Source organism: Delphinus delphis, chromosome 8 (assembly GCF_949987515.2).
Source record: "Delphinus delphis chromosome 8, mDelDel1.2, whole genome shotgun sequence".
Classification (NCBI taxonomy): domain Eukaryota; kingdom Metazoa; phylum Chordata; class Mammalia; order Artiodactyla; family Delphinidae; genus Delphinus; species Delphinus delphis.
The window spans coordinates 29,352,472-29,496,650 of NC_082690.1; the positions used below are offsets into that span (position 1 = coordinate 29,352,472).

Here is a 144,179-nt window from a genome sequence, read left to right on the forward strand (position 1 = left end):
TGCCAGTCCCTCTGGTTTATAGAGTTTCTGCTGAAAGATCAGCTGTTAACCTTATGGGGATTCCCTTGTGTCTTATTTGTTGTTTTTCCCTTGCTGCTTTTAATATGTTTTCTTTGTATTTAATTTTTGACAGTTTGATTAATATATGTCTTGGTGTATTTCTCCTTGGATTTATCCTGCATGGGACTCTCGGTGCTTCCTGGACTTGTTTAACTATTTCCTTTCCCATATTAGGGAAGTTTTCAACTATAATCTCTTCAAATATTTTCTCAGTCCCTTTCTTTTTCTTTTCTTCTTCTGGATCCCATATAATTCGAATGTTGGTGTGTTTAATGTTGTCCCAGAGGTCTCTGAGACTGTCCTCACTTCTATCCATTGTTTTTTCTTTATTCTGCTCTGTGGTAGTTATTTCCACTATTTTATCTTCCAGGTCACTTATCCGTTCTTCTGCCTCAGTTATTCTGCTATTGATCCCATCTAGAGTATTTTTCATTTCATTTATTTTGTTGTTCATCATTGCTTGTTTCATCTGTAATTCTTCTAGGTCCTCATTAAATGTTTTTTGCATTTTGTCTATTGTATTCCCAAGATTTTTGATCATCTTTTCTATCATTATTCTGTATTCTTTTTCAGGTAGACTGCCTATTTCCTCTTCATTTTTTACATCTGGTGGGTTTTTATCTTGCTCCTTCATCTGCGGTGTTCTTTTCTGTCTTCTCATTTTGCTTATCTTGCTGTGTTTGGGGTCTCCTTTTTGCAGGCTGTACGTTCATAGTTCCCATAGTTCTTGGTGTCTGTCCCCAGTGGCTAAGGTTGGTTCAGTGGGTTGTGTAGGCTTCCTGGTGGAGGGGACTAGTCCCTGTGTTCTGGTGGATGAGGCTGGATCTTGTCTTTCTGGTGGGCAGGTCCACGTCTGGTGGTGTGTTTTGGGGTGTCTGTGCACTTATTATGATTTTAGGCAGCCTCTCTGCTAATGGGTGGGGCTGTGTTCCTGTTTTGCTAGTTGTTTGGCATAGGGTGTCCAGCACTGTAGTTTGCTGGTCGTTGAGTGAAGCTGGGTGATGGCATTGAGATGGAGATCTCTGGGAGATTTTCGCCATTTGATATTATGTGGAGCTAGGAGGTCTCCTGTTGACCAGTGTCCTGAAGTTGGCTCTCCCACCTCAGAGGCACAGCACTGACTCCTGGCTGCAGCACCAAGAGCCTTTCATCCACACGGCTCAGAATAAAAGGGAGAAAAAGTAGAGAGAAAGAATTAGTAGACGTAGGAAGAAAGAAAGAAAGAAAGGAAGAAAGAAAGAAAGGAAGGAAGGAAGGAAGGAAGGAAGAAAGAAAGAAGAAAAGAAGGAAAGAAAGAAAGAAAGGAGAGAGGGAGAGTGGGAGCGAGGGATGGTGGGAGGAAGGAAAGAAGGAAGGAAGGAGGGAAGGAAGGAAAAAAGAAAGAAAGAAAGAAGACAAAGTAAATAAAGTAAAGTAAAATATAATAAAGTTATTAAATTAAAAATAATTATTAAGAAAAAAATTTTAAAAAAATAACGGACGGATAGAACCTTAGGGCAAATGGTGGAAGCAAAGCTATACAGACAAAGTCTCGTACGGAAGCATACACATACACACTCAAAAAGAGGAAAAGGGGAAAAAAACATAAATCTTGCTCTCAAAGTCCACCTCTTCAATTTGGGATGATTCGTTTTCTAAGGAATGGAAGGAAGGAAAGAAACAAAGAAGGAAAAAAGAAGATAAAGTAAAATAAAATAATTAAAATTAATTATTAAGAAAAAACAATTTAAAAAAGAAAAATAATGGACAGATAGAACCCTAGGACAAATGGTGGAAGCAAAGCTATACAGACAAAATCTCACACAGAAGCATACACATACACACTCACAAAAGGAGGAAAAGGGGAAAAAATCATAAATCTTACTCTCAAAGTCCACCTCCTCAATTTGGGATGATTCGTTTTCTATTCATGTATACCACAGATGCAGGGTACATCAAGTTGATTGTGAAGCTTTAATCCGCTGCTTCTGAGGCTGCTGGGAGAGATTTCCCTTTCTCTTCTTTGTTCTCACAGCTCCCAGGGCTCAACTTTGGTTTTGGCCCCACCTCTGTCTGGAGGTTGCCGGAAGGCATCTATTCTTCACTCAGACAGGACGGGGTTGAAGGAGCAGCTGCTTCAGAGAGTCTGGCTCACTCAGGCCAGGGGGAGCGAGGGGCACGGAGTGCAGGGCGAGCCTGCAGTGGCAGAGTCCAGCATGACGTTGCACCAGCCTGAGGCGCACCGTGCGTTCTCCCAGGGAAGTTGTCCCTGGACCCCGGGACCCTGGCAGTGGTGGGATGCACAGGCTTCCCAGAAGGGGGGTGTGGATAGTGACCTGTGCTCGAAGACAGGCTTCTTGGTGGCGTCAGCAGCAACCAACCTTAACGTCTCATGCCCTTCTGTGGGGTCCGCACTGTTAGCTGCGGCTCACACCTGTCTCTGGAGCTCCTTTAAGCAGCACTCTTAATCCCCTCTCCTCGCGCAATAGGAAACAAAGAGGGAAGAAAAAGTCTCTTGCCTCTTTGGCAGGTCCAGACTTCTCCCCGGACTCCCTCCCAGTTAGCAATGGTGCACTAACCCCCTGCAGGCTGTGTTCACGCTACCAACCCCAGTCCTCTCCCTGCACTCCGAAGCCTGAACCTCAGCTCCCAGCCCCACCCACCCCCACCCACCCTGGTGGGTGAGAAGACAAGTCTCTTGGGCTGTTGAGTGCCAGTTGGCACCGATCCTCTGTGCGGGAATCCCTCCACTTTTCCCTCCACACCCCTGTTGCTGTGCTCTCCTCCGCAGCTCTGAAGCTTTCCCCCTCTGTCACCCGCAGTCTCCGCCTGTGAAGGGGCTTTCTAGTGTGTGGAAACCTTTCTTCCTTCACAGCTACCTCCCACTGGTGCAGGTCCCGTCCCTATCCTTTTGTCTCTGTTTATTCATTTTTCTTTTGCCCTACTCGGGGACTTTCTTGCCTTTTGGGAGGTCTGAGGTGTTCTGCCAGCGTTCAGTAGGTGTTCTGTAGGAGTTGTTCCACGTGTAGATGTATTTCTGGTGTATCTGTGGGGAGGAAGGTGAGCTCCACGTCTTACTCTTCCACCATCTTCCCCCTCTACTTCGCCTATGTTTTCTTCAGGAAGTTTTATGGTTTCCAGTCTTACATTTAGATTCTTAGTCCATTTTCAGTTTCTTTTTGTATATGAGAAAATGTTCTAATTTCATTCTTTTACATGTAGCTGACTGGTATTCCAAATACTACTTTTTGAAGAGATGGTCTCTTCATTGTATAGTCTAGTCTTTTCTGTTGTAAATTAATTGAGCATAAGTATGTGGGTTTATTTCTGGGCTCTCTATTTGTTCCAAGATCTCTGTGTCTGTTTTTTATTACTGTATCTTCATAGTACAGTATGAAGTCAGAGAGCAGGATTCCTCTAGCTCAGTTCTTCTTTCTCAATATTGTTTTGGCTATTCAGGGTGTTTTGTGTTTCTACACAAATTTTAAACTTAGTTGTTCTACTTCTGTGAAAAATGCCCTTGGTATTTTGAAAGGGATTACATTGAATCTTAAGATTGCCTTGGGTAGTATGGTCATTTTAACAATATTGATTGTTCCAATCCATGACAATTATATATTTTCCCATTTGGCCATATCCTCTTTGATTTCTTTCATTTCTGTCTTGTAGTTTTTTCCAGTACAGGGCTTTTACCTCCTCAGGTATGTTTATTCCTAGGTATTTTATTCTTTTTGTTGTGATGGTAAATGTGATTGTTTTCTTAATTTGTTTCTGATAGTTCATTGTTAGTGAACAGAAATGCAAAAGATTTATGAATATTAATTATGTGCCCTATAAGTTTACCAAATTCATTGATGAACTCTAGTAGTTTTATGCTGCTGTCTTTACAGTTTTCTATGTATAGTATCATGTCATCTACAAACAGTGACAGATTACTTCTTACTTTCCAATTTGGATTCTTTTTTATTTCTTTTTCTTGTCTAATTGCTGTGGCTAGGACTTCCAATACTATGTTGTTTAAAAGTGGCAAGAGTGGACATCCTTGTCTTTTCTCTGATCTTAGAGGAAATACTTTCAACTTTTCACTGTTGAATATGATATTAGCTGTGGGCTTCTCATACATGGCCTTTGTTATGTTGAAGTGTGTTCCCTCTATGTCCCCTTTACAGAGAGTTTTATCATAAATGGATATTGAACTTTGTATAAAGCTTTTTCAATATCTATTGAGTTGATCATAAAATTTTTATTCTTCAATTTGTTAATGTGATATATCACATAGATTCATTTGTGGATATTGAAAATTCCTTACATTGCTGGGATAAATCTCACTTGATTATGGTGTATGATCCTTTTAATGTATTGTTGTATTTGGTTTGCTAATAATTTGTTGAGGATATTTGCATCTATGTTCAACAGAGATATTGGCCTGTGATTTTTTTTTTTTGGTGATATCTTTGTTTGGTTTTGGTATCAGTGTGATGATGACCTTGTAGGATGAATTTGGAAGCATTCCTTCCTCTGCAATATTTTGGAATAGTTTGAGAAGGACAGGTGTTAATTCATCTCTAATTGTTTGGTAGAATTTAACTATGAAGCCAAAGATCCTAGACTTTTGTTTGTTGTGAGTTTTTAAATTACTGATTCAATTTCATTACTAGTAACTGATCTGTTCATATTTTCTACTTCTCCCTGGCTAAGTCTTGGGAGATTGTACATTTCTAAAAATTTGTCCATTTATTCTAGGTTGTCCATTTTATTGGCATATAGTTGTTCATGTTTGTCTCTTAAGATCTCTTGAATTTCTGTGGTGTCAGATGAAACTTCTTTTTAATTTCTGATTTTATTGATGTGAGCTCCCTCTCTTTTTTTCTTCATGCTTCTGGCTAAATGTTTATCTATTTTGTTTATCATTTCAAATGACTAACTCAGTTTTGTTGATCACTTCTATTGTTTTCTAGTCTCCTTTTTATTTATTTCTGCTCAGATCTTTATAATTTCTTTTCTTCTACTAACCTTGGGTATTGTTTTATTCTAGTTCATTTAGGTGTACGGTTAGGTCATTTATTTGAGACTTTTCTTGTTTCCTGCGGTAAGCTTATAGCGTTATAAACTTCTCTTTTAGAGGACACACTGCTTTTCTGTGTCCCATAGATTTTGGATTGTCTTCTCTCCATTTTCATTTCTCTCTAGGTATTTTTAAATTTCCTCTTTCTTTTTTTTTCAGTGATCTATTGATAGTTTAGTAGCATATTGTTTAGCCTCCATGTGTTTATGTTTTTGGAATTTTTTTTTCTTGTAGTTAATTTTTAGTCTTATAGCATTTTGGTTGAAAAGTTGCTTGATATGATTTCAATTTTCTTACATTTACCAAGGATTATTCTGTGGCCTAGCGTGTGATCTATCATGTGGAATGTTCTATGTGCACTTGATAAAAATATGTATTCTAGTGCTTTTGGATAGAATATTTTATATATATCTATTAAATTTATCTCATTTAATATGTCATTTGATGTTCCTGTTTTCTTATTGAATTTCTGTATGGATGATCTGTCTATTCATGTAAGTGGAGTGTTAAAGTCCACTACTATTATTGTGTTACTGTCAGTTTCTCCCTTTATGTCTCTAATATTTGCTTTATGTACTTTGGTGCTCCTTTGTTTGCTGTATATATATTTATAATTGTTCTATCATTTTCTTGGATTGATCCTTTGATCATTATATAATGCCCTCCTTTGCCTCTTGTAACAGTCTTTACTTTAATGTTTATTTTGTCTGGTATAAGTACTGTTACCCAGCTTTCTTTTGATTGCTATTTGCATGAAATATCCTTTTCCATCCCCTCACTCTCAGTCTGTGTATGTTTTTAGATCTGAAATTACTCTCTTGTAGGCAGCATGTATATTGATATTTTTGTAACCATTCAGCCACTTTATGTCTTTTGATTGGATCATTTGGTCCATTTACATTTAAGGTAATTTTTGATATGTATGTTTTTACTATCATTTTGATAATTGTTTGAGGGTTGTTTTCATACCTATTTTTTTGTTCTTTTCTTCTTTTGTTTTATCTTGTGATTTGATGACTGTGTGTTGTGTTATGTTTGGATTCATTTTTCATTTTTGTGTGGGTATCTATTATAGATTATTGATTTGTGGTAATTATGAGGTTTTTATATAGCAATCTATACATATATATGTGGTTGTTTTAAGTTACTGTTCTCTTACTTTCTAATGCATTTTTACAGCCATGCATTTATACTCTCCTCCACTCATGATTACTGTTTTTGATAACATATATTACATCTAATTGTTTTGTGTATTTCTTAATTTCTTATTGTGAATATAAATTATTTTGCTACTTTTGTTTTTTAACCTTTCTACTAGCTTTGTGTGGATGATTCCTACCTTTACTCTATGTTTGCCTTTAACAGTACTGAGTACATGGTTTGGGGTGTCCCGAAGATTGTGTCCCTGCTAGTTGTCAGAGCAAGTGCCCAAATATTCCCAAGGCAGAGTCTGGCCTGCTATATGTCAGTCTAAGTCAGCAGCCTGAGGGTTTGTGGCTTTCTTGAGTCTGTTCTTTGTCCCTGTTTGGTGAGGCTCATCCAGAAGCCATAGCAGGCTTCCTGGAGAGCTGGGCCAGCGGCTCAGGGAATTCTGAGACAGGTGCCTGCCCAATGGTGGGTGGAGCTAGGTCATGAGCCCCCTGGTAGGCAGGTCTGTGCCTAGAGGCCACTGTTGGCTCTGGGGGGCTTAAGTCATCCTTCTTGATGATGGAATGGTATTGTGTTACTGTCCAGTTAATTTCTTGTGCTGTCACATTCTAGCACTGTCACCAATAGGCCATTGGATGGGGACAGATCTTGCTGTTAATGAGCTAGAGGGAGTATTACACAATGGCACTTGTGAGCTCCAGTGTCCACATGGTAGAAAGAGCTTCCAAAAATGACTACTGCCAATGTCTATGTACCCACAGTGAGCTGCAGCTGCCTCCTGCCTTTCCAGATGACTCTTGAAGATCAACATATAGTTCTTCCTTTACAAATTTTTTTTTATTTTTCTTATTTTTACATCGTTATTGGAGTATAATTGCTTTACAATGTTGTGTTAGTTTCTGCTTTATAACAAAGTGAATCAGTTATACACACACATATTCTACCCCCCTCCTACCCTCCCTATCCCATCCCTCTAGGTGTTCACAGAGCACTGAGCTGTTCTCCCTGTGCTATGCAGCTGCTTCCCACTAGCTATCTACTTTACTTTTGGTAGTGTATATATGTCCATGCCACTCTCTCTCTTTGTCACAGCTTCCCCTTCCCCATCCCCATATCCTCAAGTCCATTCTCTAATAGGTCTGTGTATTTATTCCTGTCTTACCCCTAGGTACTTCATGACATTTTTTTTTCTTAAATTCCATATATATGTGTTAGCATATGGTATTTGTCTTTCTCTTTCTGACTTACTTCACTCTGTATGACAGACGCTAAGTCCATCCACCTCATTACAAATAGCTCAATTTTGTTTCTTTTTATAGCTGAGTAATATTCCATTGTATATATGGGCCACATCTTCTTTATCCATTCATCCAATGATGGACACTTAGGTTGTTTCCATCACCTGGCTATCGTAAATAGAGCTACAATGAATATTTAGGTACATGACACTTTTTGGATTATGGTTTTCTCAGGGTATATGCCCAGTAGTGGGGTTGCTGGGTCATATTTGTAGTTTTTTAAGGGATCTCCATATTGTTCCCCATAGTGGCTGTATCAATTCACATTCCCACAAACAGTGCAAGAGTGTTCCCTTTTCTTCACACCCTCTCCAGCATTTATTGTTTCTACATTTTTTGATGATGGCCATTCTGACTGGTGTGACATGATATCTCATTGTAGTTTTGATCTGCATTTCTCTAATGATTAATGATGCTGAGCATTCTTTCATGTGTTTGTTGGCAGTCTGTATATCTTCTTTGGAGAAATGTCTATTTAGGTCTTCTGCCCATTTTTGGATTTGGTGTTTTCTTTTTTGTTGTTGTTGTTATTGAGCTGCATGAGCTGCTTGTAAATTTTGGAGTTTAATCCTTTGTCAGTTGCTTCATTTGCAAATACTTTCTCCCATTCTGAGGGTTGTCTTTTGGTCTTGTTTATGGTTTACTTTGCTGTGCAAAAGTCATTAAGTTTAATTAAGTTCCATTTGTTTATTTTTGTTTTTATTTCCATTTCCCTAGGAGGTGGGTCAAAAAGGATCTTGCTGTGATTTATGTCATAGAGTGTTCTGCCTATGTTTTCCTCTAAGAGTTTGATAGTTTCTGGCCTTACATTTAGGTCTTTAATCCATTTTTAGCTTATTTTTGTGTATGGTGTTAGGGAGTGATCTAATCTCATACTTTTACATGTACCTGTCCAGTTTTCCCAGCACCACTTATTGAAGAGGCTGTCCTTTCTCCACTGTACATTCCTGCCTCCTTTATCAAACATAAGGTGACCATATGTGCATGGGTTTATCTCTGGGCTTTCTATCCTCTTCCCTTGATCTGTCTTTCTGTTTTTGTGCCAGTACCATACTGTCTTGATTACTGCAGATTTCTAGTATAGTCTGAAGTCAGGGAGCCTGATTCTTAAAGCTCCGCTTTTCGTTCTCAAGATTGCTTTGGCTATTCAGGGTCTTTTGTGTTTCCATACAAATTGTAAATTTTTTTGTTCTATTTCTGTGAAAAATACCAGTGATAATTTGTTAAGGATTGTACTGAATCTGTAGATTGCTTTGGGTAGTAGAGTCATTTTCACAATGTTGATTCTTCCAATCTAAGAACATGATATATCTCTCCCTCTATTTGTATCATCTTTAATTTCTTTCATTAATGTCTTAAAATTTTCTGCATACAGGTCTTTTGGCTCCTTAAGTAGGTTTATTCCTAGATATTTTATTCTTTTTGTTGCAATGGTAAGTGGGAGTGTTTTCTTGATTTCACTTTCAGATTTTTCATCATTAGTGTAAAGGAATGCCAGAGATTTCTGTGCTTTAATGTATCCTGCTACTTTACCAAATTCATTGATTAGCTCTAGTAGTTTTCTGGTAGCATCTTTAGTATTCTCTATGTATAATATCATGTCATCTGCAAACAGTGACATCTTTACTTCTTCTTTTCCAATTTGGATTCCTTTTATTTCCTTTTCTTCTCTGATTGTTGTGGCTAAAACTTCCAAAACTATGTTGAATAAGAGTGGTGAGAGTGGGCAACCTTGTCTTGTTCCTGATCTTAGTGGAAATGCTTTCAGTTTTTCACCATTGAGGATGATGTTGGCTGTGGGTTTGTCATATATGGCCTTTATTATGTTGAGGAAAGTTCCCTCTATGCCTATTTTCTGCAGGGTTCTTATTATAAATGGGTGTTGAATACTGTCAAAAGCTTTTTCTGCATCTATTGAGATGACCATATGATTTTTCTCCTTCAGTTTGTTAATATGGTGTATCACATTGATTGATTTGCCTATATTGAAGAATCCTTGCATTCCTGGAATAAACCCCACTTGATCATGGTGTATGATCCTTTTAATGTGCTGTTGGATTCTGTTTGCTAGTATTTTGTTGAGGAGTTTTGTATCTATGTTCATCAGGGCTATTGGCCTGTAGTTTTATTTCTTTGTGACATCCTTGTCTGGTTTTGGTATCAGGGTGATGGTGGTCTCGTAGAATGAGTTTGGGAGTGTTCCTCCCTCTGCTATATTTTGGAAGAGTTTGAGAAGGATAGGTGTTAGTTCTTCTCTAAATGTTTGATAGAATTCACCTGAGAAGCCATCTGGTCCTGGGCTTTTGTTCATTGGAAGATTTTTAATCACAGTTTCAATTTCAGTGCTTGTGATTTGTCTGTTCATATTTTCTATTTCTTCCTGGTTCAGTTTCAGAAGATTGTGTTTTTCTAAGAATTTGTCCATTTATTCCATTGTCCATTTTATTGGCATATACTTGCTTATAGTAATCTCTCATGATCCTTTGTATTTCAGCAGTCTCTTTCTTTTTTTTCTCCTCTTCTTCTGGAACCCCTAAAATTTGAATGTTTGTGCATTTAATGTTGTCCCAGGGATCTCTGAGACTGTCCTCAATTCTTTTCATTCTTTTTTCCTTATTCTGCTCTGTGGTAGTGATTTCCATTATTTTATCTCCCAGGTCACTTATCCGTTCTTCTGCCTCAGTTATTCTGCTGTTGATTCCTTCTAGAGAATTTTTAATTTCATTTATTGTGTTCATCTTCATTGCTTGTTTGCTCGTTAGTTCTTCTACGTCCTTGTTAAACCTTTCTTATATTTTCTCCATTCTAGTTCCAAGATTTCAGATCATCTTTACTCTCATTACTCTGAATTTTTTTTCAGGTAGAGTGCCTATTTCCTCTTCTTTTTTTGGTCTGGTTTGTTTTCGCCTTGCTCTTTCATCTGCTGTGTGTTTCTATGTCTTCTCATTTTGCTTAACTTACTGTGTTTCGGGTCTCCTTTTTGCAGGCTGCAGGTTCACAGTTCCCATTGTTTTTGTGTCTGCCCCCAGTAGCTAAGATTGTTTCAGTGGGTTGTGTTGGCTTCCCAGTGGAGGGGACTGGTGCCTGTGTTCTGGTGGATAAGGCTGGATCTTGTCTTTCTGGTGGGCAAGACCACATCCGGTTGTGTGTTTTCGGGTGTCTGTGAGCTTATTATGACTTTAGGCAGCCTCTCTGCTAATGAGTGGTTTTGTGTTCCTGTTTTGCTAGTTGTTTGGCCTAGGGTGTCCAACAATGTAGTTTGGCTGTTGTTGAGTGGAGCTGGGAGGTCCCTGGTGGATCAATATCCTGAACTCGGCTCTCCCACCTCAGAGGCTCAGGCCTGACACCTGGCCAGAGCACTAAGACCCTGTGTCAGAAGAAAAGGGAGAAAAAAAAGGAAAGACAGAAAGAAAAAAATAAAATGAGATAAATTTATTAAAATAAAAATATTATTAAAATTAAAAAGTATTAAAAGTATTTTAAAAAAAAGAAAGAAAGAAGAGAGCAACCAAACAGAAACGAAAACAAAAAATCCTTGCATTATACAAGTGCTAAAATGTATACTAAAAAAAAAAAAAAAAGAAAGGACAGACATAACTCTAAGACAAATGGCAAAAGGAAAGCTATACACACAAAAATCACACAATGAAATATACACATACACACAAAAAGTGAAAAAGGAAAAAATATATACATATATAAAAGGAAGAGAGCAACCCAATGAATAAACAAATCTACCAATGGTAATAAGCTCTAAATACTAAACTAAAATAAACATAAAACTAGTAACAAATTAGAAGCAGAAAGGAAACCCCAATTCTACAGTTGTTCCCAAAGTCCACTGCCTCAATATTGGCATGGTTAGTTGTCTATTCAGGTATTCCACAGATGCAGGCTATATCAAGTTGATTTTGGAGATTTAATCCACTGCTGGTGAGGCTGCTGGGAGAAATTTCCCTTTCTCTTCTTTTTTTGCAGAGCTCCTGGGGTTCAGCTTTGGATTTGGTGCTGCTTCTGTGTGTAGTTCGCCTGAGGGCATATCTTCTTCGCCCAGACAGGATGGGGTTAAAATAGTAGCTGATTAGGGGCCTCTGGCTCACTCAGGCTGGAAGGAGGGAAGGGTATGGAATGTGGGGAAAGCCTGCGGTGGCCGAGGCCGGCATGATGTTGCAACAGCCTGAGATGTACCGCGTGTTCTCCCGGTGAAGTTGTCCCTGTATCATGGGACCCTGGCAGTGGCAGGCTGCACAGGCTCCTTTAAGGGGAGGTGTGGATAGTGACCTGTGCTTGCACACAGACTTATTCGTGGCTGCAGCAGCAGCCTTAGCATCTCTTGCCCATCTCTGATGTCCATGCTTGTAGCTGTGGCTCACTCCTTTCTCTGGAGCTCATTTAGGTGGTGCTCTGAATCCCCTTTCCTCATGCACCCCGAACTATGTTCCCTTGCCTCTTAGGCAGTTCCAGAATTTTTCCCGGACTCCCTCCTGGCTCACTGTGGAAAACTAGCTCTTTTCAGGCTGTGTTCATGCAGCCAACCCCAGTCCTCTCCCTGAGATCTGACCTCCAAAGCATGAGCCTCAGCTTCCAGCCCCCATCCACCTCAACATGTGAGCAGACAAACCTCTCAGGTTGGTGAGTGCTGGTCAGCACTGATACTCTGTGGAGGAATCTCTCCCCTTTGCCCTCTGCACCCCTGTTGCTGCACTCTCCTCTGTGGCTCTGAAGCTCCCTCCTTCTGCCACCAGCAGTATCTTCTCACAAAGGCCCTTCCTAGTGTGTAGAAACCTTTCCTCCTTCACAGCTCCCTCCCACTGGTGCAGATCCAGTCTCTATTCTTTTGTCTCTGTTTTTCCTTTTTTCTTTTGACCTACCCAGGTACATGGGGAGTTTCTTACCTTTTGGGAAGTCTGAGGTCTTCTGTCAGCTTTCAGTAGGTGTTTTGTGGGAGTTTTCCACATGTACATGTATTTTTGATGTATTTTGGGGGAGGAAGTTGATCTCAACGTCTTCCCTCACTTTCAGTCTCTGTGTGTCTCTTGCTCTTAAGTGAGTGTTTTGTAGGCAGTATATAGAAGTGTTTTTGTTTGTTTGTTTCTTTTATCTTGTCAGCCACCCTGTGTCTTTTGTTTGGAGCATTTATTCCATGACATTTTAAAGTAGATTTTAATAGGTATGTAGTTATTGAAATTTTGCTAGTTGTTTTCTGATTGTTTATGTAGTTCTTTTCTACATTTCTCTTCTTCTTTTAGTGCATTCCCTTGTGGTTTGACGATTTTCTTTCATATTATGTTTGTGTTACTATATCCGAATTTTTGTATATATATTGTAGATTTTTGATTTGTGGTTACACTGGGTTCATACATGTTGATTTGTAACTCTACTTGTTTTAAACTTGGAGTTATTTAATTTTGTACACTTTTTTTTTTTTGTGGTACGCGGGCCTCTCCCTGTTGTGGCCTCTCCCGTTGAGGAGCACAGGCTCCAGACACGCAGGCTCAATGGCCATGGCTCACGGGCCCAGCCGCTCCATGGCATGTGGGATCTTCCTGGACCGGGGCACGAACCCGTGTCCCCTGCATCGGCAGGCAGACTCTCAACCACTGCGCCACCAGGGAAGCCCTGTACACATTTTTAAAAATCTACATTTTTACTCCCCCACTGTATTTTGTATTTTTGATGTCATATTTTCCTTTTTCATATCTATCCCTTAACTGTTTTTTGTAGTTATTGTTGATTTTTACAATTTTTTTCTTTTAATTTTAGTAGTAGCTTATTTAGCTAGTTGATCCCCTGCTTTTACTATATATTTGCCTTTACCAGTGAGGTTTTTCCATTCCTATATTTTCTTATTTATTGTTGTAACTATTTCTTTTTCACATGAAGAAGATTCTTTAACATTTCTTGTACAATTGGTTTAGTATTGATGAACTCCATTATTTTTTTGCTTTTCTAAGAAACTCTTTATCTTTCCTTCAAATTTGAATGATAACATATCTCGGTAGTGTATCCTAGGCTGCAGATTTTTTTAATTTTTTTTTCCTTTCAGCACTTTAAATATATCATGTGACTCCCTTCTGGCCTGCAAAGCTTCTGTTGAAAAATCATCTTATAGCCTTATAGAGGTTCACTTGCATGTTATTCTTTGTTTCTTTCTTGCTGCCTATAAAATTTCTCTCTTTAATTTTTACTTTTGTCTTTTTAATTATTATAGGTCTTGATGTTGGTCTCCTTTGGCTCAGCTTGTATGGAACTCTGTGCTTCCTGTACCTGTATAGTGGTTTCATTCTTTAGGTTCAGGAAATTTTCAGCCATAATTTTATCAAATACATTTTCAACCCCCTTCTCTCTCTCTTCTCCTTCTGGGACTGCTATAATGTGAATGTTAGTATACTTGATGTTATTCCAATGGTCTCATAAACTATTATGTTTTTAAAAAATTTCTTTTTCTTTTTGATATTTTTATTGGGTGGCTGCCATTATTTTATCTTCCAGATCTCTTATGAGTTCATCTGTACCATCGAAGCTGCTGTTATTTTCTTCTATTTTATTTTTCATTTTAGTTATTGTGTTCTTCAGCTCTTACTAGTTCTTTTATATATTTTCTAGTTCTTTCTTAAGTTTTCACTCTGCTTGTCTATTCTTTTCCCTAATTCAGTTAGCATTAGCATTCTTATTACTACTGCTTTTAACTCTTTATCAGGTAAATTATTTATCTCTGTATCTTTAGGGTTTTTTTCATGCTCTTTCTTTTGAAACATATTCCTCTGTCTTCTCATTTTGTTTAACTTTCTCTGTCTCTATGAAATTAGGTGAAACAGTTACTTATTCCAGTCTTGAAGGTTTTTCTTTGTGTTGGAGGGTCCCTATGCAGTATATGTGTGCCTCATGGTTTGGTGGTATAGCTGAATCTGAAGTGAGCATAGGCTGCATCTTTCCCTGTGTTGTGCTAACAACATCCTTGGTGGATGGCTGGTAGGATTTGGAAGAGCTGTGGATAGAGCCAGGTGCAAGCCAGGGCTTCTCCTATGCTCACTGGTTTACTGGGGCATGGAGATGGGTCCCAAGGTGCTAGAGGAGGACCTCTGAAGGAGTTGGATTTCCTCAGGGTGTGATGGCAATTTCTGTCTTGGTTCAGGCCATGACCAGGCCTGCAGGCTTGGGGCTGCACTTCCGAGCTTGTTTCACTGTTTCCCTGGTATATACACCTTGGATAGAGGCTAGGTTGGGGTCAGAGATCTGGATCCAAACTACTGAGCTGGTTGGTTCTGTCATTTCCCACATGTGCACATGGACATGTGTGCCTGCAATGGTAATCTCTTCAATGGAGCTTCTTCTACCCCCTCTCAAGTTTGTGCATGAACTTGTAAGTCAGCAATGGCATCCTTTGCCTGAAGCTGGTTTCACTTCCTCCTGTGTGTGTGCACTAAAGCATGTGCTGACAATGGCTGCCTCTGCCCTGGTCAGAGACAGGGCTGGGGCCTGAGCTAGCTCTGTTCCCTCCAAGTTTGCATACTTTCATTGGCAATGACAGCCACCAAATTAGCAGGGAGCAGTGCCTGAGCAGGAGGGACTGGAGCAGAAGCTTGTTGCAGTCTGGAGTGTGTTCTGGGGTGGTCCTGGAAAGCCAGCCAGAGCACCAGGTGGTTTTCAGTCTGCTGCTTCAAGAGCAGAGTCTTGGTTACTTACAGTCCTCCAGTAAGCCCCACTGGGTTTCAAACGAGCTAAGGGGGCTTGTCTTCCCAGTGTCAGACTCCAGAACTCAGGTGCATCATATGTGGCTCAAACTCTTCACTCCACAGAAAGGATCCCCAAGCCTGTGATATCCCCCTCTTCTTCTTGGGACATAGGGACATAGGTCCCAACTAGATGGCTTCTTGGGACATAGGTCCCAACTAGATGGCTTCTCCTCCCCTCCTACAGACACCATGTGGTTCTGTCTGTACAACCTTGGTTGTAGAAAAGCTGTTCTGCTAGCCATCATGTCATTTTCAGTGACAGTTGTGTCAATAAAAATTAAGAAATAGTCAATCAAAGAAAGAAATGGAGAACCTTATTCAAGCCAACACGAGGATTATAACCTGGAAGACAGTCTTTCAGAAAGCTCTGAGGATTGTTCCACCTGTTAGAGGTCAAGGCACAGTTATATAAGTTTTTGAGACAAAGGATTATATATCAAGGTAACATATTTAGTTTATATAATCTAATAATCTAATAAGTAGTGGGTTCTCATGATTCCTACAGAATTGAGAAAGAAATGTTATCTCCTAAGGAGTTACCTTACTGGCCCCAGAAGGAAATTAATTGCTTTTTTTTTTCTTTTCTTTTTTTTTGGTGAGTAGGCATTCCTATGTCTTCTACGGGGATTTACTTAGTATATAATGAAGATGCATGGTGCACACTAAAGGCGAGGGAGTAGTTGCTCAAATGGGCAGAGAGACAATTCTATGTTTAAAAATTTTCTTCTGTTGCTTTAAAGATAATTTTATTTCATTAGTTTCTCTATATGTAGTTGTAGTTTTTATGTATTCGTGGAGGGAGGTGAACTCAGCATTCTCCTACTCCTCCATCTTGATGCCACCTCTCTCGGAATTATTCTTAGTATGAATTTCCCCTTGTGTACTAGGCATAACTTGGTTATCCTAAAATACAATTCATATGGAAAAAGAAGATAAAAGGTTAATTTCTCTTTAAGTATCAAATTTCAGAATAATTAACAACTATTCTAGCAATTTGAACTTTAAATGAAGAGTTTTTGTTTCTCCTACCCCATAAAAAAATTGGTGCACACTGTTTTTTTAAATACATCATATGTTTTTTTAATCATATGTTTCTTAATCATTTGAAGACATTATTTGTGAAGGAAAAATTGCTCCATGTTTGGCAAGTGGGAGTTGGCTCCCTATGTCTCTTTAGCATGACCCCATGAGAGATTCCTTGATTTCTGGTTCAAGTAGACATCCCACATTCATTTTGTACATTTCCTGCCTATGACCTGGAATCAACTATTCAATATTTTTCCAAGGATCCCTCATCCCTTTTAGTAAAAAATAATATTTAGAAATTATATCTGCACACCAGAAGTAATCATTGTTACTAGAGTATTATGGCTTCTAGGCCTTTTTCACAGAGCAAGGAAATATATATTTTATTAAAATTGAAGATTCCATGAACTTATTAACTGTCTTCCTACTAGAATGTAAGTTTTATAAAGCCAGGATTCTATAACTTGTGCTATTCTCACTGAAAACAGTGTATAATATTTAGTAGGGTCACAGTACATATTTTTGAGTGAATTAAGATTAATAGAGCCTAAGATATTATTGAATTGTCCTAGCACTGATTAAATTTATGAGACTAGGGCTTCCCTGGTGGCACAGTGGTTGGGAGTCCACCTGCCGATGCAGGGAGCACGGGTTCGTGCCCCGGTCCAGGAGGATCCCACATGCCATGTAGCGGCTGGGCCCATGAGCCATGGCTGCTGGGCCTGTGCGTCCGGAGCCTATGCTTCACAGCGGGAGAGGCCACAGCAGTGAGAGGCCCGCGTACCGCAAGAAAAAAAAATATGAGACTAAAATAGTACAGAACTTTTATTTTACACAAAAGCTTTTGCCAAATTTGTTCACCTAGCAGTGGAGCAATTGATCACATGCATGTCCTCCCCATATATGCATATTTTAATTTTGTAAAAGCAATGATACCACATGTTGGTATTCCCCAAGTAGTCAGTAACAAATATTTGGCAAGAACAATATCTTATTCTTGTTTTGCCTCCCTAGATGTCTGACATTTATTATGTACTCTATAAATATGTATTTAATGAATCAAAATAAATAGGAGAATGTATTATGATTAAATTCAATAATTCATATTTATCTTTCCTACATTTATCTTCATGTTTAATTTTGTAATTTAAATTAATTGCCCTACTTTATCAGATATTTTTCAAAACTATTTTTATTCACAAATATGTTTGACATTTATTCTCCCTTTCACTCTATAAAACATTCATATTTTACAATATATACTGATTACCCTCTAGACCAAAACCATTATTTTAGGTGATGTGGACATAGAAAACAAAGAAGATGGAAAAGGTCATTCTTTCCAGGAGACTCATTTTGTAGTAGAAAAAGACAGGCAATACATAAACAACAGAAAATATCAGTTAGTGATAAGTCCTTTGTAAAGAAAACAATTTACTTAGATAATTTTCTTTTTACCTTGCTCTAAAACAAGCATTCTCTGTTTAAAAGGAAATAGGTTTTCCTCCTCACCTCTGTCATTTTCTCCATCTATGTCACTCTGATTTCTGTGTTTTCAACTTTTATGTTTCTCTGTGTATATATAATGTCCTTCCCTCTCTTGTATTTGCACATGGAATAGCTCAGGTTTCAAAACTGGAAGAGTGAATTTAAATTTGATTTCTACCAGATATTAACAATGTGACTTCCCACAAGAGCTGTAAACTGGAGCTTTAATCAGTTGTATAATTATGATACAGCACTAACATTTCTCCACAGGACTGTGACTGAATAATACCTGATTGTATATAAAGCATCCACCACAGTTCATGACACTTAGTAGGTGCCCCTTAAATACAGGTAGGTTTTTAGGTTGTTCTACCATTTAGGGATTCTCTGTTCTCTTTTATTGTGACATATTTTTCTCTTGTGCTTTTGTCCTCCAGCCTGTCTTAAGCCTTTTAATCTTACCTTCCTCGTCTTCTTAGAGGACTTGACACAATGTTCAAAAGGGAAGTGACTTTTGATATGAAAGAAAGCTGGCCCAGGGATGAGAAAAACTGGATTCTCATTCAGGCTCATTCCATCTCTCCGGCAATTATGTAGGCTCACTATTCATCAGATAAAGATGCTGCTACCTGCCTGTCCTCTCTAGTTTACAAGGTAATTGTAAGGACACTGTGTATAAAAGTACAAAAGAAACCATATGGCACAACACCTGAATTCACAGTTGTATAAAAGAATAACACAAATCTAACCCTAGCAACCAATATAATCTATTAATCTCTTACTATATGCCAGATGCCTGCCATGTAATCCACACCCAATTTCTGAGAGGCAGTCTGGCATAATGAAGAACTAGATTCTGCTACCAGACCACCTGAGTTTGAATTCTGGCTCTGCCACTTACTTGCTGTATGACCTTGAGCAAGTTGTCTAACTTCTCTGTGCCTCAGTTTGATTTTCTAATCTGTAAAATGAACTTAATATTGACCAGTTTACAGAATCATCATGTATATTAAATTAGTACCTAATTGAAATGTGTAAGCACATATCTATATACGGGTTCATTAAATAAACTTTGTCATTTAATCCACATAACAATCTAAAAAAGCTTTATATTATTGTTATCCCCATTATATAGTAAAAGCAACTGAAACTAAGCCCAAGGTGATATAAATTGTAAGCGAGAGAGCAGGGACCTTACATCTAACTCAAAATTTAGAGAGGCTCAGTGTGGAGGGAAGATTGTGGGGGGAGATATTTGGAAATATCTGAAGACATTTTTGGTTGTCACAATTGAGGGAGTGTTATTGGCACCCAGTGGATAGAAGTAAACAATGCTCCTGAGCATCTTACAGTGCACAAGACAGCCCTCTAAAATAAAGAATTATTTGGCTCAAAATGTTGATAATGTTTCCAGATAAAACACTGGACAATTTAAATAACATAGTATTTTTACTATAAGTAAGTCCCAGATATTTAGATAAATATGCCCCATGACATACTTGGGACATTATTTAACTGGGAGTCTTGTCTTTTTATTTGTTAAGTATTAGCTGGAAAGTATCTTAGTAACTCTTCACAAACACTCTGTGAATTGGTGGTACATGAGATACCTCTATTTGTTGTTATGAAAATGAGAATAAGAAAGGTTAACTTACTTGTTTATGATAATTGAACTAGAAAGTAGAAAAACTAAGGTTGGGATACAGGAATCTTATAAATTCATTTACTAGTGACTTTTTACTACACTCTTATTGTCCTTAATTTATTGATTCAGAAAATTGGCATTCAATACATGGGCTGTAATTAAAAAGAAGCAAGTGATTAATAACAGACAGAAAATTACTGAATTTGTGTTACACGTGGAACCACTGAACCAGTTTGCATCTATAGAGGAAACTATAACAGGCCTTCTTAGTCAACTGGGGTGCTAGGTACCAGGTCTTTCTAAAGATCTTATCTTATAAGTTGCTTTCATAGTTGTTTTGATGTTTCTCTGCTAAATAAAGACTGAGGACAAAGACAAACATTATTTTAAAGTATTTTTACACCCTCTTCTATTAAAGTTGCAAATGGGAGTAAAGGACAGTATGGAATTTATCTCTAATTATAAACAGAACATGTGTATGGGTGGAGGAGATGAGTAGCAGAACTGTTTCATGGGCCCCCATATGATAAAACAACCTGTTAAAACTGGCCAGAAAAATCACTTAGGTCAGTCTTCTTTTAGGTAAAAAAGAGCCTCTATAAGATAAGAGGCTTCAGTTTGGGTGATGCTGAGAGCACAGAGGGTCTGTGTAGGTGCTGCTTGGAGTCTGCTTTCTATCTGTGATGCCTGACTAACCGGCCAATCAGAGCTGTGAGGAGGTGCCCATGAGCTTGGGAGCTTGCAATAAATCTGATTGATTTAATCTTCAGCTTAGCAATCTCCCAGGTCAATGCTTAATTCTACTACATCATTCTTCCCCACTTCCCCAGGTTTATTGAGATATAATTGATGTATAATAAATATTGTGTAAAGGTGTACAACGTGGTGATTTGATATATATTGCAAAATGATTACCCCAGTACATTTAGTTAACACCTCCATCAGCTCAGATAGGTTTATTTGTTGCTGTTGTTGTTGAAAACATTTTAAGGTCTACTCTCAGAATTCTCAAGTACATGATACAGTATTTTAACCATAGTCACCATGCTATACAATAAATCCCCGGGACTTATTCTTATAACAGGAAGTTTTTACTATTTGATCAACATCTCCTCATTTCCCCCACCCCTAGCCCCTGGCAACCAAAATCTACTCTTTGTTTCTATGAGTTCAGCTTTCTTAGATTCCACATGTAAGTGAGATAATTTTATATATATATTACATTTTACTTATCCATTTAATTGTAGATAGACACTTAGGTTGTTTCCATGTCAGCCTGTTGTGAATAATATTGTAATAAACATGGGGATGAAGACATCTTTTCAGGATAGTGATTTCATTTCCTTCAGATGTATACCCAGAAATGGGATTGATAAATCACACAGTAGTTTGATTTTTAAATTTTTGAGGAACCTCCATACCATTTTCCATAGTGGCTGTGCTAATTTATATTTCCACCAACAGTGTATGAGGGTTCCTTTTCTCCACATGTTGGCCAACACTTGTTATCTCTTGTTATATTTATAATAGGCATTGCAGCAGGTGTGAGATGATATCTCATTGAGGTTTTGACTTTTATTCTCCTGATGATTAGTGTTTTTAAGCACCTTTTCATGTACCTGTTGTCCATTTGTTTGTCTTCTTTAAAAAAACTATCTATTTGGTCCTCTAGCCATTGCTTAATCAGACAATTTGTTTTTGCTATTGAGCTGTATGAGTTCCTCATATATTTTGTATATTAACCCCTTTAATTCATATGGAACCATAAGAGACTCCAAGTAGCAAAAACAACCTTGAGAAAAAACAAGCTGTAGGGATCACATATTCTGATTTCAAACTATATTACAAATCTATAGCAAACCAAACTGTATGGCACTTGCATAAAAACATACATAGACCAATGTAACAGAATCAAGAGCCCAGAAATAAACCCATACATATACAGTCAACTAATATTTGACAAGGTGGTCAAGAATACTCAATAAGATTAGCATAGTCTCATCAATAAATTGTTTTGGAAAAACTGTATATTCATGTACAAAAGAATGAAATTGGTTTCCTATCTTATATCACTCACAAAAATTAACTCACAATGGATAGACTTAAATGTAAGACCTAAAACTCCTATGAGAATACATAGGGAGAAATGTTATCGACATGGGTATTGCAAATGACTTTTTGAATATGACACCAAAAGCACAAACAACAAAGGCAAAATAATAGCATAGGACTACATCAAACTGAAAAGCTTCTTCATGGCAAAGGAAAGAATCACAAAAATGGAAAGACAGCCTATGGAATTCTACCTCCTTCTTTCATAAGAAGAAATCCTGAGAGACGAAAACAGAGTCTCATTTAAAAATGCTATATATATATATATATATATATATATATATATATATATATATATATAGCCACCCACATGTGCAATGCAATAGCTATGTATCAAGATGTGAATGTGCCCTGCCTGGACAGGAAGAACCTGATTGCTCTGAGGATTTTTTTTTCTTTGTTTTTTTTCTGACTCATAAGAGGAGAGCCACATGGGACTTCCCTGGCAGTCCAGTGGTTAAGACTCTGCTCTTCCACTTCAGGGGGCACAGGTTCCATCCCTTGTCAGGGAACTAAGATCTTACATGGCTCATGGCATGGCCAAAAAAAAAACAAAAACAAACAAACAAACAAACAAAGCAGAAAAGAGAGTCACAAAGGCTGGTAGCATTTGGTTTTATTTTGTTTCATCAAGTTGTGTCTTTAGGAGAGATATTTGGGGGGTGATATTGACTAATATTTTTTTTTTTACTGGACTCTATTGTTTGTGTGAGCGATATTTAGCTAGAGGGGAAAGGAAGGAGTCTTCTTCCTTGACCTATATTCTTCAGGTTATGAGAAGTCAGGTACTCAGCTGGACTTTCCTGGCATTTCAGAGGGAAAATGCCAGAAAGTCTCGTGACCTCATTTTCTGAGGTTCTTTAGTGGGTCTTCCTGAATGCTCAAATGTTCTATGACTGAATTTCAGAATTTGCATGACAGGATTACCATGGGCTGTTGTCCCTAAATAAAATAAATAAAAATGACATGAATGTGACCATTAGTGATTCTGATTTTCCTATCCATATACAACAAAGAAGTAGCACAGGTGAAGCTCCTTCTGCCCTGTATGGTAACTCACCAAAGCAGAACAAGAAGAATGGTTTGGATAAGTACAGAATTGTTTTGACTTAGCTGGGTAGAATTATGGGCATGGGCATCCATGGACTTAGAAAGAATGAAAGGGATCTTGGATATGGTAAATTAGCCACTCCCTGGGACTCCTAGCCATTAAAGAGGAATATAGAAGAAAGAGAATCTCAGTTATTGAGGTCACAGAGTGTTATTTATTAAGATGGCTATAAGTCTCAACATTTCTGTGCTTCCAACAGATAATAGACTAACAGAGAAAATAAAAATATTTGTTGACTCAGTATATGAGAACACAATAACTCAGATGACGTACTAAATAAAAAGATGCTGAACCAAGATGAGATCAAAATAAGGAAAAAGGGTAATGTTACAACTATAGCTGAGACTCATGACTTGAGTGACTTTGTGATTCTCAAAGTGTCCTATGCTAGACAAATATTTATTGCCAAATCTGCAAGAAAGATTCTACCCTTGCTTACAATTTGGGATTTTCTTCAGGTAAGATTCCTTAATTCTGTTCAAGGGATGTCTCAATTTACCCTTGTATCTCTGTACCTAATATCTGCTTTCTTATTCACCTGCCAGTTAATAAGTGACTTATGAGCTCTTACCCTCATATTTACTCACCCTCAGGCACCCATTCATGTGCCACAGACCATTGCTGGCCTGCTATCTCTGTTCTCCTTTGCTTTGTCCTTGAAAAACCTTCCAGATCTCTGCTTCATGTTTAGACCATATCTTACTCTCTGTTTGAAGGGGATATTAGAGAATAATAATTCAGTCCTACAGAAATCATTTGGAAGACTTTATTCTAATCTCTCTAAGTAAATAAAAGACAAAGAACTTTACTTTGTTCATTGACAGTAGGCCCTTGTTGTCCATTAAGGCTCTTGAAAGTAGAAGAACTTTCCCCCTCCCCTCCTCTCTACCTAGTTGATTTAGATATGCTTTTAAGCCATTTCTTTAGTAACATTCCCTCCCCCTACCAAAATATACAACTCATGTTTTTCAAAAACAATAGGACAGACATGCCACTCCTTCTGCATAAACAAATTGTTATTCTTTTCCCTACATTCTTTTTTTTACAATTAGAAATCTTAGAAATGTTTTTCATAGTCTTCACTGTGAGATACCCAAATGCTTTTCCTTCATGAAAGATACTAACTATTAATGTCAATAGTCAGCTTAACAGGTACAAAATAAGTAACTCAATAGACTGTCTTTCCATAACTTAAAACACATGGACTTCCCACTTTCCTGAGGCCAAAGCTCACAACTCTTAACCTGGTTCAGGTTCAATTTTCTCAAAAAAAACTTTTAGTAACTACTAACAAACAGTATTTTTCATCTTGGGCATATGTAACTTAAAAATAAACCATATGGATTTTAGACTGGCGTGGGGAGGGAGTGGCCACTAGAAGTTAAAAAGAAGCATTTCAGATGTTGAAAAGAGTTATAAAGAAAAACAAAATATGATAAGGGGATAGGTTAGGACGGAAAATGACTGAAAGACTACCTGGATTAGTAGTCAGTTAGGTCATACAAGTGATATAAGTAATAAAACCCAGTCTTACAAATATCTAGGGAAATGAAACCATAAATATAGAGGACAATAAGTACAAAGTTCTCAAGGCAGTAACAGGCATGGGGTGTTTGAGAAACACACAGAAAAATTATATATGTTGCTAGGCAAGAATGAAATAAACTCAAATTTTAGCCAGGGACTTGATGATATAGGTCTTTAAATAGCATGTTAGAGTCAAAAGGATATTTTAAGTAGGATGAGAAGCCACTGGAGTGTTTCATTCAGTGTCAATATAATTGCTCAGAAGGCAATTACATTTAATTGTGAAGACAGAGAAATCTCTGACACCTTGTTTCTCCTTAGAGAAGGGACTGTGAGATTGTCTGATGGATGTCTATGATTATGATCTAAGTTTTACTCGAGGATATTTACACTGGTATTTTTGTAGGATCTTTGTTCTGAAAGACATTGAACTGAAGGCAGAAGACTTTTCTGGTCACTATTGGGACAGTGGAAAATAGTAGGATAAGAATAGATATAGAGAGGTTAAGTTTTCAGGCTGTTTCAATTATCTGTATGGGAGACTATGGGTTATGGGAATAGGAGGGTAGCAGTGAGAAGGTAAGAACTGATAAATAGGATACATTTTGGTGGTAGAGTTAACAGGATATGCTAATAAAATGGATACTGGAGGAGGATGGAATTGGTAGAGGATGAGGGAACTAGTGGAGTCAAAGATCTCTAGGTTTTCAACTTGGACAAATGAGTGGAGAGTAGTGTTATTTATTAAGAAGCAGAAACATGAGAGAAAATCAGCTAGTATTATTGAAGATATCAAAAGTTTTTATGCATTAAATTTAAGATGCCTATTATGTATCCAAGAGCAGATGTTAAAAAGATGGTGGATTACATAAATCTAGACATCAGAAGAATTGGAGACATACAGTTGGGAGCTCTCAGTTTAATGTCATGGGAATGGATGAAATCACAATGAGATAAAAAGTAAAAAAGGAGCCTATGATAAAGCACCAGGACAGTTTCACAATCCCTGGAATCAAAGACAGTACTGAACTCTAGATTAAATAACTCACCTCAATCTGCAGGAGCAATGTCAGGTAGGGAATATTGCTTCCTTGTGATTCAATATGAACTACACATGTGTATATAATATCTAATTATGATTCCATTGTTTTATGAGTCCACATTATATTTGTATTAGCTAGATAATAATGATGATGTTAACACTAAAATAAAACTTAATATATGCAAGCACTGCTCTAAGCATTTCTCATGTAGCAATATTAACTCACAAAAATCTAATGAGGAAGCTGCTATTTTTGTCCTCCCTTTTCAACTGAGGAAACTGAAGAACAGAGACATTAAGAAATCTAAGTTGACTTGGCTAATAGATGGTAGAAAGAATATTCAAGCCTGCTTCCAAAGTTCATCCTTATGACTATTAAGCTATAGTGATTCTTGAACAAGCAGGGTTTTCTATCAAATGATGCTAAAATGATAAAATAGATGTCTATGGGAATCCTGTTATTGGTGACTCAGCATCAAGTACACCTTAATCTCATTGTTTTATTACTCTATTCTAGGATTATAGTAAGTGAAGCCAAAAGACCTGTTCTGTCCAGTTCTGTTTCCTTCTTTGGAAGCTCATTTGGAGCTTTTGGGTGCAATGTCCCCCAAAAGTAAGCTAAAGACTAGTCAGGGAAGAAATGATTATCAATATTCTCCAGCTGGAACCTGGCTTCCTGATCATCATGAACACACTTTCTCCAGGAGACTGACATTTGTTCTGAGCTCTGGATCTTCAGCAAGGACATTTCCTCTACCCAATCCTGTCACCAACACCACAGTAGGCCTCATGTTGTCCTGTCACTCACCTATTCCACTATTGAGCAAGGAAAGGAAAACAACAGCTACAACAACAAAACAAACAAAACATTTCCTCCATTGTTCAATTGAAGCAAGAACCCAGATCTTTTTTTAATCTGGGAGAAGAGAGGGAGGAGCCTATGCAAAACAAAAGTCACTTCCCCTATTATTCTCAGGGACAAGCCAGACAATCCTTATGAATCAGAGACTAGACTTAAAGGAGATTCTTAGTGAATTCCAAGAATTGAGGTAGATCAATAGATTATTATTATCAGACACATTTCCTTCTAGTCTTCACCAAAGAGTCACATGCATTCATTTCTGAATCTTGTGTGTAGATCTCAAAATCAGATAACTTTCCTGACAAAGGAGCTGTCTCTTGCCTGACAATTCATCTCTGTTAACAAGATGTTGGACAAAACTATAACTCTTAAAAGCTAAGATATTTTCTTACAAAGTTTTCTTCTTTCTTTCAAGAGAATAAGTCCCCTTCTCTGTGATGATTTCTAGGGTATTGGGACCAAGGAGAGAGCCAATATACTAGATATCACAACTCTATGCCACGTCTTTTAAAACTTTTGCAGAAATTCTTGCTAGAAGAACAGAGTCAGAATGCAGAAAACTCATAGGAAAACTTAAGCTTTTGTCCTCATGAAAAATTCCTGGAACTACACAAAAAAGAGGCTGGAAGGATAAGATGATCAATGAATGAAATGGAGGGTAAAATGAAGTGGAAGTTTCCCTAGATACGAAATATGCAGAGGTTCTGAAAGTTATATTTTCTAATTCTGTCTTAAGGCATTATAGGAGTTAAAATACAGTTACAGGTAGGTATTTTCATGCATATGTGTGGAATCTAGGAAAATGGTACAGATGAACCTATTTGTAAGGCAGGAATAGAGACGTAGACATAGAGAATGGACATGTGGACATAGAGGGGGAGGGTGGGATGAATTGGGATATTAGGTTTGACATAAATATACTACCATGTGTAAAATAGATAGCTAGTGGGAACTTGCTGTACAGCACAGGGAGCTCAGCTCGGTGCTCTGTGATGACCTAGATGGGTGGGATGGTGGGGAGAGGGAGGTCCAAGAGGGAGGGGATATAGGTATACATATAGCTGGCTTACTTCATTGTACAGCAGAAGCTAACACAACATTGTAAAGCAATTTTACTCTCCAAACATATTATTTATGCAATAATGAAATAATAATGATGCAATACATTATATGTAGATGCTAAAATATGTATATTTTAATATATAGTTATTAAAAATAATGTCCCTATAAGGGACATGAAAGTTAGTGTAGACTGATATAGGTGGAGAATATCTTCAATGTTCAAAAAATTTGAGATGAATATTGAATATTAGATAAGCTTTGACTAAATGGAAGAGAGGAGGGAAACAAGGAGAGAAAATATTCTAGCAAACTGTACAAAATCATTGAGTAAAAAACTCATGTCTGTTCTTGCTTACCACTCTGACATTTTGCTCTTTTTGTCGTACCCTGAGTTAGAATCTTTTCCCCATTGCCTCTGTTTCATTTCAGAAACTCCTTCTACTATCCATTAGTAGGGAAGAATGAAGAAATAGTTCTGGGAAAAGCTAACAGACAATCAAGTAGCTGTCATATCTTTTAGAGTGTAACTCTGACTATGATGTGGATATGTAAGAAGAAACGCAATGCATCTAACTTGCCTTTATTCTGCAGACTTATCCAATATGAGAGAAGGAGGACTAGTCCTCATCATCTGTAACCCAGAGTTTATCCACCTCTCTAGGCACAATGGGTCCAATCGTGACATCACTTAGGTGAAAGGACTGCTTGAGGATGTAGGCTACAGTGTGCGTGTGGAAAAGAATCTCACAGCAAGGGTAAGAGTCCCTTCCCTGTGCAGTACATATAAACCTACATGCCCATATAGCTCTAATGACTAAATAGTTTTGTAATTTGAGGTCATTCATTTACTTTCCTGGAGTTTGCTTTCTTAAACTTTAAAAAGTTAAACCTGGTGTCTATAATTGTCTATACCTCCTTTGAGCAGTGTATATACATACATATACAAATATATGACACATACATATTTGTGTGCCCATGTGTGTATGTATTTCAGCCATAATATTGTCATTATTATTGTAGTTATTTGATTATTATTAAACCAAAAACTGCTCACTTTTCTTAGGAATTATACACACACACACACACACTTTGTTCCAGACCGTGGTGATGTGATAACAGCTGAGGAAGGGGTTCATCCAGAAAGCACTGCAGTCATAGAGGACACAGCCACTGACAGAATTGTGCTAACACTGGGGCATGTAGGTATGTGGAAGTGTAGAATATCTTAACTTCTGTCTTCTACTACTCTCCAGTTTCCTTCATTCCTCAGGTAGTGAATCCTACTGGCCAATCACAATTCAAATTTGTTGACAATAGTAGTCCAATGGGTATGATCCATAGTCATAAAACAGGGAAGATAAGAGCAGAGAATGGATCTTGGGACAGCAAGTAAAAAATAACCAGCCCAAGTGAGTGACATCAGGGAGGTAGTGAAGTAGGAAGTGGCCAGAATCCATCTCTCCTCCTGACAGAAACATTCTGAAGTTACTATTTTGGAACTCTGGAGCTTATTTGAAAACTTGCAGCTTCCAGGGAACATCTCACTGGTAAATTTCAGCTAATTTCAGTCCATTTCAACTTTGAGCGCAGTATTGGTTAACCCCTCTCCCAAGTCCTATGGTATGCATTTATGGTGCCACTTCTTGGATCCAGAATGGGCAGTAATAGCCTTGTCCTCCACATATCAGGGTTTTGTGTTCTGACTGTGCATTCCTGCTTTGGATTGCTGAGCAGTGGGTGCAGAAGCTGGATACCATATATTCAATACACATGGATTGAAATGGCTTCTAGGAGACTTAAAGGAGTCAGTTATTATTTTTTGGACACTTATTATTTTTGGACACTCAAAAACAACTGAAAATACGAGGGAAAGTTAGTGTAGACTGAAATAGGTGGAGAATATCTTCAGTGTTCAAAAATAAAAACCACCACTTGTACCCAGGATCAAAAATACTGGATAAGACCTTAAGATATCAGGCTGATCTCTGGTACAGAGATACACTGAAACAAAAACAATAATAATGAATAATTAATAATAAATAATAGTAACAATAATAACAACAATATCAATAACAACAACAGAAAACCCTGGGGTAAGAGAATAATATGATTTCCAGTGTCATTGCTTTATAAAATTCAAATACCCAGTTTTTAACAAAATATCACAAGGCACATGAAGAAACAATGAAGCACAAATTATTCAAAAAGAACAAAAATAAAAATGGAAAAAAAATATCCCTGAGGAAGCCCAGACTTACTAGATAAAGTCTTTAAACAACTGTTTTAAAAATGCACAAAAAAGCTAAAGGAAGATATGGGCAAAGACAAAAATAACATATATGTACAAAATGAGGATATCAATAAAAAGATAGAAATTACAAAAAGGAATCAAAAAGAAATTTTGGAACTGAAAAGTGTGATAACTGAATAGAATAAAAAGACAAGGAGAAAATCAAGGAAAATCTTGGTTCTTTGAAAAGATCAACAAAATGGACAAAACTTTAAACTGACAGAAAAAGAAAGAATGAATATTCAAATAAAAAAAATCAGAAATTGGGGCTTCCCTGGTGGCGCAGTGGTTGAGAGTCTGCCTGTCGATGCAGGGGACGCAGGTTCGTGCCCCAGTCCGGGAGGATCCCACATGCCGTGGAGCGTGAGCCATGGCTGCTGAGCCTGCACGTCCAGAGCCTGTGCTCCACAGTGGGAGAGGCCACAACAATGAGAGGCCCGCATACCACACACACACACACACAAAAAAAAATCAGAAATGAAAGTGGGGATATTAATTCTGTCCTTACAGAGATAAAAGAAGTATTATAAAAGAGTATATGAACAATTGTATACCAACAAACGGGATAATTTAGATGAAATGGAAGAATTCTTAGAAACATACAACCTAATAAAACCTAATCATGAAGATAAAGAAATTCAGAATAAACCTATACTAGTAAGGAGATTGAATTAATAATAAAAACCTCACAGCAAAAATAAGTCTCAGACCAGATGTCTTCACTGGTGAATTCCACCAAACATTTAAAGGAGAATTAACACCAATACTTCTCAAAAAAATTAAAGAGGAAAGAATACTTCCTAACATATTTTATGAGACCAGAATTATTCTAATACTAAAGTCAAATAAAGTCATCATAAGGAAATTATAGAATAATATCCCTTGTGAGTATAGATGTAAAAATCCGAACAAAACATTATAATAGAGTCCAACAGCATATTAAGAGGATATTCATCTTGACCAGTGGTGATTTGTCCTGGGGAAGTAAGGGTGTTTCAACATATAAATAATAAATCAGTATAATACACCATATTAAAGGAATGAATGGGGAAAACATGGTAATCTCAGTTGATACAGAAAATGACATACGACAAAATCCAACATCCTTCCATGAAAAAAACTCTTCAGAAAACTAGAAATAAAGGGGAAATTTCTCAGCATGATAAAGTATGTTTATAGAAAACCCACAACTAACATCATACTCAGTGATGAAATAGTGGAAGCTTTCCCACTGAGCTCAGGAACAATAGAAGGGTACAGCTTTCACTGCTGTTATTCAACATTGTAATGGAAGTTCTAGCTTGAGCTACCAAACAGAAAAATAAATAAAAGACTCCCAAACTGAAAATGAAGAGGTAAAATTATCTTCATTCACAGATGACATCTCCTAAATATAGGAAATGTTAAATAATTCACAATCTACTATAACTAATAAATTCAGCAAAGTTGCAGTGCACAAGATCAACACACACAAAATTTAGTTGTGTTTCTGTCCACCAGCAATGAACATATGAAAAGAAAATCAAGAAAGTAATTTCTTATAAAATAGAACTAAAAATAATTAGATACATAGGAATAAATCTACCAAGGAGATGAAGACTTGTATACTTAAAACTATACAACAATGCTAAAAGAAATTAAGGAAGGTCTATGTAGGTGGAAACACAGCCCATCTTCATGACTTAATATTGTTAAGATACGAATACTACCCAAAGTGATCTACAGATGCAATACAATTCCTCTCAGAATTCCAATAGCATTTTTTCTTTCTTAGAAATAGAAAAGCCAATCCTCAAATTCATATGGAATTGCAAGGTGCCCCAAATAGCCAAAGCAATTCTTGAAACAAAAGAATAAAGTTGGAGGACTCATACTTCCCAACTTTAAAATGTACTATAATGTTATAGTAATTGAAACAATATGGTACTGACATAAGGATACAGATATAGATCAATGGAACAGAATAGAAAAACCATAAATAAATCTCATATATATGGTTAATTAATTTTCTAGAAGAGTGCCAAGACTATTCAAAGTGGAAAGGACAGTCTTTCAACAAATGGTACTGGGAAAACTGGATAAACCACATGCAAAAGAATAAAGCTGGACCCTTACCTTATACCATATATAAAACTAACTCAAAAATGAATCAAAGTAAATTTAACAGCTAAAACTGTAAAACTCTCAAAACATTGGAGAAAATCTTCATCACATTGGATTTGGAAACAACTTCACGTCAGCAGAACAGGCAATAAAAAAAAATGTATAGATAAACTAGACTTCATCAAAATTAAGAAGTTTTATTCCACTTCTGGGTATATATATTCAAAAGAATTGAAATCAGGACTTTTAATATAAATTTGTACACCAATATTCACAGCAGCATTATTCACAATAGATAAAGGTAGAAATAATCCAAGCGTTCATCAACAAATGAATGGATAAACAACATATGGTATAAATATAAATGGAATATTATTCAGCCATAAAAAGAAATGAAATTTTGATATATGCTACAAGATGAATGGGCCTTAAAAACATTATGTTTACTAAAATAAATTAGACACTGAAGGACAACTATTATTTCATTCCACTTATATGCTGTACTTAGAATATGCAAATTCATAGGGAAAGAAAGTAGAACAGAGGTTACCAGAGTTTGGGAGAAGGGGATAAGTGGGAGTTATTGTTTAATGGGTAGAGAGATTTTCTTGGAGATGATAAAAAAGTGTTAGTATAGATAATGGTGATGTCATATAACATTGTGAATGTATTTAATGCCACAGAATTTTACACTTATGAATGGTTAAAATGAAAATGTTATATCATGTAAATTTGCCAGCATTAATATAATAATATGATACAAACAGCAGCAACAACAAAATAGCAATAGCAACGGCCACTTCTGAGCTCCTTCTATACATCAGACACTGCAAAGTGCCAGGCACTTTACATTTATTCTTTCCCTTGCTCAAAGCATCACTGTTAGAAAGGGTGGACATTATTATCTGATGTTTAAAGGATCTCTTTTAGACCATGTAGTTAGTCCTAAAGACATTTGCTACCCACTCAGAACTTAGGTCCTCAGACAGCACATTTTTGGTGTTCATGTCTCATGGCAGCCTGGATAGAATCTGTGGGACTATGCATAGAGATGAAAAGCCAGATGTGCTATCTTATGATACCATATTCCAAATTTTCAACAACCAAGACTGCTCTTATCTTAAGGATAAATCCAAGGTCATCATCATCTAGACCTGCAGAGGTGATGATTCTGATGGGATCCAGAGGTCAGGGATGTGTGTATCATGCAAGGTTTTACTGTGTGTTTTATATCTAGTGAAAATGACCTTGTGCCTCACTTTAGTGCCATTATACTAAATAGATATCTTTGGAAAGAATACTTAGGGGTGACAAATAGAAACTGGTATACACCTTAAATATAAATGCCATCCACTCTCAGTGAACTACAGCAAATGATGATATTAACGTTAACTCTAAATTATCTTTACATAGAATTATTAAAATTGTGCCATAAAATGGCTTTAATTTCAACATTTGCTAATCAAATTTGATGATTTCTTAACTGAGAAGTGTTTCACATGATAGTGAGGGAACAAAATTTAATACAATGCTAAGTAAATGGAAAAAGCCACACCTCAAGTTCTACATATTATATGACTACATTTATATGGCATTAAGAAAAAGGCAAAAGTATAGGGACAAAATCAAGTGAATGATTGTCAGGGGCTGAAGATGGAAGGGTTATGCTGTATCTTGATTGTAATGGTAGTTACATGACTTTATGTATTTATAAAAACTAAGTAACTGTACACTTGAAAAGGGAGAATTTTACTGTATGTAAATTATACCTCAATAAATCAAAACCAAATTTTTTTTCACACATACACACTGTATTTCATTTTTACAAGAGAAAAACTGACATCAAGCATTGTAAATGTATGACCACAGAAAAAGCAACAATGATTGCAATTACCAAACACGAAACACACTCATACTATGCCATAATATTGACATTCAGTCTAGTAATCCTCCACTGTGACAGCTCCTTTACTTTGCAGCGATAATTGATTTGTATATTTTTTGCCTCTGAGTGTGGGATTTTTTTTTTAAATTCAAACAGAAAGTCACAAAAATTATAATCATCCTCATCAGTTCACACAGTCCCATGTAATTAATTTTTTAATCTTGATCTTTTGTTGGCACTTTTATGAATTCATCAGTTTTCCATTAGAGTTCTGAAAATGCTTATTCATTCAGTTCAGCAGTATAGTCAGTTACCAGAAACCTGTACTTGTCAGAGTCTTTTTCATGAATTCCTTGAAGATGAAACACCTTTATAGGAACATTTTTGCAAAAGCATCAGAGTACACCCAGAACTGTGTGTAAGTGACAGAAGACTTAAAAATGACCACGGTTAAAGATTTGATGAAGATTCATAACAATGAAATTGACAAGGAAATTTAGTTATTTCTGAGATATACATTTTAAAGTAAAAACTAGAATTATGACTTGTAACATTATACCAGAACATATAAGATTTTTAGAGATTTCATGTAATGTCTGAAACATTTATGTTAACATATTTCCATACAAATAACCCAAAGAAAGTCTAGTATTAATTGTTTTTGTTTGTTTGTTTGTTTTTTTATACTGCAGGTTCTTATAAGTCATCAATTTTATACACATCAGTGTATACATGTCAATCCCAATCGCCCAATTCAGCACACCAGCATCCCCACCACACCGTGGTTTTCCTCACATACGTTTTTTCTCTATATCTCTGTCTCAACTTCTGCCCTGTAAACCAGTTCATCTGTACCATTTTTCTAGGTTCCACATACATGCATTAATATATGATACTTGTTTTTCTCTTTCTGACTTACTTCACTCTGTATGACAGTCTCTAGATCCATCCACGTCTCAACAAATGATTCAATTTTGTTCCTTTTTATGGCTGAGTAATATTCCATTGTATATATGTACCACAACTTCTTTATCCATTCATCTGTTGATGGGCATTTAGGTTGCTTCCATGACCTGGCTATTGTAAATAGTGCTGCAATGAACATTGAGGTGCATGTGTCTTTTTGAATTATGGTTTTCTCTGGGTATATGCCCAGTAGTGGGATTGCTGGATCATATGGTAATTCTATTTTTAGTTTTTAAAGGAACCTCCATAGTGGCTGTGTCAATTTACATTCCCACCAACAGTGCAAGAGGGTTCACTTTTCTCCACACCCTCTCCAGCACTTAAAACAAATTATTATGATATTGCATTCTCTCATAAATATTTTACTTCAGACTTTAATATGATTATTTCACTTGAGGAATAGCTTAGAAGAGAGGAGCAGCAATAGGAAAGAAAAGGGAATGAAAAGATTGTTTTAGTATCTTATGTCTATTGTTGAATAGAGCAGATATTACCTTCCTTGACTTTGCACTGTTGTTATTGTACTATCACTAAACCAAAAACTGCTCACTTTACTTAGGAATAGTCAATAGTATTTTTTACACCATTACTGCCCCTGATCCATAGGTACCTCCAGGTCCAGAAGGTAGTTGTTATTCATCTACATCTTGTTAGATGTCAGTAGAGATACAGTTGTGTTAAGCCTATATACTGTGTGTTTGTGCACATGCGTGCAATTAACTGGAACACCTTCATAAAAGGGTGTCCTATTTATCAATATTTGCTTGTCAAAGAATTGCTAAAATGGGCTCGTCAGTGAATAACAGGGTGGTGTCCCCTCAGCAAACAGTGGAGAGCTGTGGATTAGTGATTCCCAGCAGCCTTAGCAGACAGCTCCATAGAGTCTCCAGAAAGCTGAAGGATGATGGTGACCACAAGACTCATGTGGAGAAGGTTTTTATTGCTTTCTGCTCCTTAACCCCATGTATGTATCTTTTATTTGTAGTCAAGGATTTATGGAGATAAGGCCTGCTTGCCTACATGACTTGGCTCATTATCCCAGGAAAGAACATAGGCTAAAAGTCTTTGGAAGGCATTTTTAAAGGAACAGAGAGCCCATCTAAGTTTCTGAAGCCTTTTTTATAGCTTCTTAATGGTCATCCAGTCTCTTTCTGCCTCTACATCTACACATATGTCAGCCTTCTTTATGCTCTGAGTAAGTGATCAGTCACTAGACATACAACAGTATTGGTTCAGTGAATCTAATTTGCACAATAATATTGTTTTTACTGCTGAGGAGATTTTTAAAAGAGAAAAATGAGGTGAACTCCTTTTCAGAAAGTGTATTTTCTAGTTTGTAAAATAAGAAATACAGTTATAAAATATTGTTAAAAGATCATCATAATTAGTAGCACCTGGTAAAGTGAAATTGCAAACTAGGGATAAAAAAGAGTTTAGAGTTTTAGAGGGTCCAAAGCCCATCATATTTAAGGTGATATAATTCGAAAAAGAAGATAGTATAATAGAGAGAAGAGAATTTCCAGGTCTGGACAAAAACAGGCAGAATTTCTAAAATGCTCAAGTAAAAGCTTATTCTTAATATATATTATTTTATTTATCTAATTATTTTATACCTATACATTTATATGTATTCATGTATTAGATAGATAGATAGATATAGGTATATTCTTATGTAATCTTTAGCACATTTCTGTCAGATAAACTCTGTTGTTTCATTCTTATATAAGGAAGTTTTAAGTTCACAAAAATCGTATAAATTGCCTGAATAAACAGTGGTAGTATTTTGCTAGATTTGAATTCAAGTCAGTTTAACTCTGAAGTTAAGACCATTTTAGCTAAACCAACAAAAACAATAGAGAGACTATATTATTTAGAACCTTGGATAATTCCAAAGTCAGAAACATGTAGACTTTTATGTCCAGGAATGAGCTACTAAAAAAACAGAATATAGCAGACTTAGAAAAGCAGTCTCTGTGACTATTCTAGGAATTGGAAAAAACACTGTTAATTAAGAGAGAACACTCTCAGGGTTACCTGCTGGCTGGCCTGTTATCTAAAGAGGGCATCAATGGTGTTGTATTGAATCATCTTCTGAGCCAAATAGACATAGGTTCAATAACTGCTCTATCAATTTGTAGCTGTTCTGAATTGAGAAAATTTGCAAGATTAGGTGAGAGAATATTTATTAGAAAATATGATCTATAGTATCAATTTAAACTTATCAGTTTTACATTTTAAACCATATAACTTTATTCCCTCATCTATGTTATAATCCTTGCATGATGTCTTCTGTGGTTCAAAGTACACTATGTTACTTTACATATAAAGCCAGCCCAGAAATCTGTCTTTATTTTTCCTACTTGCTTAAGTCTGTCTAGAGATATTCACAATCTATGACATTATTTAAGGGATAGATGTTGTAACACAGGATTTATAATTTCCTTTATACACAGATAATGTCCCCTGGAGAAGTGCAAGTTGTTCTCTCTTAATATCACAACTCAAATTATGTTCAAAAATATTCTTGGTGTTATCTGACAGAAATATTTGTGATGGTAAGTACCATATTATCTGACATGCTGTGTATTTATTCATACAATCCAAAACAAACGTGTATAACAACTCATCCTCATATTTTATACCAATGACAGAGTATTATTCTCACTGTGACACACCTTGCTTTTTTAATTATTCTAAATTACTAAGCTCTGGTAGATGAAGAAAGTTGATACATGTTGAACTTCTCTATTCAAAATATTAAAAATCTTATAAGAAAGAGATAAAGAATATTGTAGAGAAAAATATAATTTATTAAGATAATGTGGTATGAAACAGTATTTACTTAAATATTTGATTATGGGACACCTTTTGTATAAAAATTTATTTTTGATATATATTTATTTCCTTTATAGATAAGAACTAGAGCTATCTGATGCAGATAAAGCAGTAAAAAAGCCAGATGCGTTCCTGCTAATATTCTAATAGGAGGTACAACTAGTAAATATCACATTGTTAAAAAAATATGTAATTTCCAACTTCTAGGGAAAAGAATAATGGGGTTCTTTGAGAAAGAATACGGGAAAAGTTCTATGTCAGATGCGGTCATCTGCAAATTGTAAGTTTGGTAGCATGGGGCAATTTTTGTGTGTTTTTGACTGGCATAACATTTATTTACTGGCCAATGGAAGAGAGATGGCAGGGAGTGGGAAATGAGTGAAAAAGAATCTGAGGTAAAGCCTTAAGGGACAAGAATTTGGGATGAGAATCTCAGAAGACTGAGCCAATCAGGTTTCAATGGGGATTGAAGAAAAAATTCTTCGGGGTTAAGGTCTCCAGTGCATAAACCCTGAGGTAAAAATTATTGCTAAAATCTAGGAGTAAGAGACTTCTGCTTCCAGCTAAGATGGCCTAATAGAGACTAGATTTATACTCCTATCTAAAATAAACAAACAAAAATAAACAAAATATAATATGAGCAACAGTTTTCAGTGAAATGAACATCAGGTAATGAAGGATACTGATCTCTGAGAAATGTGAAATAAACAAGGACGAGTCCTACAATTACCTAAACTTACTATCTCGAGGAAGTTTCCAGGTGAAAGCACAGGGAGGCAGGAGCAAGGCAGAAGCTGTTTGAATCCCTTAGGAGACAGAACTGAGAATTCAGGGAGAAAAAAATGTAGATGGATTTCACAGAATAAACTATCAAAGAGAAGAAACTATCATAGAGAACTCTGGAGGTCTTCAGAGGGTCCTCATTGAGTTTTTAGAAATGTACAGCATGTGTGTGAGGAAACTACTTGAGTCAAGACAAAACTATCCTAAGGAATTAGAGGGAACAATACTATGGTGCATATACAGAGCCAGGAATAGTGCCTATTGCCACCAGCCAGACTAGAAAATCTCATAATTTGCCTGCAGACTATTCATAATTGTCTTTTCTAAGTTGTAGAGTATAAAAAGCACTGAAATAAATAATTCTGTCCTTCCTAACAGATCTTAAAAGCAAGACCCAAAAAGATCAAACTGTTATAAAGTAACTTAATGAATCTGAGAACAAAGCACAAGAATACATACAAAAATATTCAGCGGCTTCCCTGGTGGCGCAGTGGTTGAGATCCCGCCTGCCAATGCATGGGACATGGGTTTGTGCCCTGGTCCAGGAAGATCACACATGCTGTGGAGCAGCTAGACCCGTGAGCCATGGCCACTGAGCTTGCACATCCAGAGCCTGTGCTCTGCAACGGGAGAGGCCACAACAGTGAGAGGCCCACATACTACAAATATATATATATATATATATATATATATATATATATATATATATATTCAGCACTTGAAAATATATAATTCAAATGAAAATATATAATTCAAAATACGTGACATCTAATTTTAAAATGTCAAGTATGCAAAGAATCAAGAAAGTAAAACTCACCATTAGCTGAATAATAAGTCACTCAAAACTGATCCATAACTGGCACAAATATTAGGATTAGCAGAAAAGGAAGTAAACAGGTATTGTGACAGTATTCTATATCTTCAAATAGTTAAGTAGAGTCATGGAAGATATCCCAAATGCCCATTATAGGTGCTGGAGTAAACAAACTGTATTATATGCATACACTGGCATACTACTAAAATCTACACAGTGAATTTTCTAATTAAAATAAATTTAACACTTAGCCTAGAGTGCAGGGAGCAAAACTGGTGCCCACATGCAAAAGCCAGTTTGTTTGTAATTGTACAGAGTTTTAAAACAATAGTCATAGAGCTATCAATATTTAATTTAGATATTTCAAGCATGTGTGAATGTACACACACACACACACACACAGAACATTTTAGTAACTCTGGATCCTTATTGTCTTAAGATAATAAGGTAATAATGCCCAAAGTGTTTTATTTTTTGTTTTATTTTTAAATTTTTTTAATTTAATTTTTATTTTATATTGGAGTATAGTTGATTTACAATGTTCTGTTAGATTCAGGTGTACAGCAAAGTGATTCAGTTATACATATACATATATCCATTCTTTTTCAGCTTCTTTTTCCATATAGGTTATTACACAATACTGAGTAGAGTTTCCCATGGACATTAAGTCCTTGCTGATTATCTATTTTATATATACTAGTATGTATATGTTAATCCCAAACTCCTAATTTATCCCTCCCTCTCGCGTTTTTCCTTTGGTAACCATAAGTTTGTTTTCAAAGTCTGTGAGTCAGTTTGTGTTTTGGAAATAAGTTCATTTTATCATTTTTTAGATTCCACATATAAGTGATATCATATGATATTTGTCTTTGTCTGATTTCCTTAACTTAGTATGATAATCTCTAGGTCCATCCATGTTGCTGCAAATGGCATTATTTCATTCTTTTGCATGGATGAGTAATATTCCATTTTATGTATGTACCATCTCTTCTTTATCCATTCCTCTGTTGATGGACATTTAGGTTGCATCCATGCCTTGGCTGTTGTAAATAGTGCTGCAGTGAATTTTGAGGTGCATGTATCTTTTCAAATTATGTTTTTTTCCGGATATATGTCCAGGAGTGGGATTGCTGGATCATATGGTAGTTCTATTTTTAGTGTTTTAAGGAACCCCCATACTGTTCTCCATAGTGGTTGTACCAATTTACATTCTCCAAAAGTATTTTCAGTAAGTAAACTGATAAGCATGAAGGCCTAATATATGCATTTTTTTACTAGCCCATTTTTCATCAAATATATCAAATATATCTAAAATAAATTGGCCACATTGAGTTTATTTCTGGGATAATTAATTGTACATGTGTTTACAAAAAGCAATGACTTCTTGTGCCTTTCCGGACTCCTTTATTTTTAGTATTAATGAGTCTTCCAACATTCATAACCTGCTTCCCTAATTAATTTTTCCTCCGTAACACTTACCACATCTAATATTCTGAATATCCTAGTTACGCATGTTCGTTTTCATGTTTGTCTTTTCATTTTGAATGTGAGGCCATGGTGGGTAGGGGACCATTGTTTGTTTTGGCTAAACCCTGGCACCTATAACAGTGTCTGGTATGGAGTAGGTCATCCATATATATTTGCTAGATGAATGAATAAATGTGTTGCACAAAAGATAGAAGGAAAATCTGCAGATAATTAACCTTGGCTATTTTTCTAGTGTAAAATATTTATATTATAAATAATAACACCACTTATTGTTTGTTTATCATGTGTCAGGAAATGTTCTATGCAATTTCCACATTTTCACCTACTTAATGCTCAAAACTGTGTATGTATGTACTATTAATGAAAGCATTTTACAGATAGAGGAAGCAAAGCATAGAAAAGTTCTATACCTTGCCCAAGAACATATAGTGAAAATGCTAAGTCCAACATTCTGAGTCTGGAGCCTGTGCTTTTATCTCTGCATTGCCCCTCAAAACAGAGCCACTTGAAAAGAAGAGTGTTAGATTTGATTCTGGTGAGAAATGTTTCTTTCCTAAAAATAGAAAATGTAGGAAGTTCTTTCAGTAGAACTTTTTAGGAAGTTCCCTTCCTAAAAGCTTCACAGAGACAAACAGCTCCTAGGACACAGCCCAGAGTCATGAGGTGGGACCATGGATCACAGTGGTTCATCTTCTCCCAGTACTGTAGGTTGAATGTCTGTGCCAAATTCACATGTTCAAAACCTAATGCCCAAGGTGATGGTATTAGGAGGTGGGACCTTTGGGTGTTGAATTGATCATGAGGGCAGAACCCTTATAACAGAGATTCCCAGAGAGATACCTTGTTCTTTCTGCCATGTGAGGACAATGGTGAGAGATTGGCAGTCTGCAACTCATAAAAGGAACTTCACCACAACTCAACAATGCTGGCACCCTGATCTTAGACTCTGAGCCTCTGGAACTGTGAGGAATACATTTCTCTTGTTTATAAGTCATACAGTCTGTGGTATTTTGTTAGAGCAGCCTGAATGAATGAAGATACCAAAGAATGAGTTGCTTTTGCAGATCACACTTCATTATTATGTGAGTTTAATTGTATATATGCTTTCTCACTCTTTTCTTATTCTGTAAGCCCCTTTCCCTTCCTACCCTGACATGAGTCAAGTTCTCGTGAAGGATACACTCCCTGATGTGGCCTAAGTTTCAGTAATCTGATAATTTCTTTGGAACAACAACAAAAAATGCATATATATGCATGTGTCATGGGTATTTTGCAATGTGTACACGCCCTGCTGAAAAGGAAGGTGGAACATGCTTTCAGTTTCATACAACACACCAAGGCTAAGAGAGAAAAGCTATGGCCGGTGAGTTTCTTTCTTGAAAGAATAGTTTTGGAAGGGGCTGGTTTTTGCAGAAACCATAATTAAGTTCTGTGAATGTTTAGGTGAGCAGAACAGAGGGAGTGCAAAGAGAGGGAGGGGTGGGGGCAAAGGGAAGGAGAGAAGGGGCCCAGAAGCCCCCCAGTCTTTAAAAAGGGAAGACAAGGTCCAGAAAGGAACCGGGCTTTACTGGCTGGTATCCTGCTGTCATTTTGCAATCTTAACTGAATTCTTAAATGTCATAGTCTGACAGACGATGCAGAATTGGCATAGAATGGTACCAGCAGTTGTTGTCCCCAAAGGAAATGGGCAATCACTATTTCATTATTTTATTATGCACAGTTGAATAAACATGAGGTACGTTATGACGACCCCTGGTTTTCAGGTACTAAGTTGGAGGTAGTAAATCTGAGTCTTCAGGCCACACAGTGAGCATATGGGTAATACTGAGGGAAGAATAAGAGATGTGGGTGTCCTCAGGATTACCACACTGTGTGGGGAGGGACATTTTATTGATTAAATCTAAAGGATTCTATAATCCGTTGCTGAGATGAAAGGAAAATGAGGCTGTTTCTGTGACTTGAGGCATCCTTGTGTTTCCAACAGACAAGGTCCTGAAGGAGAAGAGAAAGCTGTTTGTCCACTCAGTGGGCATGGGTACAATAAATGGCTTGCTGGATGAGCTATTAGAGAAAAGAGTGCTGAACCAGGAGGAGATGGAGAAAGTAAGAGATGAAAATGCTACAGTTATGGATAAGGCCCGAGCTTTAATAGACTCTGTTATTCGGAAAGGGCCCCAGGCATGCCAAATTTGCATCAGTCATATTCGTGAAGATGACTCCCTCCTTGCAGGAACACTGGGGCTTTCCTCAGGTAAGGGTCAATGACTCAGACTGAAGTTCATGTAGGCCATGTTTCTTTATGCCTAACATCTGATTTCTTCATTGGTCATGTTAGTTTGCAAACAACTTCCCTACCTCTGGCTTCAGGGCCCCATTTCTATATCAGTGGTCATTCTGCATCCCCTCTGTCTCTTTTCTTCTTTGTTCCTGTTCTTTTGGTCTTACAGGGCTTCTCTTTTTTTTTTTTTTTTTTTTTTGCGGTACACGGGCCTCTCACTGTTGTGGCCTCTCCCATTGTGAGCACAGGCTCCGGACGCGCAGGCTCAGTGGCCACGGCTTACGGGCCTAGCTGCTCCGTGGCATGTGGGATCTTCCCAGACCGGGGCACGAACCCGTGTCCCCTGCATTGGCAGGCAGACTCTCAACCACTGCGCCACCAGGGAAGCCCTTAGTGGCCTTATTTTGGTTAAAGCTTATTTCCTATCCTGAGAACGTCGTAGCTTATTTGTTGAAGGTCATGAGAACAGTCTTGAAAAGCTTCATGCTATATCCTCTAGTCCTCCTAGCAAGGCACTATTGATTCATCTAGTTAGTTAGTTAAAATAGTTAGTTAAAGCCTAGAGGTCCCTAGGAACTTATGTAGTCATCAGACACAAAGGTTTAAGGTCTGTAATCAAATACTTTGTCCAACTTCTCTCCAAATTTTGCTCTCCAGGTGGAATAAAATATATTTCAGGGATAGTGGAACTCTCAGAGAATAAATTCAACTTTTACAGAAAAGTAAGGATTTTAAGCAGACTCTTTTAGTTGCCCCCTTGCATTTTCTTTTGAATAAGATTGTGCACTAGCATGGTACTCTGCTGGGGACCATTCTGGGAGGCCCAGCTCCCCTACTCTAGTCTCCTGAGGGCCCAGTACAGGTTCAGCCATCTGAGCTGCCACTTCTGTAGTTCCCTAGTTCCTCCATAAAAAAAAAAAAAAAAAAAAAAAAACAAATAACAAAAAAAAAACAGGAGCTCTGATGGACTTACAGTTACGGGTTTCTTTTGTGCTTCTGGAAGTCATTCAGGGGAAGAAGATGTTATTTGAAAGCAAGAAGCCATTTTTTTCCTAAGGATTGAGAGAAGCCTGTGCCCCTCTGAGTGACACAGCAAATGTTTTCTGTGTCGAATTTCTTTGTGTGTGTGTTTGTTTTTTTTGATACATATTTTACTTTAACCCCTGCCTCAAGAATTAAAGACAATCAATCAATAACAGTAAGGTTCTAGAATATTTGTATAATAACCAAAGTGTCTTCTTCCTTGTCATATTTCTTTCAACTTATAGTCCTTGAACTGTAGAGGCACTTATACAACTCGTGATAATTCTAATTCCTGGAGTCTGCCTCCCTAGTTGTCAGATGATGCCTCCTCTGTCAGGGTTGTCATGACTTGTTTCCTCCTCGTCTATTTGCCAGTTGTTTCAGGGTGCTAGTATATGATAATTGGATGTAATATTTAAATGTACTGTAAAGGGAGAGATATAAAATAACTTCTTAGCAGACACAATACTACAATAGCAAGGCCTCCTCCAGAAAATGTTCTTGAATTTATTGATGGTTAATTTAGTCCAGCAGTCTACATGGGAAAGATGGGACAAACTGCAGCCTGCTTCCTTGGACTTGAAGTTTTGTGGGATGTCCTATGGCTCTCCTCCATTCACAACAGAGACATGAACCATATTTTGCCTATAGAAATCTTGTCTTCAATAGGTACTATGAGAGAAAAACTTGGAGTATTTTTAATTTGTTGGCTCATGCCAATTCTTAAGTTTCTGGAATAAGTTTCTCAGGTGGGTGTTGCTACAGTGAGATCCTTATAAAACTTTAAATAATTAAATCTCAATCCTTGTCCTTGAAATTGACAATCACAATGCATAGTGACCCCAGAGAAGACATTAATAGATTTGAGTGAGTAAGTCAAATGCAGATTACAGAGGCTGTGTGTCTAACACATTGCGGTAAGAATCTTCAGAGACTGTGACTATTTTAATGTCCTTCATCTTTCCTCAGGTTCACAATCTGGGAATTATCTTAATATACAAGAATCCCAAGTGGTGGTTCCTCCTTTCCCAGGTAGTGGTATTTTCAAAGCAATGTCATTCTTTGAACCCCACCTTCCCTGACATTAACTACAGATTAATGGGATGAATCCAGGGTAAGGGGTGCTATGAGTAATTCCCACAGATTTATTCTATACCATTTTCTCTTCTTACTCTATTCTGCTTTAGCAGGAGCTGTTTCTATAGCTTCACTATCATGTTTATACCAACAAATTCTGAATCTGTATCTCAAATCCTGACTAACCACTTGAGTGCCACACTTCACTAAGTGTCTACTGAACGTGTACACTCATATCTCCTGCAGACACTTTTACTCTACATGAGCCCAGAGATAGCTTTCCATCCTTCCCCCACCTTGCTTCCCTTCCACTTTCCTCTATCTTGATTAATGGTGCCACCATTACCCAGTTATTCAAACCAGAAACCTGAAATTATCATAGACTCTTTCTTCTTCCTCACTTCCAACATTCAAGCAGCAGCCAGATTTTATTGATTTCTCTCTCAAATTCAGATCTGTCTCTGCATTTCTACTTCTACAATTAGATTTCAGAGCCCCCATTGCTACAGTGTTCCATAATTCTCCAGTCATAACTCTCAATATATTTTTCTTGTATTTTTTTTTTAGTAAATACATCCTTTTCCCTCACAGAACTTTAAGCTTAATGAGGAAATTGAACATATCTGATTTATTTATAGATAACATCTAATAGAAGTTGACCTGTAATGTGTATTAACATATATTTGTTAAGACTATTTCACTGACTAATGTGGCCAGAGTCACTACTATTTGCTATGCCATTAGAAAATATTTAGCACATGCCAACTGTGTTACAGACCCTATTCTATAAACTATTTAGAGAGTAATGAACGAAACAAGAAAGGGTCTTGCTTTTATTGAACTTACATGAATATATGAGTAGTGAATGAATAGGCATTTAAGAAGCTCCACCATCAAATTAAAGCCAACCATAAATTTAGGGATGGAAATGACACTACACATATCTGTATCAGTTAAGATGATATGGAACATTATAACACAGACATATTTATAATGGCTCAGATATGATAGAAAAGCTTTTCCCAAATCACAAAAATTCTAAAATGGGCATTTTTCATCAGAAGGCAGCTTTCCTCCAAGTGCTAATTCAGATACCTAGGCCTCTTCCATCATCTGATATCTGCAACATATGATGTCAGAATAACTGTGGTAATAACAGTCAAGTTAATGACATTGGAAAGAGTATGTGGGATCATTTGTGATAGACTTTGCTAGGCTTGACCTGGATGAATCACACAGTATTTCAGCTTGCATCCCATTGTCTAGAACTTAGTTATATGGTCACACCAAGTCACTGGATTTGTTGGCAATATAGATCAGCTATGTGTCCAGGAAAAAAAGAATAAAGTGTCTTGTTGAACAGCTAGCCAGTCTCTGCCACAAAACTTAAATGAAAAACTTTTAATTCTACACAATATCGAAGGTAGCACAAGAAATACCTAGGTCCCAAATCACAAAGAAGTTCTTAAAAATATTTCATTCTCTACCCTGAAAATGGTGGTCTCAGCTTTATTGAATCAAGGTCAATATGCATTAGATTTCTTATTAGCAAACTTTATATTTATCTGAATCTAGCTTCTTGCTTATCAAATAATCAGTGCTTTACTTGTCCTGGAACAGTATTTCATCCACAGTTGTGGATAGATTTCATCACAAAGTGACCCTTTTCTCTTAAAATAAAAATACCCTTAATTTGGAAGAAATTTAGAGGCCACAGAAGCAAATATTTCACCAAGTTTAGAAATTACTCTAGTGAATCAATTAAGGGTGCATATTTTCTTAGCTATTTCATGGGATGGGACACTCACTATAAAACCAAATGCCATAAGAAAAATTAGTTCTAACAAAATCCAAATATTTATCTTTAATGTTTTCTATTGTTCTTCAGACTCCTTTATGAAGGAATACATTTCTTCCACATAATACTGATTTCTATAGTTTTCTCAGATATATCCATTCTAATTATCTCTTACTTTCTCCACAGTCAACACATTTCATGCTACCTTGGTTTACCTGAATATACATAATTTTCTTCAAATTCCCTTTCAAAATTGAATATGTTTCTTGCTTGAATAGTTTAGTTTCTAAAGGATCTTCCAAATATCAAGAAAACTTATTTCTATTTGGAGACAAAGATTATGTTAATTTCTTTAGAAAATACATCACATTATTGGATGGTGTTGAACTTGTGATCAAAGAAACCCCCAAGGCTTTTTTCACATGAACTGCTGTGGAAACTCTTCCTCATATATTTGTGCAATCAATGCTTAGTGCTTTAAATCTCTCTAAGAGTACACCTTGATTTTCGTATTTATCATTCTATTTCATATTAATTCTAGTTCATGTATTCAATATCTTCTCCTTCTCACTATATGTACACACAGTAGAGAGATCTTAAAGGTTAGGACAAAGGCTCACTTTCTTTCTTTCTTACTTTTTTTCTCTCTTTCTTTCTTTCCTTCACATCTCTAATGCCTATCATGCCTGTTAAGCAAATAAATAACTAAATAAATAGATACATAAACGTATTTTTTTAAAAAAATCATTGAAATAGATTCATTAAGGTCTACCTCCATTATCCTAACTTTCAATTATTTGAAATACATTTATATCTTAACTATTTTATCTAACATATTGTTTTCTGAGAATTTTATCATGCATGGCCTTAAAAAACTCCCTTTCGATTATTTTAATGAAAAAGATTTGTGAAATGCTGATTCCAAGAGATGAAGCGTTGTGATGACTGTATCACACCACTGGAAATCTCTGGCTTGGAATATATTCCTTTAGCAGAGATGCATTTAATGATGCTAAGGACTAGCCCAGGATTGTCTTCCTAAAGATTAATTTCCTCCTCCGTGGCTTCACACACAGATGATTCTAGGAGGAGCACCAAATGGGACACTCAGGAATGCCATTATTCATAATGTTTCTTGTCTCTTGCAGCTCCTCAGGCAATGCAGGACAACCCAGTTAAGTTTGCATCTTCAGGGCCAGGAGGGAACCTCAAGCTTTGCCCCCTAGAAACAGCCCAAAGGATATGGAAAGAAAAGTCAGCAGAGGTGCTGTGCTCAGAACATAAGGATCCGGGTGAAATATACACTGGAGACCATTCAAAACTGCAGTGTTCTGCCTTAGAGCTAATTTCCTTGAGAGGTTCTGGAAAACCATCCTGCTCTTCCCTTACATAAAGGTTTCCTATTTCCCAGGTTTATGTAAAGATTTCCAAGTTTGGTCCAATCCCCTGAGTGAATAATTATAATGATAACAACAATAGTATCTATTTAATGCTTAATATGAATCAGACACTGTTCTAAGGAAGTTGCTATTAATAACACCTTGAACCCTCAAAATAACCCATTTTAGAGATCAGGAAACTGAGACATGGATTGTTAACTATTTTGGCTAAACCAGTAAGTCAAGGAATACATTTTAAAATTGAGTCATTATGACTCCAAGCCAGTTCATCTCACACAGCCCTACCTCTCAAAAGTAATTAAATCAAGTGCTCAGCTGCCATCTGGGCATTTGCAAATTTCATTCCACTCCTATGGTAGGACTCATTCTCCCTCTCTGCTTTTATCCATTTACAAGAGATTAGGTTTCTATGTAGGACTAAGGGAGGAGAAGCTGTCTTATACCTACAAGATGAATATTTAATTAGAGAGAACAAGACTGTGCATCCAACCTGCATTTCTTACAGATTTACCCAATAATGGAAAGGTCAATCCGCACACGTATTGCCCTCATTATCTGCAACACAGAGTTTGAAAATCTTCCCAGGAGAGATGGAGCTGATGTTGATATCAGAAACATGAAGATGCTACTAGAAGGTCTGGGGTACAGTGTGGATGTGAAAGAAAATCTCACCGCTTCGGTAATGTCTGTCATAATGTAGAGACAATGGTCATGCCCTTTATATTCCTAAATATGTTAGAAAGATTGGTTGTAGAACCAGAAACTTAATCTCTTGACAGTCTAAAATCTAAATTTGTTCTTGTAGGGTACTTCATGCTTCTAACCTAGAGTCTTTTTTTTTTTTTTTTAACATAGAGTCTTTTAGCAAGGGTCTGGTAAAACTTTTAACTGGGAAGTGTTCTATTAATTCAATAATGTCCACAGCTAAATAAATAAATAAATAGTCCCTTACATTCTACCAGAAATCCCTGAATGGCACCCCATAACACTTTCTTCACCTTTCCGTGAATTGAAACTTAAATTTTCCTTTTGTATTTCATTGATTTTCATATCATTCAGCAATTCCTTAATGTCTCTTTATTGGATTCCAAGGTGCCATGATAACCAATCACATAGTTCAAAATCAGTGGTATGTCTCTTTCAGGATATGACTATAGAGCTGAAGGCATTTGCTGCTCGCCCAGAGCACCGGACCTCTGATAGTACTTTTCTGGTGCTCATGTCTCATGGAATCCGGACTGGCGTTTGTGGGAAGAAATACTCTGAAGAAGTCCAAGATGTATTAAAAGTCAACACCATCTTTCAAATTTTGAACACATGGAATTGTCCAAGTTTGAAAGACAAACCCAAGGTGATCATTATCCAGGCCTGCCGTGGTGGTGAGTGCTGATGTCTGTTAGAACACAGACGCTGAAGTTTTGATCTCATCATCTGTATGTATCCAGTATTTTTCAATTCCTTTGAGTCTACTCAAAAAAGGTTATAATCTTTTTTGGTGACAGTAGATGTTCTTTGACATTACAAACAAGAGTGTAGCTTCTATGAATTGTATGACTGGTTGGAAGATATTTGTTCCATTTTCAGCTGAGATACCACTTTTAATCTTAAGACTTTGATACTTGGTTGGGATACTTGGATGGGATATATTCATTTGAGGGTTAGGAGAGATAAGATGAGCCTCTTAAGATAAGCGTTGTTGAAAAGATAGTTTTTGAAAGTTATGTGTGTATCTGCATGTGAATTAAAGCTAATGACAAATAAATTAGTAAATATGGTTGAACAGATGTTTAGGGGAGAAAGTTCTCTTGACTATTGATAGAACAAGGGACCAAATCTTGTCTTTCCAGAGAATCAAGGAGTGGTATGGCTAAAAGATTCAGTAGAAGCTTCTGGAAACTGTTCCTTATTGGCTCCAGAAGATTTTGAGGATGATGCCATTAAGAAAGCCCACGTAGAGAAGGATTTTATTGCTTTCTGCTCTTCAACACCAGGTAATGGGTATCTGTGTAAGACACGTTTGTGGGCATTACCAATGCAGAAACTCACAACCATCCATTAGAGTGTGGATATCTGTGTTGAACTTTTCATGAGACTCTTGAAGACTAACTCAAGCCTTCCTCTCAGTTACACCTTCAATTCCCCTTATCCATGGAGACCAAATAAATATACATATATTTTTACTAAATTAGTAACTAGTAAACTCCCATGGTGCAAAATATTTTCCTGGACTGTGAGAAATAAATAGAAACATATCCACACTGAAGTAAATTAGAATCTGACTCCACATACCAAAAGGTCTACATTTTGGGATCTCTCAACAGTTCAATTTGCCTAGACAAGTATTATAAAACTGTGGTATTTATAAAAGGGGTAGGGAGAAGGAGAAAAGCAGACAAAGCATATTGGGTCCCTAAGTTAAAGTTGTTTCAAACAGAAATATGGAGTTTATGAAACAGAAACAACCTGAATGATTCTAAGTCTAGGTTTTAGATTAAGAGTACTGCCAATTATATTTTGACTCTGTCATTTAGTACTCTGTATGTAGCTTCTCTGGGCTTTCTTTGAATTCCTCACTAATATATGTGAATACAAATATCATTGTTGTAAGGATTAAATGAGATAATAAATATGAAATATTGAGCATGACAGAGTAAAGTGCACATTAAATGATGGCAACTATTAAAGATGTTTCTATGTTGTAACTTAATTCAAGGTTTTACCTTGAGTTACTTTCCATATAAAGGTTTAAATAAAAGTCATACACTATGCTTTGGAATTTCTTGGACATTGACATTCTCTTGATTACTTCCAACCTTAAAGACTTGCCTCTGATCAAATAGTTTCATTTCCATATTATTTTCTATAATAAGGTGGCATCTCTCCGGAGATAGCCTGCTTTTTGCATTCTGTTGATCATAACCTTTTTTTTAAATCTTTATTGGAGTATAATTGCTTTACAATGGTGTGTTAGTTTCTGCTTTATAGCAAAGTGAATCAGCTGTACATGTACATATATCCCCATATCTCCTCCCTCTTGCGTCTCCCTCCCACCTTCCCTATCCCACACCTCTAGGTGGACACAAAGCACCGAGCTTATCTCCCTGTACCATGTGGCTGCTTCCCACTAGCTATCTATTCTACATTTGGCAGTGTATATATGTCCATGACACTCTCTCACTTCGTGTGTTGACTATATCTTGATGTAGAAATCAATTTTTTTCAACAATTGAAAACAATGACACTAAGCAAAACCTCCACACATTTACAGTTTGTGTATATTTAGCAGACTTAATATTAGACATAACTATTTTTTTTTAATCCTTTGATCCCAGTCTTCCACAAGAGATTTACCCCTGGCAATTATAGACTTTGTAGCCCCCTGTCTTCTTGTCATCCATCTTGGTGATTTCTGTCTCCTTTTCATTCACTTTCCTTACCCTCCTTTCCAGATGATTCATAGAAACTCCAGTTCAGTTGTCTTCAGTTTCCAAAAGTAAACCTAGTTTCACATTCTCTGGTATTAATCCCAATTACATTGTATGTAGTGCTCTTCTGAAGAAAAGTGACCTTCCCCTACCTAATTTCACAAAGAACTTACAGAGATACCAGCCTGCAACTCTCTCCCACCTACTTCCTTTAACTGGAACCAGCTTCGTAAGACAGTTGTAGTTTTAGATAGGATATTAATCCATTACTATTTTACCTTTTATTACCATGTTTATTGGCAAAAAGGTTTTTAAAGCATGTAACCATGTTAAATGCACAGGTATTGATACTTTTCTTATATATTCCTTTGCATAACTTTAAAATGGCTTATAACTTCTATGTCCCTACTATTTTGTATAATTATTCTTTTTCAATGTCTTTTCCATAAGACTGTTTTGTCCTCCAATAGAATATGATCTTTCCCTCTGAAATGTTTTCTAGGTATGTATTTCTTTGCTGTTGGTACCATTTTCATATTTAGTTAATATTTTCTTTGTCTAAATACCTTATGGTCAGTATTATTTGATTTTAATTAAATTATAAAGTAGATAAACTGAAATATTATTAATATGATTACCTTGTATAGACTGGGTATTATATATCCTATATTCCCCCAGATCCTTGTGATACATTACATCTAATATGAAAATATCTTTGTGGCAGAAGTTATTACCCTACCCATTGCAGTCAAAGCCATTGCATTTCAGAACATATAATTAACTATCAAGTCACTAAGTAGTACTCCTGGGATCCACACTCAGGTATTTCTTTCTCAAAGCCCAGTCACTCCCTTCCACCGCATTCTGCCTTTCTCTCCTTGTTTACTAGACTTGTGTTTCCTTGAACTCAGAGACTGTGCTGTCCTAACATCTATACCTTATATAGTATACTTCACATGACTTTAACTATTGTCAAGTATCAGTGAAAATATACACACTAAATGATGAATATATTCAGTTTAAAATGGCATACAGTCTGTAGGAAACAACATAAACTCAACATCCTGCCTCAGCTGGAATAGAAATCCTAGGACTCCATTTTTGTGGTCAGGCAAGACTTTGCATGAAATTTGGAATGTGCTTTCTTCACAGATAATGTTTCTTGGCGACATCCTGTATTGGGTTCTCTTTTTATTATTAAACTCATTGAACATTTGCAAGAATATGCCTGGTTTTGTGACCTGGAAGAAATTTTCCGAAAGGTAGGTGCTAGATACTTCTCACACTCTACTTACCTGTTTGTTCTAACTCTCTACGGAGCAGCTCTGGACATGTTTTTCTACTAAAAACTGCTCTCCATTTCAAATGAGTTTTGAGGGTCTTTGATGAGTCAGCCAACCTGGAAGCCAGTTCCAAGTTTTGTGACCTAGAAACCCCCTAGAAGACAATCAATTATTTGAACTCCTCTCTTTTCTGAATAGACAAATGAGTGGACTTTAATTTGCTTGTATTCATATCTATTAGATTCAGTAGCTTTTAAAAGCATGGTCATTCCATCTTAGATGTGTATTGCTGATCTGTACAGAGGCACAAACTTTTTGTTTTTATCACTTATTTTGCTATACTTTTTGCAATTTTTCCAGCATAAGTGAAAATTCTTTTACTCAGGAAAAACAAAATCTACAGACCTTCGTTTACTTTTAGGTTCGATTTTCATTTGAGCTGCCAGATGGTAGGGCACAGATGCCCACTGCTGAAAGAGTGACTTTGACAAGATGTTTCTACCTCTTTCCAGGATATTAAAAAAGTAAGTTGTAGGGACAGATGTGTGTGTGTAGTATGGGTGGGGTGAGGTTGGGGGAAGAGTGCTGAACTACATCCTGGTCAAGATCTCAAGGTCTAATATAATAAACAGTGGATAATGAAAGGATGCCTTTCTGTTGTTTAGTGCAGAGCACACTGCACTCCTCTCAAAGTTCTTCAGAGATAGATGGCCCTTTCTCAAGGTTAGCTGATATAGATTGAGAGGTGGCCAGAGATGATGAAAGCTCAGTTTTAGATGTTCCTCCCCTTTACCTCAGCAGGGCAATATTTAGACATAACATGGGCTCTTCCCTCTTATGAGTCTGTGTGACCCCTTGGTGGAGTGATTTTATAACTTGAATTTCTTTTAGTAGAATTCATTTTTTTCTTTTATTTCCTCTTCCTTTTCTTTAGGAAGCCAGGAGTTCTGCCACTGTATACATGTTTTGGGATCCTGTCAGCAGAAAAGAGACATTTCTTTAAACATTCCAATAAATCTGAAATAAAAATGAAAGGCTGTCTTTTTTTTTTTTTTTTCCACCACTCTTAGAAGGCAGGGGATGGAATTTGGAGCAAGTAATGGATTTGGAGTCTTTAGACTTCATAAGACCTGAACTGGCTAACACCATTCTTTCCTTCTAGAAACCATTTGCTAGACTTTCTGCTTTAGGAATACGGAAAAAATTACAGTAGGTACCTGAATTCAAAGAATTTAGAGCTCAACAAGAGATTCAGAGAAGGTAATGTGATAAGTAACTCATCCAAAATCCCAGAATTTAGGATGAAAAAGTCATGACTACACTTAATGTAATTCTAACCCTTCCTTAATGAATTTCAGGAATACAAAGTAAGTTTTTTCTTTTTCTAATTTGGGTATAGTCGGTTTACAATGTTGTGTTAGATTCTGCTGTACAAAGAAGTGAATCAGCTATAGTATACATATATTCTCTCCCTCTTGGATCTCCCTCCCACCTCCCCGCTTCCCACCCATCTACGTCACTGCAGTGCAGAAGCTCCCTGCACTGTACAGCAGGTTTCCACTAGCTATCTGTTTTGCACGGGGCAGTGCACGTACATCAATACCAATCTCCAAATTCATCTCATGCCCCCTCCCCTCACAATGTCCACATGTCCGTTCTCTACATCTGCATCCTTATTCCTGACCTGCAAATACGTTCATCTGTACCACTTTTCTAGATTCCACATATATGAGTTAATGTATATTTGTTTTTCTCTTTCTGACTTACTTCACTCTGTATGACAGTCTCTAGGTACATCCACATCTCTAAAAATGACCCAATTCTGTTCCTTTTTACGACTGAGTGATATGCCACTGTGTATATGTACCACATCGTCTTTATCCATTCATCTGCCGATGGACATTTAGGTTGCTTCCATGTCCTGGCTATTGTAAATAGTGCTTCAGTGAACATTGGGGTGCAGGTGTCTTTTTAAATTATGGGTTTCTCATGGTATATGCTCAGTAGTGGGACTATTGGGTCATATGGTAGTTATATTTTTTGGTTTTTTAAGGAACCTCCATACTATTCTCCAAAGCAGCTGCATCAATTTACATTCCCATCAACAGTATAAGAGGGTTCCCTTTTTTCCACACCTTCTGCATCATTTATTGTTTGTAGATTTTTTGATGATGGCCATTCTGACCAGTGTGAGGTGAGATCTCATTGTAGTTTTGATCTGCATTTCTCTAATAATTAGTGATGTTAAGCATCTTTTCATGTGCTTTTTTTGATATTGAGCTGCATGAGCTGTTTGTGTATTTTGAAGATTAATTCCTTGTCAGTTGCTTTGTTTACAAATATTTTCTCCTATTCTGAGGGCTGTCTTTTTTGTCTCATTTATGGTTTTCTTTGCTGTGCAAAAGCTTTAAGTTTTATTAGGTCCCATTTGTTGGTTTTTATTGTGTGTTTTTATTTTCATTACTCTAGGAGGTGAATCAAAAATGATCTTGCTGTGATTTATGTCAAAGAGTGTTCTTCCTATGTTTTCCTCTAAGAGTTTTATAGTTTCCCATCTTACATTTAGGTCTTTAATCCATTTTAAGTTTATTTTTGTGTATGGTGTTAGGGAGTGTTGTAAGTTCATTCTTTTACATGTAGCTGTCCAGTTTTCCAGACACCACTTATTGAAGAGACAGTCTTTTCTCTATTATATATTCTACTTTGTTGTGGATTAGGTGGTCATATGTGTGTGTGTTTGTCTCTGGGCTTTCTATCCTGTTACTCTGATCTGTATTTCTGTTTCTCTGCTAGTGCTGTAGCTTTGCTTTTACTGTAGCTTTGTAGTACAGTTTGAAGACAGGGAACCTCATTCCTCCAGCTCTCTTTTTCTTTCTCAACATTGCTTTGGCTATTCAGGGTCTTTGTGATTCCATACAAATTGTGAATTTTTTTATTCTAGTTCTGTGAAAAATGTCATTGGTGGTTTGATAGGGATTGCATTGAATCTGTAGGTTGTTTGGGGTAGTATAGTCATTCTCACAGTATTGATTCTTCCAATCCAAGAACATGGTATATCTCTCCATCTGTTTGTGTCATCTTTGATTTCTTTCACCAATGTCTTATAGTTTTTTGCATACTGGTCTTTTACTTCCTTAGTCAGTTTTATTCCTGGGTATTTTATTGTTTTTATTGCAATGGTACATGAGATTTTTTCCCTTAACTTCTCTTTCTGATTTTTCATTGTTAGTGTATAGGAATGCAAGATATTTTTGTTCATTAATTTTGTATCCTGAAACTTTTCAAAATTCATTCATTAGCTCTAGTAGTTTTCTGGTGGCATCTTTAGGATTTTCTATGAATAATGTCATGTCATCTGCAAACAGTGACAATTTTACTTCTTCTTTTCCAATTTGGATTCCTTTTATTTCTTTTTCTTCTGTGATTGCCATGGCTAGGACTTCCAAAATTATCTTGAATAAGAGTGGTGAGAGAGGACATCTTTGTCTTTTTCCTGATCTTAGAGGAAATGCTTCCAGTGTATCACCATTGAGAATGATGTTTGCTATGGGTTTGTTGTATACGGCCTTTATTATGTTAAGGTAGGTTCCCTCTATGCCCACTTTCTGGAGAGTTTTTATTATGGGTTTTGAATTCTGTCAAAAGCTTTTTTTGCATCTATTAAGATGATTGTATGATTTTTCTTCTTTAATTTGTCAATATGGTGTATCACATTGATTGATTTGAGACAGAAGAATGAATAAGTGAGCTGGAACATACAATGGAAATAACTGCCAAGGCACAGAATAAAGAAAAAAAAGAATGGAAAGAAATAAGGACAGTCTCAGAGACATCTACAACAACACTAAATGCACTGACATTCAAATTATAGTGGTCCCAGAAGAAAAAGAGAAAAAGAAACAGTCTGAGAAAATATTTAAAGAGATTATAGTAGAAAACTTCCCTAATATGGGAAAGGAAATAGCCACCCAAGTTCAGGAAGTGCAGAGTCCCATGCAGCATAAACCCAAGGAGAAACATGCTGAGACACACATTAATCAAAATAACAAAAATAAAATTCAAAGAAAAAAATATTTAAAGTAGCAAGGGAAAAACAAAAAATAACATATAAAGGAATCCCCATAAGGTTATCAGCTGATTTTTCAGCAGAAACTCTGCAGTCCAGAAGGAAGTGGCAGGATATACTTAAAGTGATGAAAGAGAAAAACCTACAACCAAGAATATTCTACCCAGCAAGGCTGTCACTCAGATTTGACAGAGAAATCAAAAGATTTACACACAAGCAAACACTAAGAAAATTCAGCACCATCAATCCAGCTTTAAAACAAATGCCAAAGAAACTTCTCTAGGCTGGAAACACAAGAGAAGAAGAAGAAAAAGACCTACAAAAACAAAAACCCCAAAGCAAAAAACAAATGATAATAGGAACATACATATCGATAATACCTTAAATATAAGTGGATTAAATGCTCCAACCAAAAGGCACAGACTGGATGAATGGATACCAAAATAAGACCCATATATATACTGTGAACAAGAATCCCACTTTGGGGCTTCCTTGGTGGCACAGTGGTTGAGAGTCTGCCTGCTGATTCAGGGGACATGGATTCGTGCCCCATTCTGGGAAGATCCCACATGTCATGGAGCAGCTGGGCCCATGAGCCATGGCCTCTGACCCTGCACGTCCGGAGCCTGTGCTCCGCAACAGGAGGAGAGGCCACAACAGTGAGAGGCCCATGTACTGCAAAAAAAAAAAAAAAAAGGATCCCATTTTGGACCCAGAGACACATACAGACTGAAACTGAGGGGATGGAAAAAGATTTTCCATGCAAATGGAAATCAAAATAAACCTGGAGTAGCAATACTCATATCAGATAAACTCGACTTTAAAATAAAGACTGTTATAAGAGACAAGGAAGGATACTACATAAAGATCAAAGGATCAATCCAAGAAGAAGATATAACAATTATAAATATTTATGAACCCAACATAGGAGCACCTCAATACATAAGGCAAATGCTAAGTGCCATAAAAGGGGAAATCTACAGTAACACAATACTAGTGGGGGTCTCTAACACCTGACTTACACCAATGGATAGATCATGCAGACAGAAAATAAATAAGGAAACAAAAACTTTAAATGACACAGTAGAGCAGATAGGCTTAACTGATATTTATAGGACATTCCATCCAAAAGCAACAGAATACACATTCTTCTGAAATGCCCATGGAACATTCTCCAGGACTGATCACATGCTGGGCTGCAAAGTGAGCCTCAGTATATTTAAGAAAATTAAAAGCATATCAACCATCTTTTATGACCAAAACACAAGGAACTTAGGAATCCAGTACAAGAAAAATACTTTAAGAAACAAAACGCAAGGAGGGTAAACCATATGCTAGTAACCAACCAAAGGATCATTGAAGAGATCAAAGAGGAAATCAAATCAAAAAATACCTAGAGACAAATGAAAATGAAAGCACACCCACCCAAACCCTATTGGATGTGGCAAAAGCATTTCTAACAGGGAAGTTTATAGCAATACAATCTTACCTCAGAGAACAAGAAAAATCACAAATAAACAACCTACCTTTACACCTGAAGCAACTAGAAGAAGAAGAACAAACAAAACCCAAAGTTAGTAGAAGGAAAGAAATCATAAAGATCAGAGCAGAAATAAATGAAATAGATACAAAGAACATAATAGAAAATATCAATGAAACTAAAAGCTGGTTCTTTGAAAAGATAAACAAAATTGATAAACCTTTAGCCAGATTCATCAAGAAAAAAAAAAAGGAGAGGGCTCAAATTACTAAAATTAGAAATGAAAGAGGAGAAATTACAACTGACACTGCAGAAATACAAAGGCTCATAAGAGACCACTACAAACGACCATAAGCTAATAAAATGGACAACCTGGAAGAAATGGACAAATTCTTAGAAAGGTACACCTTCTGAGACTGAACCAGGAAGAAACAGAAAATATAAAGAGACTGATTACAAGTAATGAAATTGAAACTGCAATTAAAAACCTTCCAAGAAACAAAAGTCCAGGACCAGATGGATTCACAGGTGAATTCTATCAAACATTTGGAGAAGAGCTAACACCCATCCTTCTCAAACTCTTCCAAAAAACTGCAGAGGAAGGAACACTCCCAAACTCATTCTAAAAGGCCACCATCACCCTGATACCAAAACCAGACAAAGATATCACACTAAAAAGAAAATTACAGACCAATATCACTGATGAACATAGATGCAAAAGTACTCAACAAAATACTAGCAAACAGAATCTAACAACACATTAAAAGGATCATACACCATGATCAAGTGAGGTTTATCCCAGGGATACAAGGATTCTTCAATATACAAAGTAATTTGATTCAACTCTAGGTACATAGTAGTTTACAGTCTTATTGATAAGATGGGACAGTCAACAAACATGAAACAATCAGCAGACAGTACATGACACCCTATGAATAAATGCTAGGGTGACTTGTATGCAAAACAATGTCCCTGTGTGGTGCACAGATAATGAGTTTGGGGTGAAGTTTTTACTTAGCAAGGTTAGACTTAGGAAGAACTGGAAAAACTACTCTTTTACTTGCAAATATGAGCCTTTTCTAATCCTAACCCGTTAACAATGAAGGTGAATTTCTGTCCTTTATTTTTTTTTGGACTTGTCAAAAATACACTTATTTTTTTTTTTAATTGACGTACATATATATATTTTGGAGCATAGTTGATTTACGATGTTGTGTTAGTGTCAGGTGTACAGCAAAGTGAATCAGGTGTACATATACATATATCCACTCTTTTTTAGATTCTTTTCCCATATAGGTTATTACAGAATATTAACTAGAGTCCCCTGTGCTATACAGTAGGTCCTTATTAGTTATCTATTTTATCTATAGTAGTGTGTATATGTTAATCTCAATCTCCTAATTTATCCCTCCCACCCCCCTTCACCTTTGGTAACCATAAGTTTGTTTACTACTTCTGTGACTATTTCTGTTTTGTAAATAAGTTCATTTGTACCATTTGTTTTCAATTTCACATATAAGTGATACCATATGATATTTCTTTCTTGTCTGACTTACTTCACTTAGTATGATTTGCAGCAGCATGGATGGACCTAGAATTTCTGACCTTTTCAAGACCTTCAAGTTGAGCATTTCATAGTCTTTTTTTTTTTCCCTTTCACTAACAGTTCTTCTGGATATATATCTTTTGTACTATCACACAATCATTCTACTACAGCCTGAGACTACTTCTATGGTCAGTCTTAGTTCAGAATATAACAAAAAGGGAGGTGAATAGTCACTCTCAGTAAAAATTAAATGTTAAGGGAAGCTTAGGCAGTTAAAGAAAATCATGAAAGGAATGGAGACAAGGGTTCAGAACTTATTTCCAATAAAAGTGTAAGATGATAGGGAGATGGAGAGGGAATAATACCACCATGATCAGCACAGTTAAAACAGGAAACTAAAGTTATTTGGGTAATCCTTATCCAGAAATGAAAGGGAACCTGTTAGTTTTAACTTCTCATGATTTGCACTAGTAGCTGAACAAAGGAGAAATAATGAGAGATCAGAAGCAGAAGGACAGAGAGAACGAGGTGTGGAGCAATGAGGAAAGAAAAAGAAAATGAGGGAAAAAAACAGTCAGAGGTTCCAACATAGGTTGGAAAATATTTTGTCAATTCATTTTTTTTCTTCCAAAAGGAAGAAATAATCCTTCCCAAAGGATTGGGAAATCCATTTGCTGACTACAGGGGACTTCCTGACAGTGAACGCATAAGTTCTGAGCAGCAGTTTCCTAATCTATGATTAGGAGTCCCCGCCCCCTGAATGGAGGAAGTGTCCAGTAACTTTCATTTTCAAGCCTGTGCTCTTCTCAAGGCATCAGGAAGGGACTACGGTTGTTACATATGGCTAGTGAGTAAGGGTCCTTTCCTAGCTGAGGGTCAGGAACTTGGGTCTTAGAAAACACTTATTAATTGCTTTGTGACAGGAAGAAATATACAAAAGGGAAGTGAGCCAATTCTGTGCAAACTAAATTCCTTATTAGCTCTGTGTAACTTGAACGGGGGGACACTGTCTCGGAGATGCTGAAGGAGAGTATGGTGTCCAGATTATCTCAGAGCCAGGAAGAAGTTATTTCCTTTTTTGCAGCCCTGGTAATCAAAGTGAAGGGTGGATAAAGACAAATAGAGTAAGTTATTTATGTGTGAGAAAACTCTGAAAATTCCTAAATGCACTCTGAAATCTTCTCAGCTTCCTCTTGATTCCGTAAAATTGTCCCCGTAATCAGATAAGTGAGTCTTTGAATTCCCACCCCCCCCCCTTACTATATCCTATATTGAATTATGCTCTTTGTCTTTGTAAAGTAACTACATTTTCCTCCCATTCTAGCTGTGGTGCTAACTACTCTAGCACAGTATTTCTTGGATTGCTATCACAGTTTTTAATTGGTCTCCCTCTCTCCAGGATTTAACCCTCCTATCCATACTGCATACTGCTTTCAGGTCACATATCTTACACACAGAAACTGGAAAGTATAAGAGATGGAATCATTGGCTATTTATGTAGCTAGTATTCAGGTATATCATATCACTTCTTTTTGAATTTAGAATTTTATTTAATTTATTTTTTTTTTATGTAGCAGGTTCTTATTAGTTATCCATTTTATACATATTAGTGTATATATCACTTCTTTGGCTTCATTTTCTTCATTTGAAAAGGAAGAGGTTCAACTAGATCAGTGGTTTCTAAACCTTACAACAAATCTAAATAATCTGTAGACATTAACAAATTTAGATTATTTCCCCCTTCATAACCCCGAATTACTCAACCATGGATAGACTGTAAGCATTTATAATATTTTAAAGATCTACAAATGATTCTTATGTAGCTGGACTAGGTTTGTCTGCAGATTAGCATTGTTAGGAAAGATGATCAGATCCTTATCTTTCAGTTCTTACCTTCTAGGTATTTACAAATGCAATTTTCTTACTCAGGAACATACAATGGCTCTGTATTGCCTTTTAAAAAATGTCTGAACTTGTCAGACAGGTTTTCCTACCTTTCAAAATATATTTATTCACTTTACCATTAATCTCTCTAAAGCATGATTTCAGCTTCATTAACAAACATTTACTTGCATTCCCCTCCCGCCCCCGCTCACACTTTCTTGCTATTGTGTTTCTTTATTTCTTATTTTCCCTGTAGTGTAATTCTTTCCAAGGTTTCTGTCTCATCTCACACATTTAATTTAAGCTCCTAAAATGTAAGGACTGACTGTTTTCTTATCTTCTTCATGGTGCTCATACAGCATTTGACTGGGGAGTAGTACATTAAATTCACACTCATGGCTGCCTCTTTAGCTAGGCTGGATGACCTTACTTGTTATTGAATTGGAATCAGGACATCATTAGATAATAGATATAATAAACTGAAAAGCGGTAGACAAAACAAGTAAAGTGACTCAATAAACATAAACTAATGAGTTTGGTTGCCATTGTTAACTAATTAACAACTATAAGGAAAAAAATGTTAGCTTAGGGAGAAACAAGTTTCTCTGGGAGCATATTGCTCTGACACTCAGTCTAGTCTTAAGCACCAGGGAGAATTTCCTAAAGAAAATGCCATGTCATCTGAGACCTGAAGATAAACAGGAAGCAGTTGAGAAATAGAAAGGAATGTTGGGTGTGAGAAACTGTACACATAAGGATCCCTAAGTAAAGGCTTTGTAGAACCTGAAAGAAAGGTAAAGTGTTTAAAATGTAATGAGCAAGGTGGGTATAGTAGCAGAGGATGAGGCTGAATGAGAAGACCTAGATTAGATTAAGCTGAGACATTTCATGGTTACGTCTAGATTTTTAGAACACTGACTTTGCTTCATTGAGAAGAACAGATTAGAAGGGGACAAGAGTAGATTTATCAGACTCTTAGAGTAATTAAACAAGAAAGGATGTTGGCCTGAACTAGAGTATCAAACAGTTAGAGAGGGAGAAGTAGTCAGATTCTGCAAATATATAGCAGATAAAATCAATACAGTTTGAAGTGAGATGGAAAATAAGATACAAAGAAAGCAGAAGAGGTTCAGTATCACCAACTTTTACTGATTTGGTGTACTTGACTGTAAGATACCATTAACTAGTACATATAGGGAATGAAGAAGGTGATGTATAATGAGAAGTTCAGCTTTTAAAAGTTGAGTGTAATGAATTTGTGGGATACAGAGAAGGGATGAATATATGAGCCTCAATTTGGGGATCCACCTTTGGGCTGAATCTATAAATTCAGGGATAATTTATTTATTATTTAAAGCTAATAACTGAAGACATGAGAATGTGTAGATAATAAGAGGATGTAAAGTAAACATTCTTTGGTTTTATTGTTTACCATATTTCTCCCAGTACCACTTATTCAGTCAACACTCAACCTGTTGAAGGCAGAAATAAATAAAATAGAAACCCAGAATTCAGTCAGAGTAAACATTTCATAGATTAACCTGCATGTTGTTCATAATTCTTCAATCTTTCTGTTCTGACATGTGTATACTCTAGTGTAAGACCAGTGTTTCTGCCACCTTTTCTAAGAAGAAGCATTTTGTGACCTCATCTGCAGAAATTTACCCAGTCTTTTCTGAGTCCCTGAATCACTTTCTATTCTCTTAAGTAACTCTTTACCAAGTATCATGTAAAGTAGTTTGATGATTTGAGTGGGGAGTCGATTCTGAACCCCTGAGTTTGAATCCCTTCCTACCCTCTTACTAAACATGGTGTACTATTCACACAATTTGGATCAAATATTTAACTCTGTGTTCTCTGTGTCTGTTTCCTTTACTATATAATAGAAATATTAATATACATGTTACATGGAATTTTTATTAACTTTAACTTATAAGATTCATATGAAGCACTTGAGACCAATGGGGCCTCAATGAATATCAACTATTATTACTGAAGCTGTACTATGTTTAACTTTATAGAATATGGTGTAAGAACAGAATTTGAATCCTAATTTGTGTGATCTGGGCATTTTATTTAAATTATCTGTAAAATAGGGAAAATATTAACCATCTCATTGGATTATTGTGAGGGTCCATCATATTAATATTTATAAAGTATTTAGTACAGATACTTGTAAATAATAAAAATATTGTATATTGCTTTAAATGTATTTCTTTTTAAATCCTAAATGCATAATAGATGTTAGCTGTTATTAAATGAACTGATATTGGGTAACTTTTTATTCATGCTTTGTAATGTCCATGTTTCTTTCTCATAATATTTACCCAATAAACATTTACTGAAAGGATACTTCAAGACAACATGAACAATGAGGCTGGTGCTTCTGGGGCAAAGTTCTTGTTCAATGTCTTGGTGCATTTTTTTTTAGAATATGTCATTTTGTGTCGACTATCTTTATATCTAGATGAACTTTATAACTGTCTTTGTAGATTTAATTAAGTATTGATGAGATACCCTGCCTTCCCATGCACTATCCATTCAAATAATACCTGTGGTATTACAATAAAATACTTATTAATTTGACTTCCTTAATCACCCACAAAAGTTCTAATTATCCCAGACAGTAATATATTAACCTGGTGTCATATTGATCTACCATATTGAAAGATCAGTCATCAGATTATTTTCAATTCTGAATTTTTTATTGAGACAAGATCAAGTAAAAGGAAGCTTTGTATTTCTGACAAGGCACACACAACAAAAACCCACTTAAGATTTTGGAATCTGTGGGCAAAGAGCTCATTACTGGCGTTTTGGATGACTTGGTGGGAAAAAATGTCCTGAAATTGGAGGAAGAGGAGAAGAAAAAAATTTATAATGCCAAGCTTGAAGACAAGGCACGGGTCTTGGTGGACTGTATGCGACAGAAACGCCATGAAGCAGGTCAAATCTTTGTTCAAACCTTCCTAAACATAGACAAAAATTCCACCAGTATAAAAGGTAAAACTGGAATTATTTTCAAGGGATATCTTAAATTTTTCAGATCTACTTGGCTCCAAGGCTGCTCCACTGTCCTCTAAGTTCCCCATCCTCCTATTACTAAAGTATAATTTTCACTAAACCTATCATTGTCCTTTTAGAGGCCACCTTGTCATTTGTGGGAAGGTATCTAATTTCCAATTAGCTTAGAAGTTGAGTCCTTGTGTTTAGGTTGATCATAGAGATCGCTAATTGTAGAGACTTTGTAGTAAGGGATACCTGGAGTTGAACTCAGGTTTCTGTCACTTTGGACACTATGTGACTTCATTCAAGTTTCTTAACCTCCCTAAGCATCAGTATGAGCATCTGTGAAATGGGGACAATTTCAGTCACTTCATCACAGGCTTTGTAAAGCTAGGAACATAATGGCAGACACAGATTGACAATTCCTAATATTTTAGCTCCTTTCTGGAACTCTCCTCTGAACTCCAGATATATTTAGCTCTAGCTGCATATTCAGCATTTCCACTTGAAGGTTCCACTGGCTTCACAAAGCTAAGATATATAAAATGAAACACTTTATTCTCCACATCAAATCTATTACACTTCTTTCCCCTGTTTATCTCATTAGACAGGACTATAATCCACTGAGTTTCTTAATCCAGATCACAAATGTTTTCTTCACCAATGAATAATAGCTCTTAGCAGAGTGCCAGAGACATAGCAGGCATGTAATGAATATAGGATGAATAGGCAAATGAAGAACATGCATGTAATAAATATTAGTTACCAGAATTATTTTTAGCTTATAATATTTAAATGTTTACTGTGCTTATTCATTTCTGTGAGTTACAAAATATGATCAGGAGAATACTTATTCAATATAAACTGTCCAATATATTAACATCTTTCAAAACTTCACTTTAAATGAATTATGAATATTACTAGAGTCTAAATATCCTCAGATCCAAGTTCACCAGTGATGGACTCAATTTGGTATAGAGTTTAACCTAAAATTCCAGCCTGAATACTAGCATTTATCAATAATGATAAGCAATAATAAACAACATGCAACATAACTGTAGAGACCTCACTATAGCAAATAAGCTTTTTCAATAATCCCTTCTCTATGGAGAAGGGACACTCCCACCAGCAGGAATTATACACTAGTCTAATAGATGTCCAAGATTGTGGCCTAGGCTATGTTATCATTAACATTTAAGTTGGTCCTTGTGCAGGTTTATTACTTTCTCTTAAACCTGGGATGGAATAAAAACAATTTGGATTTAAAAACAAAATAAGAGAACAGACTGTGGTTGCCAAGGGAGAGGGGTGTGGGGGAGGGATAGATTGGGAGTTTAGGGTTAGCAGATGCAAACTATTACATATATAATGGATAAATAACAAGGTCCTACTGTATAGCACAGGGAACTATATTCAATATCCTAAAATAAGCCATAAAGGAATAGAATAGAATAGAATAAAATAAAATAAAATAAATAAAAACAAGATCAGAGATAATTCAACAAATGGGAATCAGAATTGAAATAAGGGGAACTTCAAAATGATTTTAGCAACCCCAGGAACTAGAATGAACCTTAAACTGAAATAACCTATCCCATCAGCAGAGTCTGTGGCAGGCAGGTGGCAGGTATAGACCGTTTCATGAAGTATCCAGTAGCCCCCTGAGTTCTACTGTACATGGAACCTCCAGAGGAATCTCAGGACACCTAGAGTATACTGGCCCAGGAGAACAGGAAGCTTGGTGAGTGGGGCTATTAGAATATGTAAAAGTCCTAGCCAGGCCTTTTGGGCATGGATATAATTCAGAGGGTTCTTAATGAGATACTGAGGAAATGGAGTGGGGGATAGGAAGAATCTAAGCTATTTGTTTCAATTATTTAGCAGTATATGTACATACTATGTGCCAAGCACTGTTATTCAGTCAGAGAGATAATTACTTAAATTCCTACTTGCCAAGGGAGAAGGACGTGTCTTATCTAATATCAGTATCTTTAGTTTTGTTTCAGTTTAAGGGGTTTCTTGAGCATTTCATTAGGTAACAGATAAAACTCAGATATTAAAGTTTTTATCTAATCTGCTTATTTTCTTATTTCTTTTTGCTGTGCTCTCAGGCCCATGGGTACTCCTTTTGAACAGCAGGCTACACTATATTACGTTGTAATGAAATGATTCAGTTTCATGATAATTTTACTATTAGACATAAGATAGTCTAATTTTCAGTTTTCTCTGTAAATAGTGTATCTATATATAGACATATAATGGTCATTAGGAGATGACATTTATTAAATTCAAGAGTACACCAAACTTGTCAATGACCTGGAAACAGGAGACTTTCAATGACAAAACATACCCTCTGACCAGGGACTATCCCAAGACCCTGGACTTCTTCACATTGGCAGAATCTTCTGCAGTAGGAAAGGAGAGTATGTGTCAGTACTTTATCTACAGAAATAAATGTTAAGACAGTTTGGTAGACTTAAAGACATACCATTTGCTCTATCTCCAGAGCTTACATTTTTAGCATACTTTTTAGAAAGACATTTATAAAAAAATAATATTTAAAAACTAATGGAAACAAATAAATGAAATTGAAAAAAATTATAAAGTTTAAAAACTGAAAAATTTACAGAAGATAATATTGCCTTTCTAATTAAAATAAAATAAAATAAGAGACTGTCTTGGTTCATTCATGTAAATGAACATAAAGGTTTATTCCTTTCATAGACAAAAACCTTGTTATGTTAGGTCTTGATAAACCTCTTCTGATTTTTATTTATGAGGAATCTCTTCCTTCCTTCTCCAAGGGAGGGCTCTGGACTTTCCCAGTCTCTTGCACAATCTTAGTCAAATGAGGCCAAACAGTTTCAGAAAATATTACATTTCTCATTTCCAACAAGGAGAAGTTATTTCCTCACATTTTAAAACATGGGTTGAAAATTTAGGGCTGGTTATTCAGCACTTTGGAGGCAAGGACATTCAGAGTAATGTAGCATCTCTGACAAAAAAATTGTACCTTCGACACTGGATGCAATACTATGATTAATGCATAGCATTTCTACTTTAAATAGCTGATTTCACAACTCGGTGAATCATTGAAGCCTATCTCCTCCGGAAAGGTTAAGAATTCACGCTGAGGTTGCTGAAAAAATAATACCTGGTTGGTACAGGATTTAGGATTCTATTAAGTATTTGAGTGTGTATGTGTCTGTGTTTGTTGTGTGAATTAGGAGTGGACTTGAGATGTCATATTACCCAATATGATAGCTACTGGGCACACGTGGCTTTTAAGTGCAAAAATTGTGGCTAGTAACAGGTTAAAATGATACTATTTTGGATATATTGTTAAACAAAATATATTGTTAAATTAATTGATTCTGTCTGTTTATATTCAATGTGGACATTAGAAAATTTTAAATTGCAGTGCCCTCCCCACCTGCAGCTGAAGCCAAGTCAGGAAAGAGCAACAGGCATCTAAAAGCACAGGAAGGCAGAACCTGTGAGATCTGACCTCAGCTCCATCCCCAAGAAATCAAGTGGTCCAACCCCTGAGGGACAGACCCCAACAGACCCCCACCCACCAGTTTTTTCTCCAATGTGCATAGATCAGATCAGGATGAAGGGAGGAGGCAAGACTCTATCACAACCTATGTGTTTGGGGTCAGGTGTCCCCCAACAGGTTTGTCTGTGTTTGCACCTTGTCCTGTGTCTGAGGTGCTGTGGCTGTATCCTCCTCCTGCCCTGGGATATTTGTATCTCCTGGCTTTGTAATAAGTGCTGCATACTCTCAAAAAAAAAAAAAAAGTGACTCAATGTGAGTGTGACTTAATTCTATTTCTAGTAGATAGCACTCTGATAAATATTTACTAAATGTACTCTTGCTCACAGACAGTAGAAAGTCCACACAGATGAGTAATACCCTAGAGTAAAACCACTGGAAAAATCAAACTGTTTTCATGAGTAAAGGGAAGGCTAACTTTGACCCTAAATCATTAAGGTGTCTTCTTCATAATATCAAAATCTATTATTGCATTTTTGAGTGGATCTGTTTTTACTACCAAGGATTTCTCCCTTCTTTCCCAGTCGTAATACATCTGTCTCCTCACACACAGGTTAGATACAACTATAACCCAACATGTTAAAAATCTTTTTCCCAGGATAACCCTTTTCTGTCAGTTTTCTTAGGTGATAACTGGGTCACATCGTCAGATATCACAATTTATATTATGCGATGTATTCTGCAGCTCCTGAGGAAATCGTGACTGGACCAGATGAGTCAGCAGAAACTACAGATACCCTCAAGCTTTGCCCCCATGAAGAATTTCTTAAACTGTGTAAAGAAAGGGCTAAAGAGGTACTGTGCTCTGTACAGGAAAGAGAGGAAGAGAGAAAAACAATTGCTTTCACTAATTACACAATTTCTTAAAGCATTAGTTACAGAGTGGCAGGGTGGGACAGTGGATTCCTTTTTCATAGATGCTTTGAGCAGGAAGAAATCACATGGCTTCACACAGATTCCAATTCTCTTTCAACCCTATGATAAAATACAAGTCTCTCACTTTTTTCATTTATTTGTTGTCCTATATATTTGGGATTTATTAGAATTTTAGCTGTAGTCATAGAATCAAAATATTTATAAGATAACATGGCTGAGTAGTAATTGTTTGCATTCCAGTTAAAAATTATTAACACCTGCAAAACACTATAAATTAAAATAGTACCAGAATGGGCTTCCCTGGTGGCACAGTGGTTGAGAGTCCGCCTGCCGATGCAGGGGACACGGGTTCGTGCCCCGGTCCGGGAAGATCCCACACGTCGCGGAAAGGCTGGGTCCGTGAGCCATGGCTGCTGAGCCTGTGCATTCGGAAGCCTGCGCTCCACAACGGGAGAAGCCACAACAGTGAGAGGCCTGCGTACCGCAAAAAAAAAAAAAAAAAAAAAAAAAAATAGTACCAGAATAATGTTACCCAAGGCAAAGGATCTTTATTTTTAGCTGGAGTCAATGGCAAATATCTCCTGGTTTTTACAAAATTTGATCTGAAACTTGATTGTTAAGAAAGATTGACTAGGTGGAGAAGAAAGAGGAGAAGGAGAGGGTAGGAATTGTTCTAGTCTCCTGAAGATTCTCGAGTAACCGTCACAAATATAATCTGGATCATTGTCTGGGCTTTTGAAAAATAATTCCCTTCCAATTTGTACTTCCTTCTATTGTCGATTCAATCCATTACTAAAAGAGAGAAGACAGTGTCTTCTGGTACAGGATAGGAGAGAGGACATCTATGCAAGCCCTTAAAAGCAACAGTGATTGGTGTATGAGGGTTTAAGAGAGATTTAGGTAAATCAAACTCACTGCATATCAATTTCCTGCAGATCTATCCAATAAAGGAGATAAAGGCCCGCACTCGTCTGGCTCTCATCATATGCAATACAGAGTTTGATCATCTCCCTCTCAAGAATGGGGCAGCCCATGACATCATGGGAATGAAGGGGCTGCTTGAGGGCCTTGGCTACAGTGTGGATGTGGAAGAGAAACTCACAGCCAGGGTAAGGGCCCCTCACCCACCCCAAACACATACATATTCAACACATATCTTCCTAACAAGTGAACTTTATAATATTAAGCAAATAACTTTAACAACCATAGGTCTCATTTGTGTGTGTGTTGTGTGTGTGTGTGTGTGTGTGTGTGTGTGTGTGTGTGTGTGTGTATCTAAGTGTGTGAATGTGTGTTATAAAATAAAAATATTAAGACAGGTGAAATCTATATCTCTTTAGATCTTCAAATATCCTCAGTTCCATAAAACTGTACAAAAACTGATTGGCATATGTACCCACAAAATTCTTAATTCTGAAGTGGGATGATTGAGATTCAGCCCCAATATTTCCCAGAAAATTCTGGAGTAATGAATGTTAGCAGGAGTGTGATCACCATATAAATACTGAATCCTGACTGTTCCAGGGGCTATTTTGGCATTGGGGATGGGTCTGTAAATGAGACAGAAGGTTCCCAGCTCACACTGATCTAGGTTCACTTGGTGGGGGGTGATCAAACTATAAGCAAAACAGAACATTTCAGAGATTTGATGTATCTGTGTGTCTCTAAGATTGAAAAGAAGTGAAAAGGAAATGAAAAGGAAAAAGGAAACATAAGAACAAATTGGTGAGTGAGGAGTAATAATGTTTGATGGAATGGCCAAGAAAGACATTTTGAGGAGGTAATATGGGATCTGACACATGACTATCAGAGACAAGATAACTCTGGAAAGATGTGAATGAAATATATTCCAAGCAGGCTCGACTACAAGTGAAAAGTCTGAACCTAATATGAAACTGGCACTTGAAAAGTACAGAAAGACCAGTGTGACTAGAGCCTAGAGGAGGAGGAAGAATGTCAGAAGGGAGAAGTATACTTACGTCACAAGTTTTATTTTATTCTAAGTATGGTGGGGAGTGCCTTAGAAGGGAAGTGGTATGATACATTTATTATTCAAGGTTTTTATTAAGTAATGAGAGAAAATACAGAGATGAAAATGAAAGTATATAACGACAATAAGCAAATGTAAAATGTATTGGGGACAGGTTATATAATGTCAGAAGGAACAAAAAGTTGAACCCATTGATCCATTATAGAAATAAAAATAAAACTATCATCAAGTAACCACTATGTAAAGCCACCATTATTGGAACGTTACAGATGTTTCTTATACTGATCATAATAAATAGGAGGTCAGTTTAATTTTAATGCTTGTCCTGTTAAAGTAACACTTTGCAGTCTTTTTCAGGATATGGAATCAGTGCTGTGCAGATTTGCTGCCTGTGAAGAGCACAAATCTTCAGACAGCACATTCTTGGTGTTCATGTCTCATGGCATCCTGGATGGGATCTGTGGGACTATGCATAGTGATGAAAACCCAGATGTGCTACCTTATGACACCATCTTCTGGATATTCAACAACCGCAATTGCCTCAGTCTAAAGGACAAACCTAAGGTCATCATTGTCCAGGCCTGCAGAGGTGGTAAGTTCTGAGATGAAAAATCCAAAAGTCATAAAGGTGTTTGCAGAGGACTGTAGTATGTTTTGTTTCTAGGGGAAACAATCTTAAACCCCATCCAGTGAAAATAAACTAAATTGAATTATTAGGACATTCCAATTAGGGGGCTGGTATCATGAGACTCTGTTTTGTTAGCTGAGAAATTTCTGTTCAATTTGATTCAAGGTAAGTGGTGAAGGAGATCACCAGAATTCTCAAATCAAAGTTAAACAAAAATATTCCAACCTTGGAATGAAATCATTTAAATGACAACTTTACTTGTAAATGTTTTACAGACATTTTGACATTCTCTGGCTTGAGAATAATTTCATTTGAAAGTCAGGCTATTATGTGATAGCAGTATCTTTTTTTTTTCTCATATATTATTGAAAGGGAAATGAATAAGTAGATGAGGGAAACTGGGATTGCAGTGACATTTTTCTTTGCTTTTTTTTCCTGACTCCCAGTTCCCTTTTAGCTTTTTGGAACAGTGTTTGAAGATGAAAAGCCAAAATAATTTAGCTATAAAATGATAACTATGCTCTGAAATTATGCAGATAAGGCTTTAACTTCTTTGTTATTCTCAGCAAGTGGGTTCTTCCAATTCTAAAATGCTGTCACTATTAATTGGCATGTTGCTCAACAACACAATAAAAAGGCAAACTGTTGTATGTGGGGTGGAGATACACCTGTATGTGTGTATGTATGTGTGCACATGTGTGTGTGAAACTGGTTAGAATAAACATTGTAAAAGAATGAGGTGGGCAATTGTAACAGTCATACTGAGGGAGACACACAGTGTGTAGGAAATTGATGTCTCTACAGCAAATCATGGGGAATTGTGGGTCAGTGACTCTCCAGCAGCCTTGGCAGACAGCTCTTCACAGTCACCTGAGAACCTGGAGGAGGATGCCATTTACAAGACCCATGTGGAGAAGGACTTCATTGCTTTCTGCTCCTCAACCCCACGTATGTGTCTTTCAATTGCAGACATGGATTTGTGGGTCTGAGGCTACCTCTGAAGATTCTAAAAAAACAAGATAAGCTCTGGGCAGCAATTATTTGACGCAAATTTTGAATGCTGTCAATATATTTTACTTATTCTTCACTTTTAAAAATTGACTTTTATTATATGTTGCACTTTACAGACAAAGGTATAGTAACCATTAAAACAACCTAATACAAGAAAATCCCTTTACCATCACACTAGTTAAAAACAAATGATTGATTCAGTTTTCTATTAAATCCATTCAACATTTTGAGTAGAGTTTTTATGGATCTAGGGACTGATGGCCATTTCTCAAAAATTATCAACTCCAAACCATTTTCTCCATATTTCCCATCTGGTACTATTTAGAGTGGTATCCCAGCAAGAAGGTGGATGCCCTTTTAAAGGAAGAAGAAAATGATACAATGGGACTTATTAGGCCTACTATTAGGGGAACAGTATCTAGTCCTTGAACTTTAGGTAATCATCTTGAGAAGCCTTATATCTGAGGGTTTCTAATTTACATATTTTTAAGTACTTTTACCACTTTATGCAGGTATAATTAACATACAAAAAGCTGCACATATCTAATGTATACAGTTTAATGAGTTTGGAGATAAGTATATACCTGTGAAATTATTACCACTATCTATACCAAAAACATTTCCCTTCCCTCCAAAAGTTTCATTAGATCTTTTTATTTATTTTGCTCACTGTATTGTGAAAGACATCATGGTATATAATCTGTAAACAATCACCTATGTGAACATGAGGAAATTCTTTAATCCTTCTGAGCTTCTATTTTTCATCTGTAAAATGGGATAATTACAATTATCTCTCAAGCCTCCTTTAAAAGCCAAATGAATAAGCATAAGTCACATAGTAGAAAGTCAATTCCCAAAATACAAGGTAATCACTATGCAATGACCTACAGTTTTGATGAGCTGCTTCTTTAGTTCAACTTCTTTATGGAAAATGAGTTAATGAAAGGTTGTAAGTTCTTCCCCTAAACATGTCAAGATAATTCCCAAGCTATGTTTTAAAAGACAAAAAATGTAAAAAAAAAACATGGTGAAGGCCACAGCCCAAGGTTTACCATTCCTTATCGTCTTAGATAATGTGGCCTGGAGAGACATCACAAAAGGTTCTCTCTTCATTACTCAACTCATCACATGCTTCCAAAAATATTCTTGGTGCTGTCATCTAGAGGAAGTATTTAGAAAGGTAAGCTCCTCTCTCCTTTTCTAATCATGTATTTGTTCAGGAAGAGTTTACTATTATTTGCCTTTCAAGTGACAATGACAGATTTTTGTCAGACAAACGAAAGTAGAGTGGTACTGGTTTCTGTAATCCATGTGTTTAAAATCTGATTTACAAAAAGACTATGTTAATGTACCACAGCAAAAGATCAAAATAGAACAAAATATTATAACATGTGAGCTTGTGTGTTATGGGCTATAAGTTCTTAAAATTCAAAGAATGGAAAGTATTTTGGATTAATTTTCACTGCTTCATTTATTCAATAAATATACATTGGATGGTCTACTTGGTAATGGGTTATATCTTCATGACACAGGGGTAAATGAGACATATGTGACATAAGGCTACCTAGAACTAACATTCTTGTGAGAGAGATGGGTACTGAATAAGCAGCCCAACAACAACAATAAAAAGTGTGTGATACAGGTTGTGATAGGATCCAAAAGAGAAAGTCCTAGGACACATGAAAGAGAATGTAGGAGAAAAATTCTTTGAATAGAGTGGCCCAGAAGGGAAGACTTGATACTTCTTCCCCAACTCAGGACATTCCTTATTTATCCCTTCCTTCCTAATTTATTTTCCTCCAATAGCTCTTACTACCACCCACCCAGTATATATTTTGTTTGTTTATTGTCTGTATTTACTCACTTGCATGCAAGCTCATGAAGGCAGGGATTTGTTCAACACTCAACAAGCTGGAAGGGAGGAATTAATATTCACTGAATAAATAAATGTATGAATGAGTGAATAAATGTCCCTCCTTTTTTAGGGAGAAAAGTATTGGTATTAAGAACGTGGGAAAGTGTGGTTATTTTTAAACTAAAACCATAAAGAACAATAGCACTCCCATGGGAAAAGAAGGATATACCTTTAGTAAATTGGAGAAGATTGCATTGTAACCTGAGTCACAGTCTTTGTGACTAGGAGCTTAGGAAGTTAAGTCCTATTGGATGAATAGGATTTAGACATACTTTCAAGGGAATTCCTCAGAAGAGATTAGAAATAGTGGATCTAGGTAAGTAGGATCTCATTGATCAGTCTACAGAAAAATACTTCAGAGCTCATCTTGATGGTGAATGTGAATATTGCTCATCATTCAGGCTTTAAGGACAAAATTCTGGGATTTTAACCTTATTGAATTGAGGAGTTAACCTTGTTAGAGTTTGAAGATAGAGGATCTCTGAGGTCCACTTTTCATGAACGAACACCAAGGGATAATTAATCATCAGATCTGTAGATCAGAAGTGGAAACTAGGAAAAAAATGCAGTTTGAAAAGACTTGAATTAGGCATGAAGTGTGTATTTTGAGATAAAGAGCATATTCTGACATTAGGTGTCATTTCTAAGGGGTAGGGTAGCAGTGACAGGGAATAAGAATGTCCAAGGGCTTGGTTCCATCGATCCTAGGAGCACCCTTCATTCGAAGAATTTTTTGGCTTATTGTGCAAAACATATTTTGAGAATGCATAAGAGGTACGTATCAGCCAGAACCTCTTTTTGTTTTTAGGTACAAAAAGCATTTGAAAAACCAAGTGTTAAAGCCCAGATGCCGACCATTGAACGACTCTCCATGACAAGATATTTCTACCTCTTTCCTGGCAATTGAAAATAGTAAGTATCAAGAGTTTTTGTTGGCAGGCAGAATAAGTGGGACAGTGATATTAGTAGTGAGGTCCAATGACCAATGACAGCCTATTGCTTTAGTAGTCAAATTAGTAAATTAGTATTCCTTGTTTATGTAGTTTGTTGATTAGTTGCTAATTTTTACCTTATTTATATGCATCTGGATCCACCCCTCCATCTCTACAATCATCAATCAATAAATCAATCAACCAAGAAGGTAAGCCAAATCAAGACAGAAAGTAATAAACAGTGAAGGACACAGGGTAACAATTATTAGCATAGACATGTACTCATGCTTCCATTATTACTTATATTCATGTCTCTCTCTCTCTCTTTCTTTCTCTCTCTCTCTCTGACACACACACACACATTATTAGTTACCAAATATTGCCTCAGATTAAAAAAAAAAAAAAACAGAAAAAAGAGGTGACTGTAGAGAAAGCAGGACTGTGGTCCTCTGAGTGCAGGTGTCATATTACTGATACTGAGCTACCATTACTATACAGTATAAAATGCACCCTGGAAGAGTTTGTGTCAATGAAGACTCTGGTTCTCTGACTGTTCTCACAGTGTAGATCACAGAACATTCTGAGTCAGTTCTCAGATTCTTTTTTTTTTTTTGCGGTACAAGGGCCTCTCACTGTTGTGGCCTCTCCCGGCTCCGGACGCACAGGCTCTGCGGCCATGGCTCATGGGCCCAGCCGCTCCACGGCATGTGGGATCTTCCTGGACCAGAGCACAAACCCGTGTCCCCTGCATCAGCAGGCAAACTCTCAACCACTGCGCCACCAGGGAAGCCCCTCAGATTCTTAATTACTGTTCAGAAACCCCTTCAATCACCCATATTAACACTTAAACAAAAAATTTTTGGTCAAATTATTTTAGAATGTGTTTATTGAGTTTAGACCCAATAATTATTTACTCACTCATAACAGCTTTATATCACACTATATTATAAGCATATTATTAATCTCCCTCTCAGAAACATAATTAAGTTTATATTTTATAGTAAATTTTATCTCAATTCTTGAAATATTTACCCACCATCTTCTACCCCTGGTTTCTGACACCCTGGCTACATAAATGCATAGATACTTCAGCAGAATAGCTTTGACTGCCTAATTAGTCCAATAGAACCATATTTGGGGATTGAATTATTTATTTGACTAATATTTATCACGCACTTACTATGTTCCAAGTTCTGTTCTAGATGCTTGGAATGTACCAGTGAACAAAATAAATGGAGTCCTTGCTCTCAGAAAGCTCATACTTTAGTGAGTGGAGACAGACTCTAAATACACAAGCAAGTTAATATATGTTAGAGAGTGGTAAGAGCTAATAAGAAAAAATAAAAAGGGCTAAAGAGACACAAAAAGATGGATACCGGGGCTTCCCTGGTGGCGCAGTGGTTGAGAGTCCGCCTGCCGATGCAGGGGACACGGGTTCGTGCGCCAGTCTGGGAAGATCCCACATGCCGCGGAGCGGCTAGGCCCGTGAGCCATGGCCACTGAGCCTGCACATCCGGAGCCTGTGCTCCGCAACGGGAGAGGCCACAACAGTGAGAGGCCAACGTACTGCAAGGTAAAAAAAAAAAAAAGATGAATACCATACTGTTATAAATAGATTACTCAATAAAGGCTGCTTTGAAGTAATGAAGTGATTTGAAATCAGAACAAAGAATGGATAGAGTAAGGGAGTGAACCTTATGGCTCTAGTGGGAAATGAATCCCAACACCAGAAATAGGAAGTACGGATGCCCTGAGGCAGATGTGTGCTTAAGACTTTTAAAGTACTGCAAGAAGGCAGCTGGCTAGAGAATAAGAGTGGGAAAAATGGCAGGGTAAAATTCAGAAAAATGGTGAGAAGCTTGATCACATGGGCCTTGATGATCACATGTAAATGTTTTAAAATCTTTTATCCTAAGTGAGATAGGAAACCCTTCAAGAGCTTTTGAACAGAGAAATGATATAATCTAACTTAGATTTTGCAAAGATCACTCTGAGTACTTTTTGATGAATAGACTACAAAGGTCACAGATAGAAGCCAAGGGAAATGGCAAAAGCATATGGAAGAATCACAGTAAGGGTTGGATTGAAGGCTTCCAGGGATCACTATCTTAACCGTCTGTTCTTTTTCTCTTCTTCAGAAAATCACAGGAAGTTCAGCTGTTTCAACTTCAAGAAGCACTTTTACCAGTACAGAACGCATGTTTAACCTTTTGTCTTTCAGTGAAAATGAAAACAAATGAACTGTCGTTTTGGGGGGTCTTCTAATAGAGAATAGAATTTCAGTTAAAATGGTGGATGTATGGAAATGAAGTGGAAGAAGCAAACTGGATTTTCTAGTTTTATTGCATATAATATCTGCACTTCATTGAGTAAGGGGAACTGGTCATGACTTGCCCTCAGCAATAGGGTGAAAGGAGATGGTGCCCATCTGGAGACAAGAGCTGTAAATTGGTCAGCTCCTCCTTTATACACTCATTAAGCCCCAGGCCTAGAATTGTGCAGAAGAAGTTTCCTAATATATTATTTAACCAACATCATAGCTTGAGTTCATTTTTTTCTTCAGTAAGTTATGATTTTAGCAAATTATGCCTATGTGTCTTTCTTCCCATCTATAAGTTAATTTGCTTTCTTGTTGATTATTTTCTTTCCAGATTTCTGCATATTTCCAAGCTTCAGGAAAATTTTATTATTTAGCAAATATTTGGTTATTGTCTAAAATAAATTGGGCTTTTGATTCAAGATTGTGTAACTGAGTATGTTTGTATGGAAAGACAAATATTATTAGATAAAGAACAGCAAAGAGATTGGGGAGTGTCAGCAATGGAAGAGGAGAATGTTAAAATTTCTGGAAGGGTGAATCTTGGTAGAAGAATTCTGGCACATGGTCATCTGAGCTACTAAGTAAGGAGATGTACCACTTCTGTTACATACACACAGAATTCTGAATAAATATTTTAGTACATGATGAACTGCATTAAAAAAATAAAAGGATTCTCTAGATGTCAAGTACAACCATAATAGGTAATATTTATTATTGTATGTCAGGATTATTTTAAGGATTTTGATTGTTATAAGGGATTGTGTGTATATAAGTAGCTAATTTAACCCTCATAACAGCCCTATAAAGTAATCACTATCAATATTACCATTTTACAGGTAAGGAAACAAAAGAAAATAGAGCTTAAGTGATGTGCCCAAAGTTACACAGTTAGTAGGTGGCTGCACCAGGATTTCAAGGCAATCTGGCTTGCTCTGGAATCTGAATTATTAACCACTGTACCACCTTACATCTCCAAAGCAAGGAGAAACTGAAATTGTATGGGTTTGAATTGTAATTCAAACTTCAATTTAACTGAAGTTTGAATTGTAAGGTTAACTAACACTACAAAGATTCATGATATTTAGGTTTCTGGACTTCATTTGTCCATGTGGAGACATGAGACACATCCCAAAGTTCAAAAATATACAGGGAGAGACTTCATTCTCTGACTACTGCATGATAATATTAGAAACCTAATAACATAAAGACTGCCACACATTTCCACATAGTTGGAAATAAGAACACACACAGATAGTATATACATATACAAACATAAATTATGAAATATACATAAACACATATAAAAAGAAGAAAGGAAAAAAGTATAAACTAAGCATTCAACTTGAGAAGTCAGAAAAATACTGAACCACTTAGAAAATAGAAGAAAGCAAATAATAAATATTAAAAAGAAAAAAATTATGAGATGGTAACAAAACAAAAAATTGAACAGATCACTTAAGAAAAATCCTGGTCCTTTAAAAAAGAATGGTCAGATAGCAGACGTTCAGCAAGATTGAGTATGAAAAAATAGAATTAGCACAAAGACAATATTAGAGATAAAAAAAGTGCAACAAATAGAGATAAACATAAATTTTAAAAAAACCATAAGAGAATACAATACATAACATAGATGGAATTCTAGAAAAAGTGAATTAACAAGATTAATATATAAAGAAATTAAAAGACAAATGGATCAATAAACATTAAATTAATTATTTTTTGTCATATCTACTGCAAAAATAATTAACAAATCCAAGTGACTGTAGACAAATGTCTTACAAAACGTTTAAGAAATTGATAAACTCAATTTTACATAAATGCTTCCATAAAATGAAAAGATAAGTGAACTCCAATTCTTTTACAGATCTAGTACAAAACTGATATGAAACTAGAGAGGTAGAAGCAAAGTTAGAAAAATACAGGATGGTTCGGTTTCGGACGGAGCGCAGGGAGAGGACTGGGGTTGGCGGCTTGAACATAGCCTGAAGGGGTTAGTGCACCACAGCTAGCCGGGAGGGAGTCCGGGGAAAAGCCGGCACCTGCCGAAGAGGCAAGAGACTTTTTCTTCCCTCTTTGTTTCCTGGTGCGTGAGGAGAGGGGTTTAAGAACGCTGCTTAAAGGAACTCCAGAGACGGGCGCGAGCCGCGGCTAAAAGCGCGAACCCCAGTGACGGGCGCGAGCCGCGGCTGAAAGCGCGGACCCCAGAGACGGGCGCGAGCCGCGGCTGAAAGCGCGGACTCCAGAGACGGGCGCGAGCCGCGGCTGAAAGCGCGGACCCCAGAGACGGGCGCGAGCCGCGGCTGAGGGCGCGGACCCCAGAGACGGGCGCGAGCCGCGGCTGAGGGCGCGGACCCCAGAGACGGGCGCGAGCCGCGGCTGAGGGCGCTGACTCCAGAGACGGGCGCAAGCCGCGGCTGGAGGCGCGGACCCCAAGGCGGGCGGGAGACGTTGGGGCTGCTGCTGCCGCCACCAAGGCGCCTGTGCGCGAGCGCAGGTCGCTCTCCACTCCCCTCCTCCGCGGAGCCTGTGCAGCCCGCCACTGCCGGGTTCCCGGGATCCGGAGACGACTTCCCCGGGAGAGCGCACGGCGGGCCTCGGGCTGGTGCAGAGTCACGCCGGACTTTGCCGCCGCAGGCCCGCCCCGCATTCCGTGCCCCTCCCTCCCCGCCGCCGGCCTCCGTACGCCAGAACCCCCGAATCAGCGGCTCCTTTAACCCCGTCCTGTCTGAGCAAAAAACAGACGCCCTCCAGCGACCTACACGCAGAGGCAGGGCCAAATCCAAAGCTGAGCCCCTGGGAGCTGTGAGAACAAAGAAGAGAAAGGGAAATCTCTCCCAGCAGCCTCAGAAGCAGCGGATTAAAGCTCCACAATCAACTTGATGTACCCTGCATCTGTGGAATACATGAATAGACAGCCAATCATCCCAAATTAAGGAGGTGGACTTTGGGAGCAAGATCTATGATTTTTCTCCCTATTCCTCTTTTTGTGAATGTGTATGTGTATGCTTCTGTGTGAGATCTTGTCTGTATAGTCTTGCTTCCACCATTTGTCCTAGGTTCTATCCGTCCATGGTTTTTTCTTAAAATTTTTTTTCTTAATAATCAATTTTAATTTTAAGAACGTTATTATACTTTACCTTCGTCCTTTCTTTCTTTCTTTCTTTCCTTCCTTCCTTCCCTCCTTTAGACAACGAATCATCCCAAATTGAGGAGGTGGTCTCTGACAGCAAGATTTATGATTTTTCCCCCTTTACCTCTTTTTGTGAGGGTGTATGTGTACGCTTCTGTGTAAGACGTTGTCTGTATAGCTTTGCTTCCAACATTTGTCCTAAGGTTCTATCCGTCCCTTTTTTTTTTTTTTTCTAATTAAGAATTTTTTAATTCAATAACTTTATTATACTCTATTTTATTTTTACTGTATCTTCTTTCTGTTTTCCCTTCTTTCCCTCCTTCCTTCCTTCCTCCCTCCCTCCTTTCGTTCCTTCTTGCCTTCTTTCCTTCCTTGCTTCTTTATTTCTTCCTTCCTTCCTTCCTTCCTTCCCTCCTTCCTTCCCTCCTTTAGACAACGAATTATCCCAAATTGAGGAGGTGGTCTCTGACAGCAAGATTTATGATTTTTCCCCCTTTACCTCTTTTTGTGAGGGTGTATGTGTACGCTTCTGTGTAAGACTTTGTCTGTACAGCTTTGCTTCCAACATTTGTCCTAAGGTTCTATCCGTCCTTTTTTTTTTTTTCTCTAATTAAGAATTTTTTAATTCAATAACTTTATTATACTCTATTTTATTTTTACTGTATCTTCTTTCTGTTTTCCCTTCTTTCCCTTCTTCCTTCCTTCCTCCCTCCCTCCTTTCGTTCCTTCTTGCCTTCTTTCCTTCCTTGCTTCTTTCTTTCTTCCTTCCTTCCTTCCCTCCTTCCTTCCCTCCTTTAGACAACGAATTATCCCAAATTGAGGAGGTGGTCTCTGACAGCAAGATTTATGATTTTTCCCCCTTTACCTCTTTTTGTGAGGGTATATGTGTACGCTTCTGTGTAAGACTTTGTCTGTACAGCTTTGCTTCCAACATTTGTCCTAAGGTTCTATCCGTCCTTTTTTTTTTGTTCTAATTAAGAATTTTTTAATTCAATAACTTTATTATACTTTATTTTATTTTTACTGTATCTTCTTTCTTTTTGTTTTTACTTCTTTCCCTCTTTCCTTCCTCCCTCCCTCCCTCCCTCCTTTCGTTCCTTCTTGCCTTCTTTCCTTCTTTGCTTCTTTCTTTCTTTCTTCCTTCCTTCCTTCCTTCCTTCCCTCCTTCCTTCCCTCCTTTCCTTCTTTCTTTCCTCATACGTCTACTAATTCCCTCTACTTTTTCTCCCTTTTATTCTGAGCCGTGTGGATGAAAGGCTCTTGGTGCTCCAGCCAGGAGGCAGGGCTCTCCCTCTGAGGTAGGAGAGCCAACTTCAAGACACTGGTTCACAAGAGACCTCCCAGCTCCAGATAATATCAAACGGCGAAAATCTCCCAGAGACCTCCATCTTAACACCAGCACCCAGCTTCACTCAACGACCAGCAAGCCACAGTGCTGGACAACCTGTGCCAAACAACTAGCAAAACAGGAACACAACCCCACCCATTAGCAGAGAGGCTGCCTAAAATCATAATAAGGCCACAGACACCCCAATACACACCACCAGACGTGAACCTGCCCACTAGAGAGACAAGATCCAGCCTCTTCCACCACAACACAGGCACTAGTCCCCTCCACCAGGAAGCCTACACAACCCACTGAACCAACCTTAGCCACTGGAAACAGACATCAAAAACAGGAGGAACTACGAACCTGCAGCCTGCAAAAAGGAGACCCCAAACACAGTAAGATAAGCAAAATGAGAAAACAGAAAAACACACAGCAGATAAAGGAGCAAGATAAAAATGCACCAGACCTAACAAATGAAGAGGAAATAGGCAGTCTACCTGAAAAAGAATTCAGAATAATGATAGTAAGGTTGATCCGAAATCTTGGAGATAGAATGAACAATAGAATGGACAAAATGCAAGAATCAGTTAACAAGGACCTAGAAGAACTAAAGATGAAACAAGCAATGATGAACAACACAATAAATGAAATTAAAAATACTCTAGATGGGATCAATAGCAGAATAACTGAGGCAGAAGAACGGATAAGTGACCTGGAAGATAAAATAGTGGAAATAACTACTGCAGAGCAGAATAAAGAAAAAAGAATGAAAAGAACTGAGGACAGTCTCAGAGACCTCTGGGACAACATTAAACGCACCAACATTCGAATTATAGGGGTTCCAGAAGAAGAAGAGAAAAAGAAAGGGACTGAGAAAATATTTGAAGAGATTATAGTTGAAAACTTCCCTAATATGGGAAAGGAAATAGTTAATCAAGTCCAGGAAGCACAGAGAGTCCCATACAGGATAAATACAAGGAGAAATACGCCAAGACACATATTAATCAAACTGTCAAAAATTAAATACAAAGAAAGCATATTAAAAGCAGCAAGGGAAAAACAACAAATAACACATAAGGGAATCCCCATAAGGTTAACAGCTGATCTTTCAGCAGAAACCCTACAAGCCAGAAGGGAGTGGCAGGACATACTGAAAGTGATGAAGGAGAAAAACCTGCAACCAAGACTACTCTACCCAGCAAGGATCTCATTCAGATTTGATGGAGAAATAAAAACCTTTACAGACAAGCAAAAGCTGAGAGAGTTCAGCACCACCAAACCAGCTTTACAACAAATGCTAAAGGATCTTCTCTAGGCAAGAAACACAAGAGAAGGAAAAGACCTATAATAACGAACCCAAAACAATATAGAAAATGGGAATAGGAACATACATATCGATAATTACCTTAAATGTAAATGGACTAAATGCTCCCACCAAAAGACACAGATTAGCTGAATGGATACAAAAACAAGACCCTTACATATGCTGTCTACAAGAGACCCACTTCAGACCTAGAGACACATACAGACTAAAAGTAAGGGGATGGAAAAAGATATTCCATGCAAATGGAAACCAAAAGAAAGCTGGAGTAGCAATTCTCATATCAGACAAAATAGACTTTAAAATAAGGACTATTAAAAGAGACAAAGAAGGACACTACATAATGATCAAGGGATCGATCCAAGAAGAAGATATAACAATTGTAAATATTTATGCACCCAACATAGGAGCACCTCAATACATAAGGCAAATACTAACAGCCATAAAAGGGGAAATTGACAGTAACACATTCATAGTAGGGGACTTAAACACCCCACTTTCACCCATGGACAGATCATCCAAAATGAAAATAAATAAGGAAACACAAGCTTTAAATGATACATTAAACAAGATGGACTTAATTGATATTTATAGGACACTCCATCCAAAAACAACAGAATACACATTTTTCTCAAGTGCTCACGGAACATTCTCCAGGATAGATCATATCTTGGGTCACAAATCAAGCCTTGGCAAATTTAAGAAAATTGAAATTGTATCAAGTATCTTTTCTGACCACAACGCCATGAGACTAGATATCAATTACAGGAAAAGATCTGTAAAAAATACAAACACATGGAGGCTAAACAATACACTACTTAATAATGAAGTGATCACTGAAGAAATCAAAGAGGAAATCAAAAAATACCTAGAAACAAATGACAATGGAGACACAACGACCCAAAACCTGTGGGATGCAGCAAAAGCAGTTCTAAGGGGGAAGTTTATAGCAATACAAGCCCACCTTAAGAAGCAGGAGACATCTAGAATAAACAACCTAACCTTGCACCTCAAGCAATTAGAGAAAGAAGAACAAAAAAACCCCAAAGCTAGCAGAAGGAAAGAAATCATAAAAATCAGATCAGAAATAAATGAAAAAGAAATGAAGGAAACAATAGCAAAGATCAATGAAACTAAAAGCTGGTTCTTTGAGAAGATAAACAAAATAGATAAACCACTAGCCAGACTTATCAAGAAAAAAAGGGAGAAGACTCAAATCAATAGAATTAGAAATGAAAAAGGAGAGGTAACAACTGACACTGCAGAAATAAAAGAGATCATGAGAGATTACTACAAGCAACTCTATGCCAATAAAATGGACAATCTGGAAGAAATGGACAAATTCTTAGAAATGCACAACCTGCCAAGACTGAATCAGGAAGAAATAGAAAATATGAACAGACCAATCACAAGCACTGAAATTGAAACTGTGATTAAAAATCTTCCAACAAAGAAAAGCCCAGGACCAGATGGCTTCACAGGCGAATTCTATCAAACATTTAGAGAAGAGCTAACACCTATCCTTCTCAGACTCTTCCAAAATATAGCAGAGGGAGGAACACTCCCAAACTCATTCTACGAGGCCACCATCACCTTGATACCAAAACCAGGCAAGGATGTCACAAAGAAAGAAAACTACAGACCAATATCACTGATGAACATAGATGCAAAAATCCTCAACAAAATACTAGCAAACAGAATCCAACAGCACATTAAAAGGATCATACACCATGATCAGGTGGGGTTTGTTCCAGGAATGCAAGGATTCTTCAATATACGCAAATCTATCAATGTGATAAACCATATTAACAAACTGAAGGAGAAAAACCATATGATCATCTCAATAGATGCAGAGAAAGCTTTTGACAAAATTCAACACCCATTTATGATAAAAACCCTCCAGAAAGTAGGCATAGAGGGAACTTTCCTCAACATAATAAAGGCCATATACGACAAGCCCACAGCAAACATCATCCTCAATGGTGAAAAACTGAAAGCATTTCCACTAAGATCAGGAACAAGACAAGGGTGCCCACTCTCACCACTCTTATTCAACATAGTTTTGGAAGTTTTAGCCACAGCAATCAGAGAAGAGAAGGAAATAAAAGGAATACAAATCGGAAAAGAAGAAGTAAAGCTGTCACTGTTTGCAGATGACATGATCCTATACATAGAGAAGCCTAAAGATGCTACCAGAAAACTACTAGAGCTAATCAATGAATTTGGTAAAGTAGCAGGATACAAAATTAATGCACAGAAATCTCTGGCATTCCTATATACTAATGATGAAAAATCTGAAAGTGAAATCAAGAAAACACTCCCATTTACCATTGCAACAAAAAGAATAAAATATCTAGGAATAAACCTACCTAAGGAGACAAAAGACCTGTATGCAGAAAACTATAAGACACTGATGAAAGAAATTAAAGATGATACAAATAGATGGAGACATATACCATGTTCTTGGATTGGAAGAATCAACATTGTGAAAATGACTCTACTACCCAAAGCAATCTACAGATTCAATGCAATCCCTATCTAACTACCACTGGCATTTTTCACAGAACTAGAACAAAAAATTTCGCAATTTGTATGGAAACACAAAAGACCCCGAATAGCCAAAGCAATCTTGAGAACAAAAAAAGGAACTGGAGGAATCAGGCTCCCTGACTTCAGACTATACTACAAAGCTACAGTTATCAAGACAGTATGGTACTGGCACAAAAACAGAAAGATAGATCAATGGAACAGGATAGAAAGCCCAGAGATAAACCCATGCACATATGGACACCTTATCTTTGATAAAGGTGGCAGGAATGTACAGTGGAAAAAGGACAGCCTCTTCAATAAATGGTGCTGGGAAAACTGGACAGGTACATGTAAAAGAATGAAATTAGAACACTCCCTAACACCATACACAAAAATAAGCTCAAAATGGTTAAAGACCTAAATATAAGGCCAGAAACTATCAAACTATTAGAGGAAAACATAGGCAGAACACTCTATGACATAAATCACAGCAAGATTCTTTCTGACCCACCCCCTAGAGTAATGGAAATAAAAACAAAAATAAACAAATGGGACCTAATGAAACTTCAAAGCTTTTGCACAGCAAAGGAAACCATAAACAAGACCAAAAGACAACCCTCAGAATGGGAGAAAATATTTGCAAATGAAGCAACTGACAAAGGATTAATCTCCAAAATTTACAAGCAGCTCATGCAGCTCAACAACAACAAAAAAACAAACAACCCAATCCAAAAATGGGCAGAAGACCTAAATAGACATTTCTCCAAAGAAGATATACAGACTGCCAACAAACACATGAAAGAATGCTCAACGTCATTAATCATTAGAGAAATGCAAATCAAAACTACAATGAGATATCATCTCACACCAGTCAGAATGGCCATCATCAATAAATCTAGAAACAATAAATGCTGGAGAGGGTGTGGAGAAAAGGGAACCCTCTTGCACTGCTGGTGGGAATGTGAATTGGTTCAGCCACTATGGAGAACAGTATGGAGGTTCCTTAAAAAACTACAAATAGAACTACCATATGACCCAGCAATCCCACTACTGGGCATATACCCTGAGAAAACCGAAATTCAAAAAGAGTCATGTACCAAAATGTTCATCGCAGCTCTATTTACAATAGCCCGGAGATGGAAACAACCTAAGTGCCCATCATCGGATGAATGGATAAAGAAGATGTGGCACATATATACAATGGAATATTACTCAGCCATAAAAAGAAACGAAATTGAGCTATTTGTAATGAGGTGGATAGACCTAGAGTCTGTCATACACAGTGAAGTAAGTCAGAACGAAAAAGACAAATACAGTATGCTAACACATATATATGGAATTTAAGAAAAAAAAAATGTCATGAAGAACCTAGGGGTAAGGCAGGAATAAAGACGCAGACCTCCTAGAGAACGGACTTGAGGTTATGGGGAGGGGGAAGGGTGAGCTGTGACGGGGCGAGAGAGTCATGGACATATACACACTAACAAACGTAGTAAGGTAGATAGCTAGAGGGAAGCAGCCGCATGGCACGGGGATATTGGCTCGGTGCTCTGTGACAGCCTGGAGGGGTGGGATAGGGAGGGAGGGAGGGAGGGAGACGCAAGAGGGAAGAGATATGGGAACATATGTATATGTATAACTGATTCACTTTGTTATAAAGCAGAAACTAACACACCATTGTAAAGTAATTATACCCCAATAAAGATGTTAATAAAAAAAAAAAAAAAAAAAAATACAGGATGATTTTTCAGGAACATTGATGTAAACATTCTAAATAACATGTTAGCAAAGCAATTCTAGCCATATATGAAACATTACTAATATTTTTTAACCAGCTAGTATTTATTCTGGGAATGCACTTATAGTTTGATAATAAAAATAATTATGATAGCATTCCTCAAAATAAGAGATTAAAGGGAAAATTGTGATATTTTAAGAAGTTTAGAAGGCATTCAATAATATTCAGAATTTGTTCATAATAAAAAAGAAAAACAGAGAGAAAAGCAATCCCTTAATCTAAAAGCATGTATCTAATAAAAGCCTATCAGGAAAAAAGGAACAGAGTAATAGCACTTAATATGAGAAAATCTATAGCTTTCTTGTACAGAAATATTGAAGTATTATCTTTAGATAGAAATTCAATTTTGCACTAGACTTCCAAGACAATAAAACCAAAAGTAAAAATATTTGGAAGCCAAGAAACAAAACCATCACTATTCCTGAAAAATATGACATTATTTATTGAAAATTTCTTAGAATTAATATATAGTCCCCACATTTGCAAGAATTGAGTCAATATACAACATTTAATAGCATTCTTATATTCAAAAGACAACCAATTAGGAAGTACTTTTTGCTTTTTTAAAGCCTCTCTTTGCAAAAGCAACAAATATAACATACTTATAGAAAATTCTAAACAAATAGTTGCAAAGTATATGTGGAAAAATATTTTTTTAAAAACATTGAGTGATATAAGAGAAGATTGACTAGAATGAGAGATAGATCACCATCATTGATAAGACAAATAAATGTAAAAATATCAATTTTCTACCCATATTAATCTATAAACCCAACAGAATCCCATAGAAAATCTAACAGAGTATTTTCTTGAACTTGACAGATTGTTTATACTGTTTGTTTGGAAGGTGAGACAGTAAGAATAGATAAGAGTAGAAGTGACGGTCATGAGCAAAATTCATGTTTTGAAAGTAAAGTCAACAGACTGGATAAAGTTTTGAAAAAAAAAAAAAAGAATTACATGTTCCACTCTGAATAACCGGAACAATGAAATTGGCTTGAATAACTGTAAGAATAAAATGGAAAACACTCTCAGAGGAGGTAGATGGGAGGTGGGGGTTGAAGTGTCAAGATTGAGATATCTACCAGACATTCAAATAGATGCCCGTTGACATTGGCTATATGAATATGGTATTCAGGGAACAGGCATAGGCTGAATGTTAAAATGTTGGGTGCCTTCCTATACATAAACAGTATTGAAAACCAAGATACTGGATGAGGCTGCTAAATAAGTGAGGAAAAACAGAGCAGAGACAAAAGATATGAATTAACTGGGAAGCGTTACTAGAAGAAGCAGCCAGCTGAAGTAGCAGGAGAATCAACACAGGGTTGTTATTTGAAAGGCAAATGAATGAAGGGTTTCAGGAAGAGGTGAAAATATTACTGTGAAGTGCTTCTATAGGTCAAAAAGGCTATTGGGGATTAAATATTTAATTTGACAATGGGGAAGTCACTGGTTACATTAACAAGAGTCATTTTGGTAGGGGGCTAGAGACAAAATGGTGATTGGAGCTGGTTCAAGACAGAATAAAAAACATTTGGAGACAGCAATGATAGACAATGATTTTGAGGAGTTATGGGGAAGTGGGATCAGGGAGGATTTTTTAATATGTAGTATTATAATGTATTTTTATGGTTATAGTGTTGATATGAGTAAGTGGGAAAATCAATGATGTAAGAGAGCAATGTGACTATTGTTAAACAATGTCCTTGTGTAGGTGAGAGTGAGTGAATAGAATGAAGAGAGTGATGGTTTGGCCTTAGATAGAATTACAGGAGTGAAGGCCAAGTATAGGAGACCAGGTAATTGTGAGTTAGTAGATCTTGAGACTAGAAATATTCTTTGGGATAAAATTATTTGGGAGATTGGACCCAAAGAGAAGGAAGTATAGTCCCAACATATCACTTTTCCAGACAGATTGCAATATGTACATAGCCAAAAATAATGTAAATGTTCTTCATTGGTTCTTTAACATTTGGTTATTATAACAGACAAAGCACAGAAGGCTTGGTTGTGGATACACAAGTGAATGAAAATCTTAATAAGTTGACAATGTAAAATAAAAATATAGGTTAAAAATATTGGTATAATTGGAAGTGAGAAAAGACAGAGGAGATTGTATGAGGGCAAAAATCTTCAATTTACGTAGAAGAAAAGTAAGCTACTGAGCAACACTGATGGAAGAGGAAATGAGGGTTAAATATATTATTTAATATTTAAAAATTGTGATATCAAATATTAGGTAGAATAAGATGTAAATGAGGCAGTGTAAATGAACTGCATCTCATTTTTCAAGGTAATCAATGGCATTGTTTGTATTTGATATATAAGAAAATAGAGGGATAAAATAGGCAAGTTATTGAGAATTCTGAAGATTACCACTAGAAAATAAAAATAGAAATCATTTAGGCAAGTGACATGTAGGATACAGGATCGAAGATTGGGAGCGATACTGCAGAATATGTTTTTTATTAAACACTTTGCTGTACTACTGGATTATTTACCTTAAGTGTGCATAATTTGACAAAATATTTTAAAATTATAATCTATCAACACTTTAATACTGTATAGTCATCAAAAATGAGATAGTTCTTTATGTCTTGACTTTTTTAGAGGTTTGTCATACATTGTCAATTTTTTAAAAAGCAAATTATTGATAATATGGGAAAGAAGTTATAGGTAAATATGTGTTTATCAGTTATCTATTGCTGAGCAACAAACTACCCCAAACTGCAGTGGCTTAAAACAATAAACATTTACTATTGTTCACAAGTTGACCAGTTCACTGAGTGGCTCTTGTCTTTGGAATTATTCATGTGTCTGAGATCACCTGCATGTAGGGTAAGCATCTATACTGACATTGTTGGGACCTACTATATTTTTGGAAAGCATCTGGCTTTCTAAAGTGTAAATACAGAGTGAAGTAAGTCAGAAAGAGAAAAGCAAATATCATATATTAATGCGTATATGTGGAATCTAGTAAAATGTTACAGACGAACCAGTTTGCAAGGCAGAAACAGAGACACAGATGTAGAGAACAAACGTATGGACACCAAGGGAGGAAGGTTGGGGGAGATGAATTGGGAGATTGGGATTGACATAAATACACTAATGTGTAAGAACCTGCTGTATAGCACAGGGAGCTCTACTTCACTGTACAGTAAAAACTAACACAACATTGTAAAACAACTATACTCCAATTAAAAAAAAAAAAAAAACTGGTCTAGCATGACCTTGGCTGAGACAACTGGGCTTTCCTGTATGTGATGTCTCTTATTCTCTAGTAAACTAGGCCAGGCTTATTCACATGGAAGTTCAGGTGTCCAAGAGGTTAAAGTGCACAATGCTTCTGAAGATCTGTGCTCAGAACTACACAATGTCCCTCTACTGTATCATGTTGGCCAAAACAAGTTACAAGGCCAGTCTGTAGTCAGAGCAAAGGGCATGGATACAAGTAGGCCAATGATTGTGGCCATTAATAAAATCAGTATTGTATTATGTGTTTTTTATAAGAATAGAAAAAGATTCACAAAGATAGAAGCTAAACATATAATTGCATTATATATTTATAGTGTTGTATGTTTGTAATGTGAAATTAAAGAAGCTGGATGATCTTACTCTGTTTCACAAAATTTTCTATTGTTTCATTTTCATGGAAAACATCTATGTATTATTTTAAGAAATTTTTAAGAGTTCCTTGTGCATTTAACAGATAAAAGTATACACATGAATCTCATGGATAAACAATACCCAGAACTGACAAAATAGCAAATGAGGAGAGAAGTAAAGAGATCATTTATCTGGGTTTTTAAAACTGTTCGGCATATCTCAGTCAATTTCTCGCTCCCCTTCACCCAAGGCTTCTAAGTTCACACTTCATTTCCGGGGTTGAGGAGACGTCAGTCAAGTGAGGCACCCCTACTATTTAGTGGCTAAGGGGTGGCACAGAGACAAATAAGGGTCAATTTGACTTATTAACTGTGTTAAAAATAGTCTGGAAAACAGAACATAGAAACTTATGTTTGTACCCTTGTGTGTGTGTGTGTGTGTGTGTGTGTGTATGTATGTATTTCATTCTGGTGACTTTGTTACAGTGAGGAGAAAAGTCAGTATTCACTTCCTGTGTTCTAAAAAAGAGAAGCTACATATCAGAGGAGGAGTCAAATTCTATCCTGTCAAAGTATGAGAGAATTTGAGAAGCTACAGTTTCCTTTTTAGGTAATGCTGGTCCACTGAGAACAAAGAAAGAAAGCTGCTTTCATTTTCATTGCTTTTCCTGCCCAGGGAGCTGGAGCAGCAATGGCTGGTGAGTCACTCCAGGTTTTCTGTTTTTTTTTTTTTTTTTACATCTTTATTGGAGTACAATTGCTTTACAATGGTGTGTTAGTTTCTGCTTTATAACAAAGTCAATCAGTTATACATATACATATGTTCCCATATCTCTTCCCTCTTGTGTCTCCCTCCCTCCCACCCTCCATACCCCACCCCTCTAGGTGGTCACAAAGCACCAAGCCGATCTCCCTGTGCTATGCGGCCACTTCCCACTAGCTATCTACCTTACATTTGGTAGTGTATATATGTCCATGCCTCTCTCTCGCTTTGTCACAGCTTACCCCTCTCCCTCCCCATATCCTCAAGTCCATTCTCTAGTAGGTCTGTGTCTTTATTCCTGTCTTACCCCTAGGTTCTTCATGACAATTATTTTTCTTAGATTCCATATATATGCGTTAGCATATGGTATTTGTCTTTCTCTTTCTGACTTACTTCACTCTGTATGACAGACTCTAGGTCTATCCACCTCATTACAAATAGCTCAATTTCGTTTCTTTTTATGGCTGAGTAATATTCCATTATGGCTATGTTTTGTGGGGAGAAAGAGCTCAGGAGGAAGGAACGGGTGAGAGGAGAAGGAGCAATGAAGGGGGCACACACAAGATACAACTATTTTACTCTGAGACTGTAAGGGATGGAAGCTTGGGGCACAGTAATGAGTATGGTAACAAAGTGTTTTAGACAATACATTACAACTTCTTGGAAAAATGGAAAATTTAGAAAATCCGGACCTATGTTCTTAAATCTTTCTTGTTGATTTTAGGCTTTTCTTTGCACTTTGGACTTGACCCAGAGTTCTCACCTAAATGTTACCTTGTCATAGTGAAAGGCCATGCAGTAAAAATGCAGAGTAACTTGAGTTTCCTCCATATATCTGCTCTCTGTGTGAATTTTTGTTTATAACAGTGAGCAAACCAGATACAGTTTGTGCTCTCAATCTCTGCACAGAGAGTTGCCCTGTCAGCCCTGCCCATGGAAATAAAAATGCATTCTTTTACAGGTGTAATATGTTTTACTGCTATACATATTGAATATAATGTGTTTTTAAATTAGGTATTGATAAAAATGACAGGAAGTCAGTCAACTCTCACTGACTTACAGTGAAGTTGCTTCACTTCTCTGGACCTCAGTTTCCCCATCCAAAAAAAAAATTAGAGAATTGATCATCCATAAGTATTAGTCTAAGTGTGGTCCTCAGACTAGCAGCTTTGGCACCACCTCAGAAATTGTTAGTAATGTAAATTCATGGGCTCCACCTTGATCTATCAAAAAAGAATTTCTGAGAATGGAGTGCAAAAAGTTCTGCTTATCAAGCTTTTTCAGGAGATTCTTTTTAAAATCGAGAACCACTGGCCTGGAATCAGATATCTAAGCTCCTCTCCGTATCTAAAATCCTATCATTCTCACAGAGAAGAGACTACCAAAAGAAGGTCCAGTCAACATGGTGAAGTTAAGGTCCAGGAACGTGCTTGATGGTATTTTTGATGATTGATGGAAAATAAAGTGTTAAATAGGGGTGAGTTACAAAGATTAGGGGAAGAAGTGGACCACATCGTGAAAAGGACTGGAGACCTGGTTTATGATCTCATTGAGAAAATGCAAATGGCAGGCAAAATATTTAAGGACCATTTCTTCAACCCCAAGAAACAACTGAGTTTAAGTGAGTATTTCAGTAAAGGGCTAGTAACTTGTTCTTTATCTACTATCCTCATGCAGTTTTTGTCTTCGTATTTCTTTTTGCAAGTGGATAATATACTATTCACATTTCTAGCACCTTCTTTGCCTGACTGTCTATCTTATTTACTGCCACAAAATGCCCTGATCTACCCAGTCCCTGTTCTATCATCCCCGGTCTGACACAGATTAGGTGATGAGTAAATATTTGTTAAAGGAATAAATGGTGCTGGTGTTGTATTAAATTAAATGATAGTCTTTAATTAATCTGTGCTACTCTGGCCATACACTGTGGCCTTTAGAGTCATTCCCAGATACAGAATGATCAGTAGAACAAAATCCACCATCTTATTCTTAGCTGTGGATTACCCAAGGAAAAAATCTCTGAGAACCTGTATTTCTCCTTGTTAAAGGAAGACAAAGGGAAATTGAAAATTTGAGGAACACAGATGTGTCCTTCTCTCTAGAGCAGGTATTGGAACACTTTTTCTTTGATGAGCCAGAGGTTAAATATTTCAAGCTTTTTGGACCATATGGTTTCTGTAATAATTACTCAAGTCTGCTGTTGTAGTATAGAATCAGTGATAGAAAGTAAGTACAAAATAAGTGTGGATGTGTTCCAATAAAACTTTATTTACAAAAACAGGTGTCAGGCTGAATTTGGACAGTGGGCCATAGTTTGCTGACCCCTAGTTCAGCGTAAAATTATACATCAGTATATCCCCAATTCTTGGAACACCCTCTGAGACTATTTTGCTATTGTTGAAAGACTAACTTTTGTACAACAATGTATTTTTCTTCCTCATAATGAAAAGTGCTATTTCCGAAAACCTTGATTAATGAATTTGAATATTCCTTGAATTACAGAAGAAGAAGATAATGAGCTCTTTTTTGTTTCAGAGAAAATCTGCCTCCTTTTTCACTTGGCACAAAGTTACAGTTTTTTAAAACAAACCTGGAACTTAGAGAATGGGGCAAATCTCCATGCTCCACAGAGTAGTCAGCCCCATGCTGAGCATAGTCATTTCCTAGTCAGTGAAAGGGAAAGAGTTTGAAGTGTATAGGTTCTATAAATTTAGTTCTGCTAACAAATTTTATTTTACTATTATTTCAGGATCTCATCTGGAAACTGAGAATGATGAATCTGAGAGCACTGAGTCATCTTCTTCTTTGACAGGTAACTGACTCCAAATTTCACATCTCAAGTGAAAACTCTTAGACCTCTAGTGCAGTTAGAAAGTATTTCCTTAAAAGCCTAGAAATTCTATGTTCTCAGTCAGTTTTCATCTTTGGAAATACCCTTCAGAATAGAGCATTGATCCTTAAATTTTTTCATTCCACCTCAGAATCTGAAGATGAAAGTGAAAAAAGTAGAGATGAGGAAAAAGTTGAATCAGCCCAGGCATTGGCTCTCCCTCCAACAGGTAACTGCCCCCAAACCCAGTGGCTCATGGGAACCCTCATTCATTACTTGGGATAAGGCAGCTGTACAACGTCCCTACATTATAGTGGAAAGACCACTAAACTGAGGCTCAGAAAATCTGGCTTATTTCTCTCCTCTGCACCTAACAAAGTCCCTTAAAAGTAAGGTTAGCATTTACATCCCTGATATTCAATTCTCCTAAGAATGTAGAAGTTGAAAGTGAAGATTATGAAACTGAGAAGAATGCTAGATTGTCCCAGGTATCTGTTCTAACTATGATAGGTAATATCATGGACACATAATGACATTATTAGAGCAAAGACAGATAAAGAAACTCCTTATGGTGTAGTGGAAAGAGAACTGAAGTAAAACCCAAGAAATCTGTAACACTGAGCCCACCTCTGTCACTGATTAACCATATTTGCTGGTATAACCAACGTTTCTGAGACTCACATTTTTAAATGGAGTTGATCACATCTTTGAAAGGATTCATAAAACATCAAAGATATAGGCAACTACCAACTGCACAAAACAGAATAAGGATGTGATTAAGAAACACATTAAAAAAAACAGCATGAGTCACACATACTTATGTGGTCACCAAAGAATCTGATGAATTATTGGGCCACTTTAAAGAACCATAGCATCCATAAAAAGGGTAATGATAGTATTGTCTTCTGAGCACTATATTTTCAAAAGTTACAGAAAAACTTACAAAAGGAATAAAAACTTTGTCATCTTTATTCATTGTTATATTCATTCATACATTATATATTCATACACTAATTGAAAATCTACAGTATGCTACTTTAATTACTGTGTTTATAGCAGTGAGCAAGATAAAGTTACTGCTTTCATACAGTGTAGTGAGGGCAGATATATAGTAAACTCTCAAAAAATAAACAGTATAATTTCAGGGGATGTACACAAGAAAGAGGATTAGGTCATAGAAAGTGATATTGTTGTTGAGGGTAGTGGTACACATGAGTCAGGGTGAACAGTTATGAGAACTCTTTTGAGATTATATTTCAGTATATAACTGAACAATAGGAAGGGAATTGTGCCAAACTTTAAGGAAAAAACATTCCATGGAAAGAGGAAACAAGAACAAGAGCTGTGAGTCAGGAAAGGTCTTGTCATGCAAAAGGGTAATAGAGAAGGCTGGTCTGGCTGGGGAGTAGGAAATGAGGGGAATATGGGTGCAGGAGCTGTCAGATACACTGGGATGGCCACAGTATGTGGGGTCTCTGAGAGAAGGAAAAACAATTCGGATTTTATTTGCAATGCAAAGCCTTTAGAATTTTTTGAGCAGAGGAGTGATAAACATAGAATAGAAAATCTACTTGTAAGCTATTTAAGTGTTTCAGTTAAGAGATAATAGCTTTTAAGCTGGGGTTGCAGTAATAGAGATGATAACAAGTGGTTATATTTGGGATCTATTTTGGAGATAGAATCAATAGAAACTACAGATGGATTGGATATGGGCTAATGAAAGAAATGAAGGATTTGTAGAGACATGAATAGACCTAGAGGCTGTCATACAGAGTGAAGTAGGTCAGAAAGAGAAAAACAAATATGGTATATTAACGCATATATGTGGAATCTAGAAAAATGGTACAGATGAACTTGTTTGCAAAGCAGAAATAGAGACACAGATGTAGAGAAAAAATGTATGGACATCAAGGGGGGAAAGAGGGAGGTGAGATGAATTGGGAAATTGAGATTGACATATATACACTAACCTGTATGTATTTTATACTAATATGTATAAAATAGATAACTAATGAAAACCTGCTGTATAGCATAGGGAACTCTACTCAATGCTCTGTGGTGACCTAAATGGGAAGGAAATCCAAAAAAGAGGAGGTATATGTATACATACAGCTGATTCACTTCATTGTACAGCAGAAACCAGCACAACATTGTAAAGCAACTATACCCCAATAAAAAAAATAGAAAAAAAACGATTCTAAGTTTTGGGCTCGGCAACTGGGTGAAAGATATCAATTCCTGAGAGAGAGAAAATTTGTGGTTTAGAGATAACTTGCGAGAAACCTATTTGTAGAAGAAGACGGTATCAGAAGTCCTTCCTTGTAAGTTTAGTTTAAAACATGTTACATCCAAGAGAAAATGTTGAATAAACAGGTGATGTACAACTGAGGAATTCACAGAGAGATGTTGGTACCACCTAGAAGAGGCCACCTAGGGAGAGATGTTGATAGAGAATAACAGAGACTCTAATACAGAATAATTCCACTTTGGGAAGTTTGGCAGAAGAGGAAAAGTTAGCAATGAACAGACAGATTTTGAAAGAGTAGCTGGAAAATGTAGGATCATAGAAGCCTAGAGAGCATGTTTCAAGAAAGATGTGTTCAACCATGCTAAATGCTAAGAAAGCAACAAATAGTCAGTGGTAACTTTGATAACAGGTATTTTGCTTAAGTTGTGAGGATAATAGCCATTTTATGCATACAAGAAAAAAAATCAGAGTTGAAAACATGAAAATGGTGAAAATAGACAATGCCTTTAACGACTGTGCTGAGAAGTGGAGGAGAGAAATGGTACAATAGATGGAGGGGAAACAGAGTCAAGGAAATGTGTTTTTAAAAGATAAATTAAGATTCTAATATGCCAACGGGGATAGCATAGAAGGGAGAGAGGTAGAAATTGATGCTCTAGAAGATAGGGCTGAATAAATGCTTGAATAAAGTTCCTGTGTGTGAGAGGGAAAGGGACTCATAAGGAGTGGTATCACGCTTAGATCAGAGGAAGAACATATCTTTCTTCTTTTTTTTTTTGCGGTACGCAGGCCTCTCACTGTTGTGGCCTCTCCCGCTGCGGAGCACAGGCTCCAGACGCGCAGGCTCAGCGGCCATGGCTCACGGGCCTAGCCGCTCCGCGGCATATGGGATCTTCCCGGACCAGGGCACAAACCCGTGTACCCTGCATCAGCAGGCGGACTCTCAACTACTGCGCCACCAGGGAAGCCCCATATCTTTCTTTTTGGTAGGAGGGAAAGAACAGAAGGTTCTTTGTTTTTTGTATTTGTTTCATCAGTATCTTATAGTTTTCTGAGTACAGTTCTCTTGCTTCCTTAGGTATGTTTATTCTTAGGTATTTTATTCTTTTTGATTCAATGGTAAATGGGATTGTTACCTTAATTTCCTTTTTCTGATCTTTCATTGTTAGTGTATAGGAATGCAAGTGATTTCTGTGCATTAATTTTGTATCCTGAAACTTTATCAAATTCATTGATGAGCTCTAGTAGTTTTCTGGTAGCATCTTTAGGATTTTCTATGTATAGTATCATGTCATTTGCAAACAGTGACAGTTTACTTCCTCTTTTCCAATTTGGATTCCTTTTTTTCCTTTTTCTTTTCTGATTGCTGTGGCTAAGACTTCCAAATATATGTTGAATAGTAGTGGCAAGAGTGGACATCCTTGTCTTGTTTTTGATCTTAGAGGAAATGCTTTTGGTTTTTCACCATTGGGAATGATGTTTGCTGTGGGTTTCTGGTATATGGCTTTTATTATGTTGAGGTAGGTTCCCTCTATGCCCACTTTCTGGAGAGTTTTTATCATAAATGGGTGTTGAATATTGTCAAAAGATTTTCCTGCATGTATTGAAATGATCTTATGGTTTTTATTCTTCAGTTTGTTAATGTGGTGTATCACATTGATTGACTTATATATGTTGAAGAATCCTTGCATCCCTGGGATAAATCCCACTCAAACATGGTGTATGATTCTTTTAATGTGTTGTTGGATTCAGTTTGCTAGTGTTTCATTGGGGATTTTTGCATCTATATTCATGAGTGATATTGGCCTATAATTTTCTTTTTTTGTGATATGTTTGGCTCGTTTTGGAATCACGATGATGGTGGCCTTGGAGAATGAGCTTGGGAATGTTCCTTTCTCTGATGTATGTGGCCCAGGATGTAATCTGTTGTGGGGAATGTTCCATGTGCACTTGAGACAAAAGTGTATTCTGCTGCTTTTAGGTGGAATTACCTATCGATATCAGTTAAGTTTATCTGGTCTAATATGTCATTTAACTCTGTGTTTCCTTACTAATTTTCTGTCTGGAAGATCTGTCCTTTGGTGTAATTGGGGTATTAAAGTCACCCACTATTTATTTTTTATTTATTTTTATTTTTTGCGGCACGCGGGCCTCTTAATGTTGTGGCCTCTCACTGTTGTGGCCTCTCCTGTTGCTGAGCACAGCCTCCGGACACGCAGGCTCAGCAGCCATGGCTCACGGGTCCAGCCGCTCCACGACATGTGGGATCTTCCTGGACCGGGTCACAAACCCGTATCCCCTGCATCAGCAGGCGGACTCTCAACCACTGTGCCACCAGGGAAGCCCAAAGTCACCCACTATTATTGCATTACTGTCATTTTCCCCTTTCATGGGTGTTAGCATTTACCTTACATACTGAGGTGTTCCTCTGTTGGGTGCATATATATTTACAATTGTTATAATTTCTTCATGGATTGATCCCTTGATCATTATGTAGTGTCCTCTTTGTCTTTTGTCCTCTTTTGTCTTTATTTTAAAGTCTATAAATATTGCTACCCCAACTTTTTTTTTATTTCCATTTACGTGGAATGCCTTTTTCCATACCCTCACTTTCAATCTGTATGTGTCCCTAGGTGTGAAGTGGGGTCTCTTGTAGACAGTGTATATATATATATATATGGGTCTTGTTTTTATATTCATTCAGCCAGTCTATGTCTTTGAGATGGAACATTTAATCCATTTACATTTAAGGTAATTATTGATATGTATGTTCCTATTGCCATTTTCTTAATTGTTTTGGGTTTGTTTTTGTAGGTCTTTTTTCTTTTCCCTTCCTCTTATGTTCTCTTCTCTTATGGTTTGATGACCATCTTTAGTGTTGTGTTTGTGTTGATTTTTCTTTTTTATGTATATATCTATTGTAGTTTTGGGGTTTGTTGTTCCCTTGAGGTTTCGATTTAGCACTCTATATATGTACAAGATTGTTTTATGTTGCTGGTCTCTTTCTTGCCTAGAGAAGTTCCTTTAGCATTTGTTGTAAAGTTCGCTTCGCAATGCTGAATTCTTTTAGCTTTTGCTTGTCTGTAAAGTCTTTGATTTCTCCAACGAATCTGAATGAGAGACCTACTGGTTAGAATAATCTTGGTTGTAGGTTTTTCCCTTTCATTGCTTGAAATATATCGTGCCACTCCTTTCTGGCCTGCAGAGTTTCTGCTGAAAAATCAGCTGATAACCTTATGGGGATTCCCTTGTATGTTATTTGTTGCTTTTCCCTTTTTGCTTTTAATATTTTTGTTTGTCTTTAATTTTTATTGGTTTGATTAATATGTGTCTTGCTGTGTTCCTCCTTGGGTTTATCCTGTATGGGATTCTCTGCACTTCCTGGACTTCAGTGAGTGTTTCCTTTCTCATGTTAGGGAAGTTTTCATCTACAATCTCTTCAAATGTTTTCTCAGGCCCTTTCTCTTTTTCTTCTCCTTTGAGTCCCCTATAATGCAAATTTTGGTGCATTTAATATTGTCCCAGAGGTCTCTGAGACTGTCCTCATTTCTTTTCATTCTTTTTTCTTTATTCTGTTCTTGGCAGTGATTTCCACCACTCTGTCTTCCAGCTAACCTATTCATTCTTCTGCCTAAGTTGTTCTGCTCTTTATTCCTTCTAGTGTATTTTTCATTTCATGTATTGTATTGTGCATCTCTGTTCTTTAAATCAACTAGTTCCTTGTTAAATATTTCTTGTATTTTCTCAATCCATGCCTCAACTCTTTTTCTGAGATTTTGGACCATCTTTAATATCATTACTCTGAATTATTTTTCAGGTAGATTGCCTATATTCTCTTCATTTAGTTGTTCTTGTGGGGTTTTATCTTCTTTCTTTATCTGGGACATACTTCTCTGTCATCTCATTTTATCTAACTTTCTATGTTTACAGTCTCCTTTCCACAGACTGCAGGATCTTAGTTCCTCTTGTTTCTGGTGTCTGCTCCCTAGTGGGTGATGTTGGTCAAGGGGCTTATGTAGGTCTTCTTGTGGAAGGGACTGGTGCCTGCCCTCTCACAGATGGGCCTGTGTCTTGTCCCTCTGATGGGCAGGGCCATGTCTAGGGGTGTGTTTTGAGGCAGTTGTGAGCTCAGTACAACTTTAGGCAGCATGTTTTCTGATGGGTGGAGCTGTGTTCCTACCTTGGTTGTTGTTTGGCATGAGACTTTCCAGCTCTGGGGCCTAAAGTTTGTTGGATGGGACCAGGTCTTTCTGCTGAAATTTGGACCTCTGGGAGATCTCCATTCAATATTCCCTGGGGCTTCTACTACCAGTTTCCTTGCCTTCACAGTGAGTGATAGTTAACATCTGCCTTCCCAGGAGACCCTCTAAGACCCCTAGGTAGTTGTAGCCTGGGTTCCTATGGAGGTACTGCTTTGTGCTGTGTCCCTCCAAGAGTGGAGTCTCTTTTTCCCCCAGCACTGTGGAGCTCTTGCACTCAAGCCTGCTGGCTTTCAAGACTAAAATGCTCTGTGGCTTCTTCCATACAATGCCAGACCCTCAGACTGTATTGGAGGGCTATTTTATGTGGAACCTCTCTGTGTAGCCTGCATGGGTTTAATATTTTTTGGTGCAAGGGTTGTTTTTAATATAGATGTCTGCCACCTCTTTCCTCACTGTATGATGACTGTTATTCCCTTTATAGGAGGTGTGACTGATGTTGTAGTGTCCAGAGCTTGCACTGGATATTCAGCAGGGCCTCCCCTTTGCCCTGTGGTTGCTACTTCCTTGCCAGAGGTGGGGTATGATCCCTAGTTGTTGGAAGAGAGGCCCCCAGATCTGTTTCTTAGCTGTGTTTCTGATCTGTGGTTTGAGGTAGGCAGGATTGCAGTACTCCTACTGGGAAGGAAGCCACTGAGTATTCCTCCTCTGGAGCTGTTCACCTATGGGTGTGCTCTGTTGTGTCACCTTTCACCCATTGTGAGAGCTCTCAGGTTACACTGCTGTTGGCACTGCTTTCAGTCCCACCTTAACTGTGGGTATGCCAGCCACTGGCCCTGGTATCTCTCAGATGTTTTTTTCACCAGACCTCCAGCATAGATCCACTGAATTCAGGTCCCAGGATTGCAAGTAGTCATGGATCTGGACCTACTGTGGGTGCTATGGGGGCAGCTCTGACTCTAGCCTGGCCCAAACCCTATGTATATGTGCCCACAAAGTCTACAAATGCTAAAGCTAGGTCCATCTTGGCTGTGGGAGCACTTGTTGCCCATTCAGACATTCTGTAGGTGCTGAGATTACAAGGCTGGTCACGGGGGTGTCAATTGAATCTTCACACAGCTGCGAGGAGAGATTTGAGTTTTTCTTCCTTAGTTGCATGTTCCCTGTGGGCTCAGCTGTGGTTTCAGCCCCACCTCTGCATGTGGGCCACCCACAGAGGTCTGTCCCTGAGTCTTCCCTGGAGCACACGAGTCTGCCCCAGTGGGGAGGGAGCTTGGATGCAGCACTGAGGCCAGGGTCACAAGAGCCCTGGTGGTTATGGGAATGCAGTAAGGCAGTGGTCCTGGGCATGAGGGAGCTGGCCTGGGGAGGCAGCGGCCAACATGTGGGGAGAAAGGCTGCAATGACATCTCCACCCCTTGTCACTTAACCTTAGCACTTTTCTTCTACGGCAGTCCAGGTTTCCTCCACAAGAATTCCTGGTTGTGGATTTCCTCACTCCTGTCCCCTCAAGCTATCTCCTTGCAGCCAACAGCAGTCCTTTCCCTGGGTTTGCTCTCCATACACCATGTTCCAACACCCAGGCCCTGTGCACACCAGTGGACACGCATCTCAGGCTGGGGCATGCAGGGCTGTGGCACAGACTGTCTGTGTAGTTCTCACTCTGTCCTGCCTGCCACAAACCAGTTGCTGCACTCTCTTCCAACAGCCTCAGAAGCTCCCCTTTTGTCCCAACTGATCTTCCCACAGGTGAGGTGCTTCCCTGGATGCAGCAACCTCTCCCCTCCTTCAGCTCCCCAACCCAGGGGTGCCGTTCCCATCCTGCTTCCTCTCCTCTTCTTTTTCCCTTCTCCTTTCCTCATCTTACCCAGTTATGCAGGGATTTTTCTTGTCCTTTTAGGTGCCTGAGGTCCTCTGCTAGTGTTTTATTTTATTTTATTTTTTGTTTTTGCAGTACATGGGCCTCTCCCTGCTGTGGCTTCTCCCGTTGCGGAGCACAGGCTCCGGACGCGCAGGTTCAGTGGCCATGGCTCACGGGCCCAGCCGCTCCGCGGCATGTGGGATCTTCCCGGACCGGGACATGAATCCGTGTCCCCTGCATCGGCAGGCGGACTCTCAACCACTGTGCCACCAGGGAAGCCCCCCTCTGCTAGTGTTTAGCCATGTTCTGTGAGAATTTTTCCATTTGTAGATGTATTCTTGATGTATTTGTGGGGAGATATGAGCTCCATCCACATTCTCCTACTTCTCTGCCATCTTGACCTCCATCAATGATATTCTTATGCAAAAATATTAGAAGGAATAGAATGTTTGTTGCCTAAGGGAAAACGTGAACCAGGGGATACTTGATAGCTATTTTGAAGTATGAGAAGATAACTCTTCATTAACAAGCAGTCATTAACTTTTAATCTGTGCCAGGTATCATTCTAGATACTAGGAATACAGAGATTAAACACAATTAATATAAAAATAATTATTTATATGGGGCATTTACATAAAAAAATAGAAACATAGGGAAAGACATATTGAAGTCATGGGAGAATTCATGGGCTTTACAGGAAGAGGAATTAGATGTTTCTTTCTGTATGTTCCCAATGTGGAAAATATATATCAGTGCTTGGAAAGTTCACACTTTATGATGCTCAGAACTGTTCAAAAATGCCTTAGAATGTTGTAAGTACCCTGTTAGTGGAGATATTTCAGAGAGTGGTAATAATAAAGTAGGCATATAGTCAGCAGAGTTCAAATATCTGAATAATGACCTTATTAGGCAAGATGAACATTAGGCTTCCTTCCCAATCTTAGATATCATGTTTATGTGAGTCTAGTGTGTTGGGTCTGAGAAAGCAATCAAAGTTATGACCACTACCAAAAACAGAAATTTATGGTGGGTTCAGTAAGAAGCAGAAAGCAAAAGGGGGAGTATTCAAGATTTGTGTTTTAGTCATTTTAAATATGAAATGATTTTCTTCTTATACTAAACTTTGTGGTAGGCTGGCAGTAAGCATTTCTGGAGAATGAAAGCCCAGTCAAAAGATCTGCATGACTTCATGGCAGTGGATGCTACTGTTTAATGAGCTATTTTTTCTCTTTTAGCTCCTCAGGAAACACAGGCTTCCCAACATGGGAAGTTAAAACTTTGTCCTCCTGATCATTTCCATACACTGAAGACAACAAAGGCAGATGAGGTGATATGCTTTGGAAGATTTTCCATTTAAACAAGATACTGGGACTCACTCAATTTTAGTTCTTGTTACAAATGTCCTAAGATCAGACCAAAGGCACAAGATGTTATTTAATCATCTTATCTAATTAACTGGTTCTTACATTTGATTTCCTGTCTCTTCCATCACATTCTGAACTCCTATCCACCACCCAACCAAAGCCAAGTTCCTAGAGTGTATACTCAGACCTAGTATATGTTTTCAATTTCAGGTATTGTCTCTTTCCTCAAGAGAATATATTTCCATTTCCAGGCTCTCCAGGCATCCACTATTTAATTGAAAGGGCCTGTTTTGTATGAACTTTGGAGGCAAAATTAGGAGGTCTGGAGCAACTCATTTTGTGTCTGTTAATTGCATTTATATCCAGTAATGGAGAATGAAGTCTGGACATGCCTGGCCCTCATCATCTGCAACAAAGAATTTGACTGTCTTTCTAATCGATATGGTTCTGAGGTTGACCTTTTGGGAATGCAAGATTTGCTTGAAAACCTTGGATACTCAGTGGTTGTAAAAGAGGATCTCACAGTTCTGGTAATGGACCAGGAGAGTGGGACAAGCTTCCTTCCCTCCTAAACAGTTTTGAACTTCTTTCTTAGCAGCTGTAAGAATAAAATGCATGTTATAGAAATTATATTTGCTCCAGAATATGATTCCCTTTATTTCAGCCTCCTCCCGTGCACAGTCTCATAGAAAATATTTAGATCAGCTCTATGTAGCAGTATTTCCCCCCAAATGTGGGATCTTTCTAAAGTTCTCAATCTGGGAGGCATCTATTACTTGATAGCCTGGGTGAGACATAAGCTCTGGACCCTGAAAGTTACTGATATCTACAGAAAAAGCTTATGAGACTTTTACAATCTCAACATCATGTGTGTAAATGTAAAAGTGTGTAGAAAAAAATTGCACATACACACATAAAGAAAATGTTGTTATTCTGGCCATGCCAAAAATAATCCCAGAGGGCTTTAGACAAACCATTTTAAACCTAACTTTCTGCTGTTCCAAGATGAAGGAATTTGTTGTGTTTCTAATTTTTGTCAATAGAAAGTTCTCTCTGTCTCTGTCTCTGCCTCTGTGTCTGTCTCTCTCTTTTTTAATAAAAACTTACAGGAACTCCAACATGTAAAACAGATGAAAGCAAAGCTCTCGTATTAGAGACATATCATCTCACTTGCCCCTCATTATACTCCATCTCCCAGTATCTTCTTAAGTGTAAGCTTCCATTGAAAACCATTGGGCTAGATGTTATGTAAAATCTCTACTAACTTTAATATTTTACACATCTAATTTCCTGGTTTTATGTCAGAATGTAATTTCTTTTACAATTCCATTCAGTTCAAATCACCTGATTCTTTAGTGCTTGCTCCTTTTTGTGAATTCCACCTAGTATTTGAGTATAAACTATATAAGGAGAATTCCTCAATAGTAATTCTGGAGTGTTTTTCAGGAAATGGAAACAGCACTAAGACAGTTTGCTGCCCGCCAAGATCCCCAATCCTCAGACAGCATATTCCTTGTATTTATGTCACATGGCACCCTGGATGGAATCTGTGGGACAGACCCAGATATTCTTCGTGATGATACCATCTTCCAAATTTTCAACAGCTGTAACTGCCAGAGTCTAAAAGATAAACCCAAGGTCATCATTATGCAGGCCTGCCGAGGCAGTGAGTCTGAGTTCAGGAAACCCAGGGAGTGGCCATGTACTTCTTTCTATTAGTCTAGTGTCTAACCTTCATTTTCCCAGGAATGGGGAGAGAAACAATATTTCAGTACAACTCTTAGGTCCAGTCCAGAAAGAAATTGTAATAAGCCTGTACTATTTTTCTTTTTTTAAAGAAATGATAAGTAGCCTAGAATAATGAGGAATATCCTGATTATTTGGGACTAGGTTTTCAACATGGTCATTCTAAACTTAAGTGGGCTTTATGTGGTTCCCAGTCAGTGAGGCAGTTTTTCTAGTAGCAAGACATTTGCATTTTTAATAAATGCCATATTGAAAGGAATAATTGTAAAAGACTTTCTGTGTTTATGTGTGTGTGTTAATATAACATCTTTTATAAGACATGGATGTCTCAGAAGGTGCTGGGATTTTTTGGGTGACTGACATGAGAGAAGCCTCTGCATATAGGTATGACCAGTTCTTGCAGTGTTCCATCTGGAATGATGCCATTACAAACGGCCATGTGGAGAAAGACTTCATTGCTTTCAAATCTTTGACTCCATGTAAGTGACTTCAGAGAGAAAAATTTCTAGATCTCCTATTAGTTTCTTGATCACAGGCTTGGTTATGATCATATCTTATCACTAATATAAGAACATTTCTTCCCTAACTAATGAGATATTTAGGTGGGGAAGATATTTAAGTATTGAGATTTTCATGACTGGAAACGTGTATGTATTGATACTGGAGGAAATTTTCAAAATAAACAGGACTTCAGTGAAGACCCAGATTTAAGATAGTCTATACATAAGTCAAGAGGTTTTTTAGATGTAGCAATGGCACAGAAATGTATCATCTTCTCAGATTTGGTCCACCTGATGATCTACTAACAACTAAATGAGCCAACCAGTGAAACTGTAAAGCTTGCTCAACACATGCTTGCTTAACACCTATCGGCCTGTTATTTGAATCTAGTCTTAGGTTATTAGTTAACATTCAAATACCTGACTTCATGAGAGTGCAATCAGTGACTGAAAATCCTTCTTTGGCAGGAAAGTCAGAGTAGAAGGTAGAAATAAAAGATATTCTTGATTGCTCATGGTCATACCTGTAGAAAATCTATTTAACAGTCATTCGTGATATTGTTTTATCAATGATTTAGATAACAAGGGAAGTTTTAAAACCTAGTTTATACAAGTTCTAAGTGCTTTAGTGTAGTAATTTCAAATTTTAATGTGCATGGGAATCATTGAGAACCTCATTAAAACATAGATTTCTGATTCAGTATGTCTGGGGCAGGGCCTGAGATTCTTCACTTTTTAAAAGCTCCATGGTGATGCAGTGTTGTTGGTTCATGGCTGCTTGTGACTAGGAAGGGATTAGAGGACCCTCTGAGTCTACCTGGGGAAATAGGAAAGAGACCATACAGGAAACACCCATTACACAACTGGAATAGTTCTACTTCTCTTTGTTTTACATATTGGAGTTTTAATTATATTTTATTTGAAAGAAGAGTTCTGTGCTTTTAGCTATTGAAGGAAGTTCAAAAAGTATATGCAGTCTGATACATACTCTAAGAGATTATTTAATTTAATTGAGGAAATAAAGTCTAATATGTGAAATTCTTGCATTAATATTTTTATATACATAACTATGTGCAGATAATGTACTAGGTGCAGGGCATGTGATACACAGTTAAAGCAGGCATGGTCACTAAACATTACAGATTACAGAGTGTATGGTCAGGCCAGAGAGACAGAAATTAATTGGGGGAAAATATCTGTTATGTTTAACAGAAATAAATAATGATTGTCAAATGTGATGTGTTTTAAAGAAAAACTTTGTGCTCACATTTGAAAGATGAAGGAATTACCCATATCAAGGGCATGAAAGACAAAATCAAACAGACTCACTTATGTCACATGGTTTTAAAATGGAGCCGAGAGGCCATTAACGAAGTGAGCTTTATGCACATCCTCACCAGCTGAAACATGAACTTTTTTTTTTTTTTGCGGTATGTGGGCCTCTCACTGTTGTGGCCTCTCCCGTTGTGGAGCACAGGCTCCGGACGCGCAGGCTCAGCGGCCATGGCTCACAGGCCCAGCTGCCCCACGGCATGTGGGATCTTCCCGGACCGGGGCACGAACCCGTGTCCCCTGCATCGGCAGGCGGACTCTCAACCACTGCGCCACCAGGGAAGCCCTGAAACATGAACTTTTGAGCTGGACCAAACTACAAATATGCCAAATATTCCAATAACTCTGCAAGAATACCTGCTACTTGCTCCAGCAATGGACTTTTGCTGAGTGATAGCGTTGGCAACCAATCATGTTCAGTCAAGTCTAGCTTTCTGCCTTGCAACACCAATCAAAATTCTTTGTAAGCAAATTATGTAAAGATTCCCTTTTTTGTCTTTAAAAACCTCTGATTTTGACCCTTAGTGGGACACTATTTGGATTGCTACCCTAATCTGTGTGCCCTGAATAACAATTCTTTGATCCCAAATAAATGTTTTTGCTTGATTATTGCCTCTTAACATTTTTAGGCTGACAAGGGTAAGAGAGGAATATTCCAGACAGAAAAAAAAAAGCAGTGTACGAGGAAGGCGTGAGAAAGAAAGAAAGGAGCTTAGAAAAGAGAACCAGAGAACCAGTGTGGCTAAAACACAGAGCCAGGGGACAGTAACCAGAAGGAATTTGGAGAAGTACACAAGAGCCACATAATTTGAGGCCTCATATGTTAAGGAAGGATTTGGTCTTTTGTACTAATATATTTTAATACTAATTTTACTTTATACTACTAATTTTACTTTATACTATTTCATTGCTTAGGTGACCTTTAAGCAATGAAATGATAAGATTTTCTTGCTTTTTTTTCTTTTTAAAAAATTTATTGAAATATAGTTGATTTACAATGTTATGTTAGTTTCAGGTGTACAGAAAAGTGATTCTTTTCTTACATTGTCTTTCATTATAGGTTTTTACAAGATATTGAGTATAGTTTCCTGTGCTATACAGTAGGTCCTTGTTGGTTACCTATTTTATATATCATAGTGTGTATATTTTAACCCCAAACTCCTAATTTATCCATCCCCCCCTTTCCCCTTTGGAAGCCATAAGTTTGTTTTCTATGTCTCTGATTCTATTTCTATTTTATGAATAAGTTCATTTTTATCATTTTTTTAGAGTCCACATATAAGTGATATCATATATTTGTCTTTGTCTGCCTTACATCACTTAGTATGATAATCTCTAGGTCCATCCATGTTGCTGCAGCTGGCATTATTTCATTCTTTTTGATGGCTGAATAGTATTTCATTGTGAGATATATATATATATAATCTCACATTTTCTTTATCCATTCATCTGTCAATAGACACTTAAGTTTCTTCCATGTCTTGGCTATTGTAAATAGTGCTTCTATGAACATTGGGGTGCATGTATCTTTTTGAATTATGGTTTTCTCCAGATATATGCTCAGGAGTGGGATTGCAGGATCATATGGTAGCTCTATGCTTAGTTTCTTAAGGAAACTCCATACTGTTTTCCATAGTGGCTACACCAATTTACATTCCCACCAATAATTTAGGAGGGTTCCTTTTTCTCCACACCCTCTCCAGCATTTATTATTTGTAGACTTTTTGATGTTGGTCATTCTGATTGGTGTGAAGTGATACCTCACTATAGATTTGATTTGCATTTCTCTAATAATTTGTGATGTTGAGCATCTTTTCATGTCCTTTTTGGCCATCTGTGTGTCTCTTTTAAGATGATCACTGTGAGGATTCTGTGGAGAACGAATTACAGTACAACAAAATTAGATGTAGGGAGATAGGTTAAAATGCTATTGCAATATTACAAGCCATAGGTGATAATGATATTCTTGGGATGAGGTAAATATTTGGATCCAGGAAATAATTAGTATATAAAATTTATATGGCCTAGTAGTTTAGCAAGTATGTCTGATGAACATGAAGACATGATTGAGGTGACTCAAGTTTGCAGTGGAGAACTATGGTTTATTCATTAAAATGGAAATCCTGCCAGAAAATTTGAGATGCCTTTGGCATATTTCAAGATGAAATGAAGAGTGGAGAGTTACATAGCTGTATATTCCAGAGGAGAGAGCGTTTGAATTTTGGGAGATGCTTGCCTAAGAATGATATCTAATATTCTAAAAATGGATCAATTTATCTAGCAACAGAGAATAGAAGGAGAATAGATCCTAAAGCTAAGGTTTGAAGAACTCTAGAGTTCACGATCTGAGACAGAAATATTAGTCAACAAATTATACTAAGAAAGTATGGTCAGGGAATAAGAAAACTAGGAGGATGTGTTGTCAGAGTTATGAAGAAAGAATCTGTTGGAGTTACCAATATTTTCTGATGTGAATGGGAGACCAGGTAAATGTGGGGCCTGATAAATGACCATTAGACTTAATGAATTAAAGGTCATGTATGACCTTGGGGAAAGTCATTTGGTAAAGTTGTTGTGGGAAGGAGAAGACAGACAGGAGTGAGCAGGCTAGGAGGAAATGAAGATATTGAGTATAGATAAATTGGAGAAATTTAACTATAAAAAGGAAGGAGAAATAGGAAGGTAGTTGCAGATAAAGTGACCAGAGAATATTAGCTTTTTCTGATAAGAGAAATTTGATCACATTGCAATGGTAAAGAGAGGTAATAATTCAAAAGATGTTCACCTAGAGTCTGTCATACAGAGTGAAGTTAAGTCAGAAAGAGAAAAACAAATACCATATGCTAACACATATATATGGAATCTAAGAAAAAAAAAAAAAAGGTCATGAAGAACCTAGGAGTAAGATGGGAATAAAGACACAGACCTACTAGAGCATGGACTTGAGGATATGTGGAGGGGGAAGGGTAAGCTGGGACAAAGTGAGAGAGTGGCATGGACATATATACACTACCAAACGTAAAATAGATAGCTAGTGGGAAGTAGCCTCATAGCACAGGGAGATCAGCTTGGTGGTTTGTGACCACCTAGAGGGGTGGTAGAGGGAGGGTGGGAGGGAGGGAGACGCAACAGGGAAGAGGTATGGGAACATATGTATATGTATAACTGATTCACTTTGTTATAAAGCAGAAACTAACACACAATTGTAAAGCAATTATACTCCAATAAAGATGTTAAAAAGAAATAGATGTTCACTCAATAAAACAGTGAGTGCAAAAAATTATAGTATTAAAACAGTATGGATGAAGAGCAGGCCCAGAGTCAAGGACTGCCAAGACCTGGCTTCTTTTATTCTATTATGTAGTAAATGCTCAAAGGATTTATGTTCTTTTCTACTACTTGCAGTCCTAGAGGTTGTAATGTTGGTCCTGCCTACTAAGAAAGTCAAAGGAATTTATAATTGAGGGTCTATGATGGCTTCTTTGGGACTGTTATGTAAACATCTCAGCATTGTCCAGATTTGACCTCCCTCCTTCCTACGAAGCACCAGAATCAAACTTTGTTCAAAAGTTATGGCTCTAAGAGTCTTGTACACTTATATGGTGGCTGAATCCCCCCATTATTTTAAAACTGTTTATTTTAAGGCAATGTTTCTTGGATACTTGACACAAATGGCTCTCTTTTCATTTCCCAACTTATCTACTACTTCAACGAATATTCTTGGTGTTACCAGTTGGAGGAGATTTTTCGAAAGGTAGGAATCTCTATGTCTTTTCAATTTATGTCCCAGAAAACTCTGTAGAACTGTTTGCAAAGCTTTTCTGTGAATCCTGAAGCTCTTAAGTCATCTTGATGCTCCTTCCTGTACTCCAAGTTTATTTAAAGAGGAAGTTTTTGGAAGCACACTACGTAGAACCAGAGTGAGTTTTTCTTATTCTGATAGGCTTGCTTATTTAATGAGTGCTTTTGAGAGTACTATTTCATTTGTGTAGGTACTATATCCAAGGAAAAGCTAAAAAGTTCTTCTGTTTATATTGTACTATCTGACCACAGCCTTAATACAAACTGTATACTATATACTCACTTCTGAGAAGAAGTCCAGAATTCCCTTTTAAATTTTTTTAAAAAGATTTCTTTACTATTTTAGGTTCAACATACATTTGAGACCCCAAATGTACTGACCCAGATGCCCACGATTGAAAGACTATCCATGACACGATATTTCTACCTCTTCCCTGGGAATTAAAATCATGCAAAGCATCCAGGTAAATGTATCCAAGAAGTGGATTTGGGTGCTCCCTGCTCAGAGTCTATACAAAAAGTCTGTACAGAATGGAGAACAATGACAGAGTGCTGCAGCACCGTAGTCACCGAGGCTTGCCTTATCTGCCTTTTCTTACTGGCTGCTGGTGAAACTGTAGTTTTATTTGACTTTAGCCATTGTATAATGACTGCACATGAAATGATAAGTCCAATGGTAGCTTGCTAGAAAACATTTCAGCCCTCATTTCTCTCAAGGATCTACTCAGTGAATATAAAATATTTAGTTTTTATGCATGCACAAAACCAAATAATAGGACATGCTATGTAGAGCAGGTGTTTAGCTTCCTGACTTCTGAGAAGTCAGTTTTGCTGAGTCACATCCCTTCTCTGTTTGTGATGAGGGCTGCCTGGACCACAGTGTCAACTGTTGTTGCTGGATCTATGCTGAGGCAATGAGCTTCTAGCGTAGATCTTCCCATTTGGGGATGACGGGTCCATAGCCCTTTTGTGAAGATACATCTCACAGGAGAGATGAGTTCTATTTATATCTTATCTCTAGAAGCCCAATTACTCATGTTCTCTTCTCTTTATTTTTTCCAGGAAAATTAAGGCATTATGGTTCCTATGAATCTACTATTTTAAAAGGTCAACTTAATTAAGAATATTTTTATATAAACTTCCCAACTGCCCATCCTCCAAAAATAACAGGGTAAAATCACTCCTATACTACTGCTGTATTAATGCTTCATAAATTCTTTTAAAATTATGCTTGCTTTCTCATTTTACCATAAATATGTCATGCTCATTACAAAACAAATTTTAAGTATAGAAAAACAAAAATTTTAATGAAGAAATAATACTTGTTAACCTTTTTGGTATTTCTAGATGCAAGTCTAAATACTTCTACATTTTTTTGTTGCCAAGATTTGTTATATGCATACAAGAAATAATGCTGATAATGATTGGCAGAGGAATGAAGATACATGTCTCTTTTTAATACTGTTACTAATTTAATAGATAAAAATAGTCAATTTCGGGGGACTTTGAAGATGGCGGAAGAGTAAGACGCGGAGATCACCTTCCTCCCCACAGATACACCAGAAATACATCTACACGTGGAACAACTCCTACAGAACACCTACTGAACGCTGGCAGAAGACCTCAGACCTCCCAAAAGGAAAGAAACTCCCCACGTACCTGGGTGGGACAAAAGAAAAAAAGAAAAAAACAGAGACAAAAGAATAGGGACGGCACCTGCACCAGTAGGAGGGAGCTGTGAAGGAGGAAAAGTTTCCATACACTAGGAAGCCCCTTCGCGGGCGGAGACTGCGGGAGGCGGAGGGGGGAGCTTCGAAGCCGCGGAGAAGTGCACAGCAATGGGTGCGGAGAGCAAATCGGAGAGATTCCCGCACAGAGGATCAGTGCAGACCGGCACTCACCAGCCCGAGAAGCTTGTCTGCTCGCCCGCCGGGGCGGGCGGGGCTGCGAGCTGAGGCTCGGGTTTCGATTTCGGTCGGAGCGCAGGGAGAGGACTGGGGTTGGTGGCTTGAACATAGCCTGAAGGGGTTAGTGCACCACGGCTAGCCAGGAGGGAGTCCGGGGAAAGGTCTGCACCTGCCTAAGAGACAAGAGACTTTTTCTTCCCTCTTTGTTTCCTGGTGCGCGAGGAGAGGGGTTTAAGAGCGCTGCTTAAAGGAACTCCAGAGACGGGCGCGAGCCGAGGTTAAAAGCGCGGACCCCAGAGACGGGCGGGAGATGCTAAGGCTGCTGCTGCCGCCACCAAGGGGCCTGTGTGCGAGCACAGGTCACTCTCCACACCCCTCTTCCGCGGAGCCTGTGCAGCCCGCCACTGCCAGGTTCCCGGGATCCAGGGACAACTTCCCCGGGAGAACACACGGTGGGCCTCAGGCTGGTGCAACGTCACACCGACCTCTGCCGCCGCAGGCCCGCCCCGCAAGCAGTGGCCCTCCCTGCCCCCCGGCCTGAGTGCGCCAGAGCCCCTGAATCAGCGGCTCCTTTAACCTCGTCCTGTCTGAGCAAAAAACAGACGCCCTCCAGCGACCTACACGCAGAGGCAGGGCCAAATCCAAAGCTGAGCCCCTGTGAGCTGTGAGAACAAAGAAGAGAAAGGGAAATCTCTCCCAGCAGCCTCAGAAGCAGCGGATTAAAGCTCCACAATCAACTTGATGTACCCTGCATCTGTGGAATACCTGAATAGACAAGGAATGATCCCAAATTGAGGAGGTGGACTTTAGGAGCAAGATGTATGATTTTTTTCCCCTTTTCCTCTTTTTGTGAATGTGTATGTGTATGCTTCTGTGTGAGATCTTGTCTGTATAGTCTTGCTTCCACCATTTGTCCTAGGGTTCTATCCGTCCATGTTTTTTTTTTTAATTTTTTTCTTAATAATTAATTTTAATTTTAATAACTTTATTATACTTTACCTTCTTTCTTTCTTTCTTTCTTGCTTTCTTTCTTTCTTTCTTTCTTTCCTTCTTTCTTTCCTTCCTTCCTTCCCTCCTTTAGACAACGAACCATCCCAAATTGAGGAGGTGGTCTCTGAGAGCAAGATTTATGATTTTTTCACCTTTACCTCTTTTTGTGAGGGTGTATGTGTATGCTTCTGTGTAAGATTTTGTCTGTATAGCTTTTCTTCCAACATTTGTCCTAAGGTTCTATCCGTCCCTTTTTTTTTTTTCTTTTTTCTAAATAAGTATTTTTTAATTCAATAACTTTATTATACTTTATTTTATTTTACTGTATCTTCTTTCTTTCTGTCTTTTTTCCTTCTTTCCCTCCTTCCTTCCTTCCTCTCTCCCTCCCTCGCTCCTTTCTTTCCTTCTTGCCTTCTTTCCTTCTTTGCTTCTTTCTTTCTTCCTTCCTTCCTTCCTTCCCTCCTTTCCTCCTTTCTTTCTTCATACTTCTACTAATTCTCTCTACTTTTTCTCCCTTTTATTCGGAGACATGTGGATGAAAGGCTCTTGGTGCTCCAGCCAGGAGTCAGGGCTCTGCCTCTGAGGTTGGAGAGCCAACTTCAGGACACTGGTCAACAAGAGACCTCCCAGCTCCACATAATATCAAATGGCAAAAATCTCCCAGAGACCTCAATCTTAACACCAGCACCCAGCTTCACTCAACGACCAGCAAGCTACAGTGCTGGACAACCTATGCCAAACAACTAGCAAAACAGGAACACAACCCCACCCATTAGCAGAGAGGCTGCCTAAAATCATAATAAGGCCACAGACACCCCAAAACACACCACCAGACATGAACCTGCCCACTAGAGAGACAATATGCAGCCTCATCCACCACAACACAGGCACTAATACCCTCCACCAGGAAGCCTACACAACCCACTGAACAAACCTTAGCCACTGGAGACAGACATCAAAAACAGCGGGAACTACGAACCTGCAGCCTGCAAAAAGGAGACCCCAAATACAGTAAGATAAGCAAAATGAGAAGACAGAAAAACACACAGCAGATAAAGGAGCAAGATAAAAATGCAACAGAACTAAAAAATGAAGAGGAAATAGGCAGTCTACCTGAAAAAGAATTCAGAATAATGATAGTAAGGATGATCCGAAATCTTGGAAATAGAATGGACAAAATGCAAGAAAAATTTAACAAGAACTTAGAAGAACTAAAGATGATACAAACAATGATAAACAACACAATAAATGAAATTAAAAGTACTCTAGATGGGATCAACAGCAGAATAACTGAGGCAGAAGAACGGATAAGTGACCTGGAAGATAAAATAGTGGAAATAACTACTGCAGAGCAGAATAAAGAAAAAAGAATGAAAAGAACTAAGGACAGTCTCAGAGACCTCTGGGACAACACTAAACACACGAACATTTGAAATAGAGGTTCCAGAAGAAGAAGAGAAAAAGAAAGGGACTGAGAAAATATTTGAAGAGATTATAGTTGAAAACTTCCCTAATATGGGAAAGGAAATAGTTAATCAAGTCCAGGAAGCACAGAGAGTCCCATGCAGGATAAATCCAAGGAGAAATATGCCAAGACACATATTAATCAAACTGTCAAAAATTAAATACAAAGAAAGCATATTAAAAGCAGCAAGGGAAAAACAACAAATAACACACAAGGGAATCCCCATAAGGTTAACAGCTGATCTCTCAGCAGAAACCCTACAAGCCAGAAAGGAGTGGCAGGACATACTGAAAGTGATGAAGGAGAAAAACCTGCAACCAAGACTACTCTACCCAGCAAGGATCTCATTCAGATTTGATGGAGAAATTAAAACCTTTACAGACAAGCAAAAGCTGAGAGAGTTCAGCACCACCAAACCAGCTTTACAACAAATGCTAAAGAAACTTCTCTAGTCAAGAAACACAAGTGAAGGAAAACACCTATAATAACGAACCCAAAACAATTTTGAAAATGGGAATAGGAACATACATATCGATGGTTACCTTTAATGTAAATGGACTAAATGCTCCCACCAAAAGACACAGATTGACTGAATGGATACAAAACAAGACCCATATATATGCTGTGTACAAGAGACCCACTTCAGACCTAGAGACACATACAGACTGAAAGTAATGGGATGGAAAAAGATATTCCATGCAAATGGAAACCAAAAGAAAGCTGGAATAGCAATTCTCATATCAGACAAAATAGACTTTAAAATAAGGACTATTAGAAGAGACAAAGAAGGACACTACATAATGATCAAGGGATCGATCCAAGAAGAAGATATAACAATTGTAAATATTTATGCACCCAACATAGGAGCACCTCAATACATAAGGCAAATACAAACAGCCATAAAAGGGGAAATTGGCAGTAACACATTCATAGTAGGGGACTTTAACATCCCACTTTCACCCATGGACAGATCATCGAAAATGAAAATAAATAAGGAAACACAAGCTTTAAATGATACATTAAACAAGATGGACTTAATTGATATTTATAGGACACTCCCTCCAAAAACAACAGAATACACATTTTTCTCAAGTGCTCATGGAACATTCTCCAGGATAGATCATATCATGGGTCACCAATCAAGCCTTAGTAAATTTAAAAAATTGAAATTGTATCAAGTATCTTTTCCGACCACAACGCCATGAGACTAGATATCAATTACAGGAAAAGATCTGTAAAAAATACAAACACATGGAGACTAAACAATACACTACTTAATAATGAAGTGATCATTGAAGAAATCAAAGAGGAAATAAAAAAATACCTAGAAACAAATGACAATGGAGACACAATGACCCAAAACCTACGGGATGCAGCAAAAGCAGTTCTAAGGGGGAAGTTTATAGCAATACAAGTCCACCTTAAGAAGCAGGAAACATCTCTAATAAACAACCTAACCTTGTACCTCAAGCAATTAGAGAAAGAAGAACAAAAAAACCCCAAAGCTAGCAGAAGGAAAGAAATAATAAAAATCACATCAGAAATAAATGAAAAAGAAATGAATGAAACAATAGCAAAGATCAATAAAACTAAAAGCTTGTTCTTTGAGAAGATAAACAAAATTGATAAACCATTAGCCAGACTCATCAAGAAAAAAACAGAGAAGACTCAAATCAGTAGAATTAGAAATGAAAAAGAAGAAGTAAAAACTGACACTGCAGAAATACAAAAGATCATGAGAGATTACTACAAGCAACTCTATGCCAATAAAATGGACAACCTGGAAGAAATGGACAAATTCTTAGAAATGCACAACCTGCCAAGACTGAATCAGGAAGAAGTAGAAAATATGAACAGAACAATCACAAGCACTGAAATTGGAACTGTGATTAAAAATCTTGCAACAAAAAAAGCCCAGGACCAGATGGCTTCACAGGCGAATTCTATCAAACATTTAGAGAAGAGCTAACACCTATCCTTCTCAAACTCTTGCAAAATATAGCAGAGGGAGGAACACTCCCAAACTTGTTCTATGAGGCCACCATCACCCTGATACCAAAACCAGACAAGGATGTCACAAAGAAAGAAAACTACAGGCCAATATCACTGATGAACATAGATGCAAAAATCCTCAACAAAATACTAGCAAACAGAATCCAACAGCACATTAAAAGGATCATACACCATGAGCAAGTGGGGTTTATTTCAGGAATACAAAGATTCTTCAATATATGCAAATCAATCAACGTGACACACCATATTAACAAATTGAAGGAGAAAAACCATATGATCATCTCAATAGATGCAGAGAAAGCTTTTGACAAAATTCAACACCCATTTATGATAAAAAACCTGCAGAAAGTAGGTATAGAGGGAATTTTCCTCAACATTATAAAGGCCATATATGACAAATCCACAGCTGTCATCATCCTCAATGGTGAAAAACTGAAAGAATTTCCACTAAGATCAGGAACAAGACAAGGTTGCCCACTCTCACAACTGTTATTCAACATAGTTTTGGAATTTTTAGCCACAACAATCAGAGAAGAAAAGGAAATACAAGGAATCCAAATCAGAAAAGGAGAAGTAAAGCTGTCACTCTTTGCAGAGGACATGATAATATACATAGAGAATCCTAATGATGCTACCAGAAAACTGTTAGAGCTAATCAGTGAATTCAGTAAAGTAGCAGGATACAAAATTAATGCACAGAAATCTCTGGCATTCCTATATACTAATGATGAAAAATCTGAAAGTGAAATCAAGAAAACACTCCCATTCACCACTGCAACAAAAAAATAAAATATCTAGGAATAAACCTACCTAAGGAGACAAAAGACCTGTATGCAGAAAATTATAAGACACTGATGAAAGAAATTAAAGATGATACAAATAGATGGAGAGATATACCATGCTCTTGGACTGGAAGAATCAACATTGTGAAAATGACTCTACTACCCAAAGCAATCTATACATTCAATACAATCCCTATCAAACTACCACTGGTATTTTTCACAGAACTAGAACAAAAAATTTTGCAATTTGTACGGAAACACAAAAGACCCCGAATAGCAAAAGTAATCTTGAGAACAAAAAAAGGAGCTGGAGGCATCAGGCTCCCTGACTTCAGACTATACTACAAAGCTACAGTAATCAAGACAGTATGGTACCTGCACAAAAACAGAAAGATAGATCAATGGAACAGGATAGAAAGCCCAGAGATAAACCCACGCACATATGGACACCTTATCTTTGATAAAGGTGGCAGGAATGTATAGTGGAGAAAGGACAGCCTCTTCAATAAGTGGTGCTGGGGAAACTGGACAGGTACATGTAAAAGTATGAGATTAGATCACGCCCTAACACCATACACAAAAATAAGCTATAAATGGATTAAAGACCTAAATGTAAGGCCAGAAACTATCAAACTCTTAGAGGAAAACATAGGCAGAACATTCTATGACATAAATCACAGCAAGATCCTTTCTGACTCACCTCCTAGAGTAATGGAAATAAAAACAAAAATAAACAAATGGGACCTAATGAAACTTCAAAGCTTTTGCACAAAAAAGGAAACCATAAACAAGACCAAAAGACAACCCTCAGAATGGGAGAAAATATTTGCAGATGAAGCAACTGACAAAGGATTAATCTCCAAAATTTACAAGCAGCTCATGCAGCTCAATAACAAAAAAAACAAACAACCCAATCCAAAAATGGGCAGAAGACCTAAATAGACATTTCTCCAAAGAAGATATACAGACTGACAACAAACATATGAAAGAATGCTCAACATCTTTAATCATTAGGGAAATACAAATCAAAACTACAATGAGATACCATCTCACACCAGTCAGAATGGCCATCATCAAAAAATCTGGAAACAATAAATGCTGGAGAGGGTGCGGAGAAAAGGGAACACTGTTGCACTGCTAGTGGGAATGTGAATTGGTTCAGCCACTATGGAGAACAGTATGGAGGTTCCTTAAAAAACTACAAATAGAACTACCATATGACCCAGCAATCCCACTACTGGGCATATACCCTGAGAAAACCAAAATTCAGAAAGAGTCATGTACCAAAATGTTCATTGCAGCTCTATTTACAATAGCCCGGAGATGGAAACAACCTAAGTGCCCATCATTGAATGAATGGATAAAGAAGATGTGACACATATATACAATGGAATATTACTCAGCCATAAAAAGAAACGAAATTGAGCTATTTGTAATGAGGTGGATAGACCTAGAGTTTGTCATACAGAGTGAAGTAAGTCAGAAAGAAAAAGACAAATACCGTATGCTAACACATATATATGGAATTTAAGAAGAAAAAAAATGTCATGAAGAACCTAGGGGTAAGACAGGAATAAAGACACATACCTACTGGAGAACGGACTTGAGGATATGGGGAGGGGGAAGGGTGAGCTGGGACAAAGTGAGAGAGTGGCATGGACATATACACACTAACAAACGTAAGGTAGATAGCTAGTGTGAAGCAGCCGCCTGGCACAAGGATATCGGCTTGGTGCTTTGTGACCACCTGGAGGGGTGGGGTAGGGAGGGTGGAAGGGAGAGAGACGCAAGAGGGAAGAGATATGGGAACATATGTATATGTATAACTGATTCACTTTGTTATAGAGCAGAAACTAACACACAATTGTAAAACAATTATACCCCAATAAAGATGTTAAAAAAATAGTCAATTTCATTGGAACATATCTTTAATGTCTTTATTAGCTAGATCTTAATATGAATTATTAATTCATATTATTTTCCTATTTTGTTTCAAGTTTTTTGTGTTTTTCTTATCAACTTATGCAAATACTCCCTGTATTAGAAGGAAGGATTAGACCATGTTCTTATGTTATTAGATCATGGTCATATGTTAGCAAGTATTTCTTAGTTTGATATTGTATTTTGTGTATGATATTATGTGACATGTAGAACATTGACATTTTCAGTAATGACATCCACTTATATTTTTTCTGCATTTACTTCTACTTTTTAAATTAAATATTGCACTACTTCATCCATAATTTTTTAAAATTGCTTTTAAGATTTTTTTATCTTTCTCTAAATTATATATGTTGTTTCCTATGAATTGTGGGATACTATTATTAAGAATATTATTGATATTTTTTCCAACGAATTACAAATTGTGAAAGAAATACTTGTTGATTCATGCTTCATTTTCTTACTAATTGTTTAATATTAATTTAGAATGTGCTCTGGGCTACTTGTTTTTTGATAATATATAATAAAGATACTAGACTTTGGTTTTTACATTAGGGAATCTTTGACTACCAGGGATTGGAATCCACTCAAACTAGTCTCAAAAGAAAAAAAAAACCACCAAAATAACAGTCTTAAAGTAAGCATACAACAGGTAATCTAATATTCCTACAAGTGGAAAACAAAAAAATAGCCATGTCTCTGGAAATCTGGTCTAGAAAATTGAAAGTCAGGAAATCATTCTCTCTGATTAGCCCCTCCAATGTAGCATGGGTCTTTCTTTTAAATCTTGCATCTATAAAAATCTATAATTTTTAATAAATTAGCTAACTTCTCTGACACAATTTTCCAAGTATGAAGTGGATACACTAACACTTGACTCATATAGAGCAGGTACAATATTATGTGTATGAAGTGCCTCCCTGTTACACTGCCTGTCACATAGTGGGTAATTTTGATAGTAGAAGTCATTACTGTTACATGCACTGATTTATCTTTCAGGGCTATGCCACATCACACTGTTAATTACTATTGCTTTATAGTCTTCTTTAGTTCTCCCTGTTCACAATCTTCTTATTCTTGTATTGTACATGTTTTCAGATGAATTTTAGAAAGATGTTATAAGTTTTCTGACAACTAAAAGGGGGTTTTAATGGAATTAAAATAAGTACATCCTTAGGACTATGTTTTATGTAATCATTAAGCCATATATTATATTTTTATCTTTAAGCAAAAGTTTAGATTTTCCTTCACATAACTTCCTCAAATTTTTCAATAAAGGTATTCCTGAATAGATTGTATTTTTTACTGTTTTGAATGAAAATAACTTCCTCCATAGTTTCCAACTGGTTATTGCTGTGAGTGTTAAGAAAAGAAAATGACAGGCACTGTTGATTCTTAATTATATATAAATTTAATTCAGCAGCCATATTGAACATTCATTGTTGTAGAGAATCTTTCACTTAGTTTTTCTTTTGAAAATTCTACATATAAAATTTTGTTATCTGCAAATCATAAACTTGTCTTTCCCTTGCCACTATTCACAGCTTTTATTTCATATTCATGAAATTTTATATTTATCACATACCTCTAGATAAAATAAACATTAAAATAGTGATAGTGGGCATTCTTAATTATTATTTTAGTGGAAATGCCTCCAGTGTTTCATAGTAAGGATAGTTTTCCTTCTATTGATTTAAGCAAGATTTTTTGATAATAAAGTGTATATTTACATTGTTATTTTCATATGTTTTTTCTCCCTCTAAGAGATGAATGTTATTTGGGCCCTTATGTAGACTAGAGCAAAGAGAAAGAAAATATGATCTTTCTATTTGAACTACTGATAGAGTATATTAATAGGTGTTCTGATATCAAGCAATGATTATATTACTGAGACAAAATTTTTGTCAAGAAAAAAGAAGAGATGAAAAAGCACATGCCCAATCCCTTTCAGAGGATCTTTTCTTCCAATAAGCAATTAACCGTAACTTAGTCAAAAAGCAAATCATACCTCCAATGGAAGCTGAGAAATTAAGTGTTGCCACATGCCTAACCAAAAAAATTAGAGTTTCTACTAGGAAAGGAAAAAGAAAACATATCTGGTCTCAACAGTGTCTCTACCATACATTGTTTCCATAGTCAATGGATACTTAATATCCCATTTAATGGATATATTAGAATGTATATTACTAATTTAGGTAATTTCCAAATTTTTTATCTTAAGCAATTTTAAAATTTAAAAAATCCTTATAAATATATCTTTAAGTTTCTCTCTGATAATATTATTAGGATAAACTCTCAAAACTAAAATGACAGGGTCAAAAGCATTAAAATTTTAAAATTCTATGTAAGGTATTATTCAAAAAATTGTCAACATGTGCCCTCCCCATGAGCCAAAAGTGATATAGTCTCTTTTTTTATATTTTCATCAATATCATGCATGATCAATCTCCTTAATTTGTCAGGTTAAAACAAAATCATTTTAATTTTTATGTATTTGATTTATAAATTGATTAAGCTTCTTTCCCACACTTACTGGTCATTGTATACTATTTAAATGTTAGCTGGTGCCTCCTCTTGCCCACAAGTTCTATATAGGGTTGTCTTAAACTCATAGGAACTGGCACCTAGGCTACCTCAGTGACTTCAAACCCTTCCAGGGCTTCTCCTTCTAACAAAAAGCACATTCTTACTTCAGAATTTGCTAAAACCCCTGGCTGGAAAAATAACCCCTCCCTTCCCCATATCTATAAGACTTGCTACATCCCTTCTTTGGATGTCTGCTAAATTACCTAACTTTATCAGTGAAGCTTTCCCTAACCACTCTAAATAACACAGCATGCCCTTTCCTGTCTCTGATACTCCCTACATCCTTACCCTGTTTCATTATTTGTTTTACAGTACTGATTACCGTACAACACACCACATAATTTTGTTTTGACTATTTATATGTCCATCTCATTTCATGAGACTATAAGCTCCATGAGGGCAGTGACTTTGTTTGTTATTGTATTCACAGAGTGTAAAATAGTGTCTGGCACAGAGAAGACACCAATTTTTGACTAGGTGAATCAATACATCTAGAAAACATTTTGCCATGTAGCTAGAGAGATAAAATATGTAATACACTTTGCAAATAGATTTGCAATACAAACTTTTTTTCAGTGCAAAACTTAGTTTTTGTTGAGAATTGCTATTTCTTATTTTATTAAACCTAAGCCATTTTTTTCTAGATTCTTCTTGAGAACATCTACTATTTATGTGCTAGAAATTCATAATACATTCTTTTCTTCACAACCAAACATTTTTCATTCTATAAATACTGTTTGTGTGATTGTTCTCTGACTAATTCAATAGTGGCCATTGGAGATACAACAATGAAAAAGATAGACAGGTTTGCTACTTATATAGAGTTTATTTAACATAAATATCTAAAACACACTGTTATCAAATGAATGTTTGTGTTCCCCCCAAAATTCATACGTTGAAATCCTAATGCTCAATTTGATAGTATTAGAAAGTGAGGACTTTGGGAGATGCTTAGGTCATGAGGGTAGAACCCTCGTGAATGAGATTACTGCCATTATAAAAGTGGTTCCAGAGAGATTCCTAGCTCCTTTCCTCTTGTGAACATATGAGGGGAAATCTGTGACCAGAAGAGGCACTTCACCTGACCTTGCTGGCACCCTGATCTCAGACTGGAAGCCTCTGGAACTGTATGCAGTACATTTCTTCTGTTTATAGGTCACTAGTCTGTGGTATTTTGTTACAGCAGCCCAAATGTTAAAATGAATATCATGTTCTGAAAACTGAACTAAGAATCTCAGTCCAATTCTGTTTTTTCCAAAATTGTTATGTTGATGGCTGGCATTTCCATCCCCACACTTTTCCTTGCCAGAATCCCAGCTTTGTAAGTTAGCTCCTTCTTTTTCCTCCTTTGACATGAAATCAATCACCAAATCTGCCAGCTTTACTTTGGCATTTCCAAATCTTCTTTGTTCTCCCCATAATCACTCTCACCTGTTCAGGTCAAACCCCCTTTATTTCTCATCTGAAGTAATATATAGACTCATCACTGGTCAACATAAATTCACATTTGTCTTCCTCTAATACACTAGACTATCATTGGTGAGATTGCTCTGAAATGAATGTCATTCATCATTCACAAATTTATTAGTTCCCTATTCTTTTCAGAGTAAGCTACAAACATACTCTCATAACTCACAAACTCTGTTGTGTCCTTACTTCCTCCAACATTTCCTCTTCTATTTTGAATCCCAGCTATGTTGAAATACTTTCAAGTCTCCATGTTTTATGTGCCTCTGAATGCATTATATGCCTTTCTGTGTACTAACCTTGCTTCCCTGGAACAACTCACAAAACACTTTATAAATATTTTCTTATTGAAGATTCAGTTTTCCAGGGTAATTTTCTTTGATACTTTTCTCCTAGCTATGCGTACTCCTCCAACATTTTCTTTCTTTTTTTTTTTCGGTACGTGGTCCTCTCACTGTTGTGGCCTCTCTCATTGCGGAGCACAGGCTCTGGACGTGCAGGCTCACGGGCCTAGCCGCTCCGCAGCATGTGGGATCTTCCCGGACCGGGTCACGAACCAGTGTCCGTGCATCAGAAGGCGGACTCTCAACCACTGCGCCACCAGGGAAGCCCCTCCAATATGTTTTCACATGTTCTTGGGGGGCAGTATTTATCAGGCACTGTCCACACAGGACAACAAAAGATACTATTGTATATAGATAAAGAGATGAAACTTAATATACGGATTTATTAATTTGGTATTCAAACACTGTAAAAGAAAAAAAGGAATATTGAGGAAACACTAAGGTGATATCTGCAGGAAGCATTTACCAATCAATCTAGGGTAGAGGGAATTCAAAAGAAGTAATTGTGGTTATCAAAACCTAAGTTATTCAGAGGGGAGGGCCTTCGAAATTAGTACTCAGACCTCTGAGAAAGGGCATAATGGTGTAGCTTTGGTTTTTTAAAGCCTGATCATGGAAATTCCATGAAGTAGACTCTAGACCTCTGAGGAAAAAGCTCTACCCACTTTTGACGTGAGTTCTCTCAAGGGGATGGGATGAAGCTGCTTCTAGGAGTGTTGCAATAAGCCCAGATCTGAAACTAATTACCGCTTCTGGAATAAAGGGTCATTGCTTTGCCAATGCTGACAGGAATAGATAAACAAGTAATTTCTTCTCTTATCCTTATGCTTTCTTATCTCTGTCTTTACCCCTTATTGGTAGAGCCTAACTGGATGCTAGCTGACCAAAGAAAAATTGTTTGCAGAATTCCAGCCCCAACATCATGAAGGAGAATATGGAAGGGTGAATTTGAAATTAATAAAGAATCATTTAATGATTGGTACAGTGCCGGGCTTTGTGTTCTGTAGGTTGTCAAGGTCATTCTGCTCTTCTTTTCTCAGTGCTACATTAGTATTACCACAAAATTCAGGTTGTTCATAACTGTATCATTCAGGATTCAGTCAGAGAAGCAGAACTACCTGGAAGCTGATAAAATGGTCTGTGTAAAGATAATGCCTGTGTCAATGACTGGGGCCTAAAGTTCACTGGGAAAAAAAGAGGTGAGCGAAGATGGACTTGAAGTGAAGGAAGCAACTCAGCTGAAACCTACGAGGATTACATAGAAACCAAGATAAAAGTCATCAGTCTTTCACTGTCTCCAAGCCTCCAACTTCAGAGATGGCTGTGTCCTTCAGGACTCACATCTGTAATTCAACATTTATCAGACCCAAGAGATGAGAAAGCTGAAGGAGGAAATCAGACTGGACCTGGAGGAGTTTTGGGCCTGGCTGTTTTTCCAAGCTAAGCATGTAGGTGGTAATGCTGTAAATTGTCTCATGTCCTTCACTGACCTTCCATATTTAAAGAAAACATGGCTGCTGCCTCACTGACATTCTAAATCTCAAGAAAATATATTTTGTGGCTGAATCTAACTTTGAACTTGCAGGGAAGGAAATTCTGAGAAACCTAGTTCCAGCTTAGTAAGTTGACACAATACAAAACTAAAAAGTAACCTGCATTTGGTACCCTATAAACATGTATGTATATATGCTCATAATATTGATTCACTGAGTCTCTCTTCCCTTCTACATTCTCTTCCTAGATGATATTTTTCAATTTTATGGTATTTAATACTATCTATCAATATATTTTAAAATATTCTCACTGTATATAATTGATAGTTTTGTCTTCTAAATTTCACATTAGTATTTAACTAATTACAAACTACATATCTCCCTTGGAGCATAATTCCAAAATTGAATTTGTGTAAATTACTCACCTGTACAGACCCAACTTACTTCTTTTCCACTCTTCTCACTTTTTTTTTTTTATCTAGTGATACACGTATAGATAAAGAAACTTGGGAGTATCTTTGATATCATTCTCTTCTGAAAACCCCACTTAAATTTTGTCACCTAGATATATAGATTCCCTCTCTGTTTCATCCATTTCTCAACATCCTATACTTTCAGTCCAGGCTGAGACACCATCATCTCTCACCTGAACTACTGCAAGTGTGTCTTGATGCCATTAAAACACGCAAATTCTCCTTTTTTGTTGGGGATATATTGGCGAATAGAAAGAACAGGTTTTGTGATTATGATACTCATCAAATTAAATGGCTCAGGGCTTCCCTGGTGGCGCAGTGGTTGAGGGTCCGCCTGCCGATGCAGGGGACACGGGTTTGTGCCCTGATCCAGGAAGATCCCACATGCCTCAGAGTGGCTGGGCCTGTGATCCATGGCTGCTGGGCCTGCGCGTCTGGAGCCTGTACTCTGCAACGGGAGAGACCACAACAGTGAGAGGCCCGCGTAACGCAAAAAAAAATAATAAATAAATGGCTCAGCCAATGGCATTCTGTAATGGGCATTTTCTGTACTGCTGAGAATATTCAATTCTACTCTGGAAAACAAGAAAACAACAAAGTGGATGGAATTCATAAGAAATGTTAAGTATAAATAGTAATATGCTACAAAGTAAACATATGAGATATAAGCAAAACTCATAGGGTAGGTTTATATATAATGAATAAAAAGTAACTCTTGGAATGTAGGCAGAATTCATATGATTTAGTAAGTATAGATAGTAAGTTAGTAAGACTGACAAAGACAGAATAAATATAAAATATAATGAAATAAAAATATGCTGCTTAAAGATACAAAGGGATGAAAGACCAACTTTGTGATCATGCAACCTCTAGACTAGGACTTGATCATATATGAATTTAACACCATTTGTTGACAATCCAATAGAGTCCCATTCTGGTCATACAAGTGCTCTACCCAAGGAATGCAAATAAGACCAAAGGCTGTTAAACAAGCTAATTGGCAGCTACTCTTGCATCAAGTACAATTCCCCTGCAACTCTGACAGAACAGGTGTGTGTCATTGGCTCAAGATATATCCCTCTGTTACTCTTCCTTGATCCAACCTCAACTCTGGTCCTCATCACTAAAACTTCAGTTGTGAAGGTTGATATAGCAAGAGAGAAGCAGGATTTATGAACATTGGGAACATCGGGACTCAAGGAGAGTGGTCCTTTTAACCTGCTTGCACCTATCTAAATGTGTTAATTTGACCTATTTCATTCTCCTTCCTTCTTGCTCAGTGTTTTAATTGACTTGATAAGCCACGTTTTCATTTTTATTTAGTCTGAAAGACTTTCTGTTTCAAATTCTGGGATAGCTTCTCGGTTAGTATATTGAAGACTACCACTTCATTAACATAATTTCCTACATAATACTTCTCAGCTAATGCTGTGGGCTTTTGTGTTGAAAGAAGACTTGCAAAGGAGGCAAATGCTTTGAGAACAATAATGCCAAGGCTGTTACTTTTCAAGTCAGATCAAAATCAAGTTTATAGGATAAATTTACATGCTTTAGTGAGACTAAACCATGTACTCTTTAGAGGATATTTAATATGCTTAAAACTCATGTGTTTTCCCTTGAGTAATTTGGGAAAAAATTATCTTTAACATTTACTGGTGGAGAGAATGAAGAAGATTATCTATCTCAAGGGAATGGAGCCCTTGGCTTTTATCAGAGTTAGCCAACCTTAGGCTGAAGAAGCCTCCATTAACATCAGTCCAATATATGAGACGCCAGACTTTGAAAGATCCAAAAAGGAAAAGGGAGTCTAGGATCCTTTGAGAGTTTAAGGAAGGCAAATAGGAGAAATGTTCTAATTAAAGTTGGCCTTTAAAAGAAGATATGCATTTTGAAGATAAGAAGAAATTATATAAGTGAAACTTACATAGAATACACATAGTTTCCCTAAACTAGTGTGCACATACATACATACACACACACGCACACACACACACTCTGAGATATGAGAGAAGGAAGACACACCTCTCACACCTCCCACTCGGCCTTGCTTTGGCATGCTTCCATAGCCCTTCAGTCTCAGAAATGTTCAATCCTCTACTGGATTTGAGTGTATCTTTGGTCTGACATGACAATTCTCAGGAAGAATCACTCACATTTTCTAAAAACTTTAGAACTGGAAAAGGAGAGTGTTGACTTTCTTCCTTATCTAAAGAAAACTATATAGAGAGAAGATGGTGAGGTGATACCTTATTGTAGTTTTGATCTGCATTTCTCTAATAATTAGTGATGTTGAGCATCTTTTCATGTGCTTTTTGGCCATCTGTATGTCTTCTTTGGAGAAACATCTATTTAGGTCTTCCACCCATTTTTTGATTGGGTTGTTTGTTTTTCGATATTGAGCTGTATGAGCTGTTTGTATATTTTGGAGATTAATCCTTTGTCGGTTGCAAAAACTATTTGCAAATATCTTCTCCCATTCTGTGGGTTGTCTTTTTGATTTGTTTATGGTTTCCTTCACTGTGCAAACACTTTTAAGTTTAATTAGATCCCATTTGTTTATTTTTGTTTTTATTTTCAGTACTCTAGAAGGTAGGTCAAAAAATATCTTGCTGCAATTTATGTCAAAGAGTGTTCTGCCTATGTTTTCCTCTAAGAGTTTTTATAGTATCCCACCTTACATTTAGGTCTTTAATCCATTTTGAGTTTATTTTTGTGTATGGTGTTAAGGAGTGTTCTAATTTTATTCTTTTATATGTAACTGTCCAGTTTTCCCAGCACCACTTATTGAAGAGTCTGTCTTTTCTCCATTCTCTGAACCACAATTAACCAAGAAATTTCTCACCTTAGTTACTCCACAAACTCTGTTTACTTGTTGTTTACTGGCATAAAAATTATTGTTTTTTCTCCTTCAGTGCATTCATCACAATTTGTAATTATATATTTTCCAGTGTGTGTGTTTGTTTTATTTTTTTTAATGTTTATCTTCCCTTAGTACTAAACATTCCATTAGGATTAGGAACATGCCTATTTTATTTCTGTATACATAGCACCTACCATAGTATATGAAACAGAATTGGTCCTCAGAAATATTTATGATATGGGAAAAATTCCCAACTAAGATATATGTTCCCCAAAAGTATATGAATTCACCAATGCTGGATATACTGGATGTTAAGCTAGATGGAATGGAAATAAAATCACTTATAGATAAGAATTTAAATACCATTTATGACTCAAATTCAAAGTATTTTATCTTCATGCCAAGATACTAGAAGTCCATCGATCCATGGAATTCTAGCATCTTGGCATGAAGATAAAACATGATCCATGGCCTCCATGATTCTTTCAAGAGTGTTAGATATTGATAAGGACTCATAGAATAATAAAAAGAGTTGCAATTTGAGAGATTTATTCCTCTTTACTTCAATTCTATTTGACCACAAGAAAATCTTCTTCACAATGATATTTGCACTCTCCAGAATGGATTTCCAAAAACAAAACTTGAAACCTTCACTTCCATTCAAATCACTAGATCAACCTTTTTTTATGTTCTTTATATTCCACATGTAAGTGATATCATATGATATTTGTCTTTCTCTGTCTGACTTACTTCACTTAGTATTATAATCTCTGAGTCCATCCATGTTGCCCCAAATGGCATTATTTGATTCTTTTTAATAGCTGAGTAATATTCCATTGAATAAATGTACCACATCTTCTTTATCTATTCATCTGTTGATGGAAATTTAGATTTCTTCTCTGTCTTGGCTATTATAAACAGTGATGCAATGCACATGAACTTATTTACAATAGAGAAATAAACTCACAGTCTTAAGAATGAACTTATGGTTACCAGGGGGAAAGGGTGGGAGGGAGGTATAGACTGGGAGTTTGAGATTGACATGTACACGCTGCCATATTTAAAATAGATAACCAACAAGGACCTACGGTATAGCACAGGGGAGTCTGCTCAATATTCTGTAATAACCTAAATGGGAAAATAATCTGAAAAAGAATAGATACATGTATATGTATAAGTGAATCACTTTGCTGTACACCTGACGTGAACACAACATTGTTAATCAACTATACTCCAATATAAAACTATATTGGAGTAAAAGTTGATGTAGTGATTTTAATGGAAGTTAGAGATACAAAGAGAGATAAAATATGGTCCTTGACTTTAAGGCACAGACAGTTTGATAGGGAGTCTTCTCAAAAATAGCTATTTAATGTTCAAGGTAAGCATCTGGGACAAAGGATACACAGAGAACAGAAAGGAGGAGCAAATAACCTAGAGGTGCACTATAAAGAAAGAGTCTAATATTTGAGTCTTAAACATTGGGTAAATGATAGATAAGAAAGGGCAGAGAAGATAATTTCAGACAAAAAATCCCAACATAAGTGTAATATAAGCATAGATGAATGATGGCAAGTTTCATTAATGGGATTATAGCTCTTTTGAGGTACTGGTTCTTAAAATGCAAACTGTAATCATTGTTTGTCTGGGACTGACTCAGTAAATTCCCTGGAAAGGAAGGATAGTTTTTATGGCTAGGGTCCTATGCCATATGCCATATACAGACTCTTGCTGAGATTTGCTCTTTTATTTAAACATACTATATGCTTGGATCTCTTGCTCTTTGCCTCTCTCTACCACCATCACACCCACTCTCAATCTATTAAATGGTGCTTATGTGGCTAAAATTCCTCACTCTGTCGATCTCTTTTCTGCGGGGAAGTGTCCACTCCTCCTCTACTTTGATTTACCTAGTCTCGAGGTACTCAAGTCCCTTCCTGAGTTGTCATATTGTTTCTATCTGACAATTCTACCTTTATTAATCTCCATTAACTTAAACTCTAACATGTTTACATGTCAATCTTCTGGTCCAGACCCTTCCTTCACTCTCAACTTTTGACTATCCACACTACTAAGAATGAAAGTGTTAAGTAACTTTAGGAAACGCTGGATTGCAACTTAAATGTATAACCTAATCAGAATATTGTTTCAGGAAATGTAAAAGAAAATTTTCAACAGACCAGAAAAATAAGCAAAAAACAATTTATTGCAATAGGGGAGAAAGTTTGAAGTCAACTCCATTGAGAAAAATACAGGAAGAATCTTTAAGCACTGGGGTGAGCTAGTGGAAAAGTACTGAGAGACATTAGTGGAGAGATTGGTCAATGCATTAGACCATATGTGTTTGCTGATTGGTGTTTATGGAATTTAGAATCCTGCCTTCTCACCAAGACTGGAAGATAGGGGCACTATATTTCTTGAGAAAGACATTCTTGGATAGTAATACTGGCAAGAGACTAGAAGAAGATTTACATCTCAAGGAACAGAGAGAAAATCTACAATTGTAAGTTTTCTAAGGTAAATGCTCTAAGAAAAGGGAGGTCAGAGTCCTATAGTGAGGTAACAGCCTGTCTAAAATTTAGTCATGCCAAGGAAAATGTTAGGCTGTCTTGGTCAGAAAGCAAGGTCATTAAATGCAGTCCCCAGCCCACAGTTCTAAGCATTATAAGCCTATTTCATTTTTCTACATCAAAAAGTTCATGGTAGGATCAGAATCATATTCACTATTGCCTCTACAGTTTGGAAAATAAGACAAGCTTCTAAAACAGAGCTCCCCAATAGACTAATTAACGACTGTTGAATTTTAAAGTCTTACCATGTAATCTGTCTTCAAACAGGTTTACTGATCCAATTCCATCTCCTTACATCGTGATTACACTCATCCAGGAGGGTAAGAAGGCTCTTTTAAATGTTGCCGTCTTCCCCAACTCAGAAATTATTTTTCACTATATCCTATTTTACGGATGATCTATGTAGACTTTAGGCTTTGGAGCACAACCTATCCAAAACAAGAGCCTTGTTAATAACTTCCATGGATGACGGTTTATTGATAACTTCCATGGATGACAATATATTGTTTCTGTGTCATGATCTTTGAAGTCACAACATGATCTAATTGAAGAAACATTTAAGGAATTCTTCTAGTCAAAAAAAGTACAATATCCCAGTAGTTGTTAGATTACCCACCCTTTACCCTAGAGAGTTGCACTAATTGCCCACTTTTCAATTAGATTTTGATTTTCAGGAAACTTTGGCAATGCTTGTCCTACATATATCTTTAAACTTGATGTGGTAGGATCTAATAGTTACTACATTTTCTGTGAAATATTAGCCACCTATATATCAATGGTCACCATGCAAACGTTTCATATTTTAAGTTTAACTTCATTTGTTTGTGGTAATGGCAGAGAAGGCAGGGTTTTGTAATCACTGACCTAGTAAATTCTCCAAGAAAATATACAGAAAAATAAAAAATAACTTCTAATATTCAAAGTTGGTTCATTTCACTTCAGTTTTCAGTAAAAATTTTACCTCTTCTCAGAATCTTGCACTGACTACTCTATCTAAAGTAGATTCCTGCCCTACTCACCCTCCATTGCATCACAGCTTCTTTCTTTCACAGCATTTATCATGATCTGCATTACTTTTAAAATTTATTTATTTACTTTATTGTCTGTCTTCCTACTAAAATACATTTTTTTTTCATTCAACTAAACTTTTTCTTTAATAGTCTATTAGCTTTCAAATGTATAGAATAAAGTCTATCAAAAACTGGACATTCTTGGACATTTTTCCCAGAGAAATGAATATTTATGTTTACACAAAAACTTGTTTATGAGTGTTTATAGCAACTTTATTTATAATAGTCCCAAATGGGAAATAAGGCAAGTATTCTTCTATGAACAAATGATTAAATAAAAAGTAGTACCTCTACATGGTGGAATACTATACAGCAGTATAAAGGGATGGACCATTAACACAGCAACTTGGGTGGATCTCAAGAAAATTGTTCTGAGTAAAATAGTCAATCTCAAAGATTATGTACTGTTTGATTCCATAGTTACAAAATTCTTGAAATAAGAAGAAAATATAGAGATGAAGAGCAGACCAGTTTTGTCAGAGGGTAGAGATGTGGAAATGGGAGTTTGCTGTGGCTAAAGTATATCAGTTCATCAACATAACAGTGGTCGTGGTTACAGAAATCACATATATTAAAACTGTGTGTATTTTGGAGATTAATCTTTTGTCAGTTGCTTTGTTTACAAATATTTTCTCCTATGCTGAGGGCTGTTTTATTATCTTGTTTATGGTTTCCTTTGCTGTACAAAAGCTTTTAAGTTTCATTAGATCCCATTTGTTTATTTTTGTTTTTATCTTCTTTACTCTAGGAGGTGAGTCAAAAAAGATCCTGCTGCACTTTATGCTAAAGTGTGTCTGCTTATGGTTTCTTCTAAGACATTTATTGTGTCTGGCCTTACATTCAGCTCTTTAATCTGTTTTGAGTTTATTTTTGTGTATGGTGTTAGGGAGTGTTCTAATGTCATTACTTTACATGTAGCTGCCCAGTTTTCCCAGCATCACTTATTGAGGAAGCTGTCTTTTCTCCGTTGTATATTCTTGCCTCTTTTGTCATAGATAATGTGACCATATGTGACCATAGGTTTATCTTTGGACTCTACCTGTTCCATGGGTCTATATTTCTGTTCTTGTGCCAGTACCATACTGTCTTTATTACTGCAGGTTTGTATTATAGTCTGAAGTCAGGGAGCCTGATTCTTCCAGCTCCGTTTTTCTTTCTCAAGATTGCTTTGGCTATTCGGGGTCATTTGTGTTTCCATACAAAGTGTAAATATTTTTGTTCTCATTCTGCAAAAAATGCCACTGGTAATTTCATAGGGATTTTACTGAATCTGTAGATTGCTTTGAGTAGTATAGTAATTTTCACAATATTGATTCTTCGAAATCCAAGAACATGGTATATCACCTCATCTGTCTTGTCTTTGATTTCTTTCATCAGTATCTTATAGTTTTCTGCATACAGGTATTTTGCCTCTTTAGGTAGGTTTATTCCTAGGTATTTTTTTTTGTTTTTGTTGCAATGGTAAATGACATTGTTTTCTTAATTTATCTTCCTGATCTTTCATTGCTAGTGTATAGGAATGCAAGAGATTTCTGTGCATTAATTTTGTGTCCTACAACTTTACTAAATTCTTTGATTAGCTCTAGTAGTTTTCTGGTGGCATCTTTAAGGATTTTCTATGTATAGCATCATGTCATCTGCAAACAGTGACAGCTTTACTTCTTTTCCAATTTAGTGTCCTTTTATTTCTTTTTTTTGTAAAGGTATGTGAGCATGGCTTCAATCTAAAATGCAATACACACACACACACACACACACACACACACACACACACACATATATTTTCATCTCTGGAGCTGGGAATAAGAAAGTAGGGCATATGTTTTTAATGAAAAAATGGACAAGATAACTTGAACACAGCAATTACTTCAGCTGTCTATCATTATGGTTTTATTTTATTTTGTATTGAGACAGTGTTGTTTTCTATATTTTTATGAGAAATATTAAATTGCAGTTTCCTTAAAGAGGCATTTATTTAAAGTGTATAGTAAGTGCTATACTTGCTGTACAGAATCTGCAATCATTGTTAATTGGTGAATTTCCAACTTGCTTGCTGTGTTGAGAGCCTCATTATTTTGTTATTATTCCTTTTTCATTTGTACTTCAAATTTGTGTAACAAAAATATACTAAACTAAAATTACACTTTCAAATACATAATACTATAACTAAACTACTTTCTATGCTTTACAGATGGTGCAAGCTCGACAGTGACAGGTTTTGCATATCAATGACTCCTTTATGCCAGTTAGTCAGAATCATGTAAAAGTTATTTGTGGTGCTGACTTTCACTTTACTAAAATAATTTTTAAAATTACTTTTCATTTTATGTATGAATTTACAACATAGATTTGAAAATAAAATCACAATACATTTTATTCATTTTTTATTTTTTAAAAATTGTATGTATTTAGGTATACAACATGATATTTTAATATACATATAATAGTGAAATAATCACTACTTTCAAACCAATTAACATATCTATCTTGTCACAGATTTACAATTTTTTGCGTGTGTGGTGAGAGCACTTGAAATCTACTCTTAGCAATTTTCAATATGCGATACAGTATTATTAACTACAGTCATCATGCTGTGCATTAGATCTCTAGACTTCTACATAACTGCAATTTTGTACTCTTTGACCAACATCTCCCCATTTCCCCACCCTTGATAACCACTATTCTACTCTCTGCTTCTACACATTCAATATTTTTAAGATTCCATGTATAAATGAAATCATGCAGTATTTCTCTTTGTGTATTGCTTATCTCACTCAGCATAATGTCCTCCAGTTTCATCCATGTTGTTGCAAATGTAAAGATCTTCTATTTTAAGGTTGGATTTATTCAATAATTTCTTTATTTATCTATCTGTGGACACTTAGATTGTTGTTTCCATGTCCTGGCTATTGTGAATAAGGCTGAAATGAACATGACAGTGCAGATACCTCTTCCAGGAACTGATTTCATTTCCTTTGGGTATATACCCAGAAGAGGAATTGTTAGATCACATAACAGTTTTATTTAATTTTTTGAAGAACCTCTATTTAATTTTTTGAAGAACAATTATGTTCCATAATGGCTGTACTAATTTTCATTCCCACCAGCACAGTACAAGCATTCTTTTTTCTCCATACCCTCAAAAACATGTTATCTTTAATCTTTTTTGATAATAGCTATCCTGGTATGTATGAGGTGATATCTCCTTATGGTTGTGATTTGCATTTCCCTGAAGATGAGTAATATTGAATACCTTTTAAAACATCTGTTGGCCATTTGTATCTTCTTTGGAAAAACATCTATTCAATCATCTGCCCATTTTTTTTATTAGATTGTCTTTGTTATTGAGTTACTTGAGAACAACACATTTTTATTAGTGAGAAGATATTTACTTTAGGTAGTACTTTCATTTTTACTTTCAGAGATCCAATTACCTGTACATTGTTGTTTTCTGTTAAAGTAACTTTGAAAGGAAATGGTCATAGTTACTATATTTTTTCTCTAATTTGATGGAGAATTAAATGAGAAATGAAACAGATGAAGGTCAATTTATAAGCTGACATGATAAAGTCATGTTACATGATGAAGAGTTCACCTTGAAATTTCCAAGACTAGTCTAAATACTTTTAAGTCCAAAATAGTTGAAGCAAAATGGTTAAGGTTAGGGCATTGATAAAGATTACTGTGCTCTCCCTTAGAAAATTTCTGGGTTTCTCCCTTTATTATATCAAGTTGGGCCAACCTCATGTACATAACACACAGCCAGACAATATGGCTACCTTAAATTCAAGGGCAATTCAATATCTCATACTGGTAAATATCTTTAATCATTTAGTCACCAATATTTTTGCAGAAGAAAATTTTGTAGTAATTAAATGGGTGATTTTAATATTATTTCATTTATTCAAAGAACTATTAGATAAAGTATTAGACATGAAGGGAAGAGGGAAAGAACAAGAAATGATATACCTCATCCCTTACCTTGGAATTTAATGGAATTTATCTATATATAAAATATATTTGAAACTACATTAACTTTAATATAAAAATGAATTATAAGTAAGGGCTCTATGTTAGCAATATGAGGCAGATTTTTGTTTTTGTTATATTATTTATTTTATTTTTAATTTCAGGTTTATTGAGGTACAATTGACAAATAAAATTATAAGATATTTAAAATGTACATCATAATAATTTGATATATATATGTATTGTGAAACGGTTCCCCCATCCAGTTAATTAACACATCCTTCACCTCATATGCTTATCTTCATTTTTATAATATTTATGTTCTACTCTCTTAGCCAATTTCAATTATACAATACAGTGTTATCAACTATAGTCACCATATTTTAAATTATCTCCTCAGACCTTCTTTTTTTTTTTGTGGTACACAGGCCTCTCACTGTTGTGACCTCTCCCATTGCAGAGCACAGGCTCTGGACACGCAGGCCCAGCGGCCATGACTCATGGGCCCAGCCGCTCCGAGGCATGTGGGATCTTCCCGGACCGGGTCACGAACCCATGTCCCCTGCATCGGCAGGCGGACTCTCAACCACTGTGCCACCGGGGAAACCCCCTCAGACCTTCTTATAGCTAAAGTTTGTACACTTTTACCATTTTCTCCTTGTTTCTCCCACACCCCAGCCTCTAGCAACTACTTTTCAAAATTCTGTTTCTATGAGTTTTATTTTTTTTTAGGATTCCACATATAAATAATAGAAAACTTAAAGCTCTACATTTTTACTCTCCTCCCTCCATTTTATGCTTTTGATGTCACAATTTACGTATTTTTACCTTCTGAATCCATTAACAAATTATTATAGTTATAATTATTTTTAATACTGTTATCTTTTTAATTATTTATGGCCATTTCTTTAAGATCTGTTTCTGGAGTTTTATCATATTCTTTTGTTTGAAACATATTTCTCTGTTTCTTCAATTTCCTAAACTCTCTATGTTGGTGCTATACATTGGATATAAAATCACCTCTCCCAGTCTTGAAAGTGTGGTCTCATGGAGGAGATAAAACTTATTGTTCAGCCCAGCCCAAGCTCTTGATTCTCTCTCAATCCTTTGTGATTGTCCAAGCTACCATCTTTGTTTAGCAGCTCCTAGTAGTTGAGATTGTGTCAAGACTAGTCAGTGTTCCAAGGGTGATGATCTCAGTCAACACCTAGATTGGAAGACAGATGCTCAGGAAGTGGATTTTAAAGTATGCAAATAGGCCTATTTCAGGGAAAGACTATCTGCACTGAACCCTGAAGGATAACTGGTAAAGAACTATTTTTTTCCTTGCTACACTTCTGCAGGGCTAGGGAATGGAAGCCCATCTGGCTAATGGAGCCAGTCAATCAAGGGGTACATTCCCTGGGTGGCTGCTACAAAAGCTGGAGAACAAGATCTGTGAACAAGCTTCTTCCAGGGAGACTCTAGGTACTTGGAGTGGGTCAGAGGGAGAACACAGAGATTGCACCCATAGGACTCCTGGGTCTAATGAAAGGATCACAGTCATACTCTAGATGCACACTAAATTAAAAGCTTGACTCTCAGGCTGCAGCTTTTAAAGTATGCAAATAGACCTCTTTCAGAGAAAGACTGAGAGATTAGTGTTTCTGTCAGCTCTCCCTGTGTTGAGCCCTAGGGAGATAGCTTGTTAAGAATTGCTTCTTTGTTCTCAACAGTAAGAAATGGAAAGCACTTCCTCTGAGATCAGGAGCAAGAAGAAGGTGTCCACCCTTGCGACCTTCATTCAACATAGTTTTAGAAGTCCTAGCCATGGCAATCAGAGAAGAAAAAGAAATAAAATAATCAAAATTGGAAAAGAAGAAGTAAAACTGTCACTGTTTGCAGATAATATGATGCTATATATAGAAAATTCTAAATATGTTACCAGAAAACTACTAGAGCTCATCAATAATTTTGGTAAAGTTGTAGGATACAAAATTAATACACAGAAATCTCTTACATTCCTATACACTAACCACAAAAGATCAGAAAGAGAAATCAAGGAAACAATCCCATTTACCATAACATCAAAAAGAATAAAATACTTAAGAATAAACATACCTAAGAAGGCAAAAGACCTGTACTCAGAAAATTATAAGATACTGATGAAATAAATAAAAGTTAACACAAAGAGATAGAGAGATATACCATGCTCTTGGATTGGAAGAATCAATATTTTCAAAATGATTATACAACCCAAAGTAATCTACACATTCGATTCCATCCCTATCAAATTACCAATAGCACTTTTTACAGAATTAGAACAAAAAAATTAACAATGTGTATGGAAACACAAAAGACCCCAAACAGCCAAAGTAATCTTGAGAAAGAAAAACGGAGCTGGAGGAATCCAGTTCCCTGACTTCAGACTATATTACAAACCTGCAATAATCAAAACAGTAAGGTACTGAAACAAAAATAGAACTACAGATCAATGGAATAAGATAGAAAGTCCAGAGATAAACCCATACACCTATGGTCACTTTATCTATGACAAAGGAGGCAAGAATATACAATTGAGAAAAGACAGTCTCTTCAATAAATGGTGCTGGGAAAACTGGACAGCTACATGTAAAAGAATGAAATTAGAACACTCCCTAACACCATACACAAAAATAAACTCAAAATGGATTAAAGAGCTGGATGTAAGGCCAGACAAAATCTCTTAGAGGAAAACATTGGTAGAATACTCTGACATAAATCACAGCAGGATCTTTTTGAACCACCTCCTAGAGTAATGAAAATAAAAGCAAAAATTAACAAGTGGGACCTAATTAAACTTAAAAGGTTTCGCACATAAACAAAACAAAAAGACAACCCACAGAATGGAAGAAAATACTTGCAAATGAAACAACCATCAAGGGATTAATTTCTGAAATATACAAACAGTTCATGTGGCTAAATATCAAAAAAAATACAAAAAAACAAGAAACCCATTAATAAATGGGCAGAAGATCTAAACAGACATTTCTCCAAAGAAGACATACAGATGGCTAAAAAGCATATAAAAGGTGCTCATCACTAATTATCAGAGAAATGCAAATCAACATATAATGAGGTATCACCCCACATCAGTCAGATTGATCATCATCAAAAAAATCAACAAAGAGTAAATGCTGGAGAGCATGCTGTGGAAAGGTTATCCACCTACACTGTTGGTGGGAATGTAAATTGGTGCAGCCACTATGGAGAACAGTGTGGTGGTACCTTATAAAACTAAAAATAGAGGTACCATATGATCCCACATTCCCATTCCTGTGCATATATCAAGAGAAAACCATAATTCAAAAAGATACACATACCCCAATGTTCATTGCAACACTATTTACAATAACCAGGACATGGGTGCAACCTAAATGTTCATCAACAGATGAATAGATAGAGAAACTGTGTACATATATGCAATGGAATATTATTCATCCATAAAAAAGAACTAAATAGTGTCATTTGCAGCAACATGGATAGACCTAGAGATTGGCATACTGAGTGAAGTATGTAGACAGAGAAAAACAAATATCATATGATATTGTTTATATGTGGAATCTATAATAGGGTACAAATGAATTTATATACAAAACAGAAATAGAGTCACAGCTGTAGAAAACAAACTTATGGTTACCAAGAGGGAAAGAAGGAGGTTTTATAAATTGGGAGATTGGGATTGACATGTACACACTACTATTAATATATATAAAATAGATAACTAGTAAGAACCTACTGTTTAGCACAGGGAACTCTACTCAATACTCTATAATGACCTATATGGGAATAAGAACTAAAAAAGAGTGGAGATATATATATATATATATATATATATATATATATATATATATATATATATATATATGTATGTATAACTGATTCACTTTACTGTAGAGCAGAAACTAACACAACATTGTAAATCAACAATTCTCCAGTAAAAATTATTTAAAAGAAAAAGAATTGCTTCTTTGTCTGCTACAGTCTTGTGCATCTCATGGATGCAAGCCTCACTGACTTTCAGAATTAGGTGTTTTGTGGGCTGTGCCGCAGGTGGACGTATTATAAGATGAGGTGCTATATATTGGATCCAAACTCTTTGAACCTCAGGGAGAAGCTGGAATCTGTGAGTTCCCTCCAGATGGTATTTTACTGTGCCAGGGGTGGTGCTTATGGCAAGAGTGTGTCTCAGCCTGTCCTACCCATTTTGATGTGGGTACTGTGGGTTTTTGTTAATTTCTGGACTTCTTTCAGAAAGAGTTGGTCTGTGTGTGGCTGTGAATTCAGTGCATAGGAGGAAGTGAGTTCCTGACCCTCCTATATCACCCTCTTGGACTGGAACCCCCTTTTTTTTTTTTTTAATATTACATTCCTTCCTATATCTCCAGTGTTTCACACTTAGTAGACACTCAGTTCATGTTTGTTTAATTAATGAAATGCCATTGTGGAAACAGTTAATTGTATTTTTACTCTTAAAAGACAGTTAGGTAAGTGTGTAATTTCTTCATTGTTTTATATGATAAGATTTTATTTCTCTCCAAAATGTGATGGCTGGTCAATAATAAAGGAACAATAAGAATAATACTCCTACAGTCATAAATAAACACATAAAGAATGAGAGAGGATGAATGATGTGACTTGTTTTGGAGATGGTGGAAAGTAATAGGAGTTTTTGAACATAGAATGCTAGCCTTCCGCTTATCCTTATCTTCTACTTAGAGCCACATAGCTCCTGTATAACTCTTGTGTAGATATCATGTGTAACCACAGCTTCTTTTCTGCTGATATCTTCTGACTTTGGTCATATTTCTTCCAGCTTAAAAATCTCAAAGTCCTTTATAATAGCATCATTCAACAGTTTGTTTCAATTTATATTCTTAATTTTCTAATGTCCCCTCATTTGTAAAGCTACTGAAATCTGACTCCTGTCACAACTACCTCACAGAAAATGCATTTTCCAGGGTCACTAATCACTCTTAAATCCAAAGGAAAAATTTAGTTACTTGACTTCTCTCCAAAAAAAGTCATGGTTTATTTTTAACCTCCTATATTCTTTGCATTCAGTGGCACTTCTCTCATTAATTTTCCAAAGACAGGCTCCACTTTTACAACTTACTTTATATTTGGTATTCTCAGTTCCTTATTTATAGACTCACTTGTCCTCTTTTATATGTAGAATATCTTATTTGTTTCTATGGATTCAGTGGCCATGTATACAGACATGGCTTTAAAATCTGTATTTCCTGAGGTCTAGACCCATAAACCCAACCCTTTATTCAAACTGTCCAGTGGATGTATTGCAAGTTCAAATGTGATGTCATCTTATCTCTGATTGCCCAGTATATGGTCAGGCCACCGAAAATAGCTGTTCTCTTGCTTTCTGTACATCCCCTGCTCAACCAGTGCCTGCTTCACCTACACAGTATTCACATGACTGACCTTCTTACATATTTGCCCCCACCTCAGCTAGTGATTGTTCTAATCTTTAGATCAAAACATCTCTACCATGATAGCTTAAAAAAGGGGTAGTGAGGGCCATGTCCCTCTGCTAGTTTCCCTAGTAACTGATGAGCCAAACTGACATCAGTTCCCCCTATAACTGGTAACCTCCCCCTCCCCCTCAGTGCAAAGACTGCCACCATGTCCTGTCCACACATTGGTGTGTCACTCCAGGACCTTGCTTCAGACATGTAAGATCCTCTTATCCATTAAACTATTGATATCTCTGCTGCAGATACGGGATATTTCTTCAGTCTTGAAGCTGAGTAAGTACAGGGCTTGCAGGCTTGCAGGGTGCAGTTCAACACCCAACATGCTATACATCTAAATTTCTCTGTTGAATTAATTGTACCAGCAGCAAAGCCAGAAACAAAGAGCCCTCCTTGCCTTCTCCCTTTTTTTCTACATCCACACCAAATCGACCTCTAAATCCTATGTCTCTCAAAGCTACCCATTATCTCCATTTCTATTGCCAAAATTTTCATTAAGTCCAATATTGCCTTTCACAAGAATAATTTTTCATATCTCCTTACTGGAGTCCTTACCCTATGA

At 36.9% G+C, this 144,179-nt stretch overlaps 2 protein-coding genes and 1 pseudogene across 2 annotated transcripts; all 3 read left to right on the plus strand.

The window, feature by feature from the left end:
* Positions 1 to 27,725: 27,725 nt before the first annotated feature.
* LOC132429388 (caspase-4-like) lies at positions 27,726 to 41,525 on the plus strand (annotated as a pseudogene).
* A 106-nt stretch (positions 41,526 to 41,631) lies between these two features.
* LOC132428987 (caspase-1) lies at positions 41,632 to 77,962 on the plus strand. The gene is made up of 17 exons (XM_069540984.1): positions 41,632 to 41,689; positions 42,311 to 42,577; positions 44,597 to 44,659; positions 47,651 to 47,766; positions 48,408 to 48,581; positions 49,047 to 49,281; positions 49,750 to 49,893; positions 52,480 to 52,589; positions 53,032 to 53,128; positions 64,338 to 64,589; positions 68,834 to 68,943; positions 69,960 to 70,133; positions 71,372 to 71,606; positions 72,447 to 72,590; positions 73,724 to 73,833; positions 75,377 to 75,480; positions 77,639 to 77,962. The coding sequence occupies exons 1-16, from the start codon at positions 41,683 to 41,685 to the stop codon at positions 75,473 to 75,475; spliced, it is 2,337 nt and encodes a 778-aa protein (XP_069397085.1). The 5' UTR covers positions 41,632 to 41,682; the 3' UTR covers positions 75,476 to 75,480; positions 77,639 to 77,962.
* A 14,265-nt stretch (positions 77,963 to 92,227) lies between these two features.
* Positions 92,228 to 112,625, plus strand: LOC132429390 (inactive caspase-12-like). Its single transcript, XM_060017619.1, is given in 9 exon segments — positions 92,228 to 92,234; positions 93,670 to 93,747; positions 93,750 to 93,917; positions 105,155 to 105,198; positions 105,200 to 105,331; positions 106,248 to 106,467; positions 106,880 to 107,026; positions 112,024 to 112,133; positions 112,527 to 112,625. Coding segments are annotated over 9 exon segments (1,005 nt in total).
* Positions 112,626 to 144,179: the final 31,554 nt, after the last annotated feature.

Excerpts from the sequence above, each read along its gene's own strand:
- LOC132428987 (XM_069540984.1), top strand. Across the intron at positions 52,590-53,031 it reads TGGAAGAAATTTTCCGAAAG|GTTCGATTTTCATTTGAGCT; the intron begins GTAGGTGCTAGA and ends GTTTACTTTTAG. Across the intron at positions 73,834-75,376 it reads TAGAGGAAGTATTTAGAAAG|GTACAAAAAGCATTTGAAAA; the intron begins GTAAGCTCCTCT and ends TTTTGTTTTTAG.